At 43.0% G+C, this 144,179-nt stretch overlaps 1 long non-coding RNA gene across 1 annotated transcript; it reads right to left on the bottom strand.

Annotated features, from left to right (window-relative positions):
- Positions 1-47,196: 47,196 nt before the first annotated feature.
- LOC119625249 (uncharacterized) lies at positions 47,197-84,372 on the bottom strand. The gene is made up of 4 exons (XR_005241362.2): positions 82,791-84,372; positions 75,690-75,808; positions 71,119-71,263; positions 47,197-47,300 (listed from the first exon to the last, which is right to left on the bottom strand). It is a non-coding gene; the product is annotated as an uncharacterized lncRNA (long non-coding RNA).
- Positions 84,373-144,179: the final 59,807 nt, after the last annotated feature.

Raw genomic sequence — 144,179 nt, 5'->3', positions numbered from 1 at the left:
TAGAACGCAGAACGGTGGCCTAAAGCAAATAAAATTATTTAATATAGAAATAGTAGAATATAGACAAATTGTAGAAAATGAGGTTGATTGTGTCTGCAATGATGACATATTTCAGGAATAGTAAAGATTTCTGGAAGAACAATTCCAAGTATCCAATAAGAAACTTATTGGCCCATCTATAACAATCAAATACTTCAGTTTTAATTGTAAAAAAATTTACGATGTTGTAATAATGCTTTATTTCATGTAAACATGCAAGAAAAAACCTTTTGTAGGAGTCCAGAGTTTTATGTAGCAAAATGTTCTAAGAGTCTGATAGGAACAAACCTGAGCTCCAATGAAAAGTATTTATCATGCTCCTAAAACAATCAATATTTCCCAGAACATAAACCATGAGCTCCGCATTTTTTTTTATCATGGCACAGTGGAAAAGGGGGTGGCATATTCCAAATACAATCTATCAAAGTGTTCCTTATTTTGTCCCATATTTGCTCTTTTTTTCATGTAAAGCCTGTCAAGGCTTGAACTGTTTCCCTAGTTTTAAGAACATGGCAATAAAAGACGCAGGAATCAGAGGATTCTGCCCCATGACTGAAGTATGCTCTTGGCTGTGCAGCCAGGTTAAATCCATCTCACAGCGCCCGGCATCCTGTTGGGTGGACATCCACACTTCCCCTTTTCACTGTCCCAACCCCACCCTAAGTACTTGGTTTCGGAGTTGACCGCGTCAAGCCCTGACTTGCACTAGAAGGGACACTCTTATTGCACTTATAGGGCACAGAGCAGCCTATGTAGAGTTTGGATTTTTTTAAAGGTTTTACTGCAGCACCTAACTTTGAAACTTGGCTTAACCTTTGGAAGCACATGCAGTTCCTCTACTTAATGACTTCTAAAGTAGGTTGCCAATAAGGGAGAGAAGCTTTCATCTATAAGGTGAAAAAGGGCCGACTGGGAGCTGGGGCTCCATCATCCCCCTGCTCTGAGATTCTAGGTCTGTTTTCTCTTTTGTGAGACAGAGGCTCAGGCCAGACAGTGTACATAAAAGTTCCCTTCACATGTCAAATAACAGTGGTTCTATGACTCTAGGTTCATTGATTCTAAATCATTTCAAATGTGTTCAGAGACGGATTTACAGCGCAGTCCACGAAGCTTGAATGTGAGCTCCCTCGGCGGCCATCTCTTGCAGGGACTCAGGAGGGAAGCTGGACATATGTCTGTCTTCACAGTCTGGACAGCTCTCCGTCCCATCCCATGTCCTCTCTGCCGCCCTTCCCTGGTGTCTGGTGGCATTGAAGGGATCATGAGGACTTTGAGATCCAATTTGAAAAGAGATGAACTGCAATAATTTCACTCTGGCATGGTGGGATCCACTCGTGGTTCACCGTCACTTCTGTGGATAGTTGAATTACTGCTGATCTTCCCAGTGTGGAAATGGCTTCCAGAACATTCATGCAGCCACCGTGCCTCTCACCCAGCCTGTGACACCAAGGAGCAGGGCCAGAGGTCAGTTCCAATGCAGAAGTGTCCTCCGGGGCCCAGGCGGACAGGCAGCCAGGCAGACACAAGGCTCAAAGGCTTCGACCCCGAAGTTACTCTGTGGGAAATTCTTCCAATCTACACACCCTAAATTATATGCAGGTTCATCCTCACCTCATCCAAACAAAAGTCCTCATCTGTCAAGCATCTCCTGTCCAGAATGCAGTACATGCAGCGATAAACACATCACACACGGGAAAAGACGTATGGCCAAACACAACGGCAATTACACGTGCAAGATAGAACTTTTCAGATCCCCAGCATCGGCGATGCCCAGTGGGACTGGCAGTTGGAAAAGCAACTGCTTCTGTGGCGGGCCATGGGTTTAGGCTCACCGTGCTGTCACGATACAACTCTATTTCCTGTGTCTCTGGAAACTGAGTTTTCTTTCTGTTCTGTCTATGGAAAACAACATTAAAATAGAGATAGCCATTGGCACATGAAAAGGTGTTTGAATAATATGCAGAAAAATTGGGGGGAAATGTATATGTGAGGCCGTTATTCAGTGGAAACGTTGTAACACGTTCAGATGGGCCTTGTGAGAGAAGATTTGCTAGGTTTTCAGAATGCGTAATGTGTTGAGGTTTCTCTTCTCACTGCAGGCGAGGGCTCCCTGCTGTCCTTCCTATTTGTAATTTGGTTTTACTTTTCTAAGAGGGCTTGCGAAATCATTGAAGTATCAAAACCTGAATCCACCCGAATGTGTCCATGGACCTGAAAATTATCAGATATTAGACAGGGTGTGTTAAAGGGCTCACCGTGCGGCCGTTTTATGCCGTAATTATGTGCACAAATTATTGCATGGCCGGCTTCCTACGCAGAAAAGGACGTGGGAGGAGCAGAACCAGGGTTTCCAAGTCCTGTCGGCGTTTAAAGCGCGCTAGCGCCCTCTGGTGCTCAGGCTGCGCAGCGCGCCGGCTCCGCGGGCGCCGCCAAGGGCCGGGCCTGCCCAGGGGCCTGCCCGGAGTTCCAGACCTGCAAGACTGTGCACGGCTCATCAGGCCGGGCCTGCCCAGGGGCCTGCCCGGAGTTCCAGACCTGCAAGACTGTGCACGGCTCATCAGGCCGGGCCTGCCCAGGGGCCTGCCCGGAGTTCCAGACCTGCAAGACTGTGCACGGCTCATCAGGCCGGGCCTGTCCAGGGGTCCAGACCCTCAGACCCGCAGGACCGTGCATGGCTCATCAGGCCGGGCCTATCCAGGGGTTCCAGACCCGCAGACCTGCAGGACCATGCAACACTCATCAGGCCAGGCCTGCCCGGGGTTCCAGACCTGCCAGCCTGTGCATGGCTCATCAAGCGGCGCCTGCACGCCGGCGGGGACCTTGACTCCATCAGGCGGGAACCGCCCTGCGGGGTTGGGAAAGGAAGAATGCGTTTTTCTCTTTCTAGCATGGAAGGATTGTTAAATGGATGGATAGTTAATTATTTATTTCTTCGTAGTTTTCTGTGCTTCTGTTTCTCCTTTTTGCCTCACCTGCTCTTTCCTCCTGAATCCTGATGATTTGGGTAAAACCAATGGTGAGGTTACCTGGGAAAAAGCTGGGAAGCCGAATGTATGAAGAGCGGGGGTTCGGGTGGGGGCCATGGAGAGCCCAGGCCCGGAAGGCCTGCAGAGCCTGGGAGGAGGGAGGCTCACCCAGTGCAGGGCCTGGCCCCTGGGGGTCCTCCTGCAGAGGAGGAGGGAGGCTCACCCAGTGCTGGACCCGGTGCCTGGGGGTCCTCCTGGAGATGTAGCCATGAGGGCTGCTGGCCCCTCCACCCCCAACTTCACTGTCACTCCTGAATCCCAGGCCATCCCAGCCTCATCTGGTCATGTGAACAGCAGATCTGAATTCCAAAGATCTGGGTCTTGCTCTGACTTCCCCCATTTGCTGCAGTTTGAGGAAGTAACGAATTCTTTTGGAACTTTCATGTGTGTACATTTTAATTTTTAAAATAAGGGTAAAAAAATTCCACCACTGCAGGTGACTGCGAAAATTAGAAGGGAGAGCTTTGTGGAAGGACACGGAAAATTGCTCTTAGAGCCAACAACTGCTGCTTCCTTCTCCCTGCACCCTTCAGACAGGCACCGTTCCCGACCCCATGAAGAGGCAGCATCATGCCGGGCGATGGGAACAGAGACTGCAGCACGGACAGACGTTTGTGTTGCAAGCAAACACACACCTCCAGGGTAAATGTTTATTCCAGAGGCAACACCGTTCCCACGCCCAGCGACTGTGCATTCTTTCTGGATTCAGAGCCCCACAGTTGTGTTTGTGAGTCATCAATGGTGAACGCTGGGGCCTTCTCGGGACAGGAGTGTGCTCCGTGTCTCCGTTTTCAGGTGACAACACCAATCCCCCACCCACCTCACCCCAAACAAAGAGGCCACTGATCCCGGCCGCACAGACACTGGCAGCCGGCAGCTATGCGGCCCCGCCTTTTCATTTATTAAGCAGAGATTAATAATGGTATATTTATGGCCTGTCTGCGGCCGAGCGACACTGTGGCATTGATTCACCTCTGACCATAGTCTTGCGGGAACAACGACGCTGTTGAGCTCGTTGCTAGATTTATCACTTGAGGAGGTGGGAGGAGAAGGGGGTTACTGCAAATAGAAAACGCACCTCTGGAAACCGTTATTTATGGGCTGCTCAGGAACTGACCCCAAGACATAGCCACGCTGTTTCCAGTAAGTGGCCGCTGGGACTGGCGGGGCCTCCCCAGGTGGTGGCCGTCGGAGGCTGTGGCAGGGAGGTGGCCCCGGTGCTGGCCGGGCCACACGGACAGCGTCTGGGGCAGCCGCGCCCCTCCATCCCCAGGCCGCAGTCTGGCCACCCTGGCCGGGCACGCACAAGATTTACACATCACCGGCGCCCACAGAGTCGACAGACCAGCTCAGCTTTGTCATTAGCGTCCCCACACGGCACAGCAGAGGGTTCCTACGTCACCTCCAGAATGTATTATGCAAGGGCTATTTCTGTTTTTCTGTATCTACTGAGAGGTTATGTCAGGCAGTCCATCAATGGAAAAACGTGAAAGGAGGTTGTGACAGAACGAATATTGAGCCCAGCCCAGCACTGCACACAGACTAGGAGTCCATAAAATATTAATCTTTGTGGGCCGATGGATTTTTGTCAGCTTCTGTGGCTTATTTCTCTTCTTTTTTCTCTTTCTTTCTTCCTTTTCCTCTTTAAAAAAAAAAGAAATTTAAAATGCATGACATACTACCAGTTGTTAATGAGAAAGTAAAAAGTGTAAGAAGTATTCTAAAAATAGCATTTAGCTGTTCTTTCTGTATTCCTATTTGTAATTTTTTTTTTCTTTAATAAAAAGAATCTTTGTGTTTGCATCGTGGCGGGTTTCACTGCACTGAAAAGTGGACTGATGTAATTTAAAGTTAGTTGATATTTAAAAAGCGGTTCCTGCCCACACTCAGCATTTGCGGAGTCAAATGGAAGCTGTGCCCGTCCGTCGCTGAGACTTATCTCAGGAAGCGCACAGGCACAGCGCTTGCCCTGGGAGTGAACAGGCAACAAGAGTGTGGTCTGCTCTCACCTCTGATGTAAAACACTGTAAAGCACAGTGTGGGAGCCTAACTGGCCAAGGTCATTTGGTCTGATTTCATCTGATTACCCGTCTGTGTCTTTTGCTTAATTTATTTTAAAAGAAAATCCACACGCTTTTTGTTTGTGCCGCACTTTCACTTGAATGGTGGTGCCCTGAACACATTCACAGATTTCGCTCCCAAATATGTCCCGGAAGCACCCGCCACCACCACCGGCTGGAGGCCGACCCTGCTTGGGAGCTTCTGTCTTCTGGAGTCAGTAGGTCCTTGGTCCTCCCCAGGGCGCCTGTTTTCTGGGGACCGGGGCAGAAGATGCTTTTGCAAACCTGCAGACAACACCTCACCACAGGTGGCCCAGCAGGGTCTCCATCCCCTTCACCTGCTGCCTCTCCAACTCACAGGCATCTCCTCATAGCTGCCAAAACACCTAACTTCCAGACCCCGAGCCCATCAGGACAGGAGAAGCACAGCCCGGCCCCCAGAGTCCCATCACGCAGGAGCCAGCCCCAGGATTCCTGCACCTTCCTGCTGTTTCCAACGACGGAATGAGGCACCTGGCTTCCAGTGAGCACCACTCATGGGTGAGGTGGGTGACGCTGGGTTTGCTTTTCTGTCTGTATTTTTTTGTTTTTGTTTTCTGAGGCGTGCCATATGATGAAAAGATGTTGGGTCCTTGGATGCAACTTTCAGTGGGAGAAATGTTTCATCCTGGGCTGTGATTCTGCAGGAGAACCCGGTGGTTCTTCTGACGAGACACACTCAGTCCTCGTTTTCGACTATAAATGTTTCTGGGGCAAGTGTAACAGGAAATGGGGAAGGGAATAGGCCCTAAGTTGGGGAGAATAACCTTTTTATTACTTGGAACTTCTGTTTCAAGAACTAAACATTTGCTGTTACTCATCCTGTCCTCAGCCACCCTCATGCAGACAGCGCCCCTCCCTCCCCAGTATAACAAATATTTAAAAATTCACCCACATACCACATTGAATTTTTCTATAAAAATTATAAAACATTTTATAAAAATTTGAAATAATTGGCTATAATATCTCATTCAATTAATAATTTTTTATGACACAAGGTCCATTTAGGACCTATTGAAAAGTAAGAAAATTAATCTATAAAATATTTTTAAATGTTGTGATCATCACCTTGGGAGGCTGAGGCAGGCAGATCTCTTGAGGTCAGGAGTTCAAGAGCAGCCTGGCCAACATGGTGAAACCTCATCTTTACTAAAATACAAAAATTATCTGGGTGCACTGGCAGGCGCCTGTAATCCCAGCTATGTGGGAGGCTGAAGCAGGAGAATTGCTTCCACCTGGGAGGTGGAGGTGGCAATGAGCTGAGATTGTGCCACCGCACTCCAGCCTGGGCGACAGAGCAAGACTCCATCTCAAAAAAATACATAAATAAATAAAAGTTATGATCGTTTGTGAGTACACAAGTGAAATTTTTGTAGGTGAATGAGTAAATCTTTATTAATTTAAAGTTTGCAGTCACTTTTGCTGTCCAGGAGCCAATAAAATTGTGTTCAGAAACATTTCCGTAGACTCTTAAAGAGCTCGTAGCAGCAACAGAATCATGTGTGTAGTGCCTGCACCGCTGTCCGTGGCTGACCGCACCTGTGTCTCTGGCCCCTCCATAGGAGGAGGGACGATGGCCCTTGAAGATCTGTGTGTCTCCACCTACCTAGAAACCTGCGTTTTTCCTTACCTAGCAAAATGGACTTTGCAGTGCAATTAAATGACTGTTTCAAGCTGGGAATCTGCTGGTGAGATGGGGAGGTGACCCTGGCCCATCTGGGGGTGAGGACGCTGACACAGTCACAAGGCTTCTCATAGTAGAGAGGTTGGGGATCCAAGTTAGGAAAAGGACCTGTGACCCCAGAACCAGAGGCTGAGGTGTGGTGATGGGGAAGGGGCCGGGAGCCCAGGATGGAGGGAGTCTCTCACGCTGGGAAAGGCAGTGAGAGGGATTCTCCCTGAAGGCTCCGACACCTGGACTTCAGATGCCTGGATTTCAGACTCGCGGCCTGCAGAACTGTGAGGGGATCAGTCTGTGTTGTTTTAAGCAGTGATTTGCAGTGATTTGTTACAGCAGCAACGGAAACAAACGAGCAATCCTAGGAATGTGATCCCAGCGGCTCCTGGGGTCTCAGGATGAGATGCGGGGCCCGCTCCCCCTCCTGCAGGGTCTCTGCTGGCCTCTGAGCATCCCTGTTCCAGACGAGGGGCTTGACTCACCTGCCCCCTAACTTGGCATCTTCCAACATGATGGACGTGGTGCTGCTCTCCCGCTGCTCAGAGGGCGAGGCCGGGACAGGGGCTGTGCTCCATGCATGGGAGTTTGTGGCGCAGTTGCGGGGAGTATGGAGAGAAAGAGCAGGGGATGCGCTGGGGTGCTGGGGACAGGGAGACCCCAGGCCGGGCAGGTGCCCACCTGCAGGCTGTTGGGCACAGAGTAGGTTGTTCTCTAGGAGTGAGATGCCAAGGTTTCGAATGTGCCCGGCATTAAGGATTCAAAGATACCTAATATCAGGAAGACAGCCAGCCTAGGACGGATTAGGAATACCAGTAGATCATTTTTGTTTAAAGGTAGACTAAAAAAGGTGTTTCAGCTGTGAAAGATTAATACTGATTATAATCACCCAAGTGACTTGCTAATAATTTTCATCAAAACTGACCACAAAGGGTATGTCCAGATGCCGGGGTAAAAACAGAGCCAGGGCAGTTTTATTCACTGATTGTTCATCCTTTTATTCTTGGCTTATCCAGTAGTCCAGAGCTATTTTAAACAGCATCGTTAGAACTGTCTCTGCAAACACTGTCCTCTGGTGTGCTGGCCATGGACAGGTCTCCGCCAAGCCGTGGCTCCTGTCGTCTTGACTTAGATGCTGCCGTTTTAACGCTGACCTCAAGGGACTGGTGGCTGGACCTGCACGGCTGTCACTGCCCCAACCCAGCAGAACCCCGTGGGCACGTCTGCACGCGTCTCCCACTAACGTTCGGCATCGAAAGTCAGGGAATCCACATTTATTGCAAAGTTCAAGACAGCTCACTGGTCTGGATATTCTGTTTTACGTCTTACTTGACTACACACTTAAACTCTATGAAAACAGGTTCTGTGTCTGTTCTCTGAGATCAGTAACTCCCTTCTTTCATATCCACAAATAAGGGAAAAGTACACCGAAAATAATGTTTGTAAGTAATTTCTAGGCCAGGTGCAGTGGCTCACGCCTGTAATACCAGCACTTTGAGAGGCCGAGGCAGGCAGATTACCGGAGATCAGAAGTGCAAGACCAGCCTGGTCAATACAGTGAAACCCTGTCTCTACTAAAAATACAAAACATTAGTCAGGTGCGGTGATGTGTGCCTGTGGTCCAAGCTACTCAGGAGGCTGAGGCAGAAGAATCACTTGAACCCAGGAAGCAGAGGTTATAGTGAGCCGAGATCATGCCACTGCACTCTAGCCTTGGCGACAGAGCGAGATTCCATCTCAAAAAAAAAAAGAAGAAAAAAAATTGAAAAGCTATTTCTATACTTTGAATGCTCACTTTTTAATAATTCTGTGTTTGTCAGTATCCTAGAAGCTGATTCTATTTATGAAAAATGCACCTGACATCCTGAGAACACTGCAAAGTGTGCAATCTGGACTGGCCTCTGTGCACACAATCGTCCGGTTGCTGAGGGCTGCCCTGAGCTGAGCATTGCTTTGCGAATGTTGAATGAGCACTTACTCTATGCTTAGCTGCACAAGAGCCCTGAAGCAATGTGGGGTTTGTGGAAGAGCATGGGCTCCTCTGGTGCTCAGTGAGCCTCCACGCTGGTGAAGAAAGACGAGTTTCCCCTCGTGACAAGGGAAATAAAGATGGAATGAAGCATCCACCATGGGAACAGCCCCAGGGCCAGGGTCCTAAAGGCCGAGGGCATTCAGATGCTGATGCTGGAGGCCTCCTCAGTGAGGGAAGCCAGCGCCTGCACTGGTGGGGAGGATGGGAACACCTGGCCACAGAGAGAGGAAGGGAAGAGGACGACGCGGCATGAAGCTGGCTTTGAAACTTGATTGGGAGGGAGTCCAGCAAAAACAGGTAAGGAGCTAGGTAAGTTTATTCACTAATTGTTCATCCTTTTATTCTTGGCTTGTCCAGGAGTCCAGAGCTATTTTAAACAGCATCGTCAGAACCATCTCTGCAAACACCGCCTGCTGGTGTGCTGGCCGTGGACAGGTCTCTGCCAAGCCGTGGCTCCTGTCGTCCTGACTTAGATGCTGCTGTTTTAACGCTGACCTCAAGGGGCTGGTGGCTGGACCTGCGTGGCCGTCACTGCCCTGACCCAGCAGAACCCTGTGGACGTGGCTTCACACGTCTCCCACTAACGTTCAGCATCGAAAGTCGGGGCATCCACGTTTGTTGCAAAGTTCAAGACCTCTCACTGGTCTGGACCTCAAGGGTGTCCCTGAGGCCAATCTCTCCGAGAGTGCATTGGTTGTAATGGAGGAAGTGAGTTTTCCTTGGATTCTGTCCTGGTTTGACCTCATCATGCTCCAGGACACGGAGAGCCTGGCTGGGCGATCAGAGATGGGTGTCCTTGGCTGCGGTGCTCCTGCTGAGGGCTTCAGGGGCTCAGGAGGTGAAGTGGCTGACTCTGGGGAAAACGGGCTCCTGGAGAGGCACCTTTGTTTCAGGGTGGTTTTAGGACTGTTTGGTGAATGCAGCGACCTCACCCAACTACAGCCTCAGGGCCTGGCTCCCCTCAGCCCCGCGGGGCTTTGATGGTGGCCTGGGGACCTGTCCCAGAAGTTGCTGGCTCAGTACAACAGACTTTTGCTGACTGAAGGAAGCAAGGAAAAGAGTTTGGCTGCTCAGGACAATGACTGCATTTAATGACCTCTCCTGCTAGAAACAAAAACCAGTGGCTCAGGCCTGGGGATGAGAATCAAGTTTCACAGATGGTGGCGGGAGGAGTTCATTACACCAATCACAGCCGGCCAGCATCCTGCAGCTGCACACGATCCACGAAAGGCACCTCCACCTCTGGTCTCATCTCAAGGTCTGTCTCAGTCAGCTGGGAGCGAAAGGGACAACATTTCCAAGCGTTCTCTGCAGACAGTGCAAGGTGCTTCCTGGTGCCGTCCAGGACAAGGGCTCCTGCGCCGGGTGCCTGATACTTCCGGTGGGATGCTTGCATCCACTCCTTTGCTTCTGCCTGGATCTCTCCCCGACAAACTTTGTGTCAGAAGAGAAGAGGGACCTCTGGGGACATAAACATCATCGTTACCAATTAAGGCCACTTTTCAACAAAAAGGGCATCTTTTAAAGACTTTCAGATCAGAAACAACGCTGTCTCAACCCTCCCATTCCTCCAACCCCAGATCTGTGTGCACTGCCATGCAGAATATATCAAATCGGAATTTTACTATGATAATCTGACTTTTATCAAAGAGCACTGAGAGGAGACAGCCTGGCTGAAGACCACCCAACAGCTGATTTTTTTTTTTTTTTAAGTTTTTGAGACTCTGTCACCCAGGCTGGAGTGCAATGATGCCATCACGGCTCACTGCAGCCTCAGACTCCTGGGCTAAAGCGATCCTCCCACCTCAGCCTCCTGAGTGGCTGGAACCATGTGCCTGCATGTGCCCGCACCACACCTGGCTTAAGTTTTTTTGTTGTTGTTGTTTTTGTTTTTGTAGAGATGGGGATGGGGTCCTGCCATGTTGCCTAGGCTAGTCTTAAACTCCTGGGCTCAAGCAATCCTTCCTCAGCCTCCCAAAGTGCTGGGATTCTAGGCATGAGCCCCCACGCAGCTCTGTGGGAAGTCAAGGCCTCATCCCAGGAACACATGCCGGGGGGATAACCAGGGACACTGGCCCCGGTTTTCCACCTGGATCTGGGAAAGAGACATCACACAGCTCAGCGTCCAGGAGGCGGTGCAGCCCGAGACTCAGGCTCAGGTTTTCCACCTGGATCTGGGAATGAAGACATCACACAGCTCAGCTTCTAGGAGGCAGGGTAGCCCAGCACGTGGGCTCAGATTTTCTGAGCTCAGCTACCTGGTCTCTTCTCACTCACTATGTGACCTCAGGTAACTTCCTGAATGTCTTCATGCCTCAGTTTCCCCATGTGCAATAGGAGTTTTGTGACGACTAATTGAATAATAACTGTGTCGAAACAAATGTATCAGCTCTTGGCACTTGGTGATGTAAACCATGACTCTTCACTGTTGTTACCATTTGATACTTGAGCTTATTACCAAAGGTCTCTCTGTAGGAAGGTGCAGCTCTCTCGAAGGTACTGAGCTCCGCTGGGGAACGTACTTCCCAACTCGTGCAGCTCTCTCGAAGGAACTGAGCTCCGCTGGGGAACGTACTTCCCAACTCGTGCAGCGCTCTCGAAGGTACTGAGCTCCGCTGGGCAACGAACTTCCCAACTCATCATTTCCTTCAGCGTTAAAACGCGAGCCAGTTGCCTGTGAGTTTATTCCTTTCATGCATTTGTGAGTGTACTTCTAGCAAATGCAGGTAAGCTCTTCATGTTCATGTTTTCACACTCTCAAAGGCAACTCCGATGCTGATATTTTAGGCTTTAGTCAGTTCATGTTTATCCCGTCTTCACATTGTTCTAATTTTATACATGTCTATAATAGTTGTCTTAGGTTTCTAAAGTACTTTTTATCTTTTTATGTTTTATAGCTATACATTTTTTCATGATTTTAGTGCATTAATGCCTGGGAGTGACAGCTGTTTACAATTCAGATCCCACACTCTGCTGCGAACTCCCCTCCTCTGTGTCCAGAAGGTTCTATCCACGACTTCCCTTTTGTGCATTTAGTTATTGGCACTGCTCTTTCTCCCCTAAAAGAATTCTAAGCAATTAGACTTGCTTGATTTCCCTTTAAGGACTTGAACTCACTTCCCCCAGCGAATCACACTGGCTTACTTCGTCATTAATCTTACGTTTTAGTTTCCTTTCCAAGAACCTGCTCATCTGTGGTTGCCTTGTCTGTGTTGGAGACCTTCTTGGAGATGGGGTCGTTTTGATAAAGTCTCAGAGCTGAGGCAGTCACATGTCAAAGCCATGCTCCTCTGGTGCTGAGCCGGTCCCTTTATCCCGTGCCCCATCCTCCCCTGCGTGAAGGACAAGTGAGACAAAGCCCTTCCGTGTACAGGACCTGACTCAGCTCCGACACCTCTGCTTCCTGGGCCATGTGTGGAAAGGGCACTGTCTTCTTGAGTGTACACTGTGTGGTTTTCATTCTTCCATCCGTGACCTGTGGACCTGGGCATGCGCGACATGGCTGCATTGAGCCTCTAATTGGCTTTCTTACGATAATTATTTTTATTTTTATTTTTTTTGAGACAGAGTCCCGCTCAGTTGCCCAGGCTGGAGTGCAGTGCCACAATCTCAGCTCACTGCAACCTCTGCTTCCCCGGCTCAAGCCATTCTCCTGCCTCAGCCTCCTGAGTAGCTGGGATTACAGGCGCCCACCACCACGCCCAGCTAATTTTTGTATTTGTTGTAAAGACAGGGTTTCACCATGTTGGCCCAGCTGGTGTTGAACTCCTGACCTCAGGTGATCCACCTGCCTCGGCCTCCCGAAGTGTTGGGATTACAGGCATGAGCCACTGCACCCGGCTTACAGTAATATTTTTAAAACGGCTTTCTCCTGTTTTCTTTGGCCTGTCTAAACTTAAGTATCCATATTTCTGTTTTCTGTGTTTGGATACATATACATATACATATAGTATTTCCCCCCGTTTTCCATTTTCCTTCAATTTCCTAAAATTTGCCTTTCTCCCTTTATTTTATTTACTTCTTACATTATTCTTGCCAAGTACAATTGCTTTTGAATACAAAGTATTTTGGTTCAAGATGTTCATGATTTGTCCTGAGATCCTAAAATTTCTGAGGAGAAACCCTTGTCTTCACTGATAAGACTATTTTATTTCAGTTCTTTTCTTTGCATACCCCTTAACCAGTTAATGGCGTTTTGGCTTGATTTCATAGTATGCTAGGTTTTCATCATTGTGACTATGATGTGGTCATTTGTTACTCACTAGGCTTTTGAACTCAATTTAAACAGAATAACTTACCGGTGCAAAATATGGGGTCAGATGAGTAAGTTGGAATCAAAATTCTGCCGTGTTGGGCAAATTATTCATCTACATGTTGTGAAGTGTTGTGTTATTGCTCATTATTTATTCTTATTGGGTCTTATTAAAACTATTCTTAGCATTTGTTAAAGAAAATAATATTCATCATTTAAAGACCAGACGCTTCGATCTAATGAATTTTAATAACACAACAAATTAAACCACGTTCGCCCCATTCTGTCAGCGGCGCTGCCTGCCTTTCTGCCCTGGCACAATGTCCAGGTTTGGCCACCAGGGGGCACTTGAAACCTGCCTTTCGGTGCCTGGTCGTCGTTCCCTGAAGTGAAAAGTTGCCCTTCCGGTTATTTCCCTTCCTGTTTGCTTCCTGGGATGTGTGGCTGCATTATCAGAACTCGGAAGCTTATGAACTTTAAAAAGGGCAATAAGCCCTGCAAAAATCCCCTTTGTGCACGTTTTCAAAAATGTATTTAACATCCAAAAAGAATGTTATGACACTCACTGCCTCCACGAGTGAAAATGTGCGTGCACGTGTGTGTGCATGTGCATATATGTATGCATCCGTGTGTGTGCATGCATGTGTGTGCGCATGTATGCATCCATATGTGTGCGTGTGTGTGTGCATGTGTGTATGTATGTATGCATCCATACGTGTGTGCATGTATGTGTGCATGTGTGTGTAGGTATGCATGCATCAGTGTGTGTTCATGTATGTGTGTGTGCATGTGTGTATGTATGCATCCGTGTGTGTGTGTATGTATGTATGCATCTGTGTGTGCATGTGTGCGCACATGTATGCATCCATATGTGTGTGCATGTGTGTGTGGGCATGTGTGTATGTATGCATCCGTGTGTGTGTGCATATGTGTGTATGGATGTATGCATCCGTGTGTGTGCATGTATGTGTGTGCATATGTGTATGCATGTGTGTATGTATGCAGCCATATGTGTGTGCGTGTTATCTGTGTGTACACATGCATAGCGCACATGTTTTTGTGTGCTTGCATGTCTGTATGTGTGTATGTGTGTCCCAGATAAGCCGTCAACTAAGAAGAAAACAGGCTGGCCTTTGTCTAGGGCCTGTCTTATATCTGCCAGAGTCCAAAGCCCGTAATTCTTCCCTTTAGATTTCTGCCTTTTCCGCAACTGGCACCGACCAGCAGAAACAGAAATGTGTTGTTAGGTCACCACCATCACCTTTCTGCGGGTCCACACGTATGTTAGGGTCTGCTGCTGGCAGTGGTGTGGCAGGACGGGGCCGTCACTTGTGCAGGTCTGCGTCTCAGATGAACGAGGGTGAAGTTCTGATTAGGTGCCCTCTCCATTCCCTGAAACTCTGGAATTCTAGGCCTGTCTCTTCCTTCTTCCCTCCCTGCTTTCTTCTCTCCCTTCTTTCTTTTCTCTCCCCATCCCACCATCCCTTTTCCCTTTTTCTCCCCCTTCCCTTTACTCCCTAAATAAGTATCTGAGATACCGACCACAACACCATGCTCCCTGTGTCCTTTGGGAGTGTATTCAGAACTACAAGAAATCACTCCATTCCTTCTCCTGTGTGCTCACTGGCCTTGATTCTTGCCATGGGAAGAAGGCAGGAACTGGACACCTCCATCACCCTCTCTTTTTAAACTTTCCAACGTCAGGACAGCACCCTTCCCTCCACTCTCACCTTCAGACTCTCAGAGGAAGAGTCATCTTCACCTTGCGTTAGAACCTCTTCTCTGCAGCCAGGACCCGGGTGTCTTCACATGTCCCCCAGAGTTTTCTTTCCACTCGACTTTGCGCCCCGTCCCTCATGTTCACGTTCCACTTCGAGAGGAAGCCGCACTGGCCCTGAGCCCCGCATTGCTTGGTATGTCCCATCACTGCTCCACTGACCTTCCTGTCTCCTGCCGAGACAGGGGTGTGGCCCCTGAAGCTGGGCTCCTGCCTTCCATTGCCCCACCCCCGCACACCCTCCTCGAAGCTCCAAGAGTGAGAGGCTGTGGGCAGCCTCAGTCCCCTCCCATCTCCATCTGCTTTCAACCAGGAACTAATTCAGGCAGGGGCACCGCAGTGAACCCTTCCTGGCAAGACGATGTTGTTGAAGATGAGGCACAACCACCCTCCCCAGCCTGGCTGAAGCTTCTGCAGAACCGTGCTGCCCTCCGGGTCCCTTCCCCCGATCCTTCTCCCTCCCCAGGAGCCTGAAGCTCTCCCCAGCTTCTTGTGCTCTCTCTCCAATAAGTCCCTTGGAAAAAACTGATCCCATGTTTCAATTTGTTATGAATCTGCGTTTCTTTATGTCACAGAGCTTACTATTAGCACTTGCTTTAAAGGAATAGTGTACTAATTACAACATGGAGGTCGGTCTCCACTGATTGACTTTTCTTCTGGGATTGGGTCCTATTATTCTGTTTCCTCGGTTGAAGGTTGTAAAGGTTTTGCCACCGTCCTGGACACTGACAGTCATGTGTTCAGACTCTGGGTTCTGTTATATTCCTCCAAACAGTGCTCAGCTGTGTCGTTGCTGTTGGTGGTAGAGCAACACTCACTAGACTGGAAGCAAACTGCAGGCTTTGTCTTTGGACAGGAGGTCAAATCTCAATTCAGACCTTTCACTGGGCTCCTGGAGATCTGTCTTGCATGTGCATGTTTCAGGGGTCATCAGGTATTAGGGCAGAATTTATACACAAAATGTGTGGATGCCCCTCTCTGTCTCTTTTTCCCCAGATTTCTCTTCAATGGTTTTGTGTCTCTGGTTGCCCCCAATTTTACCCTTTGGTTCTTCAGATGAGAAAGACTGCAAGTTACCTACTGGAGTTTTACTGCCTCACGTGGCCCACTGGAGCCTGGCCTTGGGCTAGAAGCTGTGAAGCTGGTATATTCACTCAGTGCCAGCTCCTCTCCTCCAAGTGCTAATTCTGGCCCAGAATCTGCCTGCTTTGGAGCATGATGTAAACTTGTCCTCCTTTCATGCTACATACAGGCCACAGAAACGGGACACCCACCCTAGGGTGTTCTGGGACCAGCTTGCATTGATTTGCAAGAGTCATTGTTAAACATTCTGCAATTTCCAAGTGGGCTGTTCAATCATTTGTAGCTTGAAAGCAGAAATTCATTAAACATGGTGGGACTATTTATACCATGGTACTTGACAAACTACAAACCAGGTCTCTCTCTCTCTCTCTTTTCTTTTTGTGGGGAGGGCAATTAATGAGTACACTACTATCCAAGACATATACCACTTTATTTCCTCAAATGTTGACTCCCATTCAGGACTTGCCAGCTTCTGGTTGTTCTCTATTCCTCCAGATAACTGTTATGTCTCTGTGTGTGTGTGTGTGTGTGTGTGTGTGTGTGTGTGTGTGTGTGTGTTAGGAGTATGGTAGTAGTTCTACAAAAGAACAACTACAAAGGAAAACTCATAGCTGTTATCTCAAACGAGGTGAATAGGCTCTGATGGGAGCTTTTCAGCCATTAGTATAAACAAAAACGGTTCCAATGTATCCTCAATAAAAAAATCCTCTCTCTTCTTTCTTAGACAACGTGTGATCTCTGTTCCTATGACAGACTCTTCTGATCCAGTCATCTCTACTCATTCCTTAGGTTAATTTTTGGCCTGATCAACATTAATGCTCATATAAGGGCTTTTCATAATCAATTTGTGACAACACAATTAATATATTTAAACATCTATTAAAACTGAAATGCATTTGTGCCCCTCTATAGAGAGGGAAGTTTCTTACATGTTCTTTACAAACACTAGCTCGGTGGTTACAAGAAACGCTTTCACATTTTCTAATCCCAGAGGCTATTCACCAACTCTTATGTTTTGTTGAACATAAGCTTAGCTCATCGTGGCAAATATACCACTTACTCAATCATTCCTTCAAAACAATTTATTAACTGCTTGGATAATAACCATGTAAACAAGTATATTCATAATTACAAGAACTCGTATGTCATGAAGTAAAGAAACTGCGTGATGTAATTACCCTAATAATAGAGAAACTCATTAGAGAGTGTGTTTGTAGAAGGTCCGGCTGTGCAAGTAATATTTAAGCTAATACTTAAAGGATGAGAAGAAATTGTTCACTAAGGAGCTGAAGAATAAAGAAGTAAACATTCCAGGCGTAAGGAACCTTGTACCAAATTCCCTAGGATAACAAAGAATTTTTTGGCATATGTCAAAGTAACTGAAAGAAGCCGGTGTGGATGGATTTTAGTAATCAGGTGATAGTGATACGGAAGGGGTAGGAGTGAAAGCAGGAAAGGAAAGGGTGCCACATAGAGTACTGCAGACCAAGTTAAGCCAAGAGCCTGTGTTTTGTACATTGCAATGGGCAGACATTGAAACAGCATGAGTGGCTGACATAATTCGTAGGTAAAAAGATAACTGTGACCTGAATTACCAGTGAATTAAAGAGGGGAAGAGAGGGCAAAAGAAGAATCCAGGGGGCTCACTGGGAGCAGCTAAGGCTGTGTAGGTGGCAGGTTTTCGTGACTTGGACTCGGGTTGGGGCAGTGGAGATGTGGAGATTCCTGACAGTTGAAGAACCTGGACGGGCTCAGTGGGCTGTGTCATAAGAAATACGCTCTGGAGGCTGGGCGCAGTGGCTCACGCCTGTATTCCCGGCACTTTGGGAGGCTGAGGCACTCAGATCACGAGGTCAGGAGTTCAAGACTAGCCTGACCAATACGGTGAAACTCTGTCTCTACTGAAAAAAAACAAAAATTAGCCGGGCATGGTGGCAGGCGCCTGTAATCCCAGCTACTTGGGAGGCTGAGGCAGGAGAATCGCTTGAACCCGGGAGGCAGAGGTTGCAGTGAACTGAGATCGCGCCGCTGCACTCCAGCCTGGTGACAAAGCAAGACTCCATCTCAAAAACAAAGAAAGAAAAGAAAAGAAACATGCTCTGGGAAGGCATGACTTGCTGAATCCTTAAAAACATCTGAATGTGAAGATCAGGTAGAAGGCAACACGCTTGCTGTGACAGCGTAGAAAGGGCAGATAGAAAGGTTAGGGAAACAGGTCCTTGGCTTCAGAGTCGTCTCCTCTTCCTCATTTCCAGCTGGGTGTCCTGGAGGAAACATTGGTGATCTGATGGTGGGTTGGAGGAGACTGGAAGGCAGAGGATGCCATGAGGATTTCCAGCTCATGCGACTTGCTGGAGGATGGTGAATTGAAATTAGAACTCTTAGAGAAAGTGGTTTCTGAAAAACAACCTGAAGATGTACACTTTTTGTGTATTGAGTTTCAAATGCTGGTAAGATATTTTAGTTGGAAATACCAAGTAGGTGATTGAATATATATATAATTTGGGAATTCTAATGTGTGATCTAGCCTGGAGGGAGAACTTTTGGAATCAGCATGCAGATGAGATTTAAAGCCGTGGGGGTCTGTAAAATTGCCCTGGTAGTGGTCTTCTCAATTTAACGCATATTTCTGGTGATTTCTTTTCCCTTACTTCAATCTGCAATTCACCAGGTATAATTGGCTGAGTAGTGACCCCAGAGATGCATGCAGGCCAGCATCCTTGGAACCTGGGAATGTGAGTTTGTTTGGAAAGATGGGATTAAGTTCAGGATCTTGAGATGAGGTCATCCTGGGGCATCTGTTGGGCCTCAGATCCAAGGAGCAGTGTCCTTATAAAAGAGAGGCAGGCATTAGACACCCAGAGAAGTGGAGGGAATGTGAGGACAAAGGCCATGTGCTGAGAAAAGCCCACGAGAGAATGCTGGCAACTGCAGGGGTGAGAAGAGGAGGGAAGGGGCTCCCTCCTGACCCCGGGGGGAGTGCAGCCCTGCTGGAAGCCACAGGGGTGAGTAGAGGAGGGAAGCAGGGGTGAGAAGAGGAAGGAAGGGGCTCCCTCCTGACCCCGGGGGGAGTGCAGCCCTGCTGGCAGCCACAGGGGTGAGAAGAGGAGGGAAGCAGCGGTAAGAAGAGGAAGGAATGGATTCCCTCCCGACCCTGGGGGTAGTGTGGCCATGCTGACTGACACCTCCGTCCCTGGCTTTCCCCCTCCGGAACGGCGAGGCAATGGATTTGTGTTGTTTAAGCCAATAAAGTTGTGTAATTTGTTCTTGGCAATACTAGAAACTCATATACCAGCTACCAAGTAGGGTCTGGAAGTCCTTATTTTAAACCAGAACCCCAGGTGATACTGGTTAGTGGATCGCCGTTGAGGAAACGCTGACCTAGGGAGATATTACACGATTAAGTTTTGAAGGGCATCAGAATTAAACATTTAGGAGGAGAGAAAAAGCAGCTCCAGGACTTGCGAGGCCCAAGATGAGACACAGAGAGAAACAGTACTTGGCTCCTAGGCTGTTTTTGTCTGACTCCAGCCACATAATTGCACCTTGGAAAAACAGTCTGGAAATGACTGGGTTTGCATCGTGTTTTCTGTTCTTCAAGCGTTTTGACTCTGTCTGGATTTGTAACTAAACAATACCAGCAGGTGAAAGCGGTCACACGGACTGAAACCCAAACGATCTTCAAAGGACAAACGTGGTGAATCCTCGAACTGGCAAAGGAAGAAGTAAACTCTGGCCCCACAAGCTCACGCGACGTGACACCGCGGCCCCTCCTTGGCCCACTTGCCACTTGGACGCTCTTTTTCAAGCTGGGAACATGCGCTTCCTCACAGCTGGAGCCATTCCTTCCGCTTCTTCAAAGGATTTTCTGAAATTCCAACCCCCACTCTGAAATTCTGTTTAATAAACTACCACAGTTTCACCTTCTCACCCTTCCACATGAGTAGCCTCTCCAGTAAGACTTGTCCCTAAAGTTGGGGGCTTTGACCTGAGTTTCTGCACCAGGGGAATACTGGGGCAGACAGAACCACCCGCCCAAGTGACCTGCTCACTGTCTCGATGCCTCGTTGGGGGCGAGACTGGTGACTTTAATCTTCTATCTTCAAATTTTCCCTGGATCCAAGCTGGACTGCATAGCAATGCTCCCTGCCCTCCTTCCTGAAACAGCTCATCTTTGTCCTGGAAAAATGTCATGCTTGAGGCACTTTGGCCTTTGGGAGGAACAAGAGGGAAGACAGGAACCTCTTTTTTCTGGAGCTCCTTCCCTGACTAGGACTGGTTGGCCGGTCAGTTTCACTCTCTGTTAAGCACTGATCTGCTCTGTAGTGAACCCATCATGGATTTTATACATTGGAAAATGGTCTCTTGATACATTATTTCTCTTGATGTTCTTAACTTTGTCCTTCACTTAAAAGAAATCCTTAATTTTGAGGTATCGATTATTTTAACTTTTGTTCTTTGGCATATGATTTTAAAAGTCTTTTTATCCCAAACTTACAGATATTCTTATACGTCTTCTTATACCATCTCTAACGTTTTCACCTTTCACATTTAGGGCTTTCATGGACCTGGCATTCACCAAGTGTTATGAGGTGGGAATCCAATTTTTTTTTTTACCTTCTAGGATTCAGCCACCTTCAATCTCCCTGACCGTTTCTAATAGTTTTGACCTTTGTTCCTTAACAATCAACCTCCTTCTCAGCGATCTGACGTCTCCAGGACTGAACTTGGAGGAACTTCCCTGTAACCTGTGGTAGTTTGCTATCCTGTTGGAGGCTAGACGTTAATAATACCTGGGCTCATATTTTTTGACGGTGTCGTTCTTTCTTTTTCTCTTGATATTTTAAGCCTTTTGTAGAACTGAGGATTCCCAGCACCAAACCTCACCTATGATGACTGAAGGTGATAAGATCCTTCAATGCCTTTATCCAGTGGTATTAACTGCGTTCCCACCCTGTGGTGAATCTCACGCTTGGTGATGCAGGGAGAGGAGGCGGGGAGGGGAGGACCCACGGAGAGCCTGGAGGCTTGGATGGGCTTGGGGGGGGGGGCCTGGTGCACTTCGCCTTTTGGGAAGTGCGGAAGCCCAGGGAATTGGTTTATTCAGGGACCTGGCCCTGTGCCCAAGTGCCCTAAGTGAGGAGCCCTAGGCTCTACCAGTCCCCATCTCGGAGGGCAGGTGGCCAGACATGAGTGTTGAGGAACTGGAGGCACTAGGGAGGTATCATCCAGGGTTCTTGCTCACTGGGCCTTTGCGTAGCAGTGGGGAGAGAACGGGCCCAGGGAGGACTCACCAAAGACCCATGGGAGCTGCACGGAGCGTCCCAGGGCCCCAGCGCTCCCTCCTTCCACAATGTGGATGGCAGGAGGGGGATTCTGAGGACCCTCTACATGGACCAGCCTTTCATTTTTCTTTGCATCTTTCAATGGAGTTAAAAGGGGAACCTTCCTACCCCCATTGAGGACAGGGGCTCCTGCCTTCCACACACCACGGAAACCCTCAGGGCACTTGAGGACTGACGTCCAGTAGGGGCCAGCACCTGCTCCTGGAATGAATTAATCAGCAAAATCATTGCAGCCCCCACATTATTTTAAATAAATATTAAGGTGTTCTCTAACCTTCCGCCTATTTTAGTTATTCACAGTGCATCACCACTATCTGAAATCACCTTGGCTAGTTGTCTAGGTGAATGATCTATCTCTCCCATGAGGACGTACACTTCATACTTACAAGGTCCTGTCCATCTCGTTAGTCCCTGCTTCTTCCTGTCTGAAACAATACTGAGCCTGTGGTAGGAGCTCAGCTGCTATTCGGGTCAATGAAAGATATGAAGGGGTGACTGAATAATGATTTAACGTAAGAAGGTAGGACTCCAGGTGCCCTTGGTGATCCTGTCATTAGCGGAGTCCTTGTGGAAAGAAATGTAGCAGTGCTAAGTAGAATTAAGCAGGTAAAAAAGAGCAGTTGATTTGTTAGGTTAATCCCTTGGCAATGACTCTCAGTTTATTTTATGGGCACATTCTTATTTTATTTCTTTATCATTTGTTAGATTCAAAATATTTATGAGTGAATGGGACAGGAAGTGGGGTGGGGGAAGCCACAGGGAGGAGATCAGAGACGGAACAGGAGCTAACCAGGGGCCGTGGTAGGGGAGCAGGGCCAGGGTTGCCTCCTGCACCCGGGGCCTGCAGCACCCCCACTGACTGGGAGGAATGGCGTGTGGCAGGGAAAGTTCAGTTCCTCTATGAGATAACTCGTTTCCATTAGAAAGGATCTGAGGCCCCCAGATTGGAACCTTCCCCAGCAAGCGGCAGCATACACAGGTAAGCACTTTTGTATTTTCTAAATAAACTAGCAAAACAAGCTGTAAATGGAGATATTGTTCTCAGGGGGAAAATGCCCCATTCTTAATAGTTTGACTTTCGGCTGTTCCATTTTGATGGTTTATAATTCAGTTGAAAACACGTCCTGTCATATTGGGTTATGGCCAGGGATGTGAATTTTCACTGGGTCCTTGAGTTCCTCTTGTTTTGAATCTAACAGAAGATCATGGAATACAGATGTGACCATAAGATGAATAGAGAGCTACAGTCAAAGAATTAGCCTGACGACTCCTCTTCTTAGCAATTAACTATTGTGCAACAGAAAATGACTATTATTCAGTTAACAAACAAGGCCTAAGTGGAGTATGAGCTCTGCACATCAGGAAGCTCTGTATGAATTCTAAATGAGGACAAATGTAAATCTTTATAAAAATTATCATAAACAATTTGGGCTCATAATACAACTATACATTATGAATGAATACTAAGTATTTAAACTTTTGTTAAGAAAATTTTTATCATCCATTAAGAAATGAAGGTAATGGATAGTGATCAATAATACTATCTGATAATGAGGTCAGTCTCATGCTTGCTTTTGTATTCTGGGCTAGCCTAAGGCAGACGTGTAATCACCTTGCATTTCTTTTCTCTGTTTTTTGGGCCTTTTCTAGGTTTCCCTTCCTTTCCTCCTATGTGTCCCCTGCTGCCCATACCCAGCATTGACTCTGCTGCCTCTCCCCTCCCAAGGCTGAGGGACCCTGACTGCAATCATGTCTCAGACTCTGGGCTACCCTTTTTCCTCTCTCTGTCTTGGATTTTATTTTCTGCTTTCTAAAGTGTCATCATCATGCATTTTTTTCTGAGGTCATACTTTTCTGGTGTCTAATGGAGAAGAATTGATGATGATACTGAAGAAAACAGTATCTACCCAATTGGGTACCATAAATCAATTACTAAATTAAGAACTTTACCTATATTATCTCATGATTACGTCTATGGGAGAAAATATTATTCCTGCTTTACTGGTGAGAAAACTGAGACTCAGAGAAGACAAGTCACTTAGCCAAAGACACACGGTCAGTTAATACAGGAGCCAAGTTGAATGCACACTTGTAAGCATTCTATTAGAACACCAGGCATTTAAAAAAAGGAATGCATCCAAATGGTTCGACCAGAAAACCACATTGGTATGTATTCAGTGTGTGTGTGTGTGTGTGTGTGTTTGTCCACGTGTGTGTATATCATTATATATACATATACGTATATAGGGATTGGCTATAGGGACTTGGATTACACAACTGTGGGAACTCCTAGAGCAGCCTATGTCAGGCTGTTGTTATCACACTGAATCTGACACTGGATCCTGAAGTTGAGAAGCCAGGCATTCAGGAAGGGATGATCACAGGCCTGAGCTGGAATCCCATTGGGATGAGCTGAAACTCATGTCCATTCCTGTTGCCTCTGACTTTGCTGTGAGCTTCCTGCAGAAGCTGCCCTTTGCTAGGGCATTACACACACATCTCTAGCCTGAAGGCAGAAGAGCTGAGAAAGAATCCAGTTTAAAAAAAAAGAGCAATTGCAGGACCAGTTGCTACTTCACACCGATGCGGTGAATCAGCGGATCAGCAGCAACTCGTGTGAGCTACTAAATGGCTGCCGCTTCCCCTCCATCTTCCAAATGTTTGTTTAGACTGAAACTTTTTTCAGTCTTTGTTCGAAGACTTTGTTCAGACTTTGTTCCAAGTCTCAAACAAACATTTTCCTGTGGTCTACCTTAAAAAGACGCGCATATGAAAGGTGGATTCAGAGAAATGTCGTTCTGCCTGCCTATGTCAAGACATTTAAAAGTCACTAATCACATGAAACAGAACTCATGTCAGAGTAGTGGGGGCACCTCTAGATCTGGGGACGCTCTTGCTGGATCTCAGAATTTTGTCTCATGTGAGTTCCCACAACCACGCTTTTGCCACATACCTTTCAGCCTCAAAATGATAAGGTCTATAAATTTTGAAAGCCAACTTTATTTCTTACAGAGGGTTAGAGCCTACGAGGTGCGACAGGCTGGGAAGTATAGCCTCTGGCAGGGACCTTTAGCAGAAGAGAAAAGGTGAGACAGGAACTTATGCTGAAGGGGTTGGCTCAACACACATATTCAACAGGTTATAGGAGGAGCTATGAATATTCGTGAAGGTGTCCTGACCCATGTTTATTGAACAAACATGCATATTACATATGACCCATGTTTACTTTGAGGTGGAGACTTAACATTCAAATGCATTACAATTAGGCCTTATATGTCACAGTGTGAAGTGGGGACAGATGCTGTAAACCAGCCGGAACCAGTCCAGGGTCAGTGACCTTCTCAACAGGGAGAGGTATTGAAATCAGCCTCTTGTCAATCAAAGCTATAGTTACGGCGGGTGGAGCAGGTGGTCAGTCCACGTTTCATGATTGGTGAGCTGTAATTGCTTCAGCATTGCTTGTCTCTTGGCCAGTGCTTGTTTAGCTGCTAGAGAAAAATAAAAGCCTTGTGTTGGTAAGAACATAGTTTACTCTGGAAGTGTAGGGTGCGTGACTTTGCCCTTTCCTGGCATTGCTTTAGGTCCTATTGATAACCTGGTGTTTTACTGCCACAAAGAATCAGTCCTGTCAGTCTTACGACCTCTATTTTAACATTAGTGCTGGTCGGCTGTTGTGTTTAAACCGCAAAAGGGAGTGGGTATAGGGAGGCAAGTCTGACCTCTGATACCACCAGGGCTGAGCACTAACAAGTAAAGTTTTCTCTGGGGTCCCCTTGGCCAAGAGTGGGTGGGTTAGTTGCAGGGGGCTGAGGATTTTATTTTTAGTTCTCATGCCGTATTTCTTTACCCATTTTTTAAATCATTAGCATATTTCAAAACTTTTCTTATCTAAATGTATTTATCTTTGAGAATATTTCTGTATCTCCATGTTTATCAGGTTTTTTTTTTCTTCTGTAACATGTGATCTTCCATAAATCCCACCCAGTAGAGTTTTCGTCTCAAAGTATTGTTTTCACTTCTGGAAATTTGATTTGGGCCTTTTTGAAATCTTCCATATCTCTTCCTAGCTTTTTGAACACATGGAGCACAGTTATGATAATGATTTTAATCATCTTATCTGCTATCTGTACATTTTTATCAATTGTGGAGGAGTTCTGATCGCCTTTTGTCTGCATCATAAAACACATTTTCTTGCTTCTCTTGATGTCTGGTAATTTTTGTCTCAGTGCTAGACATAGTTATTTTTCTTATTGGGTATGGGGACATGTTTGCCATCCTATTCTTGAGTTTTTCTGGGAGAGGCGGTAAGTTACTTGAAAGCAATTTGATTCTGAGCCATTTGAGTTTTGCTTTTTATATATTTTAGGAGAGACCAGAGCCGTGCTTTGTCCAGCCCCGATATTTCCCCCAGCTGGGCAAACCCCTTGTGCAGCCTCTCCAATGGGCTGTGCTTCTGAGGCCTTTCTGACTAGTGGGAAAAGGCACCATTCCAGGCCTGGGTGAGCTGTGGTCACTGTTTCTCTCAATCTTTCCAGATGGTTCCCTCCCTGGGAGTAACTACCTTGGCCTCAGGTGGTTTTTCCCGTAGGCATGTGCTGATCAATATTCTATTGAATGCTGCAGGATTACCCTGGGAAGATCAGGACAGATCAGTGGAGTTCTCATTCCAGCTCTCTCATCTCAGAGACTCACTCCAGTGGCCTGCGTAGCCCCTTTGGTCTTCCTGAGGCCTCAGCTCTGCCTTTTCCACTCAGGGAGTCCCGGGTTCTTCTCGGTTTCCTCCCGTCTGGGCTGTGGCCTGGAACCCCCTCAAAGCAGCACCTTTGGGCCGTTGTGGGGGGGTCAGTGCTTTTTGCTTTACTCTCTCATAAGTCACTGTCCTTTGTGGCTCCATGTCCAGTGTCTCAAAAGCCATTTTAAATAGATTCCATCCCTCTTTTGGTAGGAGATGGATTAGATCCCTTTCATACACTTGAAGCAGAAGTTATCCACTAGCATATGTGTGCATATGTGTACTCACTACCAGTTTTCACACATTGTGAATCATGAACTTAGTAACGGCCAAGTAATAGGTTCTCACACAGCCAACATGAGGTTGGTGGTAAAGACAAGGCCTCAGAAGTCTAAAGTTAACACAGCTCGACCAGCAGAGACTGCTCAAAACGTTGCTAACAATCACAAGCACAACCACAACAACAAGGCAAACCTACAAGTAGTCATCTAATTCTTTTTCTGGAGTTTTAAAACTACGACAACATTTAATGACTTTCTCTGTCTTAAGCAGAGGGTTGGGAAGTGATGCAGAATTTATCATTGGGATATGAGGTTTGTGCCAATCCTATGGCATATGATGGAGGTTGTGGAGGCAAGCAGGCCAGATTTAGGCCCAAACTCTTCATTCCATGAAGTGGGATTTTGGTGGAGTCATAAAACATCAATAAGCTTCCACTTCTTTTCTGCAAATATAGCAGTATTTCCTGCCACGCGAGGCTGTTGCAAACACTGAGAAAATATGTACATCTCCTATACAGTAAGAGCTCTAACAATGTTAACTGTTATGGAATAATATTGCTATTGATTTAATATTTAATAATATTGTTATTTATTTATAATATTGCCATTATTTATATTTTTCTTACTAACAATCAAACACAACTCAGAATCAGAGAAAATATTTTTCCCAGAAACGTTTTCACTTTGCGTACCTATGACCAGCAGAGACTGCTCAAATCGTGAACTTACTAATGCGTCCAAAGTCCCATGTCATGGAAGTATTCTCAGGATTTGTCACCGCTCATTGTTTCTCCCTCGTGGGCCATGACTACTACTCATTGCTGTCCAAGTGGGACTCAGAGTTCCTTTCCACTTGGTCTGCAGGGTCTTCAAAGGCGTCCTTAGAAAAAGATTAATTCCAGTATTTCTTAGACATGTTCATTTGATTTTATTCCACTATGCCCAAGGGTTAAGATGTTTCTCATTGGCCCGGCGCGGTGGCTCTAGCGTGTAATCCCAACACTTTGGGAGGCCGAGGCGGGCAGATCACGAGGTCAGGAGATCGAGACCATCCTGGCTAACATGGTGAAACCCCGTCTCTACTAAAAATACAAAAAAAATTAGCGGGCGTGGTGGAGGGTGCCTGTAGTCCCAGCTACTCGGGAGGCTGAGGCAGGAGAATGGTGTGAACCCGGGAGGCAGAGCTTGCAGTGAGCTGAGATCATGCCACTGCCCTCCAGCCTGGGTGACAGAGCGAGACTCCATCTCAAAAAAGAAGAAAAAAAAGATGCTTCTAATTTTTTTCCTATTGGATCGAGTAAGCTATGTCCCAGTGTATAAATCTCACTTATTACACATAAATAAACTTAAAATATGATTGAAATCTCTGCATGTGGTTTCCACTGCGTCAGACAGAAGTTTGGAGACAGAAGTGGTTGAATACAGGTCAGACGAATCATACACCCTTTGCCCTTCGCCCTCCCCATCTTAGAGGTCAGATGTGGTGCATCGGGGCTTTCCACATGTCTGAAATGTCTGACATGGAAGTGGTTTTTTAAAATAAACTTCTTATAACTCTGTTTTATTTTACATTTACAGAAAAATTGAGAAAGCAGTACTGGAATCCCACGAGCCCCACACCGCTTTCTGCTGCTGTGATAGTTTTCCCTGGTGTGGTGCGTCTGCCTCAGTCATAGAAGCAGTGTTGGTATCAGCGTCGTGGAGGCGGCCTCGGCAGTCAGCGTCCGGGAGTCAGTGTTGATAATCAGCATCAGCTCAGGGCGTCCTCCATCTGTGTCCCCTCAGTCTTCCCTCCTGCCCAGGATCCCACGTGACACTTAGTCCTCACGTCTCCGCAGCTTCCTCTGCTCTGTGACAGTTTGACGTGCTCTTTTTCAAGAATGTGTTTAAGATTCTTCTTAATTATTCCAAAAGCCCATTACCTAAAGTGGAATTCTAAATCTCCCTTTAAGAAATAAATAGGCAGGCACAGTGGCTCATGCCTGTGATCCCAGCACCCTGGGAGGCTGAAGCAGGCTGGGTTCACTTAAGCCCAGGAGTTCAAGACCAACCTGGGCAACGTAGTGAGGCCTTATCTCTACAAAATAAAAATTGACAAGATATTGTGGTGTAGGCTGTCCAGGCCATGGCCCCAACTACTCAGGAGGCTGAGGTGGGAGGACGGCTTGAGCCCCAGGAGGTGGAGCCTGCTGGACCACTGTACTCCAGCCTGGGTAGCAGAGCAAGACCTTGTCTCAGAAATAAATAAGAAAGGAAAGAAAGAAAGAAAGAAAGAAAGAAAGAAAGAAAGAAAGAAAGAAAGAAAGAGAGAGAGAGAGAGAGAGAGAGAGAGAGAGAGAGAGAGAGAGAGAGAGAAAGAAAGAAAGAAAGAAAGAAAGAAAGAAAGAAAGAAAGAAAGAAAGAAAGAAAGACGTCCCATCTGACTGTGTTTTGTAAAGCAGACATGTATCTATAACCCTTGTTGTGGTTGTTTAAGTTACAGAGCAGCGGTGATCCTCCCCGGTGAGGAGCAGAGTCCTCTGTCTTCCTGGGTGAGAAGCGGGGTCCTCTCTGTCCTGCCGGGTGGGGAGCGGGGTCCTCTCTGTCCTGCCGGGTGGGGAGCGGGGTCCTCTCTGTTCTCCCGGGTGGGGAGCGGGGTCCTCTCTGCAGCTCCTCCTGTCTCTGTCTCCCCCCTTTCCCCCTCTCCTGCTTTCATATGCCCCTCTTCTTCCCTGCTTCTCTCCTCTTCCTTCTTTCCTTCTCCCTGCCTCTCCCTTTGTCTGACTTGCCCCTTCTCAGGAGTGCATATCCTCACACAATCTCCACCACAAGCATGTTCTGCCATTTCAGAACTTTTTTTTTTAGCCAAATCTTCAAAATTCCATAAACTTTGGTTTCCTTGAGTCAAAAATGTAGAAGATTCTAATACTCATTGTGATAATTAGTACTGAGTGCCAACTAGACTGGATTGGAGGACACAAAGTGTTGTCCTGGCTGTGTCTGTGAGGGTGTTGCCAGAAGAGATTAATACTTGAGTCAGTGGGCTGGGAGAGCTCTCAGTCTGGGTGGGCACCAGCTAATCAGCTGCTGGCTTAGCTAGGATAAAAGCAGGCAGAGGAACATGGAAAGACGACTGGCTGAGTCTTCCTGCCTCCATTTTTCTCCCATGCTGGCTGCTTCCTGCCCTCAAACATCAGACTCCAAGTTCTTCAGTTTTTGGACCCTTGGACCTCGGACTTACACTAGTGGTTTGCCAGGGGCTCTCCGGCCTTTGGCCACAGACTGAAGGCTGCACTGTCAGCTTCCCTGCTTTTGAGGTTTTGGGACTTGGTTCGGTTCCCTTGCTCCTCAGCTTGCAGACGGCCTATTATGGGACTTCACCTTGTGATGGTGTGAGTGAATTCTCCTAATAAACTCCCTTTCATGTATACATCTCTCCTACTAGTCCTCTAGAGAACCCTGACTAATGCACTCAACCTTGGCGAGTTATCGAGAGAATTAAGTCAAAGAACAGAATCAAAAGACTGACTCAAGTCAGGAGCTGAGAGATCCAGTTCCTTCTCTCATTCATGCTCAGATTCCCTCATCTCCTGCAGCACCAAAGGCATGGCGGGCTCACCCTGTAGCACACAGGTAAATTACAATTACATGATCTCATGCTGCCCACTGAATCTGCCAAAGGCTTAAACTTATACCCCACTTTTTCTGTCTTCACTGCCCCGTCCCATGTATATCCCTCTATGACACTTCATTTCCGCTTACATCCTGAAACTCTCAGCTAGCAATTCTTTTCCTTGCCTCAGTTTCTCCATTGTGACCAGCATGCCCTGGGCCTCCTCCAGGTTCCCTTCCTTCCCATTATTGGGTGCGCTCCTGCTTAGCGCCTTATCCCAGCTGCTCCTCACACCCTCGCCTTTTTCCAGGCAGATCTTCCTCTTCTGCACAGACTCCTCCTGGCTTCTCATCTGTTCTGAAAGTCAGCACGATTCCACGATCCTCAAATCACATTGCACACCAAGGACCCCAATGCTCACCTATTGCCTGGAACATTCACCTTGCCCCACCACCCTCTTGTTCCTGCCTATCCAGCGTGGATTTCCTTACAGCACTGGCCTAGAACAAAATCAACCTGCAACTTTCAGTAATTCCATGTCTTCTGACCCAATGAAAACATGGATGGGGCTCTGTCTTTACCCAGGACAGGCCCCTCCTGCACTTGGATGACTTTGCACACTTCCCAATGTCCTGTCACGTTGAGTTTGCTTCAACTTCTATTTGTTCAATGAAATCAGTTTAACATTTTCGGAAAACATTCCTACATTCCACACCCAGTGCTGAGGGTAGGATCTCTGCTGAAAGCCACACCTGCTCAGGTCACCTGCTGAAAGCCACACCTGCTCAAGTCACCTGCTGAAAGCCACACCTGTTCAGGTCACCTGCTGAAAGCCACACCTGCTCAGGTCCATTGTTAAAAGCCACACCTGCTCAGGTCCATTGTTAAAAGCCACACCTGCTCAGGTCACCTGCTGAAAGCCACACCTGCTCAGGTCCATTGTTAAAAGCCACACCTGCTCAGGTCACCTGCTGAAAGCCACACCTGCTCAGGTCCATTGTTAAAAGCCACACCTGCTCAGGTCACCTGCTGAAAGCCACACCTGCTCAGGTCCATTGTTAAAAGCCACACCTGCTCAGACCCACCTGCATCCTGTGCTGCAGGAAGACAGAGGGGGCTTCTGCTCCATCCAGCCTTCCACATGCCATGCAGTGCATCTCATCCATAGGTTCTTAATGCCATCCACAATCTGCTGACAAGGAAATCTGGAAAGTCTCCCCAGGTTTACGTCTGTGTGATCCAAGGGGAAGTGCCAGTCCTGCCAGAGAACTGAGCCCCAGCTCCCTAAGCCCCTGTGTCTTTCCACTCCCTATCCCAGGTTGTTCAGAAGTGTGTTTGTCAGTTGGGGAATGGGTGTCCTGGGAGGCACAGTGGTGTTTTAATGCTGAGGGGACTGCCCCCTCTTTCATTAGCAAATGTTTAAGCAACATTGTAAACATTTTTCATGCAATAACCCATTAATGCTCACATAAGCCCGATTATGTAATGAGTTAGTGACAAAGATTTTCTATTACAAACAGGAAGTGGGGGCTCCAGAGGTGAAGGCCCTGCCTGAGAGCACAGGACTGCTAAGTCTGGGCAGATGGAAGCAGGCTCAGCCCGCAGGACCCTTGCATCTAACCACTGCACAAAGCCCTGCCCTCCAAGAGTGGTGACTTGGGGAGACATCTGAATGTGGTGGACCCCAGGGGAGATCCAGAGGAGAGTGGGAAATGCCATGTCTGCCAACCACGAGGAACCATCCAGTGAATACAGGCAGCTCCCCAGGACGGAGACGTGCGCACAGGAGCCGCCAGGCACCGTGAACTCTGCTTTCGTGAGTGCTTGGCATCTGGCCACAGGGTGATTGTATTTTCTGTGACTCTTTTTATTCAGCGTGAGGTTTTCTTCTCCTTTATAGAGTTCTCTACTGAGTCCCTGTTGATCCTTGGCTTAGAGTGATTCTATCACATAGATCTCCAAATTCCCCAGACTAGAAAATGCACTTTTGAACAAATTGTGTGGCATTACTAGAGCACGATAGTTAGCAAAAAGAAAATTTGCAGGACTCGGGGCCCAATAGCCTGACAATCACAGATCAATCTCCGTAGTTTTTGTCCACCTGTTGTGGCAAAGAGAGAATCTGAACTGTGGTCTTGAAACCAGCAGCTGATGTGAAGCCCCTTGGGACCCAGTGGTGAGGAGCTCCTGTGCCAGAGTCATCCGACTGCACGTCCGGGTGCTGTGTGACCTTAGAGGAGTCATCAGCACTCCCCAAACACCAACACTTCCAGCACTGAAGAGGGGGTGCTGGCAGTGACTACAGCGTGGGGACTAGTGGCACCAAACACTTTGCCACGCGGAATAAGCAGGGCGGTCCATGGACACCCATGTGGTGTGGTGTGTTCTTGAATGAGCCCAGATCATCTGTCCCCCGCTCCCCCATCCGCAGAGCATTCAGACATCAGACCTTCTTACACGACTCACCCACACCAGAACAGAGGGGCTGCTGTATCATTTTTGCTTGAAAGTGATGATGGTGATGGAGGTTGTGAGACTTTGGGTCTGGTCTTAGTTTAAAAGGATTTAAGCAAGAGACACACAGCAAAGGAGATGCAGTGTGAAGTAATTTATTGCAAAGGAAAAATAATATTTTGGAAGTTAGGTGCAGAATAGACAGGAGAACTTGGGAGAGAGAGGATTCAGGGTGGGTCCTCTCCGGGGTGAGACAGCAGACCAGCAGGAGGGAGGCTCCCTCTGTGGGAATCTTCCATGGTTACCCAGGAGGGGTGGGAAGACACGCTGCTTGGGGCATGTTCTGGATGGTCCTCTGGGTGCGTGCATGGTAGCTGTCCATGCTTGTTCAGATGTCACATGTCTCAGGGTCTTGTATCTCTACCCAAGGTTTGCGTTTTATGAGTATAAGGAGCAAAGGGTCAGTTTGAGGACGGTAAAATCAAAGTGCACGTGCTCTCTGCAGGGGAAATTCCCGACTGAAGGTAGCTTTGTTTGAGCGAGCTCAATGCCAATGCCAACGCCGACGCTTGCTGTGTCAATTGTACAGTCACCACGTACACCAATGTCCACCACCACTGTGGACCGATGTCCACCCAAGGACACGGCTACTTCCTTGACTACCTATCCTGCCTCAGCGATTGGTATTGAATTTAAATTTTGGAACACTTTGAATTTAGAGTTTTTATCAGGGCTCTGCTTCTATCCAGTGCTGACACTCCTAGCGAACCCTGGTGGCATAGAAGCCTTTGTTCTCACATGGATATGTCACTCCCTTCTGATGCCTCCTGTGATCCAAAAACCCAGGACTGACTAGCCCCAGTCTCCAAGGAACAGGCACGTTTTTCCTAAAGATGGATGTGCATACATTAAGCTGAAACATGTGTAGCAATGTGGAAACTAAGAAGATGCATTTAAAAAATGTTTCTACATAGAGTTATTTCTGGTCAATTATTAACTGATAACATGGTTGGATGAAACAAAGTGAAATGAAAAGATTAAATGTCTATTTACTTGAATGTGTGATTAATTCTATTTACTAAATATTTAAAATGAACGTGTAGATGATAGGCACAGATTTTACTTTTAGATATGGATTAAATAGTGCGGACAAACGGACAAAAGGCCACTTGGGACTGGGTGCTCAGCGATGCCTCATCTGTGATGGCGGGTGCATGGCGATGCCTCACACGTGACATGAATATTTACAGATCCTTCTTGTGCATTTGGCAGCTGCTTTTCTCTTGGTTGAGTAAAATTTAAATATTTTGTCAGGTGCTGTGATAGAGTGGCAAAATGTCGGAAAAAACTGACTCAAGCTAAAGTGAGATTTGACTACCCCCTGGCTTGTAGTCATTTTGCTGAAAAAATATAAATAGAGTTTATTCTATATAAATTACATCTCCTCTGTCTATCTATCTATCTATCTATCTATCTATCTATCTATCTATCTATCTATCTACCTATCTATCTATCTGTCTGTCTGTCTGTCTGTCTGTCTGTCTGTCTATCCATCTATCCATCCATCCATCCATCTATCTATCTATCTATCTACCTACCTACCTACCTACCTACCTACCTACGTATCTGTCTATTTAGATACATTGAGACAGAAGGAGAGAAAGTATGTGTGGGCCTGGGCTTGATAAAATGAAGAGTAATTGAGTCATCGCAAAGACGGTTTATATATTATTTCACTCAGGTTACTTTATTTTTGAACAAACAGCAGATTTTTTTTCTTTCTATTTTTCCCTTGGGTAGTTGGTTTAACAAGAATGTGACCAAATTATATGCATGTGTGTCAGACCCAGCGTGCAGCTCTGTCTCATGAAGTGGAATCACACCTTCCCCACAGGCTGGCCTCTGCAGAAGGGGCCCTTCCAGGGCAGCACTGGAGCAGGGGCCACCCGGGGGCTCTCACCCACCCCAGTCCCTGGATGGCCCTATCACCATGTGGGGTTCCCAGCCATCCCCATCTCCAGGTTTTGTGAGGACGAGGTGTGCTGGGAGCGAGCGTACTTGTGCTCCGTCATCCCTGTGCTCCAGTGTGGGTGTGCACCGTCAACCCCTGTGTTCCAGTGTGGGTGTGCACCGCCAACCCCTGTGCTCCAGTGTGGGTGTGCACCGTCAACCCCTGTGTTCCAGTGTGGGTGTGCACCGCCAATCCCTGTGTTCCCGTGTGGGTGTGCACCGTCAATCCCTGTGCTCCCGTGTGGGTGTGCACCGTCAACCCCTGTGCTCCCGTGTGGGTGTGCACCGTCAACCCCTGTGCTCCCGTGTGGGTGTGCACCGTCAACCCCTGTGCTCCCGTGTGGGTGTGCACCGTCAACCCCTGTGCTCCAGTGTGGGTGTGCACTGCCAATCCCTGTGTTCCAGTGTGGGTGTGCACTGCCAACCGGGAAGTTTTCCAGGGAGCTCTGACATACAACTATTTACCGCGGAGTCGGTAGGAATCCCTACCCATGGGGTGGGACTCTGCTGGGGCCAGAATTCACCTGTGACCTCTGTGCCAAGCAGCACAATGGGCCTGGCGCAGCGCTGCCTTTGTTTGGTTTGTTTTACGCGCGTGCTTCTTTGACATATGGTACTCAGCTTCCGAATCACTTTTAGTTGATTTCCATGGCCGTTTCTGTTTCCTTTCATCACGTACATTTCTTGTCTGAGCCACTTCTTCCCACGCGGTGGTCAGCTCTGGGCAGCCTGCGGGTGTGTGCAAAATGTGTAAGATGGGTGTCCTCCTGTGACCTCCGGTCTCTGGGGCAGCAGTGAAGCCACTAGGCATGCTGAGAACAAAGCTGTCACTTCCCAGCTGAAACGCACCCCACCATGCAGAAGCTCAGAGGCCGCCCCCAGTCCTGCAGGGCCCAGGACCTCCTGAGCCTCCATTTCCCTGTTTTGGCTCCACAGTTTCCCCACCTTGTAGCTCATTTCAGAATGGCCTTTCAGTTCCCGCCTCCCTGACTCTCTCCCTGCCTTCCATCCCTCCTTCCCCTTCCTCCCTTTCTCCTGCCGGACATTGGTGCCACTGGCCACCCCGAAACCCCAGGGGGCAGGGGAGGCCAGTGTGAGGGCCGCAGGACAGAGCGGGGAGCATGGGGAGGTGAGGGCATCCCTTCGCTTTGGTGCACACAGGGCTCCAGTGCAGGTGCCTGCTGAGATCCTGGGACGTGGCATTCACCGCAGAGCTGACAGACATGCGGCTCGGAGCCAGGGAGCCCCACAGCAAGACGGCACCAGGGCTGAGCTGGAGGCAGCAGGAAGTCGCCCTAGGACCCAGCCTCCCAACTGGCTCCAGATAGCAGGGCCTGGAGCTAGGACGTGTTTGAGATTTTTGAGGGTTGGAACACAGCTGTAGCAGCAGCAAGCCAGAATCTTGCAGAAAGCAGCACATTGGCACCTGAGCATGGCTTCTGCCTACAGAGGTAGGCGCATTGCGGCAGGCAGAGGCCACCACACTGGTGGCTTCAGCAGGGACAGGGGAGGACTCAGGAGCCGCCCCCAGGGATCACCCACAAGCATGTATAAAATGGCTTTCAGGACTTCCAGAAACAGTCCGGGGAGGGGATGCTTTATACTGGTAACTAGAACAAGAGAAGTTATCATTATGTACTGTCTACATACAGCTTTACAACAGGTTATACTGGCCTGGAGAAAAAGGATAGAAAAGCAAACATACTCATTTATTATTATGTAAGAACAGTTCATTCACTGAATCCCAAATATTCATGGAGCACCAGCTGTGACAAAGCTGGTCTGGGTGTCCCTGTGAAACGGAAAACCACATATGTAAGAAAGCTTAATGTATGGATATAGAAGAAGAGTGAGAGATTTTGTCAATCAAATTTTAAAACATGACTAACAAGTGAAGAGTTTAAAAATACCATTATTCTTGAACAAAATCCTACACACCTAAATCACAAACATGGGCAGTCATCGCCTGATATATGAGGTTTTGCATGTTAGCAGACGACTGCGTCACACTTTTTCTTTTATAGTCAGAAGCGTGTGAAACGGGCATGCGCTGATCCCTGCCTTGAGGAGCTTCGTGAAATTTGTGTTATGATGTCACTCTGAAGCCCTCTGAGATGAGCCTGGGAGGTGTTGCCTGGGTACACAGAGACGCGTCACAGTGTAGACTGTGGCCCTCCCAAGTTGAGTCAGGGGTGCTGCTACAGGTGTGTGGAGGGGACCCCATGCAGGAGCGCGTCATCATCCCTGGGGACCTGGGGGACTCCTGGCAGACGCAGCCCCACCAAGCTGCCCTTGGGCCCCCCAGTGCTCGGTGTCCAGCTTCAGATAGACAAGCAGCTGTCCTATCGCTTCCTCTTATTTCTAAGCCACTGTTTGAATGCTTGTTACTCATATAAAGGATTTCTGACATTGCTTTTCAGATTCGAGGAATTTCTTCATATCCTATGGCTTAGATTTTGCCAGATCAGAGGAAAATTGTGGCCACCCAGGGCAGGCCTATTCCCGGAAATGGCCTTTGCCAGTCGCGAGATCTCTAATCCACAGGCCTCCCTGCTGCCAAATTCCTGGCTTTTGAAGCCTGCAGCTGGGGAAAAGCCACTTTGCATCAGTTAATGTTTCTTTTTCAAACTTTTTCCCCTTCTATTATTTCACAACCAAACTCTGCCAGGGCCTGGCTTTGAGTTATTAAAGGGCCCAGAGCATCATTTTCTTCAGATGCTTTTAAAGAGGAGGGGAAGGGTTTCCCAGAGATACGTGGTGCCTTCCCCGTGCACATGCTCCAAAGTCAAAGCAGCCTTCTATGAACTCTCGTGCAGGGCCTCATCTTCCATGGTTAATTTAGCAATAGGGATTGTGTGCTTCAAAGCGATACCTCATTCCTAGGGAGAAATTTATTTAACCTCAGGAACCTTTATTGCTGAATATATTAAGAACTACATGTTAGTGATGATGATATGAGAAATTCATCTATCAAAACGTCACTAGAGGGCCGGGCACGGTGGTTCACACCTGTAATCCCAGCACTTTGGAAGGCCGAGGCAGGTGGCTCGCTTGAGGTCAGGGGTTTGAGACCAGCCTGACCAACATGATGAAACCCTGTGTCTACTAAAAATACAAAAATTAGCTGGGCATGGTGGTGCATGCCTGTAATCCCAGCTACTCAGGAGGCCGAGCTAGGAGAATTGCTCGAACCCCGGAGGCGGAGGTTGTAGTGAGCGGAGATCGTGCCAGCACTCCAGCCTGGGCATCAAGGGTAAAACTCAGTCTAGAAAAAAACAAAATCACTAGGCAGCCCATGACTATGTACAATTCTTTCTTGTAAATTAATAAAATAAAAATTTTTTAAAATGAGGATTATAGTTAAGAGCATTACATTAAAAAGAAATGTTTATTTAATTATGAAAACTGAGATAATGAAGTAGAGTGTTTTTATTTTTATTTATTTGTTTATTTATTTTGAATCTGATTCTTGCTCTGTCGCTCAGGCTGGAGTGCAATAGTGTGGACTCGGCTCACTGCAACCTCTGTCTCCCAGGTTCAAGCATTTCTCCTGCCTCAGCCTGCCGAGTAACTGGGATTACAGGCACCCGCCACTAAACCTGGTTAATTTTTGTATTTTTTAGTAGAGACAGGTTTTCACTATGTTGGCCAGGCTGGTCTCGAACTCCTGAAATGAGATCGATTTTAAATGTTGTATATTGCAAGAGAGCAGTGAGAGACCAGGGGGCCGGGGAGACCAGTGTGAGTTTGCAGCCGAGCTCCCAGGAGCCACCGCTGTAGAGATGCAGGCAGGTCTTGTGTCTCTCTGAACCTCAGTTTTTTAATCAGTAAAAATGAGGGTGGTCCTGCTCCTCCCTGGACTCCTGGTGAGGGCTATAATGATTACATAAAATCACGAGGGAGTGTGTCCCTGTGTGAGGCATCAGGGGCCCGTCTGGCCTCCCTGGGGGCTTCTCTCTGCTGTGGGCCCTGCCTTGCTGTGGCTTCTCAGCCACCCTACCATGGATGGGATAGGGTGGGCCAGAGCTTCTCGCAACAAGGAACCATCCACTCATATTTCTCCCAAAAGCTTCTTAGTTGGAGCAGTATTTTGCAACTGTAGAAGTGGAAAAGATAAGTTATGGATTAATTTAGAGATGGCCAGATATGGTCCCATTTTTGTGTGTGTATTTTGTCATGCATTGAATGAGACATAAGTAGTGATTTGAAGAATATGCTGTTTAAAACTGGCTTCAGGCAGGAGATGGCAGAGGGGGTGTCCTGACAGCCAAGCCTTAAGGGAATTGTTCACTGAAGCTAAATAATCGTGAGATAACTCACCAGAGGCCCCCTCTGTCTGCCCTGGGATGTCTGTAGCTAGGATTGACAGACTTGGCCAACATGCAAACGAAACAGGACACCTTGTTAAGCTCAAATATCAGATAAGCAAGGGATACTCTTTTAGTGTCATTATATCCCAGGAAATGTTTGGGACATACTTATGCTAAAAAAAATTACAGTCTACCCTCAATTGAAATTCAACTGGTGTCCTGTATTTTATGTGGCAATCCCTGAGCAGACCTGCTGGTCCATAGAGGGCACCCTGGCTCATCTTGCAGGCTTGAGGTGTCCCATAAGCTGTGCAGAGCTCTGATTTCCAGATAAAGTCACCATTTCTAGTACTGCAGGGGTGATCATGTGTTCTACAAGAAATTTTAAATTCATTTCAAAAATTATCTAACAAAATTAGTCTAAGAAATCCCACAATACCTGTATGACCACAGATAACAAAGTAATTCCATTACAATGACATGGCATCCTTGTTCAGCAGCGTTTCTTTTTATGTTTCTCATGAAATAATCACGATCGCCTCATGAAAAGTGAGGCGACTTTTAAAACATAATTATAAGGCTTTTTTCCCCCAATTTTCAAATCTAGCTAGACGAATTTAGTCTGTATTTTTAAATGTTGAAAAAGCAAGTTCAAATCAGTTCATCCATTTCTTCAAACCGTGACTGTAAAGAAAACCAACAGAAAATAAGCCACAGAAATATGTTAAAGTACATTGCAGATGTGACTTGAACCCACAGTCCAGGAAACTTGGGTTTGAGGCTAAAACCTCCTCTTAGCATATCTTATACCTTGCTCTCATGCGGTATCTACTTTCATTTGAGTGTTCAAATTACAGCGTTCTGGTACATTCTGAGTGTTAATTTTCATGCTACAGTGGTTGCTTTCCACACAGCGACCTGAGGTTTCGGTTGAGTACAGTTAACGTGGTTGTAGAAAAGTCTGATTAAACTCTCATGACTACTGACCTTGAAACAAAAGTCATACAAAGACCGTGCGTCTTCAGCTTTCACGCTGTGTAAACTTACAAGTCAGACCTGTTTTGAAACTTTTTTTTAAATTAACAAATGTTTTGAAAAAGAGTTTTTAGAAACTTCATAAAATTAATCTTCTGGAAACCATAAGGCTTTTTTTGATTTCTTGAGAAGACCAGAGGTTGATGGTGCGGGTTCCTCCAGTGGCCGGAGGATCTCAGCGTTCTGGGCTATCGTCTCTGCACTTTCCCTGGCCTTAGCCCGTCGGTGGCAAAACAGCTGCTGGAGCACCAGGCGTCAAGTCCTTCCATCTGCACCCTGGCAGAAAAGACAAGTCAGAGGAAGACACATTTCCCACAGAATTAAAATGACACGGCAGAAGATCTTTCCCGTAAGCCCAGTAACGAGCCTGGCCTCCACCCTCTGCCCGGTGCTCCGTATTTTCAGAGTCTCCTTGTAATCGGATCTGGAGCTTCCGAGGGCTGCAGATTCAGCCTCAACTCCCTGCTCTCAGATTCTCTTTGATCCCAGCTTCATGAGAATGCTTGTTTTACTTTTGAATGTACTACGATTTTAGTAGCTCACTTTCTTTCTTAATGTATTTTTAATATTGTGAAATATAACATAAAAAATAGGCACAAGGCAAAAACGTGCTCCTCAACTGTTTAATCAAGAAATGTGACCACACCCAGGTCAGTGCACAGAATGGCCAAGACTCCAGAAGGCCTGCACTTTGTATGCCCTTCCCCGCGTTGCAAAGTTCACTATGCTACGGGCTGCAGTGCAATCACTGCTTTGCCTTTCTGCAGAGGCTTAACTCATCATCACTAAGTATGACGGCGTTGCCTTCCTTGTGAACGTTCCAGACATGCCGTCATGCAGTCCAGTCCTTTGCATTCTCTCGGTTTTACTTGTGAGGTTCACCTGCGACTGCCTGTAGCCGTGGTTCCTTTGGTGTCGCTGCTGTACACTGTCTTATTCTATCGCATCCGTGTTCCGAAGTTTATATATCTGTTCTCTGGTTGAGGAAAACGTAGGTTTGTACAGCTAATGCTAATAACATGGTTCTAAATAATCGTGTGTGTCTCTCCACGCCCATCAACATAAATTCCCATTCAGGAGTGGAACTGCTAGAACCCAGGTGTAGACACCTTCACCTTTAGTAGATACCACCAAACCATTCCCAAAGTGGTTTCACCAATTTTTGTCCCCCCCGCCGTGTGTGAGGATAATTCTCATCCACACGCCCTCTTGCGAATGCCTGGGACCATCAGTCGTTCCGGCAGTTGTGGAATAGCACCTTCTTGTTGACTTAGTTTTCATTCCTTGAGAATTATTGAGATTGAGCATATTTTCCTATATGAGTTGTCCACTGGATATCTGTATCTTACGTAATTTTCTTTTGAACTGATTGCTTTTGCTGTGTTGATTTGCGGAAGATCTTTATGTATTTTTGATGAGAGTCCTTTGTTAAATGAGTCTCAAATATTTCCTTTTTCTCAGTGGCTTACCTTTTTACTCTCTTAATGGGTCTTTTGTGAAAATAATTTCTTAGTGTATATGTGACCCCAATATAATTTTTCCCCCTTCTTGGCTGGTGCTAACTCTTGGATAGGGTTAACTTACTGGCTTATACCTGCATTTTCGTTTCTTCTAATATACACATTCAAGGCCATAAATGTCCTTTAAGCATGGATGGAGTTGCATTTTGTAAGTTTCCATGTGGAGCATTTTCCTTGTCATTTACTTTATATTACTTTTTAGTTTACATTTTTTATTTGGCACGTGGTATTTGGAAGTGTATTGTTTAATTTTAAAACATATGCGTATTTTCTAGTCATCTTTTTGTTATTAATTTCTGGTTTATTACACTGTGGTCAGAGAATGTGCTCGGTATGATGCCAATACTTTAAAATGTAGTGGGATTCAGAGTTTGGTCAAGCTTAGCAAACGTTTCAGAAGTGCTCGTAAGACAGCAACAAAAACATCTTCACAAGCAGCATCTTATTTAAGTCTTGCAAAAAGTTAAGGCATGAGCGCTACCGTTACTTACATTTATAGGGAAAGAAATTAAATGAGGTCATACTTGTTAAAACTTGTGAAGATCGAAATACATTTTTCAGTAAATTATTATTATCACTTTAGATTTTTGATTTCATGCTCTGAGCTAGTTATCGACTTCTGGTATTGTATGGTTAGGGGAAGGTTTGGGCTTTGGTTACTGTGGAAACTCAAATCCTCACTACCTGTGTGGGTGTCCAGGAGGCCTGTGTGGCCGTCTCGCCCTGGGAGGGTGACTCCTCCAATGTGGGATATGTTGTAGGTGTAACACACACCGATTTCAAAGACTCTGTAGGAAAGAAAGAATGTAAAGCATCGAATTAATATTGTCATATTGAGTACATGCTGGAATAGTAATCTTAGGAATAGCCTGGGCTAAATCAAACATATTATTACAGTGAATTTCATCCTTTTTTTTACATTATCAAGGCCACTCCTGGAAGACTGAGGTAGTGCTGGCCATGGTGCTTTCTTGCAAGCAAAGTGCAGGCCTGGGAACAGGCACTAACTAACCACAGCTGCTTACTACGACCTACAGGTGCCCTGGATTTTAACCTGTTTTAACTGCCCATGTCATGTCATGCATTTATAAATGCAGATTTCTAAACATAAATACAAATCAATTGTATTTACATAGTTGTGTATTCAACTGTAGATAATAAGAAATTGACAAAGAATGGTTTAAGTAACAATATTTTCCCTCTTAACCGTTTGTTAGAAGACATTGGAAAGAGGGAGCGACAGGCTCTGTGCACTCCGGATGTCAGCGGGAACTGTGAGTCTTCCGTTGTCCACACCCCATTGTCTCTTAGGTTCAGAATGGCTGCCACACCTCCAGGCATCACATCAGCATCCCAGCAGGAGGAAAAACCCGTCAAAAGCATTTGCTTTGTAGGACTCTGTCCTTTTCTTCAGGGAGGGATATCTGCCCCCATCCACAACTTACAGCTCACCATGTAGAAATGAGTATTATTGTCTCCATAGGCCCCAGGGAGGCCGGGCGCTGAGCCTGCACTCAAGGCAGGACAGTGTGGGGTGGGAAGCTGCAGGCTACACCATCTTCCCAGGGGAAGAAGCCATAGCACCTTGGGTTACAAGGGTTTGATGTAACTCCTCCAACATTCCAGAAAAAAAAAAGTGAAGCAACAAAGCATAGTTTCTAAAAGTTTGAAGAAAAGGTTTTCATTAAAAGATCAACAATATAGTTTCACTGAAATATGCTTTTTAGAAAAGACTTGTTTATGTTTTTTCTCTTTTCAACCTGAAATCCAGCTCTGATGTTTTATTACTGTGGGTGGAGATGAATCGCCGCTCGTCTTCCCTCATCGGCTTTCCTGACCTTGTGAAGGAGAGACCAGTGTCCCTGACACAAAAGACTTCTTTTCACAGACCCCCATCCAGGGGCGGGGCTGCTCTCCTCTCATGGTGGGCACAGGTGGTCTCGTATTTACATCTGAGCCTTGCTGTTGGCGTTCACGCCCCCAGAGGAGTCCCGCCCCGGAATCAGACTCACTCCATCTTCCTTTTTGAAGACAAAGTCATATTATGTGATTTCCTTTTGATTTGCACAAATCAAGATGCCGTCCCACCAAGGCTGGGAGCTAGTTCTGCGTCTTTCAAGTCACAAGCTGATCCTTGACCTCAGGAGGACTCAGGGAGGCCTGGAGAAACCAAGGTCCTATTCAAGCCCATGGAGATGGTGCTCAGGGAGCACTTTTCATGTGAAAAGGAGGCCACATCCATCTCTCCCCATCTGAGGAACCCCCAAGCGAGCCAGCGGAGACTTCTTCCTGGACCCGGTTGGCCCCGGGCTCTTCTCCTGTCAATTACATCACCTTTATTTGGCCCCTGCTGCACTGAGTCATTTCTTCTGGAACAACTACAATGGATACTTTGTATCTTGTACCTAAGCACAGCCTCAAACATGTTCTCATCGGGTTTAGGCCCATTTCCTTCATTTAGCTTTTTTTTTTTTTTTTTTTTTTTTCCTGAAACAGGGTGATAAGTTTTCTCTATTTATTTATTTATTTTTATTTTTCTTGAGACAGAGTCTCACTCTGTTGCCCAGGCTGGAGTGCAGTGGTGCGATCTCAGCTCACTGTGACCTCCGCCTCCCAGGTTCAAGCAGTTTTGCTGCCTCAGCCTCTTGAGTAGCTGGGATTACAGACATGCACCACCACACTCAGCTAATTTTTGTATTTTTAGTAGAGACGCGGTTTCACTATGTTGGCCAGGCTCGGTCTTGAACTCCTGACCTTTAGTGATCTGCCTGCCTTGGCCTCCCAAGGTGCTGGGATTATAGGTGTGAGCCACCATGCCCAGCTGAGACAGGATGATAAGTTTTAAAGAGTAAGGTCTGTGTTTATAGTGAGTGCTGGTAAATAAATTTGATGTCTTTTTATTGTATTCATTTTGCAGTACAAAATAACTTACTTGGGTACTAGGTCTCTTGATAAAAAATGGCTGAGCCAAAAATCCACGTTTTCCTTCATGACTAAAATGGTGTGGATATTTCTCTGCCCAAATTTCACGTTGAATGGAATCCCTAATGTCGGAGGGAAGTGATTGGGTTACAGGAGTGGATTTCTCATGAATGGCTTAGCCCCATCCTCTTGACACTGTCCTCATGATAGTGAATGAGTGCTCACAAGATCTGGTTGTTGAAGTGTGTGGCGCCTCCCACACCTGCTCCTGTTCTCGCCCCCTGAGATGTCCACCCTCTCTTCACCTTTCACCATAACTAGAAGCTTCCCAAGGCCTCCCCAGAAGCTGAGCAGACGTCGGCACCACACTTTCTGTACAGCCTTCAGACCCATGAGCCAAATAAACCTATTTTCTTTATAAATTACCCAGTCTCAGGTATTCCTTGATGATAACCCAAGAACAGGCTATGCAGTGAGCCAAATGAATCCCACTAATGTGGTGCACACTGTAATCACATTGCTTTCAAGTTCTGTCTAATTGTCTTCATTTAACATGGGTTGCAAGAATAGTTACATGTAACTGCAGTCAAACCATAAGACGGAACAGGGTAGTTGCTAAAATAAAGCAACATATCAAGAAGTAAGTTTTGAAATTGTTTTACTAATTGAAATTGGATGATCACTTTTAACTTTATTCATAAACCTATCAAAACTTTAGACACATTTTGCTAAGCAAAAAGATATTTTAATACAATTAAACAAATATATATGTACATGTTCACACATGGGTATGGGGAAAAAAAAAAAAAGCTGGTTGCTGAATTGCTTTTGTTAAGAAGCCAAACAACTGCCCCTCAGTTTCTGGCAGCAGGAGCCTGAGCCTGTTCTTGCAGGAGCCTGAGCTTGTTCTTGTGATAACAGACAGTTCTGAAAACAAATGTGCTGGTCTTCTTCAGCTTCACCCTTTCCTGTTCTCTATCTTCAGTGTCTGTCTCGGGACCCACCTGTAACCTCCCTTGTGTCTTCCATTTCCGAAGGCAAGTTCCTTAAGTGGAGCCATCTCTGTGAAAGGGGAGGCTGCAATGGTGCTGTGAAGAAAGACTGGCAATGGTTTCTGTGAAAACACAGCCAGGCCGGGCGCCACTTCTGAGTCTGATGCGTTTGTCAACATATTCCAGTCTCCTTCCGTCTTCTGCTCCTTCCTCTTCCCTCTGCTGAATTTTGCTCTTCCGCAGTTCTTGAGGCACATTTTAGGCCCTGACCAACAAAGACTTAAACAAGCACAAGGGGAAAACAAAACTAGCTTAACCAGTTCACTGCTAATTATTGCCTGTTAGCATGAGAAGAAGAGCACAATTCTTCACATTTTTGGTTAAGGAAACGTTACCCACACATTCATATGTAAATTGATTCTGACCAAATTGTTTGGAGTGGGAATTTTAGTTCAGCTGTGAGCACTGTCTCTCAGGGGCTGAGAATGAGCCCAGCAATGGGCACCATCACATGCAGGAACACACACCTGCAACACACACACGCACACAAATACAGCAACACATACACATGCGACACAACACAGACACACACACAGTGTGCATGATGCACACACATGTACACAAGGACAACACACACGTGACACCACACACATGAACACAGTGTGCACGATGCACACACACATGCACACAAGCACAGCAACACGTACATGTGACACCACACACACAGTCTGCACAATGCACACGCACATACACACACAGCAACACATACACATATGACACGACACACACATGCACACAAGCACAGCAACATGTAACATGTGACACCACACACGCACAGTGTGCGTGATGCACACATACACACATGCACACACACAGCAGCTCGTACACATGTGACACCACACACATGCACGCACAGTGTGCACAGTGCACACACATGCATACACACCCCCACACACTCACATCACAACTAAAAGACTGAGGCATCGTCCGGAGGAAACCTTTCAAAGTCATTGCATCCGCAATGATATTGCCTATAAATCTCAGTCCATGCATTCTGTGTGCAATAACTATCGCTAGCCTTATTACTGAAAATGCTATTTCTTTGTATTTCTGAGCTGAAATTTCACTAAGATTGGGGTAAACCTAACTTTAATTATTCTTGGGATGTATGCCTCAGTTTAGGAGACTTGCACGGGGCCAATAGGTTATGTACCTAGTATTTATATAATGCTTACCAGGTGTCAGGCACTACTTCAAATGCTTTGTAAATATTAACTCATTTAATCTGCACAATAAATTCAGAGGGATGTGTGATTTTATAAATGAGGAAGCTTAAGGACAGAGATGTGAAGTAACGTGCCCAAGGCGAGACAGCATTAGGAAGACAAGTGTCATCTGAACTTCTTGCCTGGCTCCAAAGCTCATCCTCTCAGTCAGACCTCCTGAGGCCACCATCTCTCTGCTCGCTTACCTTCTAGTTACAACACCCACCAGGCCGGGCCCCAGAACTATTTTGTGAAAGTGCCTGGTGACCCGGTTTTCCTAAACACACCTTATATTCCTGTCTGATGCTTCTTTATTTCATGCCTGGAAGCAAAGAACTGGCTCCAACGGTCTCCAAATGCTTAGACTTCCCCTCTGCACACAGAGGAGAGGTCTCGGTCTGTCATGGTGCTGGCATGCACTGGGGTCCTTTTCCTATCCCACCCACTTCTAAGATGCCATTTCCAAGACTTACCTGGTTTACAAACACCGTTCTTTTTTGTCTGAAAACTTCCAAGTTCTCCTGAAGGCCTAGGCTTTGGGAAAGACCAATTCTTGATATGCAGCTACTTCTGTGTGAAGAGGGGGAAGAGAAGGAGGAAGTGGCAGGGAGAGGAAAACCTCATGTGTGTGCACATTCCAAAGCACCCACAGCCACAAACAGCAGATCTGATGTTTTATGATACCTTTTTACTAAATTAGTGTGTTTCTTTCCTTGGTTCTACTGGCCCAAGTCCTAGGTGCTTACCACCAGCTGATGAGGTGGGCTTATTGGATGCCGCCGAGATTTGAAACAAGAGTCTTCCAAACCAAAGTTTCGACTGTGAAGTCATTTCTTGCTTAAAAGGCCAGCGGAATCTCCTCAAAAAGGAATGGAACATCTTAGCACTCTGTATCTTTTGGCAGAGACGCAGGCTTCAAAATAAATGTTTTCCTGTAAACGGGTCCTTACTAAGTGTTAGGGTGAGTGAGTATGTGCTCTTGAAATGTGCTATGGTGGAATGAAAGCTTCAGTCACCTGCAGACATTTCCCCGATGGAGATAAGCTTCTTCCAGTCCAGGCCTGGAGTTTCCCTTACTCCACTGGAAAGGAACCCGGACTGGTGATAATGACAAGCCGGCAGTGTGGCTTTCATGCACCAGGGCCAGTGATGGAAATACCCTATTATGCAACGCTTGCAGAATGCTATAAATCTGGGGACGGAGGGGCCACAATGCCGGGGGAAAAGCACAAAGCAGCCTGGAGACAAGAAACAGACTCACCAGTCAAACGCTGTGCCTTTTCCCCCGTCCCAGGATGGCTGCCCTCATGATTCTGGTAGAATCCCTGTCCTCCAGCGCCACTGTGCTGGGCTGGCAACGCCGGCGCTCTCCATTAGCTAGAAGGACAAAGAAAGATTTTAATTTAGTGTCAGAGTAATGAAAATGCCTTCTTCCTTGGAAACTGTAACACTGGCAGGGTTTTAAGTTAATGGAATCGGATATTTAAAAAGGATCTGCAGAAAGGAATTAGGAAGAATGCTTCAAAAACATTTTAAATGCTGCTTACTAGATGCTCAATGTTTATGTAAATCAAAGATGTGGTTTGCCCATATATTTATTTTAATAATTTAAAATATGTCTACATGTACTAATTATCTATATTTATCTATCTGAGTTTTTTCCTCAATGATCAATATGCAATGAGTGACATATGCTGCGTGTGTACTGTTTTAAAGACATAATGTATATTTAGGAAAAGAGGTTTCACATTTCTGCCACTTTGTGGATTGCTCTGCTTGGCTATCTTTTTAAATTTATAGGCCGTATTTCCCATTAAGACTGGAACACCTTCCAAAATGTTTTCTTTTTTTGTACATCTATAATAAGACCAAATAACAGTAGTGGCAAATTCACTGTGCTCTTGAAGCATGCGTTGGAACTCTCTCTTTGCACGGGTAAATGGGCCGCCCAACAGATCACCTGCACGGAAAGTCCTTTGCTCATTTTGTGGATCTGAGTTGCTGCCAACTTTTCCGTGTGCTCATGTTCTGAAGGAGAAGCAAGATGGCCCTGTTAAAAAGTCCTACTTGGCATTTGTCAAGGACGTTCTGCTCAGGAGAGAGACTGAGGCTTCATGTGCGAAAACCCTGCAGGCTGGGGAAGTGCAGCTCGAGCTGACCCCTTGTTCAGGGAGCTGATGAAGGCACATGATATGGGAATGAGAAAGCTACTCCTTAAGCATCAGTAACAGAGGGTGTCACGTGGATAACACAGGGGCTGAAAAATAATAAGATTATTTAGGTGTCCCCACCCAGATCTCATGTTGAATTCCCACATGTTGTAGGAGGGACCAGGTGGGAGGTGATTGAATCATGGGGGCAGGTCTTTCCTGTGCTGTTCTCATGACCATGAGTGGGTCTCATGATCATGAGTGGGTCTCACGAGATCTGATGGTTTTAAAAACAGGGGTTTCCCTGCACAAGCTCTCTTCTCTTGTCTGCCACCATGTGAGACATACCTTTCACATTCTGCCATGATTGTGAGGCCTCTCCAGCCACACAGAACTGTGTCCATTAAACCTCTCTTTTGTAAATTGCCCAGTCTCAGGTATGTCTTTATCAGCACATGAAAACACACTAATACAGGTGGGTTCAGACAAAGAACTGTTGGCTCCACATGGTGGAAGCTCCTATGCCTCCCCCCTGAGCTGAGGGTCTGTGGCTACAGGCCCAGCTCAGGAAAGGAGCTGCTGGAAACTGTGGAATGAAATGAAATAGTCCCATCTACAGTTTTTCTGGTCATCTGTTGAAAAAGACTTCAATGCTTACAAAATAACTGTTATTGGTGGTAATAGTCCAGGCCCATGACATTCTTTAATATTCAGGAGTATCAGAAATTTAAAGATTAGACTTAGTTATCAATAGAATATTTATTTAGGAACTTAGAGACATCTGGGCATTTCATGTAATGAAAGTAGCAAAACCCTCCCTCTCTGCACGGCTCTAGTACGAATCATGACTGCGGTTGGAGAGGCTCTCATGCTCTGTGCGTGCAGATGGTGCCTGAGAGTCAGGGGATGATGGTGTCTTGCCTTGTCTTTCTCCTTTCCATCTGGCAGGTGCCAACTTCTAACCAGCATCGGCTGCCATGTCCACTGTCATCTGTTTAGCTAATGGACAGGGAGCACCTACTGTGGGCCAAGCCCCCAACAGGCACCAGAGATTGGGTGGAGACAGACAAAACCAAGCCCAGACAAATTCAATTAGTTGTTTTATGGAGGAAAGAAACAAGGACCATGCATGAGAACAGCTTGTTCTTGACGTCTTCAACCAGACACTGAGGTCAGCTCTCGTCAGCAGCTGGGTCTCCTTGAGGTTGACTGGATGGGAAGGTTGTCTGCATTTCACGTTTTAATTAATTTTTAAAAGTTACTTAGATGCATTATTTCATTTGCTATTTCTCATCCTGTGCCAGTAGAGAAATTGTGAAGCCCAACAGCATATATATTTTAAAATGCAGTTATAAAAAAGCATAAATAGGAAAACAAAAGCAAAACAACTAACCATGATTGATTGTGTCATACTAAAACACTTTTAATTTTGTGGTATGTTTTGGGGAATTTTTCCAATTTATACTCTGAAATAATGTTGTATTCAGAGCATACACCAAAAATAGGGGCCCGCTTCTTTATCCATTTAAGATTCTCTCCCTTGTTTCTATCTATTGCTCATTCACTGAACCTCTTGTCCCTTTGACTAATTGTATTTATTTTAAAGGCCTAATGAAATATTTCAAAGCAGTTATAAATAATCAGATAATCAGATGACAGATGAATACAAGCCACTAGCAGAGGACATGAAACGTGGCGAATGCTGCCAAAGCAAAGGCTTCACTTCCATCGCTTCCTTCTCCCATTCCTCAAGTTATCACTGACTGCATTGGTGTTTATTCTTCCCAAATATCTATTCGTGTTTTACTACAAATGTGTGGAGGTTTGCTCAATATTTGGTATTGATCAGTCTGTGTATTTTTTTTTAACGTGTATAAGGGAAATCTTACATCTTACATTTTTCATGACTGGCTTTGTATGTTAAACATGTTCCTCGTGAGATTAATTCAGGTTGAGATGTGTAGTACTGTTTATTTATTACCCCACCAATGAATGAATTACTATTCACACAGTCTCCTGTTTTCATAGACTTTTAGTTGTTTCCAGTATTTTGTCCTTCTGTCTTTATGAAAATCATTAGGCCCTTGTGGAAGCACTTTTTCTAAACTGGAAATCTAGAAGTGGCATAGCTGGGCCACGGAGACACAGGTACTCACGTTTCCAACTTCAGATGCAGCCACGTTTTCTCCCAGTCTTTGCAGGAATCACACTCCCATGAGTGTAGAACAGTTTTCTTAACCCTCTCCAGATTTCTATTTTGCTCATAAATTCACTTATTAGTCCAGATTCTCCAGAAAAACAGAACCAATAGGATGTAGAGAGATATAAGAGGAGATGGATTATGACCATTGGCTCCTGTAACTATAGAAGCTGAGGAGTCCCATGATCTGGCGTCTGCAAGCCAGAAAGATTCTGGTGTAGTTGAGTCTGAATCTGAGGCCTGAAGGCTGGTGAGCTGCTGGTGTTGACTGAGGAGTCCAAGACCTGAGAACCTGGAGCTCCAGGGTCCAAGGACAGGAAAGGATGGATGTTCCAGCCCAAGGAGAGGGAGGGAGTGAAGAAGGGAGGGAGAGAGGGAGAGAGAGAATGTGTATTTCTTTTCCCTGGTAAAGTCGAATATCCTGTACTCAGTTTATTGATTCAAACATTAATTTCATCCAAAAGCATCCTCACAGAGACATCCACAATAATATCTTACCAACTGTCTGAGCATCCCTCAGCCTAGTCAAGTTAACACATAAGATTAGCCATCACAATTATGTTGTTTTAAAAGTACTGACATAACTAACTGTGATACCTTGTATCATAATTTTCATCATCTTTTTTCTTCTTTCTTTTGTACCTGTATTTTTGTGACTACTTTATGACCTTTGTTCTTTATTATAAGGCCTAGACAATCTTGCCACATTTTATTAAAAAAATCCTGCTGAGATTATAATGAGAAGGGCATGAAATCTATAAATTACTTTACAGAGTTTTGAGAACTTCACAGTATTGAATATTTCAATCCATGAACATGGTAAATCTTTCCATTCACTTATCTGTTTTCAATATGCCTCAAAAATTTGTAATTTTCTCCATTTCTATCTCATGAAAATTTTGTCACTTTCTGTTTTTATGTTTTTTTTTTCTGTTACATGTAATGTTTCTAAGTCTTGAGTTGTTCTTTTTGATGGTGCAAGGGAGTATAATGGAATTTTAGCTGTGATCAATAACTATTTTAATTTTTCCTATTAACCTATTTAGAATAGTGCCTGCTGTATATTGAATACCACATAAATGTTTGTTAAAAAATAAGGAAAGCTGCTCGTTCTCTAAGTTAACTCTCGAGTAGCTCTGGAGTGATTATGACATCCTCTCTTCCTATCCTGCACCTTGCACTCCCCACTCAGTGCTAACATGCATCTCCAGCATAACACTGAATAGAAGCTGGGATCATGAGCTTCCTTGGTTTCATGTGAAGTCTTCTAGGGAATGTTGCTTCCATGTCACTGTAATTTCTCATATTTGACATAGTTACTTTAGTGAGCCATACCTTATTGGAATAAGAGTATTCTTTTATATTTTTAGTTTGCTAATTTTTTTTTTAATCTCACCATGTAGGATTTTTTTCTCCTTGAGTTTGTTGCCATAGTAAATTTTGAAAAGCATTAATAGATTTTCTAATGTTTTTGTCTTGCTGACTTAGAATGTACTCAACTATGTCATGATGTAAATATTTTAGTATAATTTTTCTGGATTTTCTTTCTTAACATTTTGTTTATTACTTTTGCATCTATATGCATAATAAGATTGACATGTAATGTTTTATTTTTATGCTGTATTTTGCTGGGCTAAGATTTTGATATCATATTCAGTGATTTGAGAAGTGTTCCTCATTTCCTGGTCTCTGGAAGAATATGTGTGGTTATACAGTTATTTGCTGATTTAATGATTACCAGAACACATCTCTAAAAAGACTCTGAGCCAGGGAGATATTTCTTTTCTGTGTATGTACTTTTAACATGTATTTCCATTAATAGTCATAAAGAATATTTGGCGAGGATTGAAAGGTGCCGAGGATCTGTCTGAAAACTGAATGCAATGGACAAAGTGACAACACATGGGGCAGGGGAGACATGAGGCGACGCCAGGTAGCCTGCTCGTAAATGCTCCTAAAGGGGAAAACAGAGGAATGAAGGAGCTACTGATAATATCAACCACTAACACCTATTAAGGCTTCATGGCTCTCAGGCGCTTGAGAAGTATACTTCTCCAAACACCTTAGGTTGGTGCTGTTATCTTCCTTCTACAGATAGGGAAACTGAGGCATGGTGCATTTAACTAAGAGGTCTTGGATCCCACAGTCCTTAGTGGTGGAGCTGGGATTTAAAACCAGGCAACCTGACACCGCAGTGGGTGCTCTTAACTCTGTCTCACATTTTTTACCGAGGGTGCCTGTGCCCAGCACGCTTCAGGAGGTCACTCCCTGGTGCTGAAAGAAGGCACAGGCCTTCGGAGATCAGTAAGTAACTGGCAGTATGTACATGTAGTAGCACATGCCTGCATACAGTCTTGTGAATTTCAAAGCATCCAGGATAAAGTTAGGGAACCAGAGAGAATGAACAAAATTCCAAATGCTTTCAGAAAGAAAGACACTAACTCAAAAAGCAGCAGTAATCAGGTTGGCATGAAATTGTGTTGGTTGTTGCATCCTGGAGGCAGTGGGGTTAGATGTGTAAAGATGTGAGGAACGGTGACAGGCACCCCCGGCTTGCCAAACACTTTCACTGTCTGAACTCAAGAACCAAACAGATCTGGATTTCATGGTATTGCCCAAGAGCAAACTGGCTACCGGGTTCCAATTACACTCACGTTCTTCATCCAAAGACCACCAGGAACACTTGTGTCCAAAAAGTTAGATTTATTTAACTTTCTGAGACAAGCAAGAGTGGAATTAAAATGAACCAGGAAACCCTTTCAATAAGGGGGAGTTAAGAGGGGCTTCTGAAAGCATGGGGGCTTGTGCTAGGTGATTCTAAAGAGAGATTAAGGAGAGGGGAGACAATGCTGGATGGGTGAAGAACAGATTAAGGGGAGGGAGCCAATGCTTGATGGGTGAAGAATAGATTAAGGAGAGGGGAGCCAATGTTGGATGGGTGAATCCCAAAGAGAGATTAAGAAGAGGGAGCCAATGCTGGATGGATGAAGATACCGTCATACATGTAGTCCCGAGAGGGGAGATTCAAGTGGGCGTGTGTGGGCACGGATGAAGTGGCAGGTGTCCCTCTTAGTCCGAGGGGCTGCATGGTGGTATCTGATATGTGGTGGGTTTGCCTCTCCCCTGCTCCAGGCCCCGCTGCAGTGTGGTCTCAGCTCAGCATCACTGCTGCCCTCTGAGCCTGGCTGGTCCTCAGTCAGGAACAGCAAGATCTGGCTGTCGGTAGAGTCTTTCCTCTTTCTGAAAATCCAGAGGTTACACAGACTCAGACACCACAGTTTCTGCCTTGGATTCAGGCAAATTGGTTTGGCAGAAAAAACATACAAAATGTAAATTTGCATTCTTTCTTTATAGTATTTTCTCTTAGTTTCAGATAGGAATAGAAGCCATTTGTCATTTATTGATTTAGAGGGTTTTTTTGTTTTCTGTATGTTTTCAAGACAGAAAATAACTTGTGGTTTCAGCCTAAGACTAGGCCTGGTAAAGAGTTTATGCTCATGACTTAGAGGCAGAGGGAAGGGAAGAAGATTGTGTCAAGGAAGGAGAAAGGAGGAGGAAATCTTCCCATAGATGAAAATGAAGAGAAGTCAGTGATCCTGTGAGTGGGCGACAAGAAATTTCTTGAGGGCAGGGATTATGCCTAATTCATTTCCCCCCAAATAGCTAAAGAAATAACCAAACAGAGTAAGTGTTCACTGAATATTTATTAATGCAAACATTTATGAAATGAAGAAGGAAAGAAATAGGATATAGATGAACCCACATTCATTAAAAAGTGTGCGATCCTGTAATGAGGTAGGTCCTGATAAAAACTGAATAACAAAGGAAAGTATTCCAACACCAAAGTAGAATCTGCAATTAGAAGCTAGGAAGAGAAACTGGGCCAATGGTTAGATGCCTTCTTGCGCTTATCTTCTATAGTGTACATGGTTTGGGGGTCTTGGACAGGTTCCTGGGAACTAATCTGGTGCCAGCTCTCACACGTGCAATTTGCAAGGGGGTCTGTGCTTGCGCTGCTTTTTATTTTCAAGCTCATCTTTTAAAAAAATATCTACTATTATTTATCTGGCTCTGTGTCTCTCCACTTTTGTCAGAGCGTTTGCAGCGTTTACGTCTTAACGTGTTTGAAGAGTTTTTATCCATGTATTCGACACAGTGGCTGATGCACCACCCTTCATTTGATGCAGCCAAGGTTAACCACGTCACAGTGTACCAGGCGTTTAAAAAGATGTAAGGAATTTCAATCAGGACATTGCTTTAATACAAATCATATACGTAGTGATGTTGAGGGATCAGAAGTTTGGGAAGAATGTGATTTCTCTCCGGAAAAGTCATCTCCGCAGTCCTGAGACCTGCAGCACAGCGCAGAGACAGGGTCCAGGCTCTCAGCGTCATTTCCGTTTCTCACCTCCTCAGCCCTTAGAGAGCTGCGCCTGTGCTGTGCCTAAGCAAGTGGGGAGGGGCTCTTTGTAAGGACTGGGAAACTTCGTTTAAACAATCCTGTAATTAAATGATAACTCACTGCATGCCTACTGCATGCCTGGCGGTACAGATGCATTCTCCATCCAGTACCCGAGACACCCTCTCTGTGGGCACATCACTTGTTCCCCAGCAGTGGGGCTGGCCACTGGAGCAGCTGGCCCCCGGCAGGGCCAGGACTGAAGAGATGTCTCAAGTTAAATGCTGGAAGGTCCAATTTGCTAAAATCACTGAAAGAACTTAACACAGATGTCTACCAGATTGCAACAGTGTTGGTTACTACAATACAGTGACTTATTTAAGATAAAGTGGAACTGGGCATGGTGGCTCACGCCTGTAATCCCAGCACTTTGGGAGACCGAGGCAGGTGGATCACACGAGGTCAGGAGTTCTAGACCAGCCTGCCCAACATGGTGAAACCCTGTCTCTACTAAAAATACAAAAATTACCCAGGCATGGAAGCAAGCACCCGTAGTCTCAGCTACTGGGGAGGCTGAGGCAGAAGAATTGCTTCAAAATGGGAGGTGGAGGTCGCAGCGAGCCAAGATTGCACCAGTGTGCTCCAGCCTGGACAACAGAGCCAGATTCTGTCTCAAAAACGAAAAAAAAAAAAAAAAGATAAAATCATACCTCAACATCTTTGAGACTTTAGTGATAATGAGACTGAACATTTCTTTATAAGTTTTATTTATTTATTTACTTATTTTTTCATTTATTTATTGCTTTGAGATGTGAGAGTCTGGCGTTGTCACCCAGGCTAGAATGCAGTGGCGCGATCACAGCTCACTGTAGTCTCAACCTCCTCGAGCTGTTCACCCACCTCAGCCTCCCAAAGTGCTGGGATTATAGGCGTGAGCCACTGCGCCCGGCCTACTTACTCTGAAAATATTTTTTTGCTTATATTCATTTCCTCTTTAAAAACTCAAGTTTATAAGGAAGTTAAGGATTCTGCATTTTTACAAGTGCTCCAGGTAATTCTGATGCCATTCTGAGTTCCGAATTAAGATTTTCTGGATTATAGTAAAATGAAACATCTGTTCAGAACATAAGAAATGCTTCTCTAAGTTAGACGTTGTTATTTCCTTTTTGCACATAGGAAAACTGAAGCTCAGTATTAAACCAAGTTGTCAGATGCGCAGTTAATCAGTGGCAGGGCTATGCTTTATACCAGGTCTGTCTCACTCAGGAGCTGGTATTGCTCCCAACATACACTAAATATTTTCTAACAGAAAGCCAGTATTTGCATCCACTAAATAGAATATAAAGCCAAGCTTTATATTTTTAAAAGTCTGGATTTTAAAATATATTATTTCATAAGCCAACTGGTTAAAAAGTTCTGATGTAACTGCATGAAAATTCTAACATATCCTGTCATCTTATGATTCGATGATATCTGGTTTGTTGGAGGAAAAGAGAAAATCTATAATTGGCTGTTGAGAAACTTGAGATTTGTAGTCATTAAAGCTGAGGATCAGGAGGGCTTACGCCCACAGCCGCTGGGCCCCAGGATGCTGGACACGTTCGCTCATGATACGGGATGGGTTCACTTCTTTGTTAATAAACCCATCGCCCGAAAGTGGCTGTCTCACCTCCACTGTAAGAGAGGGTCGGCAAAGGCACAGCTGTGGGAGAGTGTCACACACTGGTGCACAGATGCCAGGGGTCCAAGACACAGAGCCACATTTCACTCTGGTGTGATCTGCCCAGTGAGGAGTTAAACGTGTGTTCCCTACCGAGAAACAGGAGGCTATTTCTCCCTTGGTAAATGTCGACACGACCTGAGTGGACACCGTTATTCTCACTTTCCTGTCCAGAGCTCGCAGAGAGTTTGATCATCCTCCAGGAGAGTTAAGTGACCTGGCATTAAAATGACCTCTTATGGGTTCAAGGCAAAATCAATCAATCCTGAGATGCCATTCTAACCTCTCATCCTGCTGGTAGTTTCCTTTCACTCTGAATTCCATGTAACTGACAGAGTTACAGCAAAGGAGGTGGAGACCCAGCCGTCAGTGGGAGCCATTTGCTGCTGAATGCCAGGGTCTTTGGCCAGCAGCCCTTCCTTGCCTGGTGCCCGGCTGCAGCTGGCAACATCTGTGACTGACCCTAGGGATCCTTGCCTGGTGTCTGGCTACCGCTGGCAGCCTCTGTGAGTGACCCTGAGGATGAAGCACCCAACGGTGGTGAAGGAAGGTCTGTTAATGAGCAGAATGTGGAGAGACCAGCAGGAAGAGAAGCAGAGGTGGCGGCAACAACGCTTTCCACACTTTCTTGCCTCGTGGTCTCATTTTTCTCTCTGCCCTTTATCCCAGGAGAGTGTTCTCCACTATTTACAACTAAACTCGGGGCTCCTGTCCTTGCTTAGCTTTGACCAACGTCTTGGAGGATTCAGGCTTTCACCCATTTCATTGAGGAGAAGCCCAAGATTTCATTAAAACTGGGGTTTTACAAACTTCCAATGACAGAGCCTAAATCATCATCAGTGCTGATGGCTTGGATCCTCTCATGGGGCGTCTGATCCATGTTTACTGGGTGCCCACTATGTCCTCTCCACCAGGCATGCAGCTCTGCAAAGAAGAAAAACCCGGCTCATGCTCTCAGGGAGTGTGGGAAAGCCATGGAAAAGTTCTCCTGAAAAGTAAACACGCACAGCGTTAGGGGACGACTGCTAATAAATAAAATGCATGAACTGCCTTTCATGTGTGCATTGACTGCTGTCACCAAGGTTGGTCCTCTGCAGTGCAGTCCCAGCCTGTTTTGACCCCATTCCTATAAACATTGCAGGAAGGCACTACTTAGCTTGGTATTTGTGCCACTTAAACATGTTCCCATTAAGCACATATTTGTGGTAATTGGGTATAATCCATTTAGTCTAGGTTTCTCATGAAAAATGTGTGGAAGAATTCTGTGCCTCAAGCGTTGATGGGTCAGGCACAGTAAATCAGAACTGTGTCTAGTGCACCCACCCTGCTTAGTACCCACCTATGACATGTCCATCTCAATGGTGTCCAATGCACCACCCTACTTAATACCCACCTATGACATGCCCATCTCAATGGTGCCCAATGCACCCACCTTGTTTAATACCCACCTATGACATGCCCATCTCAATGGCATCCAATGCACTCACCCTGCTTAATATCCACCTATGACACGTCCATCTCAACGGTGTCCAATGCACCACCCTACTTAATACCCACCTATGACATGCCCATCTCAATGGTGCCCAATGCACCCACCCTGTTTAATACCCACCTATGACATGCCCATCTCAAGGGTGTCCAATGCACCCACCCTGTTTAATACCCACCTATGACATGCCCATCTCAATGGTGTCCAATGCACCCACCCTGCTTAATACCCACCTATGACATGCCCATCTCAACGGTGTCCAACGCACCCACCCTGGTTAATACCCACCTATGCTGTGCCCATCTCAACGGTGCCCAACGCACCCACCCTGTTTAATGCCCACCTATGACATGCCCATCTCAACGGTGTCCAATGCACCCACCCTGGTTAATACCCACCTATGACATGCCCATCTCAACGGTGTCCAACGCATCCACCCTGGTTAATACCCACCTATGCTGTGCCCATCTCAATGGTGCCCAACGCACCCACCCTGTTTAATGCCCACCTATGACATGCCCATCTCAACGGTGTCCAATGCACCCACCCTGGTTAATACCCACCTATGACATGCCCATCTCAACGGTGTCCAACGCATCCACCCTGGTTAATACCCACCTATGCTGTGCCCATCTCAATGGTGCCCAACACACCCACCCTGGTTAATACCCACCTATGCTGTGCCCATCTCAATGGCACATACACGTGTCAGAAAGTAGCTGTAATAGCATGTCTCTGGTATTTACGGTTTCGGCTGTTTTGCCTGCGATTTCTCTTATCAGAAATTACAGAACGTCCTTGGCGATGGCTCCTGCACACTTTCCAAGTGTGCTGTTGAAGGAGCAGCTTTTTAATCAGTTTCGTGACAGAGAATCTTTTCTTTTCTGCAGTTTTCCCTGAGGAGGGTGGCTCTGTGCTGTTCTGGTTTTCCATCTGTCTCGGTCTCTATCCCTTTTTGAGTTGTCTTTGCAGGTTTGTTATATATTTGTGGTTACAGAAGTGCAATTTAAACCCCACTGGATGAGAAGACACACTTTGTATTTGGAGTTGAAGCTCTGGGCAGATCCCACTGGGCATAACAGGGATGCCCTGACACTTCCTATGGCTGCCATTAGTGACTCCCTGCCCTCCACTGGATAACATCATTCTGGGGTCATGATTCCCATCCATGGTCAAGAGATCCTGTGCCTTACACACGGCTCCTCTGAGAGCCACTGAAGAGGGTGGAGGAAGGGACAGCAAGGAGAGAGGGAAGCAGAGTACTGGGTCTGTTTTTATACATTGGGCTTCCATTTGTGTTTGAAGTAAGGATTCCATGACACACACGCACACATGCACACACACATACACAAAATTATAAAATCACAGCATCAGGATAACCCAGGATGTCTCATTAACCTGCAAATAAAGAGACAGGGTTATGCTAACAATAAAATACCAGATTGTATGGGAGTTTAATACATCTTGGCCCTCTGCAAGATGACCCTCTCACACGGGCTTGGAAAGGGTTTGAGCCAACTAGCTATGGAGCCATAACTCCTATCCGCACGGCACAGTTCCCCAGATTCCAGAGAAGAAGGCTGACTGGCTGGACATCAGAGTGGAGACCTCCCTTGCCTCCCTCATCTCTCTGGGTCAGGCACCATCAGAGGAAACCAAGGCTGTGCAGTTGTGCCTGGATGGCCTCTCAAATGTTGGTGCCACCGGAGAAGCAGAAGCACACATTTTGCAGCGTTTGAAGAGCAGGGACTACAGAGCCCCTGTATTGAGCTTAGAACTAATTTGATATTTATCAAAAGGCTTCCCTTAGGGGTTGGAGCACATTTTAAAATCCTTTTATTCTTTGCAGTTTAAAATATAACCCAGTCCCTTAAATGCCCTTGTTGTTATTGTTCACCATGTATGCCACTGCAGGGGTGCCCCGTGCACAGGGTCTAGGGTGTGCAGTCAGGCCTCCTGTGATGGAGGGCGGTGGGGAATATCAGGTACACGGGGTCAGGTGTGCAGTCAGCCCTCCTGTGATGGAAGGTGGTGGGAATATCAGGTACACGGGGTCAGGTGTGCAGTAGGAACACCCAAAGTGCAGGCTCTGCCTCGTGTGGTTCGCGAAGCGGTGCCTTTTCCTCCCAGTGCCTGATTCTCAGCTGTGTGTGCTGTCAAGGAGGCAGTGCCTTCTGCTGGCCAAGGGGTGTGGAGTGCATGTTTCTCTTGCTCACTCAGTCCTCCCTCAGCTTTTGCAGCTGTGCACCCACGGTCTCCATCTGACACCTTGTCCCTTAGAGAAACCCTTCACCATGCTGTGTGCCGGCTCACCTCTCTGTGGGTCAGATCCATGGCCCTGGGGACCAGAGGGGTGAGGCTCCCGCCAGTAGCACTAAGGCCACGTGGACGTACAGAGGCTCCTAAGCGATGCCTGAGCCTCCTCCCGCTGGCTGAGACATGCCACCCTGTGACCTAGGCCAGGAAGGCCAAGACACCCCAGCAGCCCACACCCCACCCCACCAGTTCCTTGCTTTCCCTCAGCTCACAGGCATGTCCATCCTCTCCAGGAACACATCTGAGCTCTGTGCCCTGAGGTCTCACTCCTCCTCCCCGCTACTCTTTGTGACTAGAGTGTAAAGATCTGTATTCCAGGCACAGTAGTAGGTGTTGTAGCTATGGTTTCCCCACAATTTTGAGAAAGTTACTGTTGTTTTCTTCATTATGCAGAAGCAGCTGAGATTCAGAGAAGTGAAGGGAGCTGCTTAAGACCCCAGGTGTAGGGACTGACGGGACTGGACACAGCAAGCTGTTCACCATGACTGTCCTGCGCCCTTCAGACCTCAGGAGAACCTGAGGAGGCAGGTGCCGCTCTTAAGCACGTTCTGCCGCCAAGGACACCGAGCCACAGAGGAATAAAGGAACTCGCCAAAGTCACCCACGGGACAGCGGCAGACCTGGGAGGCATCGGGTGAACCCAGCAGGGCAGGTCCTGAACCTGCCCTTAAACTAGGGGCTGGTGCCTGTGGTCATTGCAGCCCACCCCACAAATGTTTCTGTCAATAGTTTTGCTGGCATATAGCCACAGGCATCCACTCCACGTAGACATGGTCTGTAGCTGCTTTCAAAGCTGTAGCCGCTGAGTGGAATCATTGCAACGAAGACCGCAAAGCCTAAAATACATATTTTGGCCCTTTACAGGAAAAGTGTGCTGGCCCCTGCTCTAAAGCACCAGATTGTACTGCTTCTGATGTGTGGCAGGCCTTGACCACGGACAGAGTATTTTTATCTACACGGTGGAAGGATATCTGAGGTCCTCTGGAAAAGCTCAATGTCCTACTGCGCATGCGCAGCGAGACCTTCACTGAGGGGTGAGCGCTGGAGTCGAGACTGCACCTCTGGGGTGACGGCAGAGGCCGTCTAAGCTGTATATCCAGATGCACAGTTTTAACACCTGCAAGAACGCAATCTCCATCACAGCTGCCCAGGCCTGGGTCCCGCTGCACTTCCGCTTCCAGGAGAGGCATGCAGGAGCCAGCTGGGGCTGGCCAAGGGGAGACGGGCAGGAGACAGACAGCGCTCGCCACTGACGATGCTCCACCCCTGACCACCTAGACCCCTCGACTGGCAGTTATCACTCCTGCTTTTATTTCCTTTGGGATACGTTCTTTCCCAGGAGGCTCCTAGATTCTTTTTCAAGCAAGATTCTAGCAGGCGCCTCCCATCAATCTTTCAGATACATTTGGATGTGTATGACCCCAGCTGGGGCTCGACCCTGCAGGTCCCAGCACCAGAGACTTATGTCAGAGCTCCCTGAAGATTCCTAGCACCGGAGTGCTCCTAAACTAAAGGTATTCCCTGGTTTCTAACAGAAGCAAACGCAAATCCTCTCCAAAGAAGAGCATTTCTTCGGCCATTTTGTATGTCTGTGTAGCAAGGTGAACCACAAAGAAGCTCACAATTAAAAGTTACCAGAAAAACCCGAAAAAGTGGCATCAGAAATGACAGTCACAGAAACCAAATCAAAAATGAGCCCAAGGAAAGAGACTATTAAACATAACCAGACATAATTAGAATAGATAACTTTTAGGGAAAAAAAAATCAGTGAATTAAAAACTCTATGGTTGTTAAAGTGAATGATGAGAGAAGTAAAATAGAAGATTTCTCTGAAGAAATTACACAGAGATACCCAGAAATATAATGAGATGGTAAATATAAAAGAGGTTAAGAGATGTAAAAAGTCGATTGAAAAACTCTAGCTTCAGTTTAAGCTGAGTCACAGATGAAAGAGTGAAGCGAATGGTGTGAAAGCCATATTATGGAAGAACTAATAGTAAGAAAATAAAAAAGAAATCCATACTTATGCATTTTCTAATAAAACTTCAGAACAGCAAAAACAAAGAGAAGATCTTAAATGCAGCTACATGAGAAACATCTGTAATGAAATAATTCAACTGCCAGAAGATCTGTGAACAGAAACAATGAGAATTAGGAGACAGAAGAATAACCTTTTCCAAGCACTGTAAGAAAAGAATTACCAGCTGAGGATGGTGTACCTAGCAAAATTAGCTTCAAGAATTACAGCAATATAAAGACATTTTAGATAACAAAAAACTAAGTCACCTATAGGGAGAACATTATTAAGTATAGCGCTAGAGGATTATTTTGAAAGATTTCAGCAAGAAGAAAATAATCCTAGAATGAAGATCTGACATTTAAAAAAAAAAATTAAGAGAAAAGAGAGTGATAATTATGTGACTAAATGTAAACAACCGTAATGATATAAATAACAATAATAAAATAATAATGTATCTTGGGATTTAAAAAGATATGCAACTAAAATACAAGGAAACAATTGCAAATAAATTGCAAGAATGGTTAGTGAAATTAAAATTTCCTAATGCCAAAGTCTAGTCTTCCCCTTGAAAAGGTTTCAGTGATAGATTTTCTTTTCTTGTATTTTCTTTGGTGGTTTTGGTATCAGGATAATTCTGAGCTTATAAAATAAGTTGAAAAGTTTCCCCCTCTTATTTTCTGGAAGAGGTTGTATGAAATTGCTGTTAGCTCTTCTTTAAATGTCTGTTAGAATCCTCCAGTGAAATCATGTGGGCCTGAAAATCTCTTTTTGGGAGATTTTTAGTTAGGCTTCAATGTCTTTAATGTTTATAAAACTCTTCCAATTATCTATTTCATCTTGGTTGAGATGTTTCGGTTTGTGATTTTCAAGGAAGTGATTTATTTCTTCTGAGTGGTCAGATTTATGAACATAAATTGGTTGTTGCAGTCCTTTATTTTATTTAGATCATGGTAGGATCTGTAATGATATCACTTATTTTACTCCTGATATTTCTGGTTTGTTATCTTCTTTCTTTTGTCAGTCTTGCTAGAGTCTGTTAACTTCATTGATCTTTTTGAAAAACAGCTTTAGATTTTAATTTTTTCTATTAAATTTCTGTTTCGGTTTCACAGATTTTGCTCCCTATTATTTCCTTCTATCTACTTGATTTTAGTTTATTTTGTTGTACTTTTCTACTTTTTTAAGGCATTCACTTAGATAATTGATTTGAAACCTTTACTGTTTTGTAGTATAAGCAATTCATGTTATAGATTTCCCTCTCAGCACTGCTTTAGCTGTGTTGCACATATTTTGAAATGCTGTATTTTCATTTTCATTCTACTCTATGTATTTTTTAAACCTTTGGAGACTTTTTCCTGACAAATGGCTCATTTAAAAATCTGTAGTTTAATTTCCTTATGTTCAGAGATTTTCCTGTTGATTTTGTTATTCATTTCTAGTTTGCTTTCATTATGTCAGATAATAGACTATATGACTATAATTTTTAAATGTATTGAGGCTTGTTTTATGACTCAGGATGTGGTCTATCTTAGTGAATGCTCCGTGGACACCTGTAAACATGCATATCCTGCTGTTGTCGTATGGAATGTATTACTTATGTCAATTAGATACTGTTAATTGATTGTGATTATTCAGATCCTATGTATCCTGGCTGGTTTTCTGCTTATTTATCAGTTGCTGACAGAGAGGTATTAAAATCTACAACCATAATGTTTGATTTGTCTATTTCTCCTTTCAGTTGTTGATTCATGCATTTTAAGGTGCTGTTGTTTGGTGCATATATATTTAGAATTATTATAACTTCCTGGTAGATGTATCTTTTTATCATTTTTGTAGTGTCCCTCTTTGTCTCTAGTAATTTTCTTTGCTCTGAAGTCTACTTTATTAGATATTAATAGAGTCTCTTCTGATTTTTAGATTAATGCTGCATGGTCTATCTTTGTTCATCCTTCTACTTTCAAACTGGCCATATAATTGAATTTAAAGTGAGTTGCTAATAAAGGGCATATAGGTGAGTGGCATTTTCTTTATCCACTCTGCCAATCTGTGTATTTTGATTGATGTATTTAGGCCATTTACACTTCATATAATTATTGATATGTTAGGGCTTATCTCTGTTTCCACAAGCAACTTATATCTTTCTACTTTTCTTTCATCTGAGTATGTCTTTATTTGGAGTTGAAAGTTCTTTTCATTCAGCGGTTAAATGGTGTGGGGAAAACAAGGAAAAAGCTATTGGGCTGCTTCTTTCTGGCTTTCATCATTTCAGATGATAAATCCTTCACATTTTAACTGCTGTTCACCTATAGGTAATGGGTTTCTTTCTGGTCAATTTCAAGATGCTTTTTCTTTGTGTTCATTACCTACAGGTGTGTGTTGTGCTGTGGGATTCGGCTCAAATCATCCTTCCCCCATTAGTTGTGCACACATTAACTCAGTTAATCTGTGCAATGAGGAAAGCACGTCTAGATAAGACTAACGTTTTTAAAACCACGAAGGCATGGAAAGTCAGGGATCCACAGATTAGAACAACATTCCATTGTAAAGCATCTCTAAGGGAAAGCATCCAAGATAAAAAGACAACGGCCCGAGAAAATGTTTGTAATAATGATGTTTATCAGTTGTACATCTACCTGGGTTTGGTTCTGCCATTGGTTGGGGGTCTGGAAATGGTGCCTCTGGGTCTCCTTCTTATATGGGTAGGGGTATATCAGATGCCCTGCTGCTGTGCTCATGTTTTCCTCTTTTTTAATCCTTAGGTACCAAACCATTCCACCTTTATCCAGCCACCATTCAGAGTTCTCCTTTGGTTGTTTCTTGCGTTATTTTCAGAGTTTCTAGTTGTAGTTATTGGTATAAGCAGATCTATATAAGCTTGAACCGGTCAGAAATTCTGCTAAAGCTACAGTCTCACAGAATGTCAAGGTTTATTTTAATAAAACAAAAAATAGTGTATAAATCCTAATCAAGTATACTAAAGGGAAAGAAGAAGAAGAGTTAAGAATAAGAATAATATCAAAGGTTTATGTAGAGCTGATGTTGTGCTGGGCATACACACTTACGCACATGCATATGTCCTCCCTGATTGTAGAAATCTAGGTTCCATCTTGCTGATATTCCTAAATTAATACATCGAGACCTAACCTCTTTCTTGAACTTCAGGCTTGTATCAGCTTTTGCCTCATTAAAGTCTCTATTTTGCTACATAAACAGTTCAGACTCAACATGTCCAAACCACTTTCCATCTTCCCTGCACACCAGTTCCTCCTGCAGATCCCTCACATTTGTTAGTGATGACTTCTCCCTTCCAGCTACTCCAGTCAGAGATTCTGGGGTCGTCTTCTGATGCTTCTCCTTATCTCATCACTCAGATCCAATCATCACCAAGCCCCGCTGGTGCTACCGTCAGAACATATCAAGCATCTAACATCTCCTTTGCATTTTTCCAACCAGCCATCTTCTTAGGCCATTGACCCTCTTATTGGATGATGGTAGCAGCCTCTTAATGTTATCCTGCTTCACCCATTTCTCTCTTCTGCCCTTTTCAACACATCAGCCAGAAGGACCTTTTTAAGTCTGAGTCAGACGCAGTCGCTCTCCTGACTGTGTCTCCTACGACTTCCCACTCCAGCAGGGTGAAATCTCTTGCTGGGTTTTCAAGACCTCGTGTAATACACCCCACAACCTCTCCTCTATCTAATGCTGTGCATGTCCTCTCTGCCCGTCTCAGAGAGCTCTCCATTCTTCGCCACTGCTACGTGCCAGGAGGCTGAACCTCATGAACTTTAGGTGCAGGCTCCTTGCTTTCTGTTTTCTGCTGGGTTTAGAACTGGAAATGCCAGGAGGACCTCGGGATGTGGGAGAAGGGTGAAGCTGGGGAAGTCTCTCTTTCTCCCTTCTCCCCAGCCAGGTATTGGCAAAGGCTGCTCTTCTGTGTGTTCACAGCTCCTGTCCAGTGGGCACCCTACAGCCCAGGCTCTTGTGGGGTTCCATGGTTATACCTCGCTTTGCTTCAGGCCAAGGGTTTGGAATGGTTTGCTTAACTGATCACACCTCCACACTTCTCTTTTGAACGTGCCATCTGCTTCCTGCTAGGGCACTTATTTTCTTGCTATGCACCTCCCTGTTGTTGTTTTCATGGCCTGGCCAGGTGGTCTTCCTTCCTATCACTTTAACAACAAGCATGAATTTGAAGTTGTCATCATTTCTACATAGAATGCGCTTCCAGACATCCATGTGCATCACTCTCCAGGCTTTCTAAACAGAAGGATTGAGGGTTGTGGATAGTGACTAACTGGGGACAGTGGTGCATACAGTCAAGGAATTTACAAAGGCAGTTTACCTTTACCTACAAGGCAAAGAAAGGAGGATTTATTAAAGAAAGTAGGAAAATATGTTGCAAGGATGCAATGGGTAGATCAGCAAGGAAGATGCTGAGTTCCAGGAGACAAAAGCTTGCTGGGTATTTTATAGGATGGTGCTTGTGCTGGAGAGGGATATGTGCAGTACTGGTAACACTAAGATTGCTGTGAGCTCACTTGCATTTTTCTATCAGCCGAGGTGTCTGCTGGTAAGTCAGGCATAGGGAGATTGTGTGTTAGACGGACTATTTGTGCGGGAGGGCTGTGTGTCCTGCACCATGAAGAAAGGCAGATTTATACTTTATCTGCTTTGTCTTTTTGCCTTCCCTGCTCCCCCTAGCCTGGCTCCTTTTCCTAATCAGGACCCCACATCAGATAACACCCTCACTCCCAAGGCTGGTCATTTTGTTTAAAGTTAGAATATATCCACTTCCCACTGCAACGCTCTAGATTCCCTTTATCTTGGCTTACTTCACATAGAAAAGCATAATTTATAACTTAACAAAAGTGAGTAGCTAAAGAAGAAAGCAGGTCATACATGACACCATAAACTGTAAACAATAAAAGCTGAATTGGTAAAGATCTTCTAACTGGAAAGCCCCATACTGAGATGGTGTTAAATGCATCGTTTCTATAAATGTTCATGGTATTTTTATGAGGTAGACACTATTATTTCATCTTATAAATCAGTAAACAGGCTTTGAGACAGGAATTAAATTGCCCAAGATCAAACAGCCAGTAACGTCAGAGCAGGGATTAGAAAAATTTAACAATTATAAAATTTCATGAAACATGGAAATAAGGAATACATCCCTTCAAAGCAGCTAGGAGCTGTATGTATTAGAGCAAAGGAGCAGTGAAAGTTATTGCATATTTCTTGTTACTTAGTCCACGGATTGCTTTCACAGTGTTATTATTCCTGTAAGTCACCGAACCTGACAGTTGTGAGCATTGTTACTGCCCTAATTCCTGCAGCCTCAGCTGTGAAACACTTTCAGTATTTTTCTTTTGTTTGTTGAGACAGTTAAAAAAAAAAAAAAAAAAAAAAAAAAAAAAAAAGAACTACCACAGCTAATTCTTTCTGTTTATCTAAATGCTTGTCAAAATGCCTAAGCAGTGATTTGCCGGGTTTGGGAGTTATGCGTGCATATACATTTTAAATAAACTGGCAACAGGCCTCAGCTTTTGTGGCTCCCACAGGCGTGAGTGAGTGTGTGTGCTTCCTCTCTCCGCATCTGCTGCTTGACATCTTTAATTTATTATTCCTGTTATATAACTTTGTTTTGGTGTTTGAACTTCCATTCCCATGACTTTATGTTGAAAAACAGTTTTAAATCTAGGATTTGCATTTCACCACAGTGATAGAGCCTGGTTATTTTTTGTTATTTGCAATATGGCATATAATATGGCAATAATCTATGTCTAGTCACCAGTCAGGGATAACAAGAGATGTATGGCATATTAAAACAAAATGGATGTTCCTCTGATGAGGGAAGTTATTGCTGGCCTAAGCAAAGAAAATGACCAGAGTGAATTTCACAGGCTGTGCAGCCCTGGAGGCTGTGGCTCTGGTCTCTCGGCCCTGCTCACACCCAGACCCCTGCACCCTTCTGTGAAGAGCCCCTGTGATTTCGAGCCTGCAGTGTGAAGCTGCCATGACTGAGTCAGCATCTGTTTCAAGTCTCCTGGGTGACAGAACACATATTTGGGTCAAACTCTGAAGCACCGATGCAGCTGATGTTGAATAAATGTGACAGATTTACCTAGTTAGTGACTTTTTATGAAGGAAGAAACCTAATGCACGTGTGCGTCTTGAGACGTGTGGGCCTTCTGTCCTGTGTGCAGCTGTGTGTGCTCCCCCACCGGCCCGGCCTGCGCGCTTTTCTGCCCCGGCACTCGGCAGCTGCCCAGTACGGCTCAAGCCAGGATTTTCCACGGCTGCCTCTGAACGGTCTCCAGGCTGCTTCCTCACCTCCTGCTCAGCTCCAAGTGCCATTGCTATGAGGGGACAGGAGCAGGGCAGGAGATTGTCCTGAGTCTTGACTCTGACTGTGCAGTGTGCAGGGTTATCACCTTTACACATCCCACTTTCTTCATCTTTACAGTGGGGAGAGCAATTTTTTACCTTCCCCAGCCTGAAGCAGGGGTGTGGTGGAAGATCAAAGAAAGTGCTTTAGCTTTTAAAAATAGAGAAAAAGCCAACAGTTCTTGGGTGGACATATCAGACCTGTTCCCGACAGGACAGATGGCAGCACAGCCAGACCCGCTCTGTGTCCCAAGAGCAGCCCTGGGCAGAGCAAGGTGGGGAGCCGCCCCTCACCAGCCCAGCTGTTCTCACACACTCCCTCTGCAACGTCGGATGGTTCACAACAGGATCTATTGTTTTCTTTAATTTCGCCTTGTGGAAACCCTTGTATCCCTTACTCTCTTGTGCTGTTATTGAAGGTTTAATGGGTTCGTTTTGACTCCTCATATAGACTATGCTTGATAGTTCTTGCAAGCTCAACACGATGCCTGGAACAGGTAAGTGTGTGAGTGAAAAACAGTTTGAGCTGCTTTTTAATTAGAACTATTAAAAAAGAATTTTGGTTGCTTTTTAATTGGAGCAATGAAAAATCAAACGATTACCTGCTCAAACCAGAAAATTCTTAGTTCTTTTCCAACTTAGTTTATAATTTGCTTCCTTGTATCTTTGGGTTTAATTTGCTGTTCTTTTCCCAGTTTCTGGGGGCAGAAGCTCTGAGCCTTTATTCCAAAACTTTCTTCCTATTAAATATATGCAACTAAAGCTATACAGTTTTCTCTAAGCACTGCTCTAGCTTGTCCCTCATGCTTTGATATGACATTTCTTATCATTTTTCAATACAAAACATTCTCAATGTCCATCGTGCTCCTTCTATGCTTAACAACGTGGAAGTGTCTGTGCGATTATTTCAGTTATCTTTCTGTTGTGTTACAATGTGATTGTGTTGCGCAAGAAAACAGAGTTTGTGTGATTTTACATATCTTTTTACTTTTAATTTGTTGAGATGCGTTTTATGGTCGAGTCTGTTTTGGTAAATGTTCCTTGTTCCCTTGATAAAGAGTTGTTGTTGTTGGGTGCACTGTTGTTGTTGGGTGCACCCAACACTGCAGTTGTTGGGTACCGTGTTCTGGAAAATTTAGTTGTGTCCCTCAAAGGCTATTTTTATACTTTTTTTTTTTTTTTGGTTTGTTTATTCTCTCAGCTTCAGAAACAGGTGTTAAAATCCTCAACTATGCTGTTGAATATTTATCTTCCTCTGCTTAGATTTTTTTTTTCCTATACATGTTTAGCAATGTTATTAGGCACACACACACAATTATGAGTTTTGTATCTTCCTGTTTTTATGAAATGCAGTTTTTATCTTTAGGAATATTTTTGCCTTAATTAAAATCAACTGTCTCGTGGTGCTATAGCTACCTCAGCTGCCTCTTAAACACAGTGTGTCCATGACTCCCACTCTATAGACATTGATCTTCAGCCTGTCTGTATTATTTCATCTAAAATGTGCCTCCTGCAATTTCATATTGTTGGATTCTTGGTTTTTCATACAGACCATCTTTGTCTTCTAATTAGAGTGTTCAGTTTTATACATTTAATTACTAAAATAATTGTGTTTAAGTAAGCCTACCATCCTACTAAATGATTCTATTTGTCTTGTCTGTTTTTATTTTTGTTCCATTTTCCTTAATTTCTTTCAGATAAGTATTTTCACGCATTGATTTTTCTTTTTCATTATATTTTAGTACATTATTTTATTATTCTCTTAGCAACTACCTTAAGCATCTTTGAGTAGCTAATGTTTAAAGTAGTCATTTTAATATTTCTCTGAAAATACAAGAAGCTTCCAACAGTTAACTTCATTTTTGCACTAATATAAAATTTTACTCATGCACACCTTATAAAACTTGCACTAAATTGTTATAGTTGTTGTTTTCAACAGTTCTGGTTATTTTTAGTTTCTGGAGGGCTTCATTCCTTCCTGACGATCTCTGCTTACCTGTAGGATCTTCTGGACTTTTCTTTCAGCTCAAGAAACTTCTTTCACTGTTTATTTCCGATGTCCTTCTGTGGCAGGAAATTGATCAACTCTTCTCTGACTTGGAATGTCTTTATTTCATCTTATGTTTAATGAGGTATGATAGCTGTAAAATAAGTGGCATGTATTGATGAATACTAATACAGCGACATATTGATTTCCCATGAAAACATGTGTTTCTGTAACCTAAGGCTTCCTCATGTTCCTTGGTGTCCATTTCTCCCTCCGCTCCTGTCTGAGGCAACTGTCAGTTTGATTTCTGCCACTGTAAAGTAGTTTTCATTTCCCATTACAGTGCATGTTCTTTCTTACTTTTAATCTGGCTGCTTTAATTTCACCTAACAATTCTGGGTGCATCATCCACTCACTGCGTCCCCCAGTTGCTTGTTGCTTTTTATGGCTGAGTCCTTGCCCGTTGCGTAAGCACAGCACAATTTATCCACCAATTCACCTGCTAATGGACATTTCTATTATTTTCAGGTTTTGGTTATTAAAAATAAAAAGTGATATGAGCATTTGTATCCAAAAATTTGGGTCTCAAATGTGTTAATTGTAGGATTAGAATATCTGAGTCATATGGTAGGTGAATGTTTAATGTTTTATAAATTGACCACACTGTTTTCCAAAACGGTTTACATTCCCAGCTGGAGTGTATAAGATTTGAAGTTGCTCTCCATCCTCACCAGCGTTTGCTATGGTCATACTTTTAAATATTAGCTATTCTCACAGGTGTGCAATGGTATTGCCCTTATAGTTTTAACCTCCTTTTCCCTAAAGACTAATACTGTTGAGCATCTTTTCCATTGCTTATTTGCCAGTTGTGCATCTTTTCTTGTTCTTCTTGTTGTTGTTGAAATATCCATTAAAATATTTGTCTAACTCAGTCCACAAATGTACAGAGTTGTTTGTTTTCTTACCATTGCATTGTAAATTATTTGTATATTCAGAGCAAAAGCTCTTTCTCAGATATTTATTTTGCAATACTTCCTTTCAATCTATTAAATCATTTTAATGATGTCTTTTGAAGAATAAAATATTATAATTTTCATTTTTAAAAATTTATAATGTATAATTTCTTGTGTCCTTTTTAGGAAAACTTTGCCAAACAGAAGATCACTAATCCTTTGTCCTATTTTTATTCCATAAATACTACTAAGTAATTATTATTGGCATTTATAGAAAATTCCTCCAAACAGTAACAATGTATATCTTTAAATTGAAATATTTTACCAAGACAGCTGATGTTCTGTGCCATAGACTAAACCTTAAACATGATAAAAGAGTAGAAAACAAGCAAAGTATGTTCTGAGACCATAATGAAATTAACTGAAAATAAACAAAAACATATCTGGAAAATCCCTGAATATATGGCAAATAAACAACACACTTCTAAATCAACGATGGGTCAAAACTGAAGTCTTACACTAAACTAAAAATATTTTGAATCAAATAAAAATTAAAATACTATATATCAAAATTATCAGGATACAGCTAAGCAGTGCTTTGAGGGAAATGTAGAGTACTAAGTGCTTGTAATAGAAAATAGGAAACACCTAAAATCAGTAATATTACAAACACCTCTATGCCCAAAAGGAAATAACTTACATGAAAATTAAAAATGTTTCTACCTGCAATAATGAATATTTGGAATTTGAATTTTATAAAATGTCATTTGCACAACATGGCTTGGCCTGGAGGACATGATTCTATGTGAAATACTCAGACACAGAAAGAAAACAATGGAATGATCTCACTTATATGTGAGATTTAAAAAAAAAAAAAAAAAAACTCTCCAATACACAGAGACAGTGTGTGTAACAGTGTTTCCATGGGTGGGGATTGTAAGAGGACATGCGGGGATGTAGGTCAAAGGGATCAAAATATCACAGAAGGCATGAGGGCCAACAGTTCCGGAGACTGGATGCGCAACATGAGGGCCAAACTTAATAAAATTGCACCATGTTAAGGATTTTTGTTAAATAAGTAGATTTTAGCTGTCTTTGTCACACACACAAAAAATATGTGGGATAATAGATACGTTAATCTGTTTCACCATTGTAACCATTTTACTATCTATATTTTGTAGCATCATGTTGTAAACCTAAAATATACACAATACTATTTAAAATGCATTAAATTGCACTAAAACAAATGAAGCATTAGGTATAAATATAACAAAATAGGTGCAGCGTTTGCTGAAAACTACAAAATGCGGATGAAAGAAAGAAAAAAAAACCTAAGTAAATGAAGAAATATGCAGTTTCATGGATTTGAGACTCAATATTTCAAAGATGTCCATTCTCCCATTTTCCTTGATTTGAGCAATGCAATCTCAATAAAATTCCAGCAAGTCTACTTTGTAAATAACCACAAGCTGAATCAAAATTAACATAGAAGGGCAAAGAAACTACAATAATCACAAAAATTCTGCAAGAAAAACAAAACAAAATTCTGGAGAACGAACAAAACAACAAAGATAAAGTACCCATACAACTTGATTTTAAGACACTATAACGCGACAGTAAACAATACAATGTGGTATTGGCGTTGGGACAGTCAATCAACGGAACAAAAGCAAGAACAGAGAAACTGACTCAGACATATATTGACAAGTGACTTTTGGCAAAGTCAAGTTAGGAAAGAAAGAAAATCTTTTCAGTTAATTGTGCTGGAACAATTAGTATGCAAATGTCCCAAATATGACCAATATATACCTCTTCCGTATACAAACATTAATTCGTAGTGGATTACAGATTTGAATGTAAAATGCAAAACCATACAACTTCTGAAAAAAACATAACAGAAAAGCTGCATGACTTTGGTTTTGGTAGTGAGTTTTAAGATACAATACCAAAAGCACACTCAATGAAAGAAGAATTTTTAAAATTTGACTTTAACAAAATTTAAAGTGTTTGCTTTGCAAAAGACACTGTAAATATGGTAAAACGGCACGCCACAGACTTGGAGCTATTACTTGCAAATTTCATATTTGATAAAGTACTTATATCCAGAATTTTTTTTCTCTCTATCATCCTCAAGTACTGCTCAAATTAAAGCTTAAAATAAAATTGACAGCACCAAATGCTGATAGATATGTGAAGCCACAAGAATTCCCATTGCTGGTAGGAATGCAAAAGTAGTATTCTACTCGGACGTCCATACACCTTGGATGGCAGATTGCCTATTTCTTATAAATGTACACTCATCTCTCGGCTCATGAAGTCCTGTCCCAGATGTTCATCTAAGTGAATGGAAAACTGCGTTCACACAAAAAACAATTTGCAGATGTCTGTAACAGTTTTATTCATAACACCTCAAACTGGAAACAACCAAGTTGTCCTTCAACACATGAGTGGAGAAACAGACCGTGGTGTGTTCACACGACGTAAGACTACTTAACAGCGAAAGGAGTGAGCACCCGACTCACATGACCTGGACGAGTTTTCACTGCATTTTGGTGAGTGAAAAAGGCAGCCCCCAAAGTCTGCATATTATATGTTCCACTTATATCACATCCTGGAGAAGGCAAACGTGCAGGAACAGAAAAGGGTGCAGGGCTTCTAAGGGTTTGGGGATGAGTTGATGAGTGATAGAACTGTTCTGTGTGGTAGTGGGTAGAAGATTTTTGACTGCATTTCTGAGTTGTGCAAAGACATAGAAAAACTAAAAAGTCAAATTTATTGTATGCAAATTTTAAAAAAATCTCAACTAGGATTTGAGGGAATCTCAAACTAGAAGAATGACTGTGACAAATGAATCTAACTGATAACAAATGATGCCACAACTCAGAAATTTTGCAGAATCAGAGAAGAGAAGTGTGAATCTGGTGGGGAACTCAGCCAGGCAGGATGGGGGCTCTCAGGCCAGCCACTTGGTGGTGCCAGAGGACCTCCAACAGAACCTTGCACATGATTTTACATAATTTACCCAGACAGCAAAGAAGGCTCAGCCACTGCACTCAATCAATACCAGTGACGACACTGCCACTTGCTGAACACTACCTTGGAGCATGTCTACGGGTCAACAGCATGACACCGATAACACTGAAAAATGGAAAATGCACAGGAGCCCGAGCCTCTACACAGAGTCTGGGCCCCTTTTTGAATTTCATATGGCTACACTGTATAATGAGTTTTGACTGTGTCCTGGTCATTGTTTAACTTTTCTCAGAATTTACTTGGAGTTTTACTGATCGGAGAATTATGGACTGTATAGTAGAGAAAGCAAATATATAAATAAGCATAATTATGCTGGCTCCCAATGTAAATAATGAATTCATTGTTCTAGTTTTGCTGGCGTTGTCACTGTAGAGCTCTGAAAGAAGCCTTCTGCTCGCTCAGAACCTTGAGGCATCCAGTGGTACCACAGAGTTAAAGCCATCCAAAGCGTCTGGCATGGGTTCCCTGGTGAAGACATCACACTCGTCTCGAGTCCACACTCCCTGGCAGCCCTATAAACTCTCACCCTGTGAAACTATCACAAGTTCGCCATTATGCAAAGTACTTACCCCCAGATTTTCAACGTTATCTTACTTCAGGCAGACACAGAAAAGGTACTTCCACAGGTTCATGCAGTGTACCCAGGCTCATGGTCAATCGGCACAGGCTGCTTTTTCTCCATGGCTCCAAAGCAGCATCCACTAGACTAAGACCTGGAAATGTTGTCTTTTAAGGAAAGATGAAAAGAAAAATCACGCCCTAGAGTCACGTGGAAGGAACACCATACTTTGCTTTTGGCCACTAGTCCACAATTAACCTGAGAGTTATGTCACCCAGGTACACCACCACCTGGGCCCCTGTCCCATCAGAAAACTTTACAGCAAAGATGGTGAGGAACGTACCAGAGCAGATGACATTCTGGAGAACTCAAGTTACGCAAATGAAGACAACTTATTTCAGAAGAAGGAGAAAATCGTGAGAAGTGAAGTTTCCGTCAATACCCACTGTAAGTGTGCCAGATGACTGGCTCTGGAGTGTCATCCTCAAATCTGGGGGCTTTCCTAGGCATTTTCTTAGCATGTTGCCTATGTACGGTTCCGTACTGTTAACAGGCACCCGCTGCCTCTCAGCAATGGTGTCTATAATGTTTCTCCCCTACTATGCCTTGTTCATCCCTAGTGGCTTCTTGTCATGAGTCTGATTTCTGGTTTGATATTCTCACAATGCGGCTCATTCTGATAATCGGAATCATTCCCAGGCTTGGTCTCACTGTCTCTGTGAGACAGCCAGACTCTTGGTATCAGTGTCTTGTGGCATATATGTTGGTTTTCTGGGTAATTTTACTCAAAAACGTGAAGTGACATTTTGCATGCAACTCTAATATTTGTTTCAAGGCATTCCTATAAATCAGTTTATCAAGATAAACAGTTTGTTTGCCTCTGCAAACTTCTCTCTATCAGGACAGCATGTTGCTAATCTGAGCAAAAAGTTCATTTACCAAACAGCAATGTTCTTGTGAAAGCTCACTTCAAAACTCTTGTCTTCTGTCCACAAACCTTATGTGACCACATCACAGACTTTACCCAATCCCAATCAATTTTCATCTTAAAAGAATCACTTAAACCTACCATTTATTCTAGCAAACTCTGGTTCCTGTGTAGTTGATAATTTACACTTAATCCTGACAAAAACGTTAATTCAGGAAATTCTTCTAGCACAGACTGGAGTTTCCTTATCTTCCTCCCTCCCACTATGATCCGGGCTCTTCCGGGATCCCATCTCTGTTGAGGAGGAGTCACTGGGGTTCTGGGAGCCCTGGAGAGACTTGAGACTTTAAAAGCTGAAGATTCTTAAGAAGCTACAATATATATTATCTGTTGTTTTATTTTATTGATTGGTTCTTGTAGCATACATATGTATGAAAAGCTAGTACTTACCTTTTTTGTCTTTCTAAGAAGTCTTTGCAAAAAAGAATTATGTGCTGGTTTTGTGTGTGTGTGTCTGTGTGTGTGTGTACACGCTGGTGTATGTGTGTAATGGGGGAGGTGCTGGTTGTATTATTTGAGAATAAAGAATACAAGGCTTTGAAAAGTCACTTTGCCCAAGGCTACATAGTAAGTTTTTTGGGTTTTGTGTGTTTGTTTTGTTTTCTTCAGACACGGTTTTATTCCTGTTGCCCAGGCTGCTGTGCAGTGGCGTGATCTCGGCTCACTACAACCTCTACCTCCTGGGTTCAAGTGATTCTCCTGCATCAACCTCCCAAGTAGCTGGGACTACAAGCACGTGCCACCACACCCAGCTAAGTATTTTTTGTATTTTTAGTATAGACGGGGTTTTGCCATGTTGCTCAAGCTTGTCTCAAACTCCTGGCCTCAAGTGATCTGACCGCCTTGGCCTCTCAAAGTGCTGGGATTACAGGCGTGACCCACTGCACCCGGCCGTAGTAAGTTTAACAGCTGGAATTCCAACTTTGTGAAGCACTGATAAGAACTGAAAAAAAAAAAAAAAATTCAGACGAGTAACTTAAACACATATAAAATTCAAATCTCCATCGAAGTGTATTAACTAGACATTACTTATTAAATTTCATTAAATAAATTCCAGTAGATCTAAACATATTGCAATTACATGCACTGATATATTTTTGGAAACTGAACATTTTAATAGCCTTGTTGAAATATAATAAATAAACTGTACATGCCAGTTAGTATAGTCTCAGTGCTGTGCAACCACAACCATAAGGTAAATTTTAGAACATTTTTACTCTGAAAGGAACCCCACAGCCGTCAGCAGCCACTCTATTGCCCGCCATCTCCCTCCACCAGTTCCTGGCCCACCAATCTACTTGATGTCTCCATGGGTTTGCCTGTTCTAAAACTTTCGTATAAATAGAATTACAGAATATGTGGTCTTTTAAAAATTCCCTCAAACTCTGTATTTTTCCCTATGCATGTATTTAACCGAATTTATGAAATTTTTGCAATAATTTTAAAGGAAAGTTTTGAGTTACTTATTTTCAGAAATGGTAATATACAGTATTTTTTTAAAAAATTCTACACAGAGACAAATCTCTTTGAAAAGCTCAGCTGTTGGAAGTGAAGATGCTTTGTCTAAATGGAGAAATAAAATTAGGATGAAGAGACGCTAATTCAACTAGATTTTTGAGACGCTAAATTTTGTGATGGGAAAAATGCAAGACATTTATTAGAGAATCCATTCCTGATCCTGCATAAAAGGGCACACACTTTGGCCACAGAGTATTTTGAAGGGGATACATGATAATATTAAGTATATATATGGGGCCAGAATTGTATTTTTAATAGACAAGTTAAAATACCCAAATCCATGCAAGGCCTAAGAATGACAGTTTTGTGAGGAGCAAGCAAGGCCTCCAGGAAAAGGGCAGGGAGGGAAAATGGGAAGCGGATGGAGGCTGGGCTGAGGCCCTGATCTCTGCTCTTCCCTCCTCCCCACCAGCCCGTTTCTCTTTTCCATCTTTTTCTACCCTCTATGACAAATGAGAGTGTATCAAATTCACCTCCAAATGGGCTAATGTACTTTCCAGGTCTCCTTTCACTTGGTTTAAATATAGAAACAGAGGAGTGTGGAAAGGCACTGGCCCCAGCAAAGCGGGTTGGCTTTGTCCCTGGGTTCACTCTTGCATACTGGACAGGTCACTTCAGGCCTCGGATTCCTCATTTGTGAAGCACAGGCAAAAACTCAAGGCTCCCCACTTTGCTGTGGTGGTGAATCAGTGGGGTAAATGCTTAGCCTGGGACTGGCTTGCTGTACCCTCCACAGTGACCACTTGAAGTGGATCCCAGAGGCTCTTTACTTTGCCATAAAGACAGTTTAAGGAAACGAGACTTTTAAATAACTTGTCTGCAACTTCTGCAAGAGATGGTAAGTGCATATTGTGTCTTTCTAAGCTACTTTCAGATGAACTATAAATCTCAGTGCGTTCTCCTGCATTGGAGGGAGAGGCTGCTAATGCAAGCTCAGCCCTCCTGTGCAGCTCGTAATGAGGCAGGCCCCTTAGTCCTCTCTGCTCCCCAAGACCAACCCCATAGCTGGGCAGTTGTTGCAATGTGACACACTTGGGCACGTATCTGAGACGTCATTTTGAAAATGAAGAACCGATATTTTTCTTACTTATAAAAGCAGTCCTACTTCTCAAAGGAGACGCCTGTCCTGGAGGACCTGCGACAAGGTAGAGAAGAGGTTTTCTCCCCTCATGCCTTCATGGAGACGCTCATGTTGCTAGACATGGCGACGTCTGTCACGAAACGTCGTGTCCTCAGCCCTTCACGTAGGCAGGTTTGATTCAGCGTCCTCGGGGCACTTCCTGTTCCTGCCCACATGTGCTCGCGCATGCACGGTGGGGCTGGCCTTTCCAACATCCGCTGTCTAACTGGTAGGTAGCAGGGTTAGTTATTGATATCGTGTGTATTTAATGTGTTTAATTTTCATCCATATATCTTCTTGGCTGATCTGTCTTTTCAACTATTTTGCCCATTTTAAATTGTTTTTTCCCGTTATTGACTTTTGAGTCTTTTTAGATGTGAAGTACAAGCCATTTTTTCAGATATATGGTTTGCAAATGTTTTCTCCAGATCTGTGGCTTATATTTTTTGTTCTCTTAACAGTAGTGTCTTCTGACTAGCATATGTGCTTCATTTTGAGTATGTCCAATTTATCAGTTTCTTTTCTTTTATGGATTGTACTTTCGTTGTCAAATTTAAAATATCTTTGCCTAACTCAAGGTAGCACAGATTTTTTTCCCATGATTTCTACCATAATTTCTACTTTTGTATTCTACGTTATGTTTATAATCTATTTTGGTTCCATTTTTATGTAATATGAGATGTAGATAAAAGTTAATTTTTTTGCATAAGATACTCAATTGTTCTAGCACCATTTGTTGAAAGGCTATTGTTTTTCCTCCATGGAATTATCTCTGCATCTTTGTTGAAATGAACACACCACAGACGTGTGGGCCTATCTCTGGGTGTGGATGCAGCTCAGGTGATCTATTTCTACGTTCTTATGGTAACTCCTTACTCTCAGGCCACCACAGCTACTGCTGTGCAGAAGAGGCAAGGCCACCAGCGGCCCTGGCATTTGCTCCCCTTCCTAGTCTATTCTCCAGATCTGGGTGGAATTCAGAGCCCAGGCTGCCTCTGGCCCTTTCCACCAATGGGCGGGTTTGCCCCTGTGCAGATAAGCTGAGGACCAACCCCAACACCGGATGGCTGGTGGCCACAGAGATGGACTCAGCACAAAACTGCTTAGTCCTGTGCTGAGTGGAAACCAACACCTGCAGCTGGAGGCTGGGTTCACTGTGGACTGAATGGGAGGTGAAGCTGGCCGGGCTTCTGGGTTGGGTGGGGACTTGGAGAACTTTTCTGTCTAGCTAAAGGATTGTAAATGCACCAACCAGTGCTCTGTGTCTAGCTAACGGTTTGTAAATGTACCAATCAGTGCTCTGTAAAATGGACCAATCAGCTCTCTGTAAAATGAACCAATCAGCTCTCTGTAAAATGGACCAATCAGCAGGATGTGGGTGGGGCCAAATAAGGGAATAAAAGCAGGCCACACGAGCCAGTGTTGGTGTCCCGCTCAGGTTCTCTGTCTCAGTGTGGGAGCTTTGTTCTTTCGCTCTTTGTAATAAATCTTATTGCTGCTCACTGTTTGGGTCCGTGCTGCCTTTATGAACTGTAATACTCACCATGAAGGTCTGTGGCTTCACTGCTGAAGTTAGCGAGACTACGAACCCATCAGAAGGAATAAACTCTGGGCAGATCTGAACATCTGAAGGAACAAACTCTGGACACACTATCTTTAAGAACTGTAACACTCACCACGACCAGGGTCTGTGGCTTCATTCTTGAAGTCAGCGAGACCAAGAACCTGCCAATTCCGGACACACTAGGTAGCTTTAGGCTGTGGAATTAACCCATTTATACTGAAGGCCGCAAAATTTTTTTGTGAAAAGTCAGACCTTGGGAATGATTTTGAGTGGTAGGATATAAATAATTCCCACAAACTTAGCATTCCAATAATGGAACACTAGGCGTAAATGGGATAAGGGTATCTTTATTTCATAGTAGGCCTGTTAAAATTTTTCTCGGTTCATAAATTAAGGGTAGAGAAAGCACTCCTTGGTGAATTCCCACTTTTCCTTAGGGATTTTCCTGGGAGAGGGTCGTTTATTAGCTAGCATGGTGGTGAGCAGCGTTAGAGGTTGTCTCTGAAGAAGTTAAAGTGGTTGGTATTTCCTCCCGTGTGCAGTTCTTCAGAAGCTTGGTCCTAGGGCTGGGAGGAGGGATGAGGCAGGGAATCAAAGACTTGCGTCTCTTCTGCGAAGAGAAAGGCCCTGGCAAGAGAGTGTACATCTAGGGTTGGCTTCCAAAGAACCGGCAAGTGACAACACGGAAAATGTGAAGACAAGCCCAGGGTCGTCTTCCGACTCTCCATGTGTTTGTTATGATCCGGAAGTGACATCTCCCTCTAGGGTTGTCTTCCGATTCTCCATGTGTTCCTGAGGATCCGGAAGTGATGTCACCCTCTGCAACTCATCATTCCAACCCAGAGGACCATGAGGGTCCACGGCTAAACAGCTACATGTGTAAAGCACTCAGATTAGTTCCTGGGACAACAAATTACTCTAAAATATATGTGTTGCCCATATAAACTTGTCATACTGTGGGAAATGGGTACTGTGGGTTCTGACTTACAGCCTAATTTTAAACCTTCTGCTTTAGAATGTAGAGGAAGTTCATAATAAATTCCTAATCAGTTTATAGTTGAGTCTGTTTTCAGGGAGCCTGTTTTCAATGGAGAGTCTCCCTCTGTTTATAACCCATGGTGAGTTGAGCTCTCTCTGATTTTACACAGCAAATTGTTTCCTATGCTGTTCCTCACTTGTTAGAATCCCATCAATAAGAACATAGAGTAACTGCCTATAGAATCAGGTTCATTGAAGACTGGGAAAACTGATAAAAATCAATCAAACATAGAGGCATCAAAGAGTTATAAAAGAGGTTATACAGGAAGATTTTCAGTTGGTCTCCACTTCTGAAACGGCTCATTTTTTAATACCTGAGACTAAACAATATCATGTTTCTATTTTCTTTAAGTTGCTTTTAGAATTAACATACCTTAATTCGTGTCTGGTATGCTTCAGAACTTTGGCTCAAACCATCTTTTTGGACTTTAGGCTCTTTTTCTTGGACTTCCACCGGGACCTGCCCAAAGCCAGTGGACATAGAGCATGAAACGGCTTCCTTTATTTCTCACACCCCAGTTTCCTTCTGTTTGAATTTTTGTCAGTTCATACATTAAGGGTAGAGGAAGCACTCTTTCTCCAAGGGGAGAATTCCCGCTCTGCCTCTGGGTTCTTCCCTGGAGAGGGCCCTTTTTAGCGAGGAGTGGTGATGAGCAGGGATAGAGGTCTCTCAGAGGAGGTTAAATTGGCCCTGTACTTTTTCCTCAGTAATTCCTGAGTTGTACCTCTGCATAAACACACCCAGTCTGACATGGAAGACTGACTCAGCTGGAATCTGATCTCACCTCTCCTCCCTGTGCACTTGCAGGGACGTCAGGCTCTGCAGGCAGCCCTCTGGGCACCAGAGCCTTTCCTGACCCAGGCCCTGGTCACTCTCCCTAGAGGCTTTACTTGGGGGAGCTCCCTACCATTTCCCCAGCTAGGAGGAAGCCAGACCTCTCTTGGGAGAGGTTGGTGATCCAATCCAGGTGATGGGGTCAGTGGAGACGTTCTCTCAAATAATGTATCAGACATAAAGGCCAGGAAGTTTCTACCATTCTGGAACATTGGGAATTGTGATGACAACATGACTGTGTGTACTGGGAGAAGATCTGCTGCGTGGTCTAATGGAATCTATGGTAGACGAAAGTGTCTCATAAAAGGGTTTTTTACTGAATTTGGAAAATTCATGTGTTTAGCCAGATGAATCAGAAAAGATTTTTTTTCCTTTTTTTTAGCCAGAAGCGTCCATATGTTTTCAGATGCACTAGCAAAGCAAAAGCACAGAAACATCAATTTTCTAAAAGGAGGGCAAAACCACATTTTCTTCCTGGAAAAACTCAAGAGTTGAGAAAGGGAAATTGGACGTGTCATTTGGGATTACACTGAGGCAAAGTTGCCATCTGGACAGAAACTAGCACTGGCGAAAGCAACGTTGCCACCCTCACATCTTCCGGAAACAGCTCCTGACAAGGCTCTGACCCTCACTCACGGATGGTTTCTTGATTCGTTGGTGGGTTGTGTATTTATAATGGCACAGGAGAACGCTCAATCGACATGGTCTCTCGCGAATACAGTGAGCATTCCAATAGGTGGTTTAAGCCTCAAGCATTTTTAAAAAGAGCTGGGTGGTTTGTGCTTTTAGGATATAGCTGAAGGTGGAGAACAGAGAGAGAGCCCATCACTGCAGAACGCAGAGCTCTGGGGGTGAGGATGCTCGGGAGAGAGGCACTGCCTGCTCTTGGTACATCATGGACAGCACACGTAACACAGGCCAGCCAGGCACTGGAGCAAGGTGATGAGCCTTCTCCTCACTTCACAGTCGAATCCTTCTGAAAAGTCCATTCATAAATGTGTTTCTAGATTTATTCACTCATATGTATTCGGGTCAAATCTTCATGGTGAAATCCTCAGCAATCTGGCAGTTGGTGGAAAATTGGTATTTTTCAAGTCACTTGAATTGTTCAATGGTCACGAGAAACCACAAGTTGCTTATGTTTAGTGAATTATGTTGCATTCAGTTAAGTACGCAATATACGTATAACCAGCAAGTTTTACAAACCTGTGTTACTGAATCAGATCAAGGCTAATGATAAGTTCAGTTGGCACCTTTCCCACTTCTAGGGAAAGGACTACGTTTATATGTTAAATATTTACCAAGTGAAAAGCACATAATCATTCATTTAATCCAGGCAAATTGAACGACTACTATGTGCTGGTTAGAACAGTGGAACCACAATGGCCCTTTTCTCCAGTAGTCACATCTGCTGTTTCTTGAGAATAACCAATATGATTCTTTTACAAGTGTTTTGTAATTAAAACATTTTACACGGGGACTTTAGAAATTCTCATATTGCAGACTTTACTTATTGTGGGTGAAGAAACAGACCCAAAGAGGTGAACTCACTCATAAAAATTTCTGGAAGTTAGTAAAAAATAGTTATTGTTATTATTAGAGTACTTTATTATTGTAACTACAAGATAGTTGTTGAGAATCGAGACAAAGCAAGCTCTGAGACACACACCTCTTATGGATGTAAATCGATACCATTATGTAGCAAAGTTATTTGCATTATCTAACCAAATTAGTTTATTTAACTAAATTGGCATTATTGAAAGCTAGAAATCCCACTCCAAAGTATATAAACTCAACTCGCAGCTTTCAACCTTTTTTTAATGATAAAAAGCAGAAAACATTTAATATCATAAGACAAAACACAGTTATATAATATAAAAGTTTTGCAAAACATTAATTTTGCTTACTTTGCGCAATGCAATCTATTTTTATTTTTTTCTTTTTCCTCCCCTCTCCTCTTTTCTCCACTGTCTTCCCTTCCCTTCTACTGAATTTTATTTAATTAAATAATACTTTCACCACCTATTAAATGTATTTAATGATCCACTAATGGATCAAACTCTTAATTTGAAAAATGCTGCCTGAGAAGAAGATTTGTGCTCGTTGAGAGAAACACAAAAATGTGCAAAGCAATGTCAGCAAGAGCAGAAAAGTGGAACTATCACAAATGACATGGTTAAAAGGGGCAGTCATAAAATGGAATGTTAAATATGAAGGAAAGTTAGTGAACTATAGGTGTACTTGTCTCAGATGTTTCTCAAAACCAAATGAGTAAAAAACAAGTTCCAGAAGAATGTGTATAGTGTATCTATGTTTATTTGTTAGTCAAAAACCAACTGAATAATGAATTACTCAGAAATCATATATATAACAAAGTTATTTAAAAAGAAGGAATGATTTATGCAAACTTTAGAATCACTTTTATCCAGGTGGAGGAGAAAGTGGAGGAAAGATAACATATTTGGAAAGATGAACAGTGTGAGCCTCATAAGTACCAAAACTACTTCATATCTTGAGCTGTGTGCTGAGTATATGATTTTTCATTTTATTTTACAAACTGCACATTTATATGTTATTTTACATGTGCAATATGGTATTAAGAATAATAAAAATAAGTAACATGTCAGAGAGAGATTCAATATTTTAAGTACAATGATGTTCATAACTATGTTAAATAATAGAGTTAAAATTGTCAACATGTTAAAAGTGCAAGAATAAGGAAGAGTAATCAAAGTATTGTATATCCACATATAAAAATTTTATAACTATGTTTTCAATAAAATTATACTTTGCATATACTTTGCATAAAAAGCATATGCAACTGTATATATAGTGTGATATAATTGTGTGTATATATATTTTGTGTATATATTTATATATATAAAACATTAGGAATCATACCAATGTGATAACATCATGATAATGATTTTGACTTTTTTTATATAAAATTTTCAAATTCTGTAATGAGAATAAACTACTTTGTAAACTAGACATGGTCAATGAGTCATTTTAAATGAATCAAATTTAAAAGAATAACCTAGTGCCCTCTCTGCTAATCCCCACAAAAGTATTAATAGAGTGTAAGAGAAGTTTCTATAATACATTCCCGGGAGGGTCTTTCATGTAGACACCCCATTAAATTAAGACAAGAATAAACCATGGTCAGCTGTAGTTCAGCCTCCATACTTGATTATGTCAATTCCTTGGGAAAAAATTTGCAAAGTGGAAATATAGTTTTTGACTCCCAGTGCAAAAGAGGGACCAAGTACCGTAGGCTAAAAGATCTATTAAATATGTTCTTCGTCACACAGGTCTCATTTCTGAGAGTATGAGAATAATGAGTGAGCCATTTTGCCCAGTGAAACTTTGTTAAAATAAAGGTCTTTGTCCTTTGGAGTTATTACTTACCAGCTTCATCTACTGACTATGAAAGATACTTAGTTCTCTAACTTTGAATTAATTATTCCAGATATTATATTAGTACATTATCTGTAACATTTATGTTAATGTTTTGAAAAACGACACCAGGAAAATGTTTAATAAAAATTAAAATGTAAAATATTAAAAGATATTAAATCCAAAGCAAGTTATTTTATGGGAATAACCTCCTGACAATAGTCTCAATTTTTTTAATTCATTAACAATCTCTGCCTTTTAATTTGAATGCTTTAACCAATTTATATTTATTATAATCATTGATTTAGCTTAGTTTAAATTTACCATCTTGCTGTTGTATTTTTATCTTACATCTTTGTTTTGTTTTGTTTTGTTTTTATACTTGTTTTTTGTCTTCTTTTGATTTAGTGAAGTAATTATAAGTATGGTTGACATTTGCTCAATGCAAGATTAGGGATGCCAACCACCCCATGCAGTTGAAAATTTATGTGTAACTTTTGATTCCTCCAAAAAGTTAACTACTCATGGCCTATCATTTACAAGGTGAATCATCTCTAAAACGGCAGCAACCACAAGTGTGGAGCTCAATTTACTGTACATATCAAGACTTCAACTTTTTCTTGTAATGAAGTGATTTTTCTTTGCTTCTTGGGATCACTAGTGGCACGTTGTATGAGTCTCATGGTGTTATTCAGTGTTTATGTCATTGCACTAAACACAATGGAAAACATGCGAGAACTGCAAGAAATCACTTTTTCTGTGTTGTGCAATTTACAGGAGCAATGAACTGCCCACATGGAGATGATCAGTGTTACATGGTGCTTTAAGCAGATACTTAGATACTAGCAAAACTTGATCTCACCCAAACAGCAACAGGAGGTGGCTACAAAATTATTACAGTAGTATTGTATTTACTAGAGTCAATTTTATGCAGTTATAATATAATACCACATCTTTACATTTGTTTACATTTATCTTGACTGTGAAGGGTATCATGCATGGTTTGTAGATGTTTGCATGCATAAGTTTTGATAAATTTTAGCTTTTTATTATAGATTTGTGTATATTTTATGGTAGTAAATGATAAAATAGACTAGTATTTACACATATTTTGTGCATTCATGAAATACTTAACTTTTTCTTAAATTTCTCTGTTTCTAGGTGACACAGTTGGTGAGTTTTTCCAATTATTTCAAATCTTCAAAAATATTCTAATATGTGTATTTTTAAAAATCTATACACAAGGGAACCTGCACAGTTGAAACCCGTGTTGTTCAAAGGTCAGCTGTATTCCATTTTATTTCCCTTATTTGATTATAAACTGATTGTGCAGAATTACGTTATAGATATTTCTAGGACTACAAGGTGTACCTTAACTTGTCTCAGTCAATCTTGAATCAGTATTATGAAATCTAGGCATGCCGGGCGCGGTGGCTCAAGCCTGTAATCCCAGCACTTTGGGAGGCCGAGACGGGCGGATCACGAGGTCAGGAGATCGAGACCATCCTGGCTAACACGGTGAAACCCCGTCTCTACTAAAAATACAAAAAAAAAAAAACTAGCCGGGCGAGGTGGCGGGCGCCTGTAGTCCCAGCTACTCGGGAGGCTGAGGCAAGAGAATGGCGTAAACCCGGGAGGCGGAGCTTGCAGTGAGCTGAGATCCGGCCACTGCAGTCCAGCCCGGGCTACAGAGCAAGACTCCGTCTCAAAAAAAAAAAAAAAAAAAAAAAAAAGAAATCTAGGCATTACACAAGATGTTTTCAGACTTTCCATGTATTCGACTAGTACATATAAAATAAGCCTTCCAATACAGTGCTTTAGTTTTAAAGTCAATTCACTTTTAGAAAGAATTAGGAAAGAGTAAAAACAATCTTTTATATTTATGCATACATTTACTCTTATTTGACTAGTACATATAAAATAAACCTTGCAATACAGTGTCCTAGTTTTTAAAGTCTATTTACTTAAAAAAAAAAATAAGAGAAAAAACAGTCTTTTACATTTATACATACATTTACCAGTTCTGGAATTCTTTCTAAGGATTCTGGATTCTACCTGTTACGAGTCCCCTTTAGCCTGGGGAATCATCTCTTCCACTTCATAAAATTCAAGTCTACGGGTAAGAAATTGTTTCAGCTGACATTATTTGAAAATGGTTTACTTTGCGTTCCTCCATTTTGAAGGATAATTTCCCTGGCAATAGATTCTAAATGGACAGATGTTTTCTCCCTTTCTTTTCACATTTAAAAAAAAAAATTCCTTATCTGTAAGTGATATTTTCCCTGGCTATCTTTAGGATTTCCTTTTCGTCTTTCATTTTTCACAGTTTATGATGTGCAAAGCTGTGGAATTATTTGCATCTATCCCCTTGGGGCTTTGGTGTCTTCTACCTGTCCATTGCTTTTCATCGGATTTGTGACATTTCCACTTTTCTTTCTTCAGATGGTTTTCTCTTCCCTACTCTCTCCTCCTGACAACCTGATTACATGCATGTTGGGCCTCTTGACACTGGCACACAGCTCAGTTTTTATTCATCTTTATTTTCTAAGCTTTAATTTACACAGTTTCTACAGATAGACTTTCAAATTTAATCATCTTTCTTCAGCATTCTCCATTCTGTGGTCAAACCTATCAATGTATTTTTTGGATTTCAGATGTTACAATTTTGTGATCTAGAATGCCCATTTGTTTCCTTTTTCTAACTTGCTTTTCTCTGTTCTCATTCTTCATCTGTTCACTTGTTCCTTCCTTTTCCCCCTATAAATACTTGAATATCTTTATGATAATTATCTTCAAACTTCTGTTTGCTAGCTCCAATTCTGGAACCAGAAGAACATTCTGTCCGTGTCTTTTTTTTTCTCTTGTTTGTGAGCCTCATGTCACTTTGCACACCTCCGGATTTTTAATGGTGTATAAAACATTGTATATAGAAGGGCATTGAAATATGCTAATGTTTTGTGTTTATCTTATTTCTAGAGAATGTGAGCTCTTTTCTGTGTCTGTGGAGTAAAATGAGGAAGTAATCATCAGGTTTCACCGAAAGTCATGTTGAACCAGGGCTACGCTGTTACTTTCATAAGAATGAGTTTGCCTGCACTGAGGCCAGCCTCAAGCCTTCCACATCCCCACTATGGCCCCAGTGGAAGGACTGGTCTATTATATTTTCATCGTAGAGTGTTTGATGCAGAAAGAAGCTGGGTTCAGCTGTATCAGGCCCTCAATTCCACACACCATGAGAATAAGCAAGACTGTGCAAATTCTGATTTTCAGTTTCTACTTTACTTACTTTTTCTTTTTTCCTTTTTCCATAAAGTTGATGTTGTGCCATGGATAATATTCAGCATAAACAAATTATTGTTTCATTTGGTAGTCTTCCAGATTCTAATCCATCCCACCATGTCCACCATTGCTAATAGCTTGGCTGAACTTACCTTGACCTTGGAGAGTCTAGTATTCTTTAAAAGGCCTCTCATGCTGCTTCAGTGATTGAGAGACCTGTGTTTTGTCCCCTGGAACTGCCATGGCTCTCTGATAATCTACAAAGCGTTTCTCTTGTCTAAATCAGTTCAACAATGCCTTTCTCTTTTCATCATCCATGAATATTCTCATAGAAAAGGATAACTATTATACATCCATTCTTCTTTTAATGTTTGTTGTTCTTTCCACAATCATGCATTCCAAGTATATATTGTTTTACAATATCAATGCATAACGTAAGAGCATATACTAACATTAAAAATTATATATAATAAAATTGACCATGAATATAGGTGATGGTTCTATTCATCTTGTTTTATGTTTACTACTCAGAATACTGTGCAAAATTTAATACGTTTTGAATTGTCTGTACAATGTTAGTAGCTCTAGACTCTGCGAGGTTGGCAGGTGATAACAGAAGTGTTGTTTTCTATTAAAATAGACTCTAAATAACTATCTGTGAGCATGAGTGTGTCAGTATTTACCAAAGCAGCTGTGGCTGTAACTCCGTTTGTTAGGTCGCCATGGTGATAAAGTCGAGATTGCGGTTTCATCACGTGGGACCAATTAGTTTCACCCTGTTCTCCAGTCGCGCATGACAATCCCCTTTCTACTCACTTGGCTGACTTCACTGAAGAGACACTGGGTGACAGAATGCAGATAGATCAGCACACATGTGTCTGTGACTCATGCATCGGCACACGCGTGTCTGTGGCTCATGCGTTGGCGCACGCGTGTCTGTGGCTCGTGCATCGGCACACGCATGTCTGTGGCTCATGCATTCATGCGTTGGCACACGTGTGTCTGTGGCTCGTGCGTCGGCACACGTGTGTCTGTGAATCATGCCTGCTCATGTATGTGTCTTCATACAAATGATTACATTTATATAAATACTGATATTATGTAGATATTATTGCTACATAAGTTTAATTGAAGTTCGATGGTTGGCAAGGAAACTACTCAGTGACACAAAATATAGTCCTTTAGTCCACAGCAATATGTTTTTGTATTGTCAAATCATGTTTCTATTAAAAATGCCCGGAGCTTCATTCATAGAAGGCTTTCCTCACATATTGTGGAATTGATGTTGTATCTCTAAACATGGATACTTATGAGGAGGTAATTATTTCTATTTGACAAGTTATTTTAAAATACTTGCTGAGCTTTTTACTTGATTAGAGCTAAAATGATGAAAGTTACTATAACTTACAAGCTAGCATAACTAATGTGCTACAAAATCCCTCAAGAATGACAACATGCAGATATTTCAACTGAATGTTGCCTTAAAAAATTATGGCAGAAATTTAGAATACCTGTTATGCTTAGAATGGAATGGACGTAGGGGTGGATTTTCCACCTCATCTTTGGCATTTTTGAAGACGCTAAGTGCTGCACAACAAGACTGATAGAAGCTCGCAAACTGCTGTGTAGTTTTTAAAACATCTTAATGGTATCTCTTCCTTTCTTCATACACATGGACACACTTCTATACACACGGACACACTTCTATACACACAACTTTAAGTTAAATAGAAATAATACTTTTTAGTGTATTGTAATTATCATTAAAATTAAAAACAAATATTCCACGCAGACATACTCAGAAATAGTCCCAAACTTTAACCCTGAAAAAATGACTATACACTTTACATATAAAATATTTGCAAAAGTTCATTGAGAACTGACTATCCTTAGACTAGACTGTAGCTTTAATGGCTCTGCAAGTGACTCAAGTGGCAAAGAGAGAAATCAAACCCACCTCCCAAAGCTTTTTCCAAAACTGAGAATAAAAAATGAGACTGTTATCTTCCATTGAGTATTTTCCACTGAGTCCTGTTTTGTTTTTGTTTCTTCCTTGGGCTCCTTTGGCTTTATTTGTTTTTAAATTTTTGCTTTGCTTTTTGATGTCGTTAATTTTTTGTTTTGTTTTTGTAAAATGTGTGATCTACGAACACATCCAATTTTCATATCAAAGTTACCATTTCTGAAGTAACACTGCACACTTTTTAATTCACTGTAAGGCCTTTTCTTACACGAATCTTTGAAATACGAAGTGTGTGATCAGTTAGCTTTTTCGGTAATCGTCACTAGGTAATTTAGTAAATTCCATCATCCTGGGAGATAAAATAGCATATTTTCCCATGTCTTGAAAAAAAAGGGGAGTAACTTGTGAATATGTTTAAGAAAACAACTGATATTTAAAAAATCATTCTATCACTGATGCATTTTATTATGACTATGAGACTTCCTAAGTATCGTCTGGAACCTGTATTAGATTAAGAGATAGTTAAAATGCACTGCATAAGAGAAAAATAGAAATTTTAAAGATTGAGGGAAAGGACATTGAAGGAAGTTAAAAGGCAAGGAATCCAAGTACGTGATTATCATATACATTCCACGTTGAAAAGGGAATTATGAAAAGTTTACTTCTAGGAGCAAAGAGGTCTGCTATTCGGTGTTAAAATATCCAGCTTTAATGACCTGCTCAGGTGGGCTGTAATACACCCCACTGATGAGTCTGTAATGAGCATGTGTTATAGGAAAACAGAGTGTGATAGGAAGTTATCATGGGCTGTAATACACCCCACTGATGAGTCTGTAATGAGCATGTGTTATAGGAAACCAGAGTGTGATAGGAAGTTATCATGGGCTGTAATACACCCCACTGATGAGTCTGTAATGAGCATGTGTTATAGGAAAACAGAGTGTGATAGGAAACTATTATGGGCTGTAATACACCCCACTGATGAGTCTGTAATGAGCATGTGTTATAGGAAAACAGAGTGTGATAGGAAACTATTATGGGCTGTAATACACCCCACTGATGAGTCTGTAATGAGCATGTGTTATAGGAAAACAGAGTGTGATAGGAAACTATTATGGGCTGTAATACACCCCACTGATGAGTCTGTAATGAGCATGTGTTATAGGAAAACAGAGTGTGATAGGAAGTTATTATGGGCTGTAATACACCCCACTGATGAGTCTGTAATGAGCATGCGTTATAGGAAAATAGAGCGTGATAGGAAGTTATCAAGGTTTTGAAAGAGGTGGTATATTACAGAGACAGGAGACAGAGTGATGAAAGCACCGAGCGTTGGATGTTAAGGTCAACAGTAGACTGGATCAGTGGAGCCCAGCATGGCAGTAAGTGGTGGAGCTGGCATTCAAGGGTTTGGGAGGAACCAGGTCATGAAGAGCCTTTTGTGCCATTGACCGGGTCAGCCCTTGCGATTTGGACAGATCATGGAGATGTATCTATACAAACACAAGTTGAGAGAGACTAGATTGGGTTGGGGAGACGTATACCCAACACACACACACACACACACACACACACACACACACACATACACACACACAATCTTTGCCAGTTTGGGTTGCTATAACAAAAACATGAATTTATTTTCCACAATTCTAGAGGCTAGAAATCCAAAATTAGGATGCCAGCATGGCCAGGGTCTGTCGAGGGCCTTCTTTCTGGCTTGCAAAGGGATGCCTTTTTTCTGTAACCTTACATAGTGGAGAGAGAGAAAGGGAGAGAGAGAGAGAGCTGTGATTGCCTTCCAAATGCACTGATCCCATCATGGAGGCTTGGCTCCAGTCTTATGCCCTCATGTAAACCTAATTACCTCCTAAAGACCGCATTTCCAAATACCAGTACATTGGGGATTAGGGCTTCAACATCTGTATTCTAGGGGGACACAAGCTTTCAGTTCATAGCATTTCACCCTGTCCCTCCAAATTTTGCATCTTCTCACTTGCAAAATACATTCATTTCATTTCAACTGCTTAAAAAATCTAAATTTGTTTTATCAGAAGATCTAAATTCCAAAGTCTAAAGCCTCAACTAAATAACCTCTAAATCAGATTTAGGTGACACGTGAGGTAGAATTTATCCCAGGCGAAATTTCTTTCCGACTATGAACATGTGAAACCAAATAAGCTAAGTGCTTACAAAACACAGTGGTGGAACAGACATAGTGTGGATATTGCCCTTCCAAAAGGGACAAACAGAAGACAAAAATGGAGTAATGGGTACCAAGCAGGACCTGGTGAAGTAGAGGCCCAACTTTTGGTCCACTGGGGCTTCAGACCTGTTTCCACAGCTCCGCTGGGCAGGGGCCATGCCCCCAGGACTCCAGTGTGTGGTAGCCCTGCCCCTAGGCTGCAAGTTACCTAATCTCCACAGCATTGGGTATAGACTATTTTGTTTCTTAAGACCCAGGTAATATCCTCCCTCTTTTAAAACTAAAGAGGCAGCCCTGGTAATCTCTGAATTACTATTTGGGTCATTCTTCCCTTCGCTTGACGAATAGTGCACACTGGCAGCTAAACAGCTCTATAGCCCTATCCTGTGATTGCAAGTTCAACGGTCTTCCTTCGTTCTGTTCCATCTCTGTCTCCTTCAGTTAAAATTGGCAATTTTCCTGGTAGTGTGGTTGACTAAGTCCAGAGTTCATATCCACACTAATCTCGTATCAAATACTCAGTATGCCACACCTCGAGTGTTCTCCTGTTGACATGCTTTTTTATTTTTTGTAATAGGTCCAAGTTTAGAATTTCCAAATCTTTAAATTCTGGTTCCATTTTGCTTAACAATTCAATCTTTATTTCTTTCTGCTTGCATTTTACTCTAATCAGTCAGGAGGAACTAAGCCACTCCTTCAACACTTTTCTTAGAAATCCACTCAGCTAAATATTCAATTCCAATACGCAGAAGTTCTACCTTCCACAAAACATTAGAACATGAACACAACCCAGCAAATTTCTTTGCCATTTTGTAACAAAGATCCCCTTTATAACATGTTCTTCATTTTCTTCCTAAGAACTCCTCAGAAGAGTGTTTATTAACAATATTTCTATCAACATCCTACACGTGATTACATTTTATCTCTAAGAAGAGGGAAGTTTTATCCGCAGCCTTCTTTTCTTTCTTAGCTCTCACCAGAATTGCCTTCAGCAATCCTTTTGGAGCAGAATCAGCTTTTTCTAGCATGGGCCTTAAAACTTTTCCAGCCTCCACCTACTACCCAGTTCCAAAGCTTCTTCCACATTTTTAGATATTTGTTACAGCAGAACTCTCATCTGATACCGATTTCTGTTTTAATCAATTTGGGCTGCAGTAACAAAAAATGCCATAGACTGTTGGCTTAAACAATAGAAATTTATTTCTCACACTTCTAAAGACTGGAGGTCTGACATCAGGGCACCAACATGATAAGGTTCTGATGACTGCCCTCTTTCAGGTTTGTAGACAGCTCCCTTTTGCTCTATCCTCACATGGCAGACAAAGAGAGAGAGAGAGAGAGCACTCGGATCTCTTTATCCCCTTATAAAGGTACTAATTCCTATGAGGGCGGCTCCACTTTCATGATCCCATCTAACCCTAATCACCACCCAAAGGCCCTACCTCCAAATATTATCACATGGGGTACTGACGATTTGAACCTCAACCAACATATGGATTTTGAAGGGGACACAGACAAAAACATTTCCTCCCTTTCTCTCTCTCTCTTTCCATACGTGCGCACACACACATATATACACACACAGACATATATATACACACACACACATATGTATATACAAACACAAACATTTCCTCCCTTTCTCTCTCTCCATACGCATGCACACACACACATATATACACACACACATATATATGTATATACAAACACAAACATTTCATCCCTTTCTCTCTCCATACACACACACACATATACACACACATATGTATATACAAACACAAATATTTCCTCCTTTTCTCCATACACACACACACAAACACACACGTGCATATATACACATACACGTATATATATACAAACACAAACATTTCCTCCCTTTCTCTCTCCATACACACACACAAACACAAACACATACACATATACACACACACACATATACACACACATATGTATATACAAACACAAACATTTCCTCCCTTTTTCTCTCCTACACACACACACACACACGTATATGTATATGTATATGGTTCCATTTGCTTAACAATTTTGTCTTCAATTCACTCCCATAAACAAATTTTTATTTCTTTTTGCTTAACCAGAAAAATGAGTATTATCATTTTTTCCACTCTTAAAGGAACGTCAAAGCCTCTCTAGTGTTGTAATATGTTAGAATATTCAAGAGCCTTTTCAGGACGCAGTCTATTGAAACATTCTACAGGAATTTAGATCATTGCACTGAGCATTTAGGAAAATGACCAGATTTTTCCTGAGGTGTCACTGAGTCTCTGGAACAAATGGTGTTCCTTAAACATTCCTCACTGGCATTCCATTTATAATAACAGGACCCAAATTTGAGCAAGGCTGCCATGGACATTGGCCCAACCCTGCTCATCTCTCAGCCTCTTCTGAATATCTTCCCTGCCCATGATTAATTAAAGATAATTGATAAAGTGCAACTTTTTCGTGGGCAACTTTCATTATCTGTTTTGTTCACAGGACAATCACTGGCCTTGTAATACATACTCTGTAATATTGGCTGCCATAATCAAATGGTGAAAGTGGGAGAGTGAAGGTATAAAGACTAGGGATGGAAGGGATCTAGAGATAGCACTCATCCCCTTTAAGAATATCCAAGCCTGATCAAATGAAACTATCTATTTTTTTCTAATTTTAAGAAATGGAAATTAGTACTATGTCTACTGAATTGAATCAGTAAACGTATTCAATACAGAATATATGGCATAATTTATTTTGTATGTTTTGGATGAAAGTAAGATAAATGGCATTATTTTCTCAAATGATAAATACAAATCATTGGTGAACCTCAAAATGATGGTATGATGCTCCTAACTTTGCCCTTTACGTCCTTTCTGGCTCGGGTCACACATGTTTGATACAGGTGGAGACTCTTGTTTCTTTAATATTTCTTTAAATCCCAATCCTAGGCCTTTCACTGTAAGAGGGCTACAGAAACATGTTTAATGTAGGTACCTCTGAGGATTCCAAACCCAACACATTTTCTCACTCTGCAATCTCTACACCACTTGATTTCATGCATTCCCATGATCTCAGTTATAACCCGTAATTAAATCTCCCAAATCTACATCCCCCAGAGCATATATACACACATATATATGTATACTTATATTCTCCACATGTCTAAACAATCCATATGGGGATCCATGGTTTGTGATATTTGCTTTTAATAGCCACACCCACTTTTAAACAACTTGATTATTGAAGGGTTGCTGGAGAACAAATGTCATAAATCTCACTGAAATTTCCTCTAAATTTTCAATTAGCTGATTTAGAGACAATAATCTTCTATACAGTGAGCTAATAAGAGTTTACAACTCAAGAACATTTTAGTATTAAATAAGAAAATGCATGAAAAGCACTGAGCAAAGCAAACAGCATGAAAGAAATACATACAATGTTTTATGCTTCCATTAGATAGAAACACTTCATTAGATTTGGTGCAAACATTTGACTATTTAAATTCTATTTCAGCCCTTTTAGGAAATGCATCCTTAAATATTTCATCACTTTTACATTATTTAGCATAAACTTAACTATTTCCATAACGAGACTTTTGTGAAAATAGAAAGAAGCATACAAAACAGCTAGAAAGGAATTGTTCATAATTTGACAATGGGCTAATACATTTTTATCATGACAGGTCATAAAACACAGCTCCAAAATACTGGATAAAAGAAGTCATAGATTTAAAATGTAATTTTTTCCTTAAAAAGAAAAAGATAACATGTCAGCCCCAACATATAAAGAACTTGGACACTGTCACATTTTTACAGAAAAAAAAAAAGCAAAACAAACTAAAAATCACTGACTTCCCTTGGATGAATCAGAGAATTAAGTTTGCAGAGAAAATTGCTATCTTCAAATCTCTCTCAAGAGAGATGAATACAGAATGTCACAGCTGAGACAAACTTACCTACAGCAGAAGCTGCAGGTGCTGTCAATGGTAGCAACACTTAAATGGCATTTCGATGAATTATTGGAGGCTGAGGTTGGACAAGTATGAGACTGAGAGACTCCAGGAGCTGTATTCTACTGGAGACCTCAAAATTTTCCTGGGCTTTACAGCCAGGAAGAAAACCAGTTTCTCCTGGTGAAGATCTGAAAAAAGTCTTCTCAGGAAAGACCTTCTCTTGGCTCAGACAGGGGGATGGAAAGAGTAACAATTATAAACACAACTGGAGCCTTCTACATAACAAAAGGGTAAGGCCTTTGCAAGAGCCTTTCCAGAGCTAAAGGAAGGACAATTATTCAACTTCAGCTCAATTTAGTTTTTATGTTTCACTTAAAGAAGAAAGGAAGCAAATAAACACTTGAAAAGTCACAGTCCAGGAACAGAGGCCTCCTGAAACAGCTACTTTAGAATAAAATAATTTATTCTAGATTATTTTAGAATATCTGCCCATACTCTATCACCACATTAACAGGGATTTGGTATAATAACAGTGGGTTACAGCAGAAAGAGTGTCAAGGAACAGACTCTCTCTGTGAAGGAGCATTTACAGAAGCTTATAGTATATGCTGCAGACCAAAACATGAAAAGGAGAAACAATCAGACACTTACAATTAGATAAAATATTTAACATATTCTGACTCCTAGCCACATAAAATTAAAAGGCAGAGATGGTCAGAGTACATGAAAATAGCAAGATCCAACTATATGTAGTCTACAAGAAACCCAATTTTAAATACAGCAACTTACATAGAGCACAACTAAAGTGATAGAGAAAGATGTTATCCTAACACTAGTCAAAAGGAAGCTGGAGTAGCTACATTAAATTGAGACAAAACAGACTTTAGAACAAGGATAATTATCAAAGAAAAGAGGTGCATGCCCTGCCCAGTGACCCAGCAGGAGACATGTCTCTCTGTACTCTTGAAGACAGGCTCATCAAACTTAGTCCCACTGCAGATCTTAGAGTCACTGTCACCCAATTTCAGTCCTACTTAGCTACAGTCCAGGGCAACACCTGCCCACCCAGAGATCTGCCCAGTAACCCAGTGGGAACTACATCTGCCTGTGCACTTGGTGGCAGGTAATCTATAGACCTAACTGTTGACTTTGAAATGAACCTTTGTCCACCAGCCCCATGGACCAAGGTTCCAGAAGCAGTCCGATTCATCCATAAACCAAGCAGGATCCATGCTTGCCAGAGTCCCTGATAACAGGTCTGCAAACTGCAGAACCTACTTCAGACCTAGCAGTGGTCACCAAACCTGCCTCAAACTCTACTTTACTACAATCCTAGAAGTAATTCCATCAACCCAGGAAACTGGCAGAGAAAGGTCTCTACTTGCCAAAAACCAATCTTTAAAGACTAGTAGAGGTGTTTATTCTTTCAAAAGCATAGTAATCAATAGAGGCTATATGAATCTCAAAAAATCAGGCAAATAAGACACCACCAAAGGAATCTAATAAAGTTCCAGTAACCTATCGCAAAGAAATAGAGACTTAGAAATTATTTGACAATAAATTCAAAATAATCACCTTAATGAAGCTTAATGAGGTATAAAAACCACATATATACAACTAAACAAAAATCAGAAAAACAATGCATGGATAAAATGAGAATAAATAAACCAAAACCATAAAAAGAACAAATTAGAAATCCTGGAACTGAAGAATACAATGACAGACTGAAAATTTAATGGAGAACTTCAACAGCAGACTCAGTCATGTAGAGGAAAGACTCAGTACACTTGAAGACATGTTCTTTGACATTAGCCAGTTAGAGGAAACAATAGAAAAAAATTTGGAGAAAGCATATAAAGCCTATGGAACACCATCAAACCAACACATATAAACATTATGGAGGTTCCAGAAGAAAATAAGAGAGAGAAAGGGACAGGAAACTTATTTAAGGAAATAATTGGTGAAAACTCCCAAATTTTGGAAGAGATATGGACATCCAAATTCACGAGGCTCGAATATTGCCAATAAAAAAATCCAAAGAAAATTACTCTGAGACACTTTATATATAAACTATCAAAACTCAAAGACAAAAATAACTTTGAAAGAAGCAAGAGAAAAGTTACTCATCCACATACAAGAGAACTGTCACAAGGTTATCAGCAAATTTTTCAGACAAAATTTTGCAGGTGAGGGGAAAAGGGATAACACATAATCGTTTTAATGTGTTGGATTTAAAGAAAAACTGCTAACCAAAAGTACTTTACCTGAAAAGGACTGACCTTCAGAAATGAAGGAGACATAAAAACATTCCCAGACAAACTAAAGATGAGGGAGATCAATCATCACCACGAAATGTGCCTTAGATTAAATGCTAAAAAAGGTTCCTCAAGTTGATTTGAAAGGATGCCAAGTAACAACGTGAAAACATATGGAAGTATAAAACTCACTTTAATGGAAAGAATACAGTCAAATCAGAATACTCTGTTAGTGTAATGAGGGTGTATAATTACTTTTACTGTAATAAAAATGTTTAAGATAAAATTATTAAAATAACTACTATAATAATTTGTTAACGAACATACAATATGTAAAACATGCAAATTGTGATATCAACACCATTAAATGTGAAGTGAGAAGTTAATGTAGAGTTTTTATATGTAGACTATTTATAAGTTGTTTTATTTACCTCATGGTAATCACACACTTAAAAAAAATCACAGTAGATACACAAAAGAAAAAGAGAAGAGATACAAACATATCACTACAAGAAAAATCATCAAATCATAAAGAAAAACAGCAAGAGGGAAAAGTGAAACAAAGATCTTTAGGATAGACAGAAAACAATTCACAAAGTGGCAGTGGTAAGTCCTTACATGTCAATAACTACTTTAAATGTACATGGATTGAATTCTCCAATCAAAAACATAAGTGGCTAAATAAGTACTTTTAAAAAAATTCAACACTATGGTACCTCCAAGCGACTTACTTTAACTTTGATGACACATATCAGCTGGAAGTGAAAAAATGCAAAAAGATATTCCATGCATATGGTAACCAAAGGAGAGCAGGGGTGGGTATACTTGTACAAAACAGAATAGACCTTAAGTAAAAAATATCACAAGACACAAAGTAGTCATTATATGATAATAAAGAGATCAATTCATTAAGAGGTTATAACAACTATAAGTACATATGCACTCAACATTGGAACACTTAAGTATGTAAATATATAGCCAAGACACTCTGGGGAATGAAGAACAAAGCCCGAGGCATTAGGGTTCCTGATAACCAACAGCATTTGAAAGCCTTACTATGATACAGCATTACAAAGCAATATGATACTGTCATAAAAGCAGATACACAGACTAATGGAACAGAATAGAGAGAACTGAAATAAACCCACACATAAACTACTAAGTAATTTTTGGTCAGGGTGCCAAGAATACGCAATGTGGAAAGGATATTCTCTTCAAATAAATGGTGTTTGGAAAAGTGAATATCCACATGCAAAACAAAAGCAAAAACAAATTAAACCCTTGTCTTACACCACACACACACACAAATAACTCAAAATGAAACAAATTTAAGACTTAGATGTAGACCTGGAATAATAAAACTCCTAGACAAAAACATAGGGAAAATCTTCTTGACACTAATTGTGGCACAGAATTTAGCTATTGTCACGAAGAAAGCAGGCATCACAAACAAAATAAACAAGCAAGGCTGCACCCAAATCTTCTGCACGTGGAACGTTTTCATCAGCACATAGAACATTCCCAGAATAGACTATATCTTTGATCACAAAACAAGTCTGAACACATTTTAAAAGTAGAAATAATATTAAAAATAATTTCCAACCACAATAGAATAAAACTGGTCATCAATAACAAGAGGAGCTTGTTGGAAACTTTGCAAACACATGGAAATTAAACAGTGTCCTCCGGAGTGACCAATGAGTCAATGAAGAACATAAGAAGAAAATTTAAACATTTCTTGAGGCAAGTGAAAATGGACATAGAACATACCAAAGCCTCTGGGATACAGCAAAAGCAGTACTAACAAGGAAGCTTATAGCAATAAAAGCTTATTTCAAAAACTAGAAATACTTCACATAAACAACCTAATAATGCACCTCAAGGAGATAGAGAAGCTGGAACAAACCAAATCCAAAATTAATAGAGGGAAAGACATAATAAAAATCAGAGCAGAAATAAATGAAGTTGAGACTAAGGTAAAATACAAAAGCTCAACATAATAGAAAGTTGGTTTTTTGAAAAGATAAACAAAATTGTCAAACCTTTGGCTGGACTTAAATAAAACAGAGAAGATCCAAATAACATTAGAAACAAGAAAGGAGCCATAACAACTGAGACCACAGAAATACAATAATTACAGGCTATTTTGAACAACTATACGCCAACAAAATGGAAAAATCTTGAAGAAATGAATAAATTTCTAGAACATACAACCTACCAAAATTGAACCATAAAGAAATAGAAAACCTCAACAAACAAATAAGAAGTAACAAAATCAAAGCTGTAATAAAAGTCTCTCATCAAAGGAAAGCCCAGGACCTAATGGTGATGTGCACCTGTGGTCCTAGCTACTTGGAAGGCTGAAGCAGGAGGATGACTTGAGCCTGAGAGGTCAAAGCTGCAGTGAGCCATGTTTGTGCCACTGTACTTCAGCCAGCCTGGCCATGCTGACAACCAAAAAAAAAACAAAAACAAGCAAACCTGATTTATACAATGAAATATTATTTAGCCTCAAAAAAAAAAGAAAAGAAAATATTGCCATTTGCAATAACATGACTAGATCCAGATGACAATTTGCTAAGTGAAATAAGCCAGACACAGAAAGACAAATACTGTATCATCTCACTTATGTGTGGAATGTAAGAATGTCAGACTCATAGAAATAAAGAGTAATAATGCTGGTTGTGGGGGGCTGTGGACTGGGAGGATGTTGGTAAAAGATACAAACTTCCAGTTATAAGATAGATTAATTTTGGGGATCTAATGTATAGCATGGTGACTATAGTTAATAATACTATATTACATATTTGAGGTTTACTTAGAAGATTTTAGGTGTTCTTGCCACACTCACACACACACACAATGGCAACTATGTGATGTGATGGGTGTGTTAATTAGCTTGATTGTGGTAATCATTTTACAATGCATACATGTATTAAATTATCACCTTGTACGTATTAAGTATATATAAATTTTATCAGTTTTGCCTCAATAAAGCTAAAACAAGAGTGACATTATATAATGATCAATTATTTGCAAAGAAAACAAGTGTGCACCAAATAAAAGATCTTCGAGTTATGTGAGGCAGAAACTGATGTAACAGCAAAGAGAAATCAACAAATGCACTGTTAAGTTGGCGATTTTAAGTGCCTCTGTTTAGTAGCAGCAGAGTATTAACCATGTGGGATTAAAACAAAATTAATTATAGAAAGATAGCTGAAATGCTTCAAAATATTTGAAGATTAAGCAATGTGCTACTAAATTACATATCTGTTAAACATGAAGTCCCAAGAGAAATTAAGACAAACATTAAACAATGAAAACAGATATAGAAATTACAAAATTTTGTGGGAAGAAAAAAAGGCAGTGCTTAGAAAAATTTGTAGCATTGACTGTATACCTTAGAAAAGAAGGACAACTCTAAAATCAATAATCTAACCTTCTTCATTGGGAGACTAGAGAAATATGGGCGATTTAAACATGAAGCAAATGGAGAAAATAAAATTTTAAAAGTCAAAGCAGAAATCAGTGAAATTCAAATCAGGAATACAATAGAGAAAAACGATGAACCAAAAGCTGATTATTTGAACAGATCAATAAAATTGATATAATTATAGCCAGTTGACCAAGAAAAAAAGCAGTGAAGACACAAGTTACCCACATGAGAAATGAAGGAGTAGTCTGCTACAGATCTCACGAACAGTAACAGGATAGTAAAAGAGTCCTGTAAACAACTATACTCAGTGAATCTATCACTTTGATAAAATGGGCTGATATCTTGAAATACACAAACTACCAAAACTTACTCAAAGATAAATGATTCCATATGCATATATCCATTAAAGAAATCCAATTAATAATTAACAGCTATTCAACAAAGAAAACAAAGTCAAGATGGTTTTATTGGTGAGTCTCTCCAACCTTTTAAGTAAGAAATGATGCCAATTCTCTGTAATCTCTTTCAGAAAATAGAAACCGAGATCTCACTTCCTACCTCTCATAATTCTGTCTGATCAGGATTATGCTAAGGCCAAAACCAGATGAAAACATTATCAGAAGGGAAACCAGAGGCCATTATCTCTCAGCACCCCACTGATAGGGACTTGTTAAAGGAGGACAGGAGCCAATTGAAAGGGGTCCCAGTGGCTAAGCTAGAAGTATTTGAGCCAAAACAAAAGTAGTAATGGATTATAACCAAAAGTATAATATACATATCCATAATTCCATAAAAATATAAACAAATGACTAAATAAGTAAATAAATATGAAAGAAGACAAATTTCCCTGCAGAAGCATTCCCAATAGCAGGTAGATAACCTACCCTCAATGGGGGGAAGTGCCAACCCTCATTGCTTAAGTATGGATGGCACATAGTGACTTCCTTCGGAAGAATGCACACGGAGAGGAGCAAGTATAGTGACATGACAGTGGAGAAGCCCAGGAAATCCCACCTCCACCAGGTGATCGAGGTGAACCTCAACAGTGATGAATCATGTTGTCTGTACATAACCGGGTTATCCTGGGATGGAAATGTCACTTCACTTCTGTGGTCTTCCTCACACACACACACAAAATCCGAAAGCCCTGTCTGACCATCAGAAAACACTAGACAAATTCCAATAGAGAGGTAGTCTACAGAGCACCTGGCCAGTGCTCCTCAGAGCTGTCAAGGTCATCAAAACAAGGAATGCCCGAGAAACTTTCACAGCTGAGAGGAAGCTGGGAGACCTGAGGACTCAGTAGCATGTGGGATCCTGGGCAGGGTTGGGAAACAGAAGAAGACCTCAAGTAAAAACCAAGGAAATCCGAATGAAGTACAACCTGAGTTATTAAGAATGTATCAGTATTGGTCCATTAATTGCCATATGCACCATACTAATGTAAGACGGAAAAAAAAGAAATGAAAATAAAATCACTAACACACATTTACCATTTAAAGCCTTTGTTCTTGTTATAAATTTCATAATATAATGAGGTGATTAATATCTTTATTCATGTATATTAGAAAAAATAGGCTTATAAAAAGTTATTGATGTGCTTAAATTGTGTAGGGTTTGTGAGTAGGACTTAGGTCTCGCTAACACCAGGGTCATTGCCCTTAATTTCTCCTATTTTGTAAACTCTACTTTTTAAATATTCAAGTTTTGCCAAAATACAATATTGCTAATCCATATTGAGTCCTTATTCTGAGCACTGTTCTAACACTCGCTCATTTAATCATTACAAACCCTAGGAGACGGTATGGTTATTTTTTCAATATTTCAACTGATGCCATTAAACACAGATTGGTTAACTTTCCAAAAGGTTGCAATGGCTGTAAATAGCATAAAGATTATAAAGTGCCAGAAGTTTGAGACCAGCCTGGCCAACATGGTGAAATCCCATCTCTACTAAAAATACAAAAATTATCCAAGCATGGTGGTGCACGCCTGTAAACCCAGCTACTCAGGAGGCCAAGGCAAGAGAATTGCTTGAACCTGGGAGTCGGAGGTTGCCATGAGCTGAGATCGTGCTACTGCACTCCGGCCTGGGTGACAAGAGCGAAACTCGGGCTCAACCGAGGGAGACTCCACCTCAAAAAAAAAAAAATAATAATAATAATAATACAGTGCCGGGATTCAAACCTGGGCTGCCTGGCTCCAAAGTCATGGCTCTCCCTCACTCCAGGAGAGCAACGTTTCTAGGATGAGAAACGGCCCATTTAGAAAGCTTGTGGAGAGAAGGTGTGTTGCTTTCTATATGCTTTTCCCCTCTGATTCATTTCTCTTCCATCTATGTTTGTCTGATCGGTGTTATTGTGCATGTGTGTGCATGCACGTGTCTGTGCACATACCTGTATGTGTATGCATGCATCACATGTGCATCTGTACATGTATTTTAGTGGTACATTGCATTTGTGTCAAATTTTAGTGAACACGTTTACTAAGGATATGTGAGAATTTATTTGAGGACGATTATAATGAGATAATTTTACTTCAGAATTTTGACTGTGCTGCAAGCTCGCACTGTATTCCTTAGCTTTCTATTCTATTCCACTGATCTAGCTGCACCAGTATCATAAAATTCACACTTAAAAATAATAGTTTTATAATGTTTTTAAATGACATCATTCAGACAGTTGAGGGAGAAAGCAGTTATGTGACATGAACAGAGCACTTACTCTGTTATGAGATACATGTTTGGTCCTGGCTGTTTTATGGCCTTTGTGGCATTGCATAAATACAAATTTTAATATTCTTATCTTTAAAATATAGAAAATAATACCTATTTCATGGTATGCTTTAAAAATTAAATAAATCAAAGAATTTGAATGTGGGAAACTAAAGAGCATTGTGAATTCCACATTCACGTGATAAATTACTATAAATGGATAATCCATAGCTATAGTTCATGTCAACTGTCAGTGTTTCTTGTATTATTAAATTTTCTGACATGGCTGAGGACGAGCAAAGGAAAAGCAAAACCCAGGTGTTTGGTAATGGCACCATGAGCGCGGACTCTCTGGACGGTGGCAGCATAAATTCGTGTTGCCGGTGGCTGCAGGAGAGGAAACCTGGTGGGAAGCCATTTTATTTGAGGTTGGCCCTGAGATAGAGATTCCAAGGTTCAAAGTTATAGATAGACTCAGGGAAGTGGCTTTTATTAAACTGATAAACAATTGTATTGCTACATGGCAAGAGAAATACTCAGTCACAATCTTATTCCTAGATCCACGTTAATGTGGGCAATTGATCAGTTCAAAGGAACTAGTGACAGTCAGGACCACCTGGCCTGAGAGTGACCCCTTCACTCCGGGCTGACGGCGACTGGTGGGACAGGCCTCCTTTTTATTTCAGAAGCCTTGCAGGGAGTCACATAAGGTGGTTCCTTTTGGACAAATCCCCAGGGCACAAATTTTGAATACTCAGAACTTTAGAGGTCTTGGGCTCCAAGAAATATTAGTCTCAAAACTGTTCGACACGGTTCACTTCAATGGATGTTCCTCATCAGTCAGCAGTACTAAGAATAGTGCTGTGTCCTCTGAGCAGAATCTGAACGCGCTTGCCAGCGCACTTCCATCCTTTCCTGGCTTTGGAGACGGGCGAGAGACTTGGGCTACTAAGCAGAAAATTTTACTTACTCACAAATTTTTGAAAATGGTTTCCAGAGGGAAAAATGACCATTATCACTGAATAAAATGTAAGCCAAATTAAGCCTTAATCTAGCAAGATGTCAGTAGTCATGGTCCAGTATTTTCATCAGTGTGTTTTATTTTTTCTCCTCTTTTCATTAGCACAATTGTCTGCAAACATCTTCCCATAGGCTCGATTCAGCTCAGTACATTCTTAAATGCTGGTGTCTCCCTCCTCACCGTATCCACAAATTCACTCTTTCCCAGTCTTTGGCACTCTCTTGCTTTCTCCCTTTTCCACAACTGCTTTGAAAAGTCTGTTTAAAAATGTTAAAACCTTTGTGAAAATACTGATAATACTTCTCATTTTCATGTGCTGTAATACCCATCGAATACACTATCTTGTGATGAGTTGGCTGCCTGCAATCGGCTAAAGTTCAACTGCTTGCAATTGGCTAAAACCTGGCTGTTACAAAACAATATACTACCAAGTTCAATGTCTGTGTGCCTAAGTACTAAACTAGGTTGCAGTTTGTTACGCAGGAACTCAAAATACATACACGACACAGGCTAAAGGCTTTCTGCTAGTGTAACTTCACAAGAGTAAAATACAGAAGGGAGTGTGACAATGACATTTCAAACCCCCACAACTTACTTGAAGTTATGTTTTTCCCAGAAATAGGAGCTCTCATTCTTTCATTAATGACACGGGTGAGAGATTTATTTCCAAAGATAATTTCAGTTGGTTGTATTCTTTTCATGTCTGTGCACAGAAAATCCTTTCTGTCCAACTCTGGTTCATCCAAGATTGGACGAAGGATAAACACATACTTGAACTGGTTTTAAAGTTTAGCTCGGGGTACAAGGTGCCACTGAAGCTTCTGAAAGAACAGAATAAAGACAAGTTGATCTTTAGCTGCAACAATGAAGGACTTTAGCCCTGCTGTTATCACCTTTCCAGCAAAGCGATTCTTCCACGACAACGTTTATTCAGCAAGCTCAGGGAGAAATGATATTTTCGTGTTCCTCTTCCCAGAGCTTGCTTTAAAACAGAACATCACACTTAAGAACTTGCCTCATACCAGTGTTTCAGACAACGTAATATCACAATTATACAGGGTTCCCTGGTGAGGTCATTACTGCAGAATTACATAGGGTTGGATTTTGATTCAAAACGTTTTGAACAGCAGTTTTCCGCCGTAAGTTTTATACACTTTTAAAAGAACCTGTCTATTTTAGGAGAATTGCTTGAACCAGGCAGTCAGAGGTTGCAGTGAGATGGCGCCACTGTACTCTAGCCTAGCGACAGAGCAAGACTCTGTCTCAAAAAAAAAAAAGAACTTGCTTATTTTATTTTCCCATCCATTTCCATTTCTTTTCTATTTTCTTTTAAAATTCATTAGTACTACTTGCCTGTTTCTTGATGTATCTCATCACACGTTTATCACCAGCAGTGGCTTTCTCCATCCACTCGCAATTATTTTAATGCAATTTTTATAAAGGCATATAATACTTCATGTGTTCCAAGGCCCTGCTCCAAGCCTTTTACAAGTATTAAGTCATTCAGTCTTTCGTGGCTGAATTCATTTCTACAGTACATGCACTGCCACTTCTGCTCGGAAACTGGGCTGGAGTCAGGAAACTCTTTTCATTATGGGATAAGCTGGCTTGTTCCACCCTCAAGTTTAAATCTGAGGATGAATCTATTTTTTTCTTTTTCCAGCTGGAATACGGCAAACATACAGCAAAGTCTACACAAAGCTCTAGTTGATAAAGAACAGTGCATGGACTGGTACAAGCAGCACCTGTGCCGAGACCCCCAGAAGGTATCGTCTCTCCTGCTCCCAGGTGTCCTCTGCCCTCCACATGGAGCCTCCCCTCTGAGGCCTGCAGCCATCAACACGCAGGTTGTAGCTTCCTAGAAACCAGTCCCTGAACTCAGACCCTACCACGCACCAGCCTGAGTTCGCAAACAGACAAGCCTTTGGAGCCAATCGCTCCACACTGGGGGCGCTGAGGGCCTGGAGTCCCCTCAGCTGTAGAGCAAGGGCCACGGTTCCCAGCGCTGGGATCTTTGTGTGAGTCGCCTGCGAAGGTGCATGGAAAATCCTTTTCCTGTGTCTGACACAACTGTCGTCCGTTCTCTTTGCCCATGCTCACAACACGACCCCTAGGAGCGTTATTTTTGGGAGAGGGGGCCTCATCCTCAGAGGGGCAGGCACGAGCATCTCAGTGGGTTCAGGTCCACAGGCAGCGCCACTGACGCCCCCACAGCCCCGCATGCCCCTGCCCCCCGTGTGCCCCTCCACCCCCGAGTGCCCCTGCCCCCCCGCATGCCCCTGCTTCCCACGTGCCCCTCCACCCCCGCATGCCCCTGCTTCCCACGTGCCCCTCCACCCCCGCATGCCCCTGGTCCCCCACGTGCCCTTGCCCCCCCACGTGCTCCATGTGCCCCTGCCTCCCCGTGTGCCCCTGCCCCCATGTGCCCCTGCCCCCCTGCATACTCCTGCCCCCGTGTGCCCCTCAACCCCAAGTGCCCCTGCCCTCTATGTGCCCCTGCCCCCTGTGTGCCCCTGCCCCCCAGCGTGCCCCTGCCCTCCCTGCATACGCTTGCTCCCCATGTGTCGGAGTCCCACGTGCCCCTGCCCCCCGTGTGCCCCTGCCCCCCCGCGTGCCCCTGCCCCCTGTGTGCCCCTGCCCCCTCATAACCCTGCCCCCCGTGTGCCCCTGCCCCCCACGTGCCCCTGCCCCCCGCGTGCCCCTGCCCCCCCACGTGCCCCTGCACTCCGAGCTGTCCCCAGCCCCCCAAGTTGCTCTTCCTGCATCCCTGGGACCGCACCCCTCACCCAGCAGCTCCCAATCATCTACTAAGCAGAAATGAGGCTACGTCCCTGGCAATGGACCACTGAATTCTTGCAACCCACCATCTAACTTGAGCTTTCACGTCTCCTACCCTTACCGTGCCGGAGCGCGTCAACCTCAGTATGAGTTTAGTCACTGTCTTAGAAAGAGCACTCCCCAAATTGACCTTTGAAGACAAGACCCATTCACAGACACAGAACGGCTGGGCTGCCCTTTGCTGCGGTCTAGACACTCTAGTGGAGAAGATGGATGGCCAATATAATAAATAAGCACATTTTATGGTGCGTTATAAAGTGAAGAGGGCTCCAGAGATAAAACAAAGCAGAAGGGTGACTGCGAGTGTTCCTAGCATCTGATATTGTCCATGGCTTAAATGTTATGAAACAAAACTATGTTTAACTAAGTGGGAATATAAGCTTTTGAATATATGTGTCCCATGGAAGATAACATTTAAACAATTTAATACCCTCATAAAAATGCTTGGTTAACTGCAACATAATAATGAAAGAGATATGGATAGCGTTCCCAGGGCCACACAATGAAGTCATACTTCCAGGATGTAAAAGGCGTTCCACTGAGAGATCACTATTAGGACACTCAGAGCATTGTTTCTTAAGGAATAAATCCTCTGTATGATATCGCTTGCTATATTCCAATTCTGGAATAGTGCTTAGCACCTAGTAGGACTTTAATACATGTTTTTAACCCATAAGTGAATGACAGGAGAGTACGAAGATGGTCGATAAGGTCCCATTTTAAACAAGTGCTCTTTAGCAGTGAGAATCAGGGGTTATGACTGAGGACAAGGGAACTTCAGATCTGCCTGTTTGTTGAAAGTATGATTTCTGAACTATCTGCAAAGGATTTACATTCTGTCTTCTTTTCATTCTGTTTTTCCTTTTCTTCTTTTTATTTTCTTCGGAGACAGTCTTGCTCTGTTGCCTGGGCTGGAGTGTAGTGGCACGATCTTGGCTCCCTGCAACCTCTGCCTGTTGGGCTGAAGCGGTTCTCCTGCCTCAGCCTCCTGAGTAACTGAAATTATAGGCGCACGCCACCATGTCCAGCTAATTTTTGTATTTTTGGTAGAGTTGGGGTTTTGCCATGCTGGCCAGGCTGGTCTCGAACTCCTGGCCTCAAGTGATTTGCCTACCTCAGCCTCCCAAAGTGCTGGGATTACAAGGTGTGACCCACCGCGCCCGGCCTACATTCTCTCTTTTCTTAGCTAATTTTCAGTTGTGAATGGACCATTAGCATCATTTGGGTGAGGATTTGTTTATTCTAATGTTTTATTTCATTTATTTGAGATGCAATCTCGCTCTGTTGTCTAGGCTGGAGTGCAGTGGCGCAATCTTGGCTCACTGTAACTTCTGCCTCCTGGGTTCAAGTGATTCTCCAGCCTCAGCCTCCTGAGTCGCTGGGATTACAGGCACATGCCACCAGGCTAGATTTTGTGTTTTTAGTAGAGACGAGGTTTTGTCATGTTGGCCAGGCTGGTCTTGAACTCCTGACCTCAGGTGATCCACCTGCCTTGGCCTCCCAAATTCTTGGCTAGAATTACAGGTGTGAACCACTGTGTCTGGCCTATCCTAATGTTTTAAAATACGCTAATGATTCGAACCACCTAAGGCGATCAACCTATGTTCAAATGTTTCCCTATTTTGGTATGTCTAGAAACCCTACCTGGAGACAGAGATGTCTGTGTGAAGTTGCACACTCGTGCTCACACGCACCTTGGTGATAATTGTAGCTCAGTTTGTTTTGCTGCTTCTGTGGGAAATGAGTTGCTTTGCGTGGAGCCACATCTCTTCCAGTCATGGGCAGGGGCCGGGGTGCTGGACTCACTCCCAACCCGCACACAGGGCAGGTCCTGTCTGAGGCTGGACCGCAGGCTCCACCCCTCCACAACCGCCAAGCCGGGAGAAGCCATTCTTTCGATTCTCCCTCTAACTCTCCGGAGATGTCTCCCACTAACATGTCTTCCAACTCTAAGGAGATGCTTCCTGGGCTTCTAGCTGCTGTGTGTCCTGCTGTGGTCAGGGGTACTGGTGCACCGAGCTGACACGGGGAACCCGACAAGCACTGACGAAAGACAGAGTGGGAGTGGTGGGGGCAGAGGGGAGAGGGAGCTGAGAGTGACGCAGTCAGAGCCCCTGACACATTCATTGTCTACCGAGGTACTCTTCCCATAATCTTATTTTTTTGTTATTCCATTTGGATTTCAGTTTCAACAGAAAACATAGGAATTGTAACAAAAATTGGACCCATCACTGCAGTGCCATAGCAAAAGGCCCTGCATATAGCGGAATTGGGGTGTGACCTGCGACCCTGGTGAGCCTCTGTTCTACCTGGTGAGCCTCTACCTGGGCCTGTGATGCAGGACAGATGAGCCCCAAAACTGGGGCTTGGCCCAGTAGGGTTCTTGGCTTTAACCAGGAAAGAATTCAAGAGTGAGCCGGTGGTGTTAAACAGCAACCTTTCCTGAACAGTGCTGCATCTTGCTGAACAGGGCTAACTGTGGGCAGGCAGTGTGTGGCTCCTGGCACCTGTATTTTTACTCACTTATACCCACTTTTAATCATATGCAAGTTAGGGATGGGCCAATGCAAATGGTGGGGCAGGTTGTTCAGAACTTTCTGGGAAAGGGGCAGTAACTTCCAGATCATGGCCATGTAAAGCAGGGGTGACTTCTGGGTCATTGCCATGGCATTTGTAAACTGTCATGCCCCTGGTGGGAGTGTCTTATGCCAATGAGTAATGAAGGCAGCCAGGGATCTCTTTCGTTATCACCTCCTGGTTCCTGTGGTTTCTTCAAGTCTGGACCAGGTCTTATTTGGGCCAGTTGTGACCAGAAAATAAGCCCTGCCACTCTCCCATCGCACCTATCCTGGTCACCAGGAGCCTGGAGGGCATCACACCACCTACCAGCCGCTCTTCTAGACTGGGTGTGCAGCCGCACTGAGTGGCCAACAAATGGGAAGGCAGGTGACATCACCCATTTTACTCATGGAACCTCAGCTACACAGGCCAATAAAATGCCTGCAGGAATGCTAACGTCAAATGCTAAGGAAGATCCCTATGTTTCCAGAGCCGGGTGCTTCCCACTACACTGGTCCCTCGTGTGGATGAACAGGAAGTACGCTCATGGGTGAGTACTGTGGCTCCACCACACAGGACGTGCCCATGGCAAGGGCTGTTCATGATCACAGACCTCACAGAAGCAAGCTGAGGCCCTACAGGACTGGAGGACGCACTCACTAGGTCCTGAGAGCCCCGCTCTGGAGGCCACACCACACTCCGCACTCCACATGTCATAAAGTGCAGTTGTGTTTAATAGAAAAAAGTACTCTATGTGTATGTATTTCGTGGATGAGGTTTAGACTGGGGTGTCCAGTCTTTTGGCTTCCCTGGGCCACAATGGAGAAGGAAGAATTGTCTGGAGTCGCACATGAAATATACTAACATTAACAACTGATGAGTTAAAACAAAACAAAACAAAATCTCACCATGTTTCAAGGACGTTGACGAATTTGCGTTGGGCCACATTCAAAGCCGTGCTGGGATGCATGCGAAGCGCAGGCCGTGGGCTGGACGAGCTCGGCGGAGGCGAATGTGGAGGATGTGACTCTGGAGATGACCAGGCAAGAGGAAGAAAGGTCCTGGACCCGCCCCAAGGCATTCACAGGGTTGGAACTCCTCAGCCCCATGCAGCATCAGGCAGCCGACGAGTTTCCGTTCGATGGTGACCACAGCGGGGCGTGTTCCTCTTCCGAACATGATGAAGCACTCTTATGTGAACCTCCACGTCTGCCTCCAGTGTCACACCCTTTCTGGTGTGGGCTCTCCTACTTCCAATGACGTCTGTTGATAGGCTGGGTGAAACCAGCAGCCTTTCATTTTCAACAAAATGCATCTCAGCCTATTTTTGAAAGGTTCTGGTAAGTATGTTTTGCATAAAATTTCTTTTTCCTTCAACCACTGCATTTGCTGAGAGTATCAAGCCATGTGTATTTGATTAAGTTACCATTAACCTTTTGAAGAAGCTCTTTGTAAGAAATGATTAATGACAAGAAAGCCTTGGAAATTTTTTTCTTTGGACCAAATCTTCCCATTTGGTCAAATGAAGTGAAACCTGAAATCAGTCTCTTAAACCTGATTATACAATTGGCACTGTGTATTTGACTAAATGCAAAAAGATTTAAAATTCAATAAGCAACATAAATTATACATAGTGAATGTATTCTACATTTTCAAATTTTTATTTTAAAATAACAAACTCCACTATTATGCCTTATGAAATAAAATTTATTTAAGTGGGTAACTGTGACTGTACATCTCACAAAATTAAATGACTTTTAAATTCAGCAATAAATTTTAAGTACACAATTATGGTCTCAGACTATAAATTGAAATCTCTCAAAGTACAAAGTATGAATAGAATAACCAAAAATTGATGATTTGAAGGAGTCAAATTGGAGTTTTCCTGAATGCTGAGGGTAGAGCAGCAGTTTTGATTATGCCTGAATAGTAGGGCTAGGAGCAGTGGCTCTTGCCTGTAATCCCAGCAGTTTGGGAGGCCAAGGTGGGCGAATCACCTGAGGTCAGGAGTTTGAGACCAGCCTGACCAACATAGTGAAACCCCATCTCTACTAAAAATACCTACAAAAAAATATTAACCAGGTGTGTTGACAGGCACCTGTAATCCCAGCTACTTGGGAGGCTGAGGCAGGAGAATTGCTCGAACCCAGGAGGCGGAGGTTGCAGTGAGTTGAGATCGCGCCACTGCACTCCAGCCTGGGTTACAGAGCGGGACTCTGTCTCAAAAAAGAAAAAAAAAAAAGATTATACCTGAATAGATCTGGGATAAGACTTGGTGGGCCTGGCAGTGCCTGCACATTCTTCATGCCTGGATGTCTTTTCTGGGCCCTGAACAAGCATTTCCATCCCTCAATTCGATCCCTCAATTTCCACTTTCACCTTAATTTCCTGTCATAACCTCAAAATTAATGTGTTTAGCTTGTACAATAGCTCCTTTTTTTTTTTTTTTTTTTTTTGAGATCTGGTCTCTATCCCCCAGGCTGAAGTGAGGTGGCAGTCTCAGCTCACTGCAACCTCTGCCTCCTGGGCTCAAGGAATCTTCCTTCCTCAGCCTCCAAAGTACCTGGGACTACAGGCAAGTGCCACCATGCCTGGCTATTTTTAATTCTTATTGTAGAGGCAAGGTCTAGCTATATTTCCCAGGCTGGTCTTGAACCCCTGGACTCAAAGGATCTGTCTGCCTCAGCCTCCCAAAGTGCCAGGATTACAGGTGTGAGCCTCTGCACCCAGCCCAATATTTCTCTTGTTCTTAAACAAAATTCTTCCCTTATTTCTCTGCCGATAAACTGTAAATTCGCTTAAACAAGATTGTTCTTCCTAATCTTACACAAGATTCTTCCCTTTATTTCTCTGTTGATAAACTGTAAATTCGCTACCAGCTCTTTTTGTTGCATACCACACATTCATCCAGTTTAAGTGCATGATTCAGCATATGTTTTCCTTTTGTCTTTACTCAAATGTCCTCATCTCAGTGATTTCTCTATAAGCAGTTATTTAAGTCTTCAGTATCTTTTCTCAATGTTTCCTATGTCCTGTGCCTTCTTCACCATTTCCCTTGATGCTCATCATTAACAGATCTGCTCCTGTTTTCCAGTTTTTCATCCAGCATCCCTCAGTGAGATCAGCAATTTTGTCTGTGTTGCTCACTGCACCCTCAGAACGCAGAACAGTGGCTGGCACATAATAAACACTCAACAAACATTGATTAACTGGAAACCTGGGAGTGATTACAGCAATGGGTCCTGCACGGGACCGACTGGATTTGGGGGTTGGAAAGTAAGTGCTGGACCCATCAGGAGTAGTCTCAGTGAAATAGTGTGGTGTAAGACAGAAGGAAGGAGGGAGTGGAGAGAATCAGTGGATGCTGAAAACCTGCACAAGCTTCCTATGGTACTGGGGAGAGTGGTGTGTTGAGCGGTAACTAAAAGCAGATGTAAGATCAGGGGAGGTATTCTTATGGACGATGTGCTTGAACACGCTTAGTGTCGTATTAGTCGGGGTTCTCTAGAGGGACAGAACTAATAGGGTAGATGGAGACATAAAGGGGAGTTTATTAGGAAAATTGACTCACACAATCACAGGGTGAGGCCCCACAGTAGACCGTCTGCAAGCTGAGGAGCGAGGGAGCCAGTTCGAATCCCAAAGCTGAAGAACTTGGAGTCCGATGTTCAAGGGCAGGAAGCATCCAGCACGGGAGAAAGATGGGTCAGAGGCTAAGCCAGTCTAGTTTGTTCATGTTCTTCTGCTTTAATTCTCGCCGCCCTGGCAGCTGATTAGATGGTGCCCACCCAGATTGAGGGTGGTTCTGCCTCTCTCAGCCTACGGCTCAAATGTAGTCTCCTTTGACAACACTCACAGACACACCCGGAAACAGTACTTTGCATCCTTCAGTCCAATCCAGTTGACAGTCAGTGTTAACCGTCACCGTGCCGATGAGAAGTTGTTAGAAATGAAGAGGTTGAGAGGAGAAAGATAGATCACAGCTGAATGAACCAAATGTCTGAGGCGAGAGGAAGGGAGCTCCAGAGGCACAGGGTGGGAGGAGGGAAGACAAACAAAAATGTAAGTAACTTTTTTGGCTTTAATATAAAATGTAAAAGAAATTTGCATGTGGCTTCTCTGTTTTTTGTGATTCCCGAGGCAGGGAAATCTGTGGTGGTGTCAGGATGCTGGAGGATATTTGAAATAACTATTATATAAAAAGGCGGGGAGGAAAGCGATGACTCGGGCAGTTTAATAGCACGGTGGGCAGGGCGGAGCGTCCCAGGGAGGAGCATCCGGGCGAGGCTGCCGACTATATCGCTCGCAATACCCATCTCGAATTGGCCCTGAGACGTAAAGTTCCTGTCGCGTTCACTTTTAGTTCTCTTATTCATTGTGTTTCCCCGGTTTTGTGGATGTGGGGTCATTGCTGTCCTGCTCCTAACTGCGCTGACTGCTCCTAGAATGGGGGAGACACGAAGAAAGTCGGGGTGCTGCAGTTGAAAAACCCCGGCTCTGGGGTGTTGAGGTGGTTGCATCAGTTCCCATGAATGACTCCACGGGCTAAAATCGAAGATTAAGCAAATCAGGCTTGAAAAAAGGGCCATTTCAGCTCCTGGCTCGGGAGGATAAGCAGAGTAAGTGGGAAGAGGACCATGGTTTGGGGTTTTCTTCAGGGGAACCCAAGAAGGGAAGATATGTTGTTTCAGTGCAATTTTGACTCATCTGTAGGAATAAGTAACTCCGGTGGAAGGAGCCATCCCTGCATTTTACAGGGAGGTTGTAAACCTCAGGCATAAGCAGGTTTTTGAGTTATCATTGGGATGTGTTTCCAGTGCTGCCCGGTGGCTCTGCAGTGGGGGAGCCGGATGTGATTTCAGATGGCGAAGGGAGCACAGGGGTTCCCTGGCTGTGGAGCTCCTGCAGTGGAAGCCAGAGTGTCCATCACCGTCTTCTCGTCTTCACCCACAGAGAGAAAGGAACAAGACGAACGGGCTGGCATCTGCCCCGATGTCTTACCTTTCCTGGGAATTCAGGCTCCTGACGTATTCCTTGCATATACAAAGCAGAACGGTGGGTCTCTCCCACCCTCTGCCTTCAGAATTTATAGGAATGCATTCTGGGCAGGCCTGCGCTCTGAAACCCCAATTTCCTCGCTCTTTGTCTTCATGCCCCCTCTTTCCTTCCATGCAAGACCTAGCCATGTGGACAGAGGGGAAGAGCTGGGGCTGTGGGCACAGGCCTGCCACAGAGCCGGGGCCTGAGCAGCTCTTGGTAAGCCAGGGTCCTGTCACATCCATCTTCTGTGCCGTCAGATGGATGCCTGCTGACAGTAAGATATGAGCATCAAAGGGAAATACACAGGAGTGAGCCCTAATGTCTGATTTGATCTAGGAGTGCTCAGACCTTCCTAGAGCAGAAAACAGAGTGGCATCCTCTGCATGGCCCAGCAAGTCACCAAACACAGGGTCTGAGGCTACTGGGATCTCTCACCCAACTCGCCCAAAGTAAAGCAGAGTTTTCTTGATTTTCCCTCTGGGTATGTTCCAACTCCTTCTAAGACCCCATAGGGAAATCAAGTGGCTCAGTTAAATGAGTACTTGGAAACTCAAGGGTCTGCTGGAACACCGAATTGTAACGTCATCTTCACACTACCCCAATCCACACGGCTAACATCTTTATAGGAAATGTGACCCCAAAGTGAACCCTACAGCTTTCAAAGACAGCATCGTAAAAGCATTTATAAAAGCTACAGGTCTGAAAATGTGGGGGAAACAGAGTAATAACAAATATAGAAAAACCTAATCATAAAGGTAAAGGCAGGATTTGACTGACAATCCCCCGAAGGAGGGGCAGGGGCTGCCCTGGCTGTCCATCTTTATAACTCCAAGTACCTTCAGCAAACAGGACACAGGGCCGCCTCTGCCTTCTGGGCAAACCTCTGCTCTCCTGGCTGTGACACATTGTGCACCCGCTGCAGTGTGCAAGTGAGGCAGGCTTGGGGTGAGAGATGCCCAGGCAGGAGATCAAGCTGAAGGGACTCTGTTCCCAGATCACCTTGGACCTGAGATGTACTGCAGGTGTGATCTGTTCATACTAACAGCAACAGTTAACATGTCAGCAGCACGCATTCCATGCCAGACACTGTCAGGATGGTGCGAACAGCTCACCCTTGAGCAATGTGGGGTTGGGGTGCCGACCCCTCTCACAGTCAAAACTCATGCATAAATTTGACCCCCCCAAAACTTACTACTCATGACCTACTGTTGACCAGAAATCTCACCAATAGCATAGTCAATTAACACGTTTTGTCTGTGTTTATATGTTTCTATTTTGTACGTGTATTATATGCTGTATTCGTACAATAAAGTAACTAGATAAAAGAAAATGTGATTAAGAAAACCACAAGGAAGAGAAGATGTATTTACTATTTGTTAAGTGGGGATGGATCATCATACAGGTCTCCATCCTCATGGTCTTCACGTGGGGCACACAGAGGAGGAGGAGGGAGGCTGGATTTGCTGTCTCAGAGGTGGCAGCAGCGGAAGAAAATCCTCCTCTAAGTGACCCACACAGTTCAAGGCCATGTTGCTCAAGGGTCAGCTGTATATTAAACATATAGGTAGAATATATTTTATATATGTTATGTCCTTATTGTGTGTATGTTACATGCATTCATATTGTATATTTATATTTTATAAAATGAAATATTTTGATGTTTATATTTCTATACAAATGAATATTTAGTAAATAAAATCTAATTGTTGTGCATCTATGTATATTCACTTAATCTTCACAGCACAGAAGAGTTTCACAGAGAAGGAGCTGAGGTGAGGAGCATGCATCCTGGCTCAAGCCTGGCTTCCAGCGATGGAGCCACCCCGACCTTGGGGGTCCCCTGACTCTGCAGGCCACGGAGTATCCCCCTGTGAAGGGTTTTAATTGGAAATTAATTAGACATTGTGTATGTGTATTTTGGAAATCTCATACTGAGTGGTCTGTTCAGGGTAACTTTAGAAGACAAGAAGGAATTTCTGCTCAGTGTAAGGAAGGTGATAAGTGAGCCCAGGTGGGTGAGAACCATGTGAACAGCACGTCGGCACAGCACCAGCTAACAACGACCTTGAAGGTAAAACCGGAGGAGCTTGTGCAGAGTGGTGAGTGTTCACTGCCTAGGACTGAATTTTCCAGACCCTCAGTCTATGCAGCCGGGACAAGGATCCAGACTCCCAGTCTATGCAACTGGGCCCAGGATCCAGACTCTCAGTCTATGCAGCCGGGACCAGGATCCAGACTCTCAATCTATGCAGCCGGGACCAGGATCCAGACTCCCAGTCTATGCAACTGGGCCCAGGATCCAGACTCCCAGTCTATGCAACTGGGCCCAGGATCCAGACTCCCAGTCTATGCAACTGGGCCCAGGATCCAGACTCTCAGTCTACACAGCTGGGCCCAGGATCCAAGCTCTCACTCTACGCAGCCAGGCCCAGGATACTGAATTATCCAGACCCTCAGTCTATGCAACCGGGCCCAGGATCCAGACCCTCAGTCTACACAGCTGGGCCCAGGATCCAGACCCTCAGTCTACACAGCTGGGCCCAAGATCCAGACCCTCAGTCTACACAGCTGGGCCCAGGATCCAGACTCCCAGTCTATGCAACTGGGCCCAGGATCCAGACTCTCAGTCTATGCAGCTGGGCCCAGGATCCAAGCTCTCACTCTACGCAGCCAGGCCCAGGATACTGAATTATCCAGACCCTCAGTCTATGCAACCGGGCCCAGGATCCAGACCCTCAGTCTACACAGCTGGGCCCAGGATCCAGACCCTCAGTCTACACAGCTGGGCCCAAGATCCAGACCCTCAGTCTACACAGCTGGGCCCAGGATCCAGACTCTCAGTCTATGCAGCTGGGCCCAGGATCCAGACTCCCAGTCAACGCAGTCAGGCCCAGTCAACGCAGTCGGGCCCAGTCAACGCAGTGGGGCCCAGGATCCAGACTCCCAGTCTACGGAGCCAGGCCCAGGATACTTACGTGTGCTGGGGAAGCAGGTGCTGGTGCGACTTCTGTGTTCTCTGTTTGTTCTGCTCACATGTCTGTGTTTCATATAAAGCATGACTTTCTTGACTGCACCTTAAATCTCCGATCAGCGGGTCATTCGGAAAGTGTCAATTAGAAAACCAAAAATAAATGATGGGCCATTAAAATATATTCTGAAATCTTTCAAAATTTCCAAAGAGAGAACAAGCAACATTTTAAATCATCCCTGCTTCTCTCTTTCTCTCCCCCTAGCACTATGGTTACTTGTTCCTGTCCTTCTGTTCCTCCCCTTCCAGGGTCCATTTTCCCTCTTTTCCACTTGCTTCTGCTTCTCTGTTCTTTGCTTTCCACAGTGAATCTGTATGTTCTCACTTTCGCTTTGTCCACTACCCTGATTCTCCATAACGGGAGCCCCCGACCCCCCGGCCACAGACAGGTCCCTAGATCCAGGGCCTCTTAGGAACGAGGCCACACAGCAGGAGGTGAGCGGAGTGAATCAGCGAAGCTTTATGCATATTGACAGCCATTCCCCATCACCCACATCATCACCTGAGCTCAGTCTCCTGTCAGATCAGCGGCAGCATTAGGTTCTCATAGGAGCACAAACCCTACTGTGAACTGTGCATGTGAGGGATCTAGCCTGTGTGCTCCTTATGAGACTCTAATGCCTGATGATCTGTCGCTGTCTCCATCACCCCCAGAGGGGACCGTCTCGTGCAGGAAAACGAGCTCAGGGTTCCCACAGATTCTACATGATGGTGAGTTGTATAATTATTTCATTATATGTATTACAGTGCACTAATAATAGAAATAAAGTGCACAATAAATGCAATGTGCCTGAATCATCTCGAAACCCTCCCCACCTCTGCTTCGTGGAAAAATTGTCTTCCACAACACTGAAATCGGTCCCTGGCGCCAAGGAGGATGGGGACTGCTGCTCTACAGGGCTGAGGAACTCATCAGGTAAGACAGATGGAAAGAAGTGTGCACATGTGTTTGTGTGGGTTCGTGTATGTGTGTGTGTGTGTTGGGGGGTTCAGTGGCAGGAAAGGGGCTGTCGTGTTATTCTGTGTACTTCAATATGGTTTGAATCTTTGTTTATTAAGAATGCATTATGCATTGTATGTGCAATCACACATACTTAAATTTGACAAAATACATTAAATAAATAATATGCAAATTACTGCATGAAATCAATGCTCTTGATGCATTTCTAATGTATAAATTGTGCACCCATATTAAATTACAATCTCCATCAGAGCAAAGTTAAAGTAAGTTCCCACCCCATCCTGTCAACTTAACCTTCATCTTCTCATCTCTGTGCCAGTCAGCAGGATGGCTCCCTCAGCGGGCAGGAAGACCCCGGCATCCATCTGCAGTGACAGGAGGCAAAGGCAGACACCCACAGGGTGCATGAATGTGGCTTTATAAGGCACATAGGAGCTGTGTGTGCTTTGTAAAGAGCCAAAAGTGGCACAATTTGAGAAGCAAAATAAAGTTAGTGGATCATCACCCGAAGTATAAGACAACTGTACAAGTCCACGCTGATATAAACAAATTACAAGATAAATTAGAAATGAGGGAGAACAAACAGCTTCCCATGCACAAGACTTCCAAGTAATCCAGGCTGACATGCAGCTTTATGGGGTGGTGTGAGACTCCCGCTCCATCCCTGTGGTCTGCACACAGCAGCTCCCTCCCAAGGACAGTTTGGAAGGAGCACCAAGGAGGGACTTCACAGTGGGGAAGCCTGATGTGCACTGGCTCAGCCAAGCCCAGGGACAGCATCAGCAGGTGGGCCAGGCTGCATGGGCCTCAGAATCTGACGGAGGTGCACTTCCTCTCTGTGCTCTTCCTCCAAAGGACGCAGAACTTTAGTCTACCCCAAGGAAAATGCCAGGCAAATCCCAGTGGAGGGAAGTCCTACAAATACCTGACAAGTGCCCTTCAGAACTACCAGGGTCACCAGGATCAAGCAAAGTCTGAGAAACTCACAGAGAAGAGTGAGCCAAGGAGGTATGATCCACCCGAGAGGCTCCAGATGAGACCCTGACAGAGAAAGGGACGTCGGGTGAAAACGAAGGAGGTCAGAGTGTGTGTTGGTCAGACGGCACCAATAGTGTCCATCCGTGGTGACAAATGGGCCCCACTGCCATAAGCTGTTTCCCCTGGGGTGAGCTAAGTTGATCCTGTGGCTGGCTGTGATTTAAGATGATAAATGGAATAGAATAAACAGATGGGGGCCTGGTGCAGTGGCTCAAGCCTGTAATCCCAGCACTTTGGGAGGCCAAGGTAGGTAGATCACTTGAGGTCAGGAGTTTGAGACCACGCTGATCAATATGGTGAAACCTGTCTCTACTAAAAATACAAAAATTAGCCAGGCATGCTGGTATGCACCTGTAGTCCCAGCTACTTGGGAGGCTGAGACAGGAGAATTGCTTGAAACCGGGAGGCAGAGGTTTCAGTGAGCCAAGATCTTGCCACTGCATCCCAGCCTGGGTGACAGAGCGAGACTCTGTCTCAGAAAAGGAAAAAAAGAATAGACAGATGGCCTATAAAAACTCTGAATTACCTTTGCAGTCTTTCTGAAAATCGAAAACTGTAAGCATAAAACTATTTATGAAGTTAAAAGTTTATTAAAATCTCTGGAGGCAAGCAGATACAAAGACGATTCATAGTGTGGAACAATTATGAATTTGTTTCATTAGACAACAAAAGGCATAAAAAATGGAACCATGTCTTTTAAGTGATAGAAACAAAATATGCTAATCTAGATGTCCACATAGGATGAAAATATTCTTCAAAAATAAAGGCAGAATAAAGATATTTTCAGATGATCAAAAGCTGAAAGAATGCATTGGCAAATTTACCACACTAGAATTGCTAAAGAAGATTTTCAGTCTAAAGGGAAATGGAAATTTGGATTTATAAAACTGTTGGAAATTGTAAAAATCTGGATTAGTATAAGCAACTTTTTTTAACTAAATATCTTTAAAATGTAACTAATTCTTTAAAGTAATACAATGTATAGTAGGACCCATAATGTATGCTAATTTAAGAGATATAATCTACAGTAACACAGTGGTTGAAAGGAAATAAACAGTATTTTAACATTGGAAGAATTTCACATTATCCAGTAGATTAGTTCAAGTAAATTTTATTAAATTAGTGATGCATATTTATAAACCCTATAGCAATAATAAAATATAATATAAAGAGATAGTTATACAAACACAGTAGAGGTATAAATAAAAAAAATTCTAAGGCCCCACCAATAATATGAATGGACTTCCTTCTCAGCCAGGGCACTTTTTTATTGAGATGGAGTCTTGCTCTTCTCACCCTGTCTGGAGTGCAGTGGCATAATCTCAGCTCACTGCAACCTCCACCTCCTGGGTTCAAGTGATTATCCTGCCTCAGTTTCCCAAGTAGCTAGGACTACAGGTACCTGCCACCATTTCTGGCTAATTTTTGTACTTTTGGTAGAGATGGGGGTTACACCATGTTGGCCAGGCTGGTCTCTAACTCCTGACCTCAGGTGATCTGCCCACCTTGGCCTCCCAAAGTGCTGGGATTACAGGTATGAGCCACCATGTTCTCAGACAGGACATTCTTAAAATTTAACCTGAAAGGCTGATTCAGGGAAGTCGGGGTTGGACAGCTCTCACTATACCTCCCTGGCGTTCATGCTACAGTCTTGCCAATGCACCACAATGTTTCAGTGTTGTTGTCTGAGGTAGTACCCAGAGTTCTTTGTCTCCTGACCAAGAAAATTAAGGATCATGGACACAAGGGTGAGGTTGGAGAGAAATTTCAATAAGTGAATGAAGAAAGTTCTCCACAGCAGAGAGGGGGCCCAAAAGAGGACTGCTGTTTTTACAGTTGAATCCAAAAGCATGTGTAAGAAAAAGCTGCCCTCATCTCTGTAGCTATTTGTGTAACTTCCCTTGTCTGTGCAGTGGTTGTCCACATAACTCTCTTTATCCGTGCAGCTGCGGGTGTGTCTTAGGTAAGCACAAAGTGCAGCTTCTCTTGTTTGTGGAATTGCAGGTATGTTTTAAGTAAGCCCTCCTCCCTGTGCAAGTTCCCACGGACCCCACCATGTACATGGCTGCAAAGGGGAGGAAGCCCCTCTCCCAGGAGCCTGTGGATTACCCAAAGAACAAAGGCTTCTATGATGGGCCTTGCTCCCTTATCTGTGTGGCTGCAGCCCAAGTTCTCCCCATGCTGCTCTCTCTGTGCCTGTAGCAGTGCTTTTTTGGCCTGTCTTTCTGTTTAAAAGAATTTTACCAAAGACCAGATTTAGCTGTCTCCCAGCTAATTTTTCCTTTTCTCCTCACTCATTAACATCAACACAGATAAAACACATTTTACAACCTAGTCTCTCTTAAGCTTCCCACCTGAAGTCTTCCTTTGCAAATAAGAACTTTGGTTTCCACAATCCTTTATCTTAACTCAGACATTCCTTTGTATCGAACCCAGGTCTTTAGATAAACTCAAACAATTGTTAACCAAAACATCTTTAAATCTACCTATAAGCTAGAAGCCCCCTTTAAGCTGTCCCACCTTTCTGGACCAAACCAACATATATGAAGTCTCACGTCTCCCTAAAATGTATAAAACCAAGCTGTACCCCGACCACCTTAGGCACATGTTCTCAGGACCTCCTGAGGGTCACGGGTCATGGTCACTCATATTTGGCCCAGAATAAATCTCTTGAAATATTTTACAGAGTTTGACTCTTCCCGTTCAGAGGACTTAAAATGAAATCCTAAAGAAAAAAAGTCCTTGTTAATCCAAAGTAAGACCAAAAAAGAAAAAGGAAGCAAGAATAAAAGAGCAGAAGCTATGATAGCAGATGATACTAAGACGGTAGACAGAGGAGAAGAATGTGAGGATAGTGGGGAAGAACGGTGCATCAGGAAGAAAGGTGGCTGCCAAGGGGAAGAGTTTGTAGTAAGAACCATGGACACCAAAAAACATCAAAGTTTGCCTTTTTCTTCGTTAGCAAAATAGAAAGGTGCAAAAACCATCCCTGATGCCCACCATCCTTCCTAGACATCCCCCAAGTGGTGCAGCATTCTCAGTTATTAACCCACCAGTTATTTGAAGAAGTTGCTCAGATTTCAATGAAAGAATTTCGAGTTAAAGAACAAGAGGAACTAGATGCTATTTTTAGTAATCATTGGTTTTCAGTTGGCTCAACTGCACCAAGTTCCTATGAGACATAATCTCTCAGGTCTTGAATTGAGACACTGTTTGCAAGCAAGTGAAGTGCATGGTCTCAGTTCCCTCATTGAATATAAAAACTCTCAGGCAAGCCATTTGACGTAAAAAATAATGACTATTCCAAAAGGCTCTTCTTATAAGCTGTAAGACATTTATGACTAAGCTATGTGTGAAAAGATTTCAACTTGAACACAGAGTAAGTGGAATGTGCTATTTCTATTAAGGTACTTTAAGCTGTAGTAATGTTTCACCTAATTATTTTAACATGTTCCATGGCTTTCCAGGGACTCTGTGAGTTCCCCGAGCTGTCTTCTGCATTAGTACGCTCAGGATAAAAGTGATTGTGTATCTTTCCTCAAACAATCTGAAATGAAAGTAAAAGTTGTCAAAGGCTTAAAGATAACATGCTGTCTTTGGAGGTAACTGCTTCTGCATAGCCTGAAGGTCTTTTGGTTCTAGGAATTCCTTCCGAACGAGATAGGTGAACCTGAAGTTCGTGGTGATCCACATGATTTCCCACTAACTACCTCCACCACGACTGGAACCACTCACACATGTTGAGTCAAAGTTTGATCCCAGAAAGGGTGAGCCTAAGGGTTCTAGCATACGCAGACAATCTTGCTGTATGTCCCCTCACTGGCTATGTGACACCATGGAAACAGCAAGGATTTGGGAATCAGAGATGTGGGTTTCAACCCAGGTCGCCTCATGTGTGAAGTTGGAATGATAATGGCCTTAGCAGAGGAATGTGGGGATTAAATGACAGCAACCTTCTAGCACAGGCCTGCTCTAGCAGGTAGCAATGAATATTCATTTTGTTGACAAGAGTCAAACTCCATAAAATATTGGAAGAGATTTATTCTAAGCCAAAGATGAGTGACCGTGGCCCATGACACAGCCCCCAGGAGGTCCTGAAAACATGTGCCCAAGGTGGTCAGGTACAGTCTAGTTTTACACATTTTAGAGACATGACACTTCAACCAAATACATTTAAAAAAATGCATTGGTTCAGTTCCAAAGCATAGGATAGGTTATAGGTAGGTTTTAAAATTTCCTGGTTAACAATTGGTTGAGTTTGCTTAAAGACCTGAGATCAACAGAAAGGAAATGTCTGGGTTGCCATAAGAGGTGGGGGAGACCAAAGCCTTTTCCTGCACACAAGCCTCCAGGTAGCAGGTGTCCTGGAACGTGGATTGTAAATGTTTCTCATCAGACTTTAAGGTCTGTGTGTTGATGTTAATGCTGGAAGGTGTAATGAAGCTTGCCTGGCACCCACTTCCCTTCATGGACTGAACCAGTCTTACAGGTTACATTTTAGAGCACCCTGGCTGAGGAGGAAGTCCACTGAGATGGTTGAGGGGCCTTCAAGTTTTATTTTTGATTTACAGTTTCTGTCTTCTTTCTTCAGCGACTTTGACCATATTTGGATGTACTGAAGCTATTCTGAAATGTGGATTCTCTCTTGAATCCCCAAAGATGTTTTATTAATTTTCTGCTGTGAAAACCAGTTTTCTTAGTGGCTGAGTTCCCAATTCCTAACCACCATAATACCCATGACCCATGTTCTGTAACCAGGACTAGACTTCCCACACACCCAATGGCCATGTAGTTATTAAAAGCTTTATTCTTACCTGCAGGCAGAGATTTGAAGATTAAAAAATATATTTCAGGTTATCACCCTTTTTTTAGTCATGTAGGATTTTAGGATTTTGGTAGAGGTAGTCCCCAAAATATTATTAAAGACAATAAACAACCCTTGTGTTTTCCTTCCCTTTTTTTTTTTTCAGTTCTCTGGAATTCAATTTGTTGCTTTGTAAAAATATCTGCTGGAGGCAATTCAAGATGCCTTTTAATTGATAAAGAGGAAACTTTCAAATGCAGATAATAAAGTCCTGAGTATATATACAAGACAATAAACTATTATTTGATATTTTTCTCTTCCTTGTTTTGCATAGCTATTTAGGCTATTCTGGTAAAAATAAATGGATATTTTTGGTAACTGCTTATATGTACTTTCCATGTTTGATTTAGTATAGCCCTTAAATGAATGTCTTAGCCAGCTTTCATTTTGGGTGTAGAAGGTAATCATTCAATCTTTCTGATAGTAAAACGGAAAGAATACAATACAATGGAAATCAAATTCAAATGACACATTTCCAAAACAATAAATTTCCCTAGTTTTTGCTACAGAATCTGATAAATTTGTTGAGTTAAAACAGTAATTGGAACAAATGTTCTGTATGTAAATTTCACTTCATTTGATGTTTATCAAGTTTATAAAATTAATTAGTATATATACTCTTCAGCCTATAGCTTCCCTCGGATGAGGTGTAGTTATAATGCCTTCTTCAGTGAGTATTTTATTATAATTAGATGATCTGTTTCCATTTTTGTGGAATAAATCTTTTGAAGGAGATAGTTAGATATTAAATCACCTTAAGAAGATTGAGGGGTGAATGTATCACTGTGTAACAATTTTTAAGTGATAATACAGGTAAAATGCCACTTATTTTAACCAAAGTATTACAGTTTAATTTACTATAGATCACATTATAAGTAGAAAAAGGAAAGCTAATTAGCCTTGGATAATGTCACCTCCATACGTAGAGTGGCATGGAACAAGGAGGGCTGGATCTCCATGGGGAGCTGCCGCCACGTCTACGTAATTCTGGGTGGTGGAAGAAGTTAGAGAGAAGAGCAAACCCTCACTGTTGGGAACCCTGAAAATCTGAGACAGGTCTCAGTTAATTTAGAAAGTTTATTTTGCCCAGGTTGAGGATGCACACCCATGACACAGCCTCAGGAGGTCCCAACAACACGTGCCCAAGGTGGTTAGGTTGCTTTTATGCATTTTAGGGCGACTTGAAACATCAATCAACATACGTAAGATGAGCACTGGTTCAGTCCAGAAAAGTGGGACAACTCAAAGCAGAAGCAGAACAACGTGAAGCAGGGAGGGAGCTTCTGTTCACGGTGGATAAGAGACAAATGGTTGCATTGTTTTGAGTTTCTGATGAGCCTCTCCAAAGGAGGCAGTCAGATCTGCATTGATCTCAGTGAGCAGAGGGGTGACTGAATAGGATGGGAGGCAGGTTGGCCCCCAGCAGATCCCAGCTTGACTTTTCCCTTTAGCTTAGTGATGTGGGGGTCCCAAGATTTATTTTCCTTTAACGCTGTGGATGCCACAGGACTGCAGTGTCACCAACAGGTTTGCTTCCTCATGGTACCTGGTTGCACTATCATCATCTTCCCCCTAAACCAGATGTGTGTGTTTTTTTTTAAAGTAACTATTGAAGTCTAATTCACAAATAATAAAATATACTTCATTTATACTTCAGTGAATTCTGGCCAATATAAACTGGTACAGTTGTGACCAGATTGAAGGTCCTGATGACGAGTCGTCCAGGTTCTTGGCACATTGAACAAAGAATTGAACAGCACACATGAACAACAAATGCATAGATTTATTAAAACAAAAGACAACAGAAGCATAGATTTAAAAAGGGCTAAAAGTACACTCCACAGGACAGGGGTGCTCAAGAGCTCTGGTTACAAAATTCTCTGGGGTTTAAGTGCCCTCTAGAGGTTTTCCATTGGGTAAACTTCATGTAAATGAGGGATTGAAGTGAAGGTTTGGCTCATGGCCAATCAGAGGCTGAAATAGATTGGAGCCTTATGCAAATGAAGGATTAGCCCACTCATGGCCTGTGGCCAATCAGAGATGGAAGTGAATTGGTACATTATGCAAATGAAGGATTGACCCACGCTTGCCCTGTGGCCAATCAGAGGTACTTTCCATTTTTCAGCAGAAGGGGTTGGTATAGAGGGAGTAGCCTCTGATCCTTTGTCATTTGGGCATGACGAGGTGGAGTTTTCCTTTTGATCCAGTTCTAGGAAGTCAGTGCAAATCAGCCTCAGGTTCCCGGCCTCCAGACCCTATTCTTCTGCCTCATAGTGACTACACCATCAGGACACAGCAGAGTCCCATCCTCCCAGTGACCTCTTCCCAGTCACCCCCTCTACAAAGCCTGGCCCAAGGCAACCACTTTCTATTACTATAGATCTGGTAAGTCTTTCCTAGGCTTCGTATAAATTGAAATACACATTATTGCAGTTCTTTTGTCTGGCTTTTGTCTGGCTTCGTTTGCGTTTGCTCAGCACAATATTTTTTAGCTAACCCACCCTTTTGTTGATATCAATAATTTATGAATGTTAATTGCTGCACCATATTGCATTGTATGACCACACAGCTCCTTGTGTGTTGATTCCCAGTTGATGGACATAGGGATCATTTCCAGCTCTTGGCCATTATCAGTAAAACCTCCGTGATCATCCACATGCACGTCTTTTGTGGGCAGACATTCTCACTTCTTTTTTGTAAATACCTAGTTGTAGAATTTCTGGGTCATAAGGAAAGTGCATGTTTAACCCTAAAAAAACCTGCTCAATTGCTTTTCAAAGTGGTTGTATCATTTCACATCCCCACCAGCAAAGTGTAGGCCTTTCTGCTGCCTAGGATCGTATTCAGTATTGAAGGACTGTTAGCAGCCACTTACATTTAGGCCATTTTAATATGCATATTTTAGTCATTATGACTCCAACTTTTATTCATTGATGACTTCAGATGTTCATCTTTTCATGTGCTTATGACAGTTTGTCCTGCTGGAAAGTATGTGTTTGAACATTTTCCTCGTTTTTCATTGCTTTGTTTATCTCATTGAGTTGCAAGTGTTCTCTGTATGTCTGGACACAGGATATTGATTTATGCGGGTTACCTTTTCTTCCTTTTCACTTTTTCAAGAGCAGAATTTTTTAGTTCTGATAAAGTCCAATTTATCATATTTTTCTTCTATGATACATTTATTTTGTTTTCTGTCTAAGAAATAACCACAAAGTCTCAAATATTGTTTTTCACAATTCCCTCAAAAGTTCATCGTTTTAGCTTTTATGCTTAGGTCTACAATACATTTTTTTTTTTTTGGAGACAACCTTGATCTGTCGCCCAGGCTGGAGTACCGTGGCATGATCTCGGCTCACTGCAATCTCTGCCTTCTGGTTTCAAGCGATTCTTGTGCCTCAGTCTCTCAAGTAGCTGGCAGTATAGGCGGGCACCACCATGCCTGGCTATTTTTTTCCATGTTTAGTAGAGACTGGGTTTCACTGTGTTCCAGGTTGGTCTTGAACTCCTGGCCTCATGTGATCCACTCACTTTAGCCTCCCAAAGTGTTGGGATTACAGGCGTGAGCCACAGCACCCAGCCAACAATGTATTTTTAATTAATATTTGTCACTGGTGTGATGTAAGTGTCCAGGTGTTTGTCCTCACGTTTTAATTCAGTTGTTCCAACATCATTTGTTAGAAACACCGTCATTTCTCGCATTGATTTGTATTGCCAAACTCGTTGAAAAGTCAACGGCCATATGCGTGTAGATCCACTTCTGAATGCTCTGTTGCATGCTATTGATCAATATGTCTATCTTATCGCATTCCACTGTCTTCATTTTGGGGTCTTTGTGCAATTTTTGAAATCAGATTATGAGACACAATTTTTTAAAGTTGCTTTTGACACTTTAGATCCTTTATATTCCCATAAAATTTTACAATCAGCTTGTCGATTTGTTTAAAAAAAAAAAAAAAGAAAAAAGAAAAAGAAAAAAGAAAAGACTTGGGAATGTTAAATAAAATTGTTTTGAGTCTGTCAATATGAAATTGGGCAAAGCTGGCACTATAATAACATTGAGTCTTTTGATTTACGAACAACGTCTATCTCTCCATTTATTCAGGTCTTCATTAATTTAATTCTCTCAACAGTAGTTTTGGATGCCGATTTATAGATCTTGTGCATATTTTAGGCTTATCTTTAAAAATGTCGTATTTTGGTGCTGTTGTAAATGGGACTTAAACTGTAAACTTTCAGCTTTTGATAGTATGTAGGAATAAGTGATATTTACCTTTTGTTTTTATTTTGAAATAGAGTCTAGCTCTCTTGCCCAGGCTGCAGTGCAGTGGCGCCATCTTGGCTCACTGCAACTGCCCCTCCTGAGTTCAAGAGATTCTCCTGCCTCAGCCTCCTGAGTAGCTGGGACTACAGCCATGTGCCACTGCGCCCAGCCAATATTTACATTTTTATTTGATGCTCAGAAACATTGCAGAGTACGCCAGTTAGTTCTAGTCTCTATTTCGTAGATTCTTTAGGATTTTCCATGTTCATGATCGTGCCATTTGTGAATAAAGACAATTTCACTACTTCGTTTCCAATGTATATGCCCTTTGTCCTTTGTTTTTGCCTTATTACATGGGCTACAATCTGGAATTTTTGGTTAAAAAGTTTCCATTTTTTTTTCTAATATAGAAAGGATTTTTTAGGTCTTCCATTTTTTCTTAAGACAGCTCTGGAAATTTGTGTCTTTTGAGGAATTTATCCATTTTATTTAACATCAAATTTGTTAGTGTGAAATTTCACAGAAAATTTCTTAATTATTCTCTTAAATCTGTAGAATCTTAAGAGAGTGTACCTTTCACTTATTATCTTAGTAGAGTGATTCTTCCCTCATTTACTGTTATTCAGTCTGGCTGGAGTTTTAAAGATTTTATTGATCTTTTCAAAGGACCAATTTTGGTTCTATTGATTTTTTTCTCTTTCTTTGTCTATTTTCATTTTAATGATTTATATTGTCTTCCTTTTTTCTTTAATTTTATTTATGTCATTTACTTTGATAATCCTTTTTGGGTTCTTGACATTTGTGTCATCGACTTTCACATGAGCACTTCAAGCACGATCGTATCCTGTAAGCATTTGTTTAATTATATTGCAAATTGTTTGAATTTTGTTTTATTTTTATTAGCTTGTAAAAGGTGTTCTAGTTTCCCCTACAGTTTATTTTATTTTATTTTTTGTCCCATGGGTTACTTTAAAAATTTGTAAGATTATTTCCAAATATTTAATTATTTTTCAGATATTTCTGTGATTGATTTCTAATTAATAGCATTATGGTGAATAAACGCACTCTACAATTTAAGCATTTAAAAAATGTTTTGAGATTTGCTTTGTGGCTAAAATGTATGGCCTTTCCTTTTTTAAAAAAAGTCATTGTATAATATATTATTTTATTTTATTCTTTTTTAAACTTTTATTTCAGGCTCAGGGGTACATGTGCAGATAAGGGAAATTGCTTCTCACGAGGATTTGGTGTACAGATTATTTCATCATCCAGGTAATGAGCATGGTACCCAATAGGGAGTGTTTTGATCCTCATACTCCTCTCGCCCTCCACCCTCAAGTAGGCCCCAGTGCCTGTGAGCCCTTCTTTGTGTCTGCAGGTACTCAAAGTTTAGTTCCCATTTATGAGTGGGAACATGTGATATTTGGTTTTCTGTTTCTGTGTTAACTGGCTTAGAATAATGGCCTTCAGCTTCATCCATGTTGCTGCAAAAACTGTGATCTGATTCTTTTCATGGCTGCATAGTATTCCATGGTGTATATGTATCACATTTTTAAAAATCCAGTCTACCATTGATGGGCATTTGGGTTGATTCTATGTCTGCTATTGTGAATAGTGCTGCTGCGAACATATAGGTGCATGTGTCTTTGTGGTAGAGCGATTTGTATTCCTTTGAGGATATGCTCAATAATGGGATTGCTAGGTGAAATGGTAGTTCTGTTTTAAGTTCTTTGAGAAATCCCCAAACTGCTTTCCACAATGGCTAAACTAATTTACATTTCCAACAGTGGTGTATAAGTGTTCTCTTTTCTCCACAACCTCAGCAGCATCTGTTATTTTTTGGCTTTTTAATAATAGCCATTCTGGCTGGTGTGAGATGGAATCTCATTGTGGTTTGATTTGCATTGTGGTAATGATTAGTGATATTGAGCATTTTTTCATATGCTTATTGGCCACATATATATGTTCTTTTGAAAAGTGTCTGTTCATGTTATTTGCCCACTTTTTCACAAGCGAAAAACAACCCCATGAGAAAGTTTAATGATAGCCATTCTGGCTGGTGTGATTCTGAATATTAGATCTTTGTCAGATACACAGCTTACACACACTTTCTCCCATTCTGTAGGTTGTCTGTTTACTCTGTTTATAGTTTGTTTTGCCGTGTAGAAGCTCTCAATTAGATCCCATTTGTCAATTTTTGTTTTTGTTGCAATTGCCTTTGGCATCTTCATCATAAACTCTTTGCAGGTCCTATGTGCAGAATGGCATTTCGTAGGTTATCTTCCAGGGTTTTTATAGTTTTAGGTTCTACCTTTAAGTCTTCAATCCATCTTGAGTTTATTTTTGTATATGGTGTAAGGAAGGGGTCAATCTGCTGCATATGGTTAGCCAGTTATCCAGCACTATTTATTGAATAGGGAGTTCTTTCCCCATTGCTTGTTTTTGTTTATTTTGTCAGAGGTCAAATGGTTGTAGGTATGTAGCATTATTTCTGGGGTCTCTATTCCATTCCATTGGCCTCTATGTCTGTTTTTATACTAGTACCCTGTTGTTTTGATCACTATACCCTTGTAGTATCATTTGAAGTTGGATAATGTGAAGTCGTCAGCTTTGTTCTTTTTGTTAAGGATTGTCTTGGCTGTTCAGATTCCTATTTGGTTCCATATAAATTTTAAACTAGTTTTTTTTCTAATTACATGAAGAATGCCATTGATAGTTTGATAGGAATAACATTGACTCTGTAAATTGATTTGGGCAGTATGCCCATTTTATTGATATTGATTCTCCCTGTCCTTGAACTTGGGATGTTTTCCATTTGTTTGTGTCCTTTCTGATTTCTTTGAGTAGTGTTTTGTAGTTCCCCTTGTAGGGCTCTTTGATCTCCTTGTTTAGCTATATTTCTAGGTATTTTAATGTTTTTGTGTCTATTTTGAATGGGATTGTGTTCTTGATTTGGCTCTCAGCTTGGATGTTGTTGGTGTATAGGAATGCTACTGACTTTTTGTACATTCAATTTTTATCCTGAAACTTTGATCAATTTGTTTATCAGATCCAGGAACTTTTAGAAAGAGATTATGAGGTTTTCTAGGTGTAAAATCATATCATCTGAAAACAGGAACAGTTTGATTTCCCCTATTCCTATTTGGATGCCTTTTATTTCTTTCTTTCTCTTGCCTGATTGCTCTGGCTAGGACTTCCAGTACTATGTTGAATAGATGTGGTCTTCCTTGTCTTGTTTCAATTTTCAAGAGGAAGCCCTCCAGCTTTTGCCTATTCAGTATGTGTTGGCTGTGAGTTTTTGATAGATGGTGATATGGTTTGGTTGTGTCCCCACCCAAATCTCATCTTGAATTGTAGTTCCCATAATCCGCATGTGTCATGGGAGGGACCCTGTGGGAGGTAATTGAATCATGCGGGCAGTTACCCTCATGCTGTTCTCATGATAGTGAGTGAGTTCTCACAAGATCTGATGGTTTTATAAGGGGCTTTTCCCCCTTTGCTTGAAACTTTTCTTTTCTACCGCCACATGAAGAAGGATGTGTTTGCTTCCCCTTCTCCTTTGATTGTACGTCTCCTGAGGCCTCCCCAGTCATGCGGAACTGTGAGTGAATTAAACCTCTTTCCTTTATAAATAGCCCTGTCTCAGTATGACTTTATTAGCATTGTGAGAATGGACTAATACAGATAGCTTTTATTATTTTGAGGCATGTTTCTTTAATGTCTAGTTTGTTGAAGGTTTTTTTACACGAAGGGATGTTGAATTTTTCCCAAGGCTTTTTATGCATCCATTGAGATGATAATGTGGTTTTTGTTCTTAGTTCTTTGTATGTGGTGAATCATATGTATTGATTTGTATATGTTGAACCAGTCTTTCTTTTGCATCCCCAGGATAAAGCCTACTTGATTGTGGTGGATTAGTTTTTTGATATGTTGCTGTATTTGGTTTGCTATTATTTTGTTTTGCATCTATGCTCATCAAGGATGTTGGCTGAAGTTTTTTTTTTTTTTTTGGTTGTGTCTCTGCCAGGTTTTGGTATCTGATGCTGGCTTCATAGAATGAGTTAGGGAGGAGTCCCTCTTCCTTGATTTTTAAAAATAATTTAAGTAGGAATCATATTAGTTCTTCCTTATATATCTGGTAAAATTTGATTGTGAATCCACCTGGTCCTGGGATTTTTCTGGTTGGTAGGCTTTTTATTACTGATTCAAGTTTAGAACTCATTATTGGTCTGTTCAGGGATTCAGTTTTTCTTTGGTTCAATTGTGGGAGGTTGTATGTTTCATGGAATTTATCCATTTCTTCTAGGTTTTCTGGTTTGTGTGCATAGAGGTGTTCATAATAGTTTCTGAGGCTTTTTTCTATTTCTGTGGGGTCAGTGATGATGTCCCTTTCATCATTTCTGATTGTGTTTATTTACATTTCCTTTCTGTTTTTCTTCATTAGTGTAGCTACTGGTCGATCTTATTAATTCTAAGAAGCAGCACCGGATTCAATGATCTTTTGCATTTTTTTTTTTTTTTGCATCTTTATTTTCTTCAGTTCAGCTTTTATTTCTTGTCTTCTGCCATCCTTGGAGTTGGCTTGCTCCTGTTTCTCTAGTTCTAGGATTTATGATGTCAGGATATTAATTTGAGATCTTTCTAATTTTTGATGTGGGTGTTTAGTGCTATAAACTTTCTTCTTAACACTGCTTTGGCTGTGTCCCAGAAATTCTGGTATGTTGTATCTTTTTTTCTCATTAGTTTCAAAGAATTCCTTGATTTCTACCTTAATTTCATTATTTATGCAGAAGTCATTCAGGAGCAGGTTGTTTAATTTCCATGTAATTGTATGGTTTTAAGTGATTTTCTTGCATTGATTTTTGTTTTTATTGCACTGTGGCCTGAAAGTGTGGTTGGTATGAGTTTGATTTTTTTTAATTTGCTGAGGATCATTTTATACCTGATTGTATGATTGATTTTAGAATACATTTTATGTGCAGATGAGAAAAAGGTATATTGTGTTGTTTTTGGGTGGAGAGTTCTGTGGATGTCTGTCAGATCTATTTGGTCAAGTGTTGAGTTTAGATCCCAAATATCCTTATTAGTTTTCTGCCTTGATTATCTGTTTAATACTGTCAGTGGGGTGTTGAAGTCTCCCACTATTACTGTGTGCTTATCTAAGTCTCCTTGTAGGTCTCTAAGAACTTGCTTTATAAAGCTCGGTGCTCTTGTGTTGGGTGTATATATATTTAGGATAGTTAGGTCCTTTTTTTGAATTGAGCCCTTTACCAGTATGTAATGCTCCTCTTTGTCTTTTTTGATTTTTGTTGGTTTAAAGTCTGGTTTTGTCTGAACATTGAATAGCAACCCCTGCCTCTTTATGTTTTCTGTTTGCTTCATAGATTTTTCTCCATCCCTTTGCTTTGAGCCTGTGGGTGTCATTGCTTGTGAGATAGGTCTCTGAAAGACCACATACGGTAGGGTTTTACTTCTTTATTCAACTTGCTACTCTGTGTCTTTTGATTTGGGCATTAAGCTGGTTTACATTCAAGGTTAGTATTGATATATGAAGATTTGATCCTGTCATCATGTTGTTAGCTAGTTATTATACAGACTTGTATGTGTGGCTGCTTTATAGTACTATGGTCTATGTACTTAAGTGTGGTTTTGTAGTGACCACTGATGGTCTTTCCTTCCCATATTTAGCACTCCCTTTAGGACCTCTAGTAAGGCAGGTCTGGTGGTAATGAATTCCCTTGACGTTTGCTTGTCTGAAAAGAATCTTATTTCTCCTTCACTTATTCAGCTTAGTCTGGCTGGATATAAAATTCTTGGTTGAAAATTCTTTTCTTTAAGAATACCAAATTTAGGCCCCTAATCTCTTCTGGCTTGTATGGTTTCTGCTGACAGATCTACTATTAGCCTTATGGGGTTCTCTTTGTAGGTGACCTGACCCTTCTTTAGCTACTTTCCACAATTTTTCTTTCATTTCGACCTTGGAGAATCTGATGACTGTGTGTCTTGGGGATGGTCTTCTTGTGTCGTATTTTTCAGGGGTTCTCTGCATTTCTGGAATTTGAATGTTGGCCTTCCTAGCTAGGTTGGGGAAATTTTCATGGATAATATTCTGAAATATGTTTACAAGTTGTTTACTTTCTCTCTCTGTCTTTCAGAGATGCCAATATGTCATAGGTTTGGGCTCTTTACATAATCCCACAATTCTGAGAGGTTTTGTTCATTATTATTTGTTGTTTTGTCTTTATTTTTTCTGACTGAGTCATGTTGGAGAGCCAGCCTTCAAGGTCTGAGATTCTTTCCTTTGCTTGGTCGATTCTTCTGTTAATATTTGTGATTGCATTATAAAATTCTTGCCATGTGTTTTTAAGCTCTGTCAGATCAGTTTGGTTCTTTCTCATAATGGCCATTTTGTCTATTAGCTCCTGTATTGTTTTATTATAATCCTTACATTTCTTGGATTGGGTTTTGAGTATCTCCTGTATGTTGATGATCTTCATTTGTATCCACATTCTGAATGATATTTCTGACATTTCAGCTATTTCAACCTGGTAAATTACCATTGCTGGGTAATTAGTGTGGTGATTTGAAGGTAAGGAGACTCTGGGTTGTTAAATTGCCAGAGTTCTTGCACTGGTTCTTTCTCATCTTATAGGATGATGGATGATGTTCTTTCCATCTTTGAAGTTGCTGTCCTTTGGGCGTTTTTTTGTTTTTTGTTTGTTTGTTTGTTTATTTGTTTTTGTTTTGTTTTTGCTTTTTTCTTCTTTTATGCCCTTGGGAGTTTGATTATGGTATAAGGTGGGTTCAGTTAACTGGCTTTGATTCTAGTTCACTCCTGGGTCTTGGAGGAGCCTCCTCTGATTACCGTCTCTGTGCCCGTATCTCTTTTGTTGGGTGTTCTGGTCCCCAGGGCTCCCTCAGGCAGTGGCTGCAGTTGGCAGATGGGCTGTATCCCTGCCAGGTCAGCCCTATTCTGCTGTTCATGTGCTTCCTGGGGAAACACAAGATTGTGCCTGCCCACAGACTTCAGGTGGAAGCCAGATCACTGTGTTGGAAGCTCTAGCAGGTGTCACCCATCTGGCTATGGGAGGTGTGGATGGGTGGAGTTGCCTGCCCTGCTAACTGGATGTTTCCAGGGCAGTAGGAGGCTGTGTCCCTTGGCAAATTCAAACAGAAGTGGGGCCACCAGTACAGAAGCTCTAACAGCCATTGCCTGCCTGGCTACTAGCAGCAAGCATGAGTGGGGAAGCCTGCCCTGCCATCCAGGCGCTTCCTCAGACAACAGGAAGATGTGTCCACCAGCTGAGTTCCCACAGAAGCAGGATCACGGGGTCAGAAGCTCTAGCAGGCATTACCCACCTGGCTATAGTGATGGGGGCAGGTTGGGGGGGGTGTACTTCCTGCCATCTGGGTGATTCCTGGGAAAACAGGAGGCTGTACCCTCCAGCTGAGTTCTCACAAAAGAGGGATCACTGGGCTGGAAGCTCTAGCAGGTGTTGCCTGCCAGGCTACCAGTGGCAGGGGTGGGTGGAACGGCCAGCTGAGTTAGGGCCCAAGTGAGAATGCTGGGCTTGAAGCTGGTACTGAGCCCTGTCTGGCAAGGGGACACGAAACAATCCCTCTGCTCTCAACCACTGCCACTGCAGCCTCTATTGGAGCCATGGCACCGGTACTGGACTGCTTTGGGGCCCAAGGCTTGTAGACTCAAGAATTGCCCCTGCAAAACGTCCAGGTGGCTCTCTGCCTCAGTGTAGAATTGTGGAGGGGGTGCACGGGGGCCAGGAGAATTCTCCTGTTCCCAGTCTTGCACAGGTCCTTGTGGAGAGCACGAATCCCCCAGGGGCTCTCGCTCAGTCACCCTTTCTTGCATTAGAGAGGTTCTCCTGGCTCCACACTGAGCCCAGACAGGCTGGTGTCCAGCTTGACTCCTCTATGCTATCTGTGTCCCCTGCTGCCTTGATGGATCCCAACGTGGTTTCTCAGATGACCAGCCTGCAGGGTTGGTGTTCACCAGCACTTTTGTGTCCTGTGACAGCACATGAGCTGCTTCTAGTTTTCCATCTGGACCCCACCCCCAGTCATTCTTGATGAATGTATTCTGTGTACTTGAAAACAGTGTCTACCCTTCAGTTGTTGACTGAAATATTCTATAAATATAAATTAGTTCTAGGTAATTAATAATATTGTTTTAGTCTTCTATAATCTTCCAAAGACACACTTTTAATATTTATTTTAATCTGATAATACTTTTACAATTAAAATGCCTGGTGGATAGGTCACAGGGGACACTGAGCTCTGCTTGCTTTCCTGATGAGCCTTGGACCTGAATGGCCCCAGAGAAGAATTCTGCTGCTTCACCACAATCGTCAGTGGCAGCAGATTTTTGTCATCGCCAGCTTAATCCTCAAGCATTTGTTAAGAATCCCATTGGGCTGTATTATCCAAAGACCTAGATTCCATTCTACCATATTGGAAGTCACTTAAAAAAAACAAAGCTTTAATATTTTTTAAACGGAGCTATGTTGAGTTTTGCCCCTGGACCTTTTCCAGTGATTTCTGCTAAATCTTCAACATGTTTTCTTTTTCCTTTTGGGGAATCTGTGAGCCCCATCTCTAGTTTACGTGTTTGGAGTTTAACTCAAGCTTAGTGCTACGGTTTGAATGTGCTACCCAAAATTCATGTGCTGGGAACTTAACTCCCAATGCAACAGTGTTGAGAAGTATGAGATAATAAGAGGGGTTGAGGTCCTGAGGGCTCTGCCCTTAGGAAGGGATTAATATTGTCAGTGCAGTTGTGTTGTAATAGAGAGTTTGGCCTCCTCTTGCCCTCTCTCACTCTTGTCCTCTCTTGCCCTCCTGTCTTCTGCCATGAGATGACACAGCACGAAGGCCCTAGTCAGAGTCTGGCACCACGCTCTTGAACTTTCCTGCCTCCAGAATTGTGAGCCAAATAACTGTCTATACTCTATAATAAACTACCCTTTCTGTATTCTACTACAGCAGCAGCCAATGGTCCAAGGCACTTAGCTCATAAGACATTAGTATAACCCTGTCAGAATCACCTGGGGACTTCCCATGAAGCTGTTAGGAGAGAGAAGTATTTGCGTTTTGCCCCTGGACTTGAATCTGGGAGGATCCAGGGTGTAGCTGCCAGTAGGCAAAGTGCAACACAAGGGGTCAGCACTGACTGAATCAGAGGCAAAGCCTGGAGACACTGGATCCTAGTGAGTCAGGGGCCTGCATCCACCTGCAGCTAGCAATGTGCCACGTGGGCTTGTAGATGGCAGCAGCCAATGAGGTTATTCCATTCTTCCCTACACCAATTTTGAGGTGCTTTTTGCTGTTGTTGTTGTCTTCCCCTGTTGCCTGCAGCTATTAGGGCCCAAAATGATCTAGGTGTTATCAAAAATCCTAGCTTGTATACAAAAGTGTCAACGTGTGCTTTCTGGTGTGTATCTGTCTGGGTGTGCGTTCCCATAAGACAGTTGAGTGTACTTTGTTCTGATCATATTTGCTGTTCTGGTGATATTACCTAATAAATGGCTAATGAGGAAGTGAATTATTGAAATGTCTTTCATGTAGAGTAAGGAAAAGTATGAAATACTTGCCTGTGTCCTATAATTTTCAATAATTTAGGACTGCCAGTTAAATTCTTTTTGTAGAAATTTCTGGTTGAATACAGCAGAAACCACAACTTAACTATTATCAATCAGTTTTTGTATCCCCCTCACACACATCAGATGATGCCCTTCTTCTGAGACACTTATGTCGGCTGCACCTCACAGGACAAGTTTAAACCAGAAGCTGCATGAAAGTAGGGACTCTAGTATCCTCAGTGCCTGGTGTGCGATGGCAAGGCATGGTGACAGAGGTGCCCTGGCCATTGTACAGGCTCTGCCTTCTGGAAATGCCTCTTCTGGAACTCGCCTATGGTGGAGCACAGTTGCAACATCTGCCTTCCTGGAGGGTACAAAGGGGCAAGTGCTGCGTCTTCCATGGAACTTACTCCAGCTTCACGCGGGGTGAATGCCTGGCAAAGGCAGATGCTGGTGCTTCTCACTGCACCCCCGCTCCCAGGTTATTTCTCACCCTTGTTTCTCATAGGACCCTATGCTTGGGAGACTATTCTACCTTAAAATTCAAACGAGTTGCATTTTGCAGTGTGTTCCTGACCACACAATTTGTCTTTCTTGGCTAAATTCAATCCCTGTTCCACTGTTTTACAAATCTTGCTTGAAAAGGAAAGAAAGGCAAGGGCCTGCCTTTCGTGTCGGCTGCCAGCTGTCGGCTTCTTGGTCACTCAGCAGTGAAGACCGTTCCTCTTCCACTCCCCGAAACTCTACAAACCACTGCAAAGCCCTATAGTTCATATAAGTTTAGAGATTATTGTTTCTCTTGGGTTCTTTTTCTTTTTTTTCTTTCTAAGTGGAAATGAAAAGCAAAACAAGGATGACTACAATATGCATCAAAAAAAGGAGGAAAAGCAGCGAAGTAGCAAACCCAGGCAGGGAACAGGCAGAATCATTTCAGCATTGTGAAGTCCAACAGCAGCCACAGAGCAAGAGCTTGTTTGCAGCTCACATGTTACTGGAAAAATCTATGTAAGATCCAAAGTATTATTTCACACAGTTTTCAATGGCCATGGAAGGTTTACATATTTCTATGTAGTTGCCTAAGTCAAAATGTGGAGAAAATATACTGGAAGAGCACTAGCTTCTAATCATTAATAACATATTATCACTCTTTATGGTCTAAATTGATGGTGCTTAGATAACAGATATAGCAGGGAAAATACAAAATGATAGCCATGGAAATGAAAAGCTGCTTACATCTGAGCCAAAGGAATTAAAATAAAATCCAAGAAGACGTCTGCATATATTTTCCACCCTCACCCCTCCTCGATTACTTGCATATTTGTTATGTTGGAACTCAACAATGTCACATACCAAAATCAAATGTAAAATATCTATACATATATAGGTCTATCTCTTTACAAATTTCAGTGAGGACAATAGCTTTATTATCATTTTTCTACTTTTGCCAAAAACGAGGATAACGATAAAACAAAAACCTGATGCATGATGCCATTTGGGACTCGGTTGTCACTTGGTGGAGACGACAGGGTCCTGTGAACGCTGTGAAGCAACAGACACCAGTCATTGCAGTGTGCAGGGGGCAGTGTGGCCCTATGTTCAGGCGGCCAGTGAGGAAGCAGGCGCCTCTCTAGTTGAGGCCGTGTCTCTCAGAAGCCCCTCATCTCCTGGTGAGTAAAACTGCACCATCCATGCGACTGAAGGCCCACTGTGCTGGTTATATGTTTCCCCATGATTTATTGGCTGACTGCTTAGCTACCATTTTTATTTTTACAATAGAATTTATCTTCAGGGTACAATATTTTATTCTACTTTCAAAGCTTCCTCACTCACCGTACTTTCCAATTTTTAGTTGATGATTTAGACGTCTCTATGCTGTGGGAACCCCAGGCTTGTGCAGACATCTGTGGGAATCCAAAGATGGCATGAAACGGAGAAGTCAGAATGTGGCCAAGCGTCCTAACTCCATCATCTGCGTCCCCCCTAGAGTGTTTTGCATCATTGTCAGGAGGCATTAGCACTAACGTTTGGATGTTGATTTTATCCACACCAGGAAGAAAAAGTAGCCAATGTGTAGGTGGAGTCACTTTAACCAAAATATTGTATAACTAGGTCTTTAAATAGCATGATGAAAACTCATTCTTATTAGGCACACATGTAGCAGCCCACAACTCCTGCTTTCAATAATACATGAATCTTTAGCTTGAATAAATTTTAAAAATGCCAGAGGTAAAAAAGACATCCAAGGCTTACTGAAAAAAAGGTTTCAAAAACAATCACGTACCCAGGCTTGGTGAAAGAAAAAGCTCAGAAAATACAACGTGTCTCAAAGCATCCTTCTGTGAACACACGCTACCTTCACTGGAGTGTGCCTTCATTTTTGCATTTTTGGGTTGACTGAAAACCTTACTTTTCATTCAGGCATAGAAGGTTAGTGGTGAGGGAGCTTTGGGCCAGGCCTGTGGGCCCAGCATCCAGGGGTGGTGCGCTCCACTGGTGTGGCTGGGAAGTCGGTCTAGACCTGGGGCAGACTTTTCAGTGTTGTTTCGTTTCTTGCCCAAATCTCTACCAAATATTCACCATCTCTCCAACACCTGTGTCGCCAGACCATGCACTTCTGAACTTCACGTGGCCTGGGTTTAGGAATTCCATTTAGATGTCATTTTCCATGAGTCTCTGGTCCAGTTGGATAAAGGCACCCAGGAGAAAAAGCACCGCGGGAAGCCAAGGCAGCGGGTGTCCAGGTCTTGTTAGGAGAGGCAAAGTGGAAGTGTCTGTTAAGGGGTCGGTGGGGCATCGGGAGAAGAGGGAAGTTGTGAGGAATGGGGAAAATGGAAATCAATTATTTTGAGCCTGTTCAGACAATATGCTATTGTTCTGAGTGTTCTGGTTTTTATTTTATTTTTTGTCTCAGCTTTGTGAAGCAGATACTATCATACCCTTTTACAACCTTGGTGATGTTAGCAGCTCTCCACAGGGCACGGTGAACACAGCCCAGATCCAGAGCTGCGGAACTCCTGGGCCACGTCTCCAGCACCGCATTCGGCGGCACACAGAGGCCT

The sequence above is a fragment of the Chlorocebus sabaeus genome, chromosome 13 (assembly GCF_047675955.1).
Source record: "Chlorocebus sabaeus isolate Y175 chromosome 13, mChlSab1.0.hap1, whole genome shotgun sequence".
NCBI classification, from domain to species: Eukaryota; Metazoa; Chordata; class Mammalia; order Primates; family Cercopithecidae; genus Chlorocebus; species Chlorocebus sabaeus.
Note: the sequence above shows the minus strand (reverse complement) of the source record. Positions and strands in the feature narration are given on the sequence as shown.